Source organism: Astatotilapia calliptera, chromosome 6 (assembly GCF_964374335.1).
Source record: "Astatotilapia calliptera chromosome 6, fAstCal68.1, whole genome shotgun sequence".
NCBI lineage: Eukaryota > Metazoa > Chordata > Actinopteri > Cichliformes > Cichlidae > Astatotilapia > Astatotilapia calliptera.
In genome coordinates this window covers 40539111-40681801 of record NC_137427.1, presented here as the reverse complement: position 1 = coordinate 40681801, position 142691 = coordinate 40539111, and the positions used below count along the sequence as shown (strand labels likewise).

Genomic DNA, 142691 nt, shown 5'->3' with positions numbered 1-142691 from the left:
GAGTATATCAGCATAACTGAGTATATCTTTTCCTATTGCTTTGAACACTATCATACCCACAATCATGGCAGGAGTACAAAGATGTGGACCATCACCTCACCACATGAATTCTGGACTACCTTACCAACAGGCCTCAGTACATATAGATCGAGAATTGTGTTGGTGATGGGCTCCCCGGCAGTATAGATGACCAACAAGCAGAAGTCCTGGATCCGTTTCTTTTCACTATATGCACCGGATACTTCTACAACTCGGCTAACTGCTTTTGAGTCTCTGATGACTCAGTTGTTGGCCATGTCCCCCATGGGTATAACAAGGACTTTTGCAGGCGCCAAACATCCTCCACTTTCAGAAGAAACCATCCATGGAACGGATATTGAGATCATGGACTCATAAGTACATGGTTATTAACGACTAACACAAATGCCATCTACAGAAACAGCTGGTATCTCCTACTGAGACTTGGGTGTTTTGGAGTGCAGGTATAGCTCCTATGACTCTGTGGTGGCATCAGCCATCTCTTATGGTGTAGTCTGCTGGGGCAGCAGTAGCTCTGCTGGGGACAGAAAGAAACTAAACAGTTTGATCAAGAAGGCCAGCTCTATGCTGGGATAACCTCTTGATTCAACGGAAACAGTGAGCAACAGGAGAACAGTAGCTAAGCTACCATCCTTGTTAGAGAACACCTCCCACCTCATGCAGCACTAAGAAGCTCCTTCAGTGACAGGTTGCCGTACCCAGGAGAGATTTTGGATGCCTTTTTTTTCCAGAGTCTACTATGTCTAACAGAAATGAACATGAGGATACACACATGGTCTGTACATATCTCAATGTGCAACACTGTCCACTGCACTATGAAGCATTTAGTTTTTGCTAGACTTCTCTCTCTCTCTCCCATCAACTGTATTTTGTATCATATCTGTGTATATACATATGCACAGATATACAGAACCAAACAAAAAACAAAACTCTGCAATACAGTACTACAGTATTGTTTTGGTATAGTATTATTGTAGTTAGGTTATGCTGTATGTATTTATCCCTGCTGTGTTCACTCTGCTACTGTAATAATAAATTTCCTGACTTTGAGACTAATCTCATGTTAATAACACTACAAGTAAACTCAAAGGATTACTTTACAATTAATTAATTAAAATTTAAAATACAAGGACACGTATTTGGTCATGCTTGGATTGCCAAGGAGCTCTAGTAACACTTCATGAAAACTTTATGCTAGTCTGTTGTAGACACACCAGATCACATTTGCTGTGCCATCTTGACATACCTTCTATCTAATTCTGTTCCCTTCCTCTGTTCCTCTGCAATCAGTGAATTTTATGAAGCGCCTTGAGGCGACTTATGTTGTGATTTGGCGCTATATAAATAAAATTGAATTGAATTGAAATAGCTCATTTTTGTTAAAGTCAATACCGTCGTCATTGCTGATGTAGGTGGATTCCGTGTGTCCACAACCTCCACTTCCAAGAAGTACCATTCCTGCTGTTCTTTGTCGAGCTGTGCTTTGGTGAAGATAGCTCCACTGAGGTTTATGGAGAACAGGTCTTTGTGTGTATTCAGCGAATACGTGACATTGTAAAGGTTGCTTCCTGAGGAGGCAGTGACCTTGCCTACCAAAACCCCTGCTTCCTGGTTCTCAGGCAGGCTGAAGTTATAGGAGGAGCTCAGGAATGCCACAGTCTCAGTCAGACTGGAAATGTGTAGATTCACCACAACACGAGCTGCAGGGAAATTATAGCACAGAATGCTCATGGGTTAAACTCCCACACAGGTGAAGCTAATTTTTTAAATGCATCGAACAGGATCTTCACATGAACAATTAATTTGTTAATTTTTAGAAACTTAACGGTCCATACAAAATTTAGGATTTCTTAGTACATACTGAAATTTCTGTCGATTTTTTTGTGTAATTCGTAGCTGAGTCGAATAATTTTCCATGCTATAGAAATAAAACTGAACTGAACTGAATTGGTTAACATTGTGAAAAGATGCTTTTAAAGTCAAATCATGTTAACTTCCAATAAATCATTATTTATTAATTTATTCCTAATCCTGATCAAGCAGTGACTGGAACTGAAGACTAATAAAATATAGCATTATGTCTAAACATACGTTTTTCAAATGTGTCCAGTGTTTGAGTTATTCATAAACATTTTTACACATTTCTACATACTGCAGATGACACCTATGAGAAGATATTAACCAAGGAACCAGTTTACCCTGCCAGGGATAAGCTTATTGTGTCCCCACCCCCAGAGTGGAGGCACAATTAGCTGAGAAGGGAGCTCAAGGAAGAGCGTCTGTTTGCCCCCTTTGCTCATGGAGCCTGGCTGGGTGCAGCCTTAGAGGAGTCATGGGCCTGCCCTTCTGTAATTCCACCAATAGCACGAGGCACCATAGGGGTCAGGTGCTATGTGTGTTAGGCAGCAGTCAAGGGTGGTCCAATCCACCCTTGACAGACTACTGGGTCACCTACTTAATGGTTTTAATGGAATCTCCTACCATTACTATGCAGATAACACAGAGTTACACTTTTCTGTCAAGCCCAACAACCTCAACAGCCTTTGATACCACTGCCTTTGTAAATACAGATGTTGCTCTATAGACAATCCTACACTCAGGAATCCTGCTCATGTTGGTCACTTTATTTCACTCATACTGTAAACTTTAAAGCTGCTACATTGGTCACTTTAAACCACTTCAAGGTCACTTTAAATGTCAATTGTAAATTGTAACGTTAGACTGTTATCTCTTCATGTCAACTTCCTTTTTTTCACAGTCTGTTTTTGAAGATGAATTTTCCGCAAAAACACAACTCTAGATTGTTTATGCCTCACATTTTCCCCATGCAGGGCTGTAACATTTCAGTTTTACTTCTTTCCTTTCCTATCAATCTGTTCCCAATACAAAGCAGGAATGCATTTATTTCTAAACTTGGGAAGGTTAAAATGCATGCATACTATGATGTTATGGTTTACAGTTAAATCAAAAAATAAAGCTCAAATAACCAATGATGCCAAGAGCCGTTAGACTGACCCGTGGTGCTCAAAGGGGGCTGGCCGTGGTCTGTGGCCACAGCTGTCAGCACCAGTGCGGTATCTTCTGTTAAATCAGCAAATTTAGAGGTCAAAGTCACATTCCCAGTCTGGGTGTTTAGGTCCAAGTATGGAGAACCTTCTCCAGAGAAACTAAAACAGCAAAAATGAAAAAAATACATTTAAGGAACCTTAATAAATACTCCTGCTACAACAACATACAACAACACTAAACTATCTTGGAATATGTTTAATCCATGCATTTTAATAGATAAAAAAATTAAATACAAACAAACAAACAAAAAAATATTCACGTACACAATGACTCTTCCGCCTATACAATACTATAGAAAAAAAATACATGCTTCCCTCAGCTGAAAACAAGAACATGCTGGATCTACTTAATTCAACTGTGGACTTTGGTTGCACACATATGTTTTGCTGTGGCTATGGATGCTGTGCCCTGCCCACCGGGAGCAGCATGACAGTTAGGGCAGGAGTGCTGGACGTGTGGGTGGCCAGGAAACATTTGCCAAGAATGTCCACTCGTGGAAGCTGCGCAGATGATGTGCACCACCAGCCTTCTGACACCCTCACCCAGCCCAGGAGAAACATACAGAAGTATGTATGCCTGTGCTGTGCTCAGTTGTTACCTCGAAGTCATCAGACACCAACTCTGGGGAAGAAGAAATGGTGGGGCCTTCACGTGAGAGCCCACTGGCTCCGGTGATTTGCTCCACAAAAGATTTCCCACAAGAGCAGTGATGACAGTCTGAGCTCAGCCTTTCAACAAGTGATCAAAGTTGATGTAGCACTGAAATTTCTGTATTTTGTAATGAGTGACAGTTTATATTGAGTGAGTCATGAGTAGGGATGGGTATCGTTTAGGTTTTATCCGATACCGGTGCCAAATCGGTACTTTTGAAACGGTGCCGGTGCTCAAACGGTGCTCAAACCGGTGCTTAAAGAATGGAGAACACAAAATTGGTCCAAAAACCTCTCATATTCAGCTGGTTTTATGTAAAAAGATAACAATGTTAGCCTTTTCTGCAGCTATGGGGCATATATGGTATCACTCTTGGCTGGAAGCAGTGCTTAAACAATGGAAAAAACACAAACTTTGTCCAAAAACCTCTCATGTTTAGCTGTTTCCCTCTTTTTCTTTGGTCATTTTAGCCTTTTTGGCCAGGGTGAAGGGAGTATCTGCCATCAAACAAGAAGACAGCCGCATGTAGCTACGATGATGTTTGCTAGTTCACCTTACATGCATTAATGTAATAACGTGGTTAGCCTACTCAGCGTAAATTACACGCGAACAACAGAGAAGAACGGCTGCTGCTGCCATCAAATACGGCGCATTTCTCGGCTTTTAAAAAAAACGCTATGCGTCGCCAGGTGTTTCATCGGATTCTTGGTGTTACCTCCTTTGCACAGTATCAGCTTAAAGCACTTGTTGCTGCTGAGTTTGCATATTTTGCTGTGAAGTACAGCCAGACTTTTGACCGCTTCGCCTTGGACATTTCTAATCTGTAGCTCTGCTCTAACAGAACGTACGTACCTGGCCCCGCCTACTATCCTCGGAAACGTAAAATGATTGGCTAGAAGTGTATCACAGCTCAGGAAAAAAAAAGCACCGAAATGTGCGCTGCTTTTCGGTCTGGTTACTACCGTTTATGTCAGAACCGGTGCCATCATGGCACCGGACACCGGTACCCATCCCTAGTCATGAGACTCATACACAGGAAGAGCACGCCTAGTTGTTGGTGCCTAAAAGCAGGCGGGAATTTATTTTCCAGGCTATTTTCCATTTACTCCAGAGTTATGATAAAAATCTGGAGTAAATCATTGCCCAATTTTAGTAGCTGGACATCTGAGGGGATGTGCGCCAGTGTTGCGCAGGTTGTCACGGGAGAATTTGTTCCAGGCCCAGGAATGTCAGCAGTGACTTTACAACATTTACAACTCAGACAGTTTTCACTGGGAGATAAATTGCTCTTAGCCCTGCGTCAGATTTGTGACCAAATCAAGCAAGCCACACAAATCATATCACCTGAGCCTCCTGAAAGCATAAAGACAGGCTGAATCCATCTCTGGCGAACCGATTTAAGGAAAGAAAGAAGTTGGGGCCAGAAGTGCCAAATTTAGCTTCCATCCTCACTCCATTGTGACAACCATCTCACACAGGCTCAGAGAGCAGATGTTGCTGCATTGCAACAACGTTTTGGAGATGTGTTTCTCACCTGCCCGGTCTTTCCACTCACATAGAGCACCATTTTGAAACATGCCCTGGCGTGACGATGCAGTCACTGCATTGCAACAGCATTCACTTTGGTGGTACCAGGTCTTTACTACACAGACAATTAAACCTATACTTAGAGCTGGATCAGGTAACCCTGAACTCTGCCATTGCAGAGTTGCTAGAATGTTGGGAGACTTTTCTATGATGCACTGAGCATTCCTCCTCTCCTCTTTTCACTCACGATGCATTTACATGGGCGATCGTGGCTCAAGAGTTGGGAGTTCGCCTTGTAATCGGAAGGTTGCCGGTTCGAGCCCCGGCTTGGACAGTCTCGGTCGTTGTGTCCTTGGGCAAGACACTTCACCCGTTGCCTACTGGTGGTCAGAGGGCCCGGTGGCGCCAGTGTTCGGCAGCCTCGCCTCTGTCAGTGCGCCCCAGGGTGGCTGTGGCTACAATGTAGCTGCCATCATCAGTGTGTGATTGTGTGTGTGAATGGGTGGATGACTGGATATGTAAAGCGCTTTGGGGTCCTTAGGGACTAGTAAAGCGCTATATAAATACAGGCCATTTACCATTCTACCTCATGTCATTAACTTTTAACTCCTCTCTCCCATAGTATGATTTTTTGTCCTTGTCTTCCTATGTAGCAGATGGTTGCACCTCCTTGAATGTGTTCTTTACACCATAACCAGGTGCTTGCTTATCAGGGATTGCCTGATTGTTTGAGTGTTTTTTCTCTAATATTGTAGAGTCGTTTTTGTTGAGAAGTAGAATGATATAAGGAAACCAGAATCAAACAGAAAAGTCAGAATCATAAAGATAGGAGTTCGTTTAAAAACAGCCCAAAAAAGAATAACACTCGTAGTATTTATAGTTTGTAATGTATTATCGTGTTACAAAAAAACATAATTGCAGAGTCCCTGAAATTTCCCAAAGCCTTCCAACTTTCAATTTGTTACATAAAGAAGGTGAAATGACTTTGCAGTCACATTCCAAAAGCGTCCTGTCCATCTGAACTGACCTGTAGGTGACGAGAGAATTGTTCCCCGTGTCTCTGTCAGTAGCAGACAGCGTGAGCAAAAGCTTTCCTTCCTCTGCGTCTTTCAGCAGGATGGTGCTGACGTAGTCGCTGGAACTGAAAACGGGGTTGTTGTCGTTCAGGTCAGCTAGGCTCACTCTGATCGAGGTGAAGTTCTGGTGTTCAAAGTCCAAAGTTCAATTACAATAGTAATTGTCAAGTACAACTTAAGAGTGCCTTTCTGATGTGAAAATACTCAACTGGACCAAAAGTAGACCTAATTTTGTAAAATACAAGAACTTTTTTGGAATGTTGGCTGTTTCAGGGTCTGTAAGCATTTTCTGTAGTTACCTCTCTTGGAGGGTTGCCTTTGTCTAAAGCCGTCACAGTCAGGTCATATGTTTCCCTGCTCTCCCGATCCAAAGGACCAATAGCCAGCAATGTCCCATCCTGTAACACAACACATGAAACTGCAACACACATCCAACATAATTATACTATACCTACAACATAACTACAACCAGCCCAAGAGCACTCACATAATAGTGAAACAATCATTTTGCGCCTCTTTAGGACAGATTTTTCCATCCAATCCTAAAATATGCAGCACTGCGAACAATGTCTATACTGTAACTTTTGTTGCTGCTTCCCAATACAGTGCATTGTAGAGCCCACAACTACTGTAATTGATTAATTAATTAAGGCCCTATTATACATTTCTATTGTGAGTATGACTTTCCTTATTTTCTGTCATATACACTAAAATAAAACCAAATAAAAATAAAATAAAGGAAAACTTTTTCAATCAGAGTAGGATATTGATCTGGTCAGTTAAGTAGCAAAGGGGATTGTTAATCATTTTCAGCTGCTTTGGTGTTAACAGAATTATCATCAGGTGCTTTAGAGGAGCAACAAGGAGAGAAGCCCCCAAAACATGAATGAATGGTTTTACAGGTGGGGGACACTGACCTTTTGTCCCTCAACATATTTTCTGACTGTTTTTTCACTGGCTTTACATTCAGCTTGTATCAGTAGCATGGCAGTGTGAGGTGATTCTTGGACTCTACGGAGGTTGCACAGGTATTACCACTCCTCCAGGATGGCACATCAACATGTGTCATTGACAGAAGGTTTGCTGTGTCTCATAAAGTCTCAGTAATATGGTGGAGATTCCAGGTCACAGGCAGTTACTCTACATAAGTGGAAAGGGCCATAGAAGGTCTTAATCCATCAGCTGGACTAGTATCTGCTCCTTTGTGCAAAGAGGAACAGGATGAGCACTGTCAGTCCTACAAAATTACCTCCTTCAGGCCAGTGCTATGAATGTCTCTGAGCAAACAATCAGAAACAGACTTCATTAGGGTGGACTGAGGGCCCAACATTATCTAATGGGCCCTGTACTCACTGTCTGGCACTGTCTGTGGAGCCTGATCAGAATTTGCCATAGAATTGGCAGGTCCACCACTTGTACCCTGCTGAAAGCAAATTCACCCTGAGCCTAACAAGAAAGGGTATGGAGAAGCATGGATAACGCCATGCTAGCCAACGGCATACCTGTCTGTGGAGGTGTATCCATGGATATCTGATGTGTTTTAAGCGTTCGTTTATTTGTTTTTCTTTCTTTTTTTAGAAGTTTATGTCCTCTTATACTGCATACTAAATAAGGCTCATTTTGTGCCAAAGGTTCAGACTTCAGATTGCGCTAATACAAATGAACAGAATTAATATGTGTGTGGCAATATATAACATCATGTCAGGTAAAGCAGTCGCTATAATAGACAAAAAGCGGAATTCTGGCATGTTGGAAAATGTTCCCAGCTGTTTTTTCCCTTTTGCCTCACCTCTCTGAATCTAAAGACTGGGTGGGGGGAGATAAGGGAGAGGGTGACCTCTCCATTTAGCCCAAGGTCTGCGTCTGTGGGTGTGATGGTAAAAATTTCTCCTGGGCTTTCCACTGAGTAATCGCCTTCAATGATCATCAGTGGGTCAGGAATGCTTGGGAATTGTGGAGAATTGTCATTGTAATCAAGGATTGTGATATTCAGCTGAGCCGTGGAACTCAGACCATCAGTCACCTGATCCACTGCGACAACCTGAATAGAGACACAGAAAACACAGAAAGTTACTGAAACCTCCCCCACAGGATTCTACTAACTTTAGCTCTTAGACACCAAGTTACTTTTTTTAACCAAAAAACATAAAATTTAGCCTGGGCACATAGTATTTGTTCCCTTTAACTTATTATTATTGTTATTTTTGCTTTTTAACATTGCACAAATTAACTACAGTAAAGTTATATTTTTACACATAAAAAGAAAATGGAAAGAGGACTGAATAATGAAAAAATGAGAAAACTATTGCTGAACTGATTCTGTGCCTCTCGTTCTTCTATTCCCAATGTAATAATTTCAAAAATGGTTCAGTGGCTCACCATTGGGTTATAAGTATTTAAGTTTTAAAAACAGAAAATATTTGATGTGTGTATACGTTAATACATGGCAATCTAAGAATGCCATGTATTAATTACGTTTTAAACAATAGTGCAAGACAATATAATATCACAATTTTCAGTATCCATACATATGTTGTATATTTACCTGTAACAAATAGCTGTCTATTGTCTCTCTGTCCAAGGCTACATCTCTTCTCAGTGAGACGACTCCCTGCTTATTGATCTCAAACGTGTCATTGTTGTAAAGGAAGTAGCCATTGGAGAAGCCACCCTAAAAAGGAAGGTAGTTATGTTAAATAAGACGTCTTCATAACCAAAGGTAATTATTAAGAACAAATCAGGTGCATATACTGATATATCAGTACAACTGTGGAAAAACACTTTGGTCTTTTTGCACAGTAGACCAAATAAGAACCAAAACTTATCATAGCTGGACCCGGTCATGTAACTCACCTCATCCTTGTCAGTAACTTCCAGCACCAGGATGGATGCACCACCGGGCAGGTTCTCATAGATGAGTATGTGATTGATTTCCTTACTGAACTCAGGTGGGTTATTATTCACGTCCTTTATCTTCACCACCACTGAGCCATTCCCATTTAAAGAGGGTGTTCCCCCATCAGTGGCCTGAACCTTTAGGGTATAAATATTTGCCTCACTGTAGTCCAGAGGCTGGGCCAGTCGCAGGATCCCAGTGGATGACTCCAAATCAAAAACAGCAGGGTCTGATGAAGGGCTTTGCTGGAAAATGCTGTACGTAACTATTCCATTTACACTTTCATCAGGATCTAGAGCTGATAAGGTGAGCAAGCTTGCACCCACTGACTCTGTTTCTAAGATTTCAACCTGATACTCAGCCACTGAGAACTTTGGTGCGTTATCGTTGATGTCAGATACTTGTACCGTCAGAGTGGCTGTGGCTGACCTGGCTGGACGACCCTGATCTTCAGCCACCACCAGCAGGCTGTATTCTGCCTTGGTCTCCCTGTCAAGTGCGCCGGCCAAACTGACCATCCCAGACACAGGATCAATAGAAAAGCTCCCTTCTCCTCCTCTCAGTGAATATCTGATCTCCTTGTTGAAGCCACTGTCTTTGTCTGTAGCTGGAACTGCAGTAACATTGAATCCTACCTCTGCATCCTCCAGAACAGATTTGGTGACTGAGCTGGAGGCAAAAACTGGACTGTTGTCATTGATGTCAGTGACTTGGACCTCAACCACGGCGCTGTCACTGGTTGTTCCGTCAGTGATGGTAATTTCTACTGAGTAGTTTTGAGGGCCTTCGTCATGGTCAAGCTTAACCTTGGTGGTGAATTCACCACTGTTGGAGATTTCGAATTTGTCACCTTCTGTTGTAACTAAAAACTCTGGAATAGCTGGAGGTACTGCAAGGAAGTGAACCTGAAAGAAATACAGAATTGACAAAATCCTACTATGACATTTAAAGTTAACTATAGCAACAACAGTGAGTAGCTAAATGTAACTTGGCATTTGACACAGGAACATTTGGATGATAAAAACACTGGTTTGCACACAAATTCACTGGGAAACATACCTTAAGAACTGCAACTCCTGGCTCCTGCTCCTCCTCTATGGTAAAATGGTAAAGTTTTTGTAAAAACTGAGGTTTTGAATCACCAGGAGCAAAAATATTCACTTGTGCTGAGGAGGAGCGAGGTATGACGCCACCTAGAGGACAGATGAAGAAGAATATTATGCTACTTTAATGATGGCAGGCATTAAGAGGTCAGCTGGTCTACTTTAAGATTATGTAACAGTAGTTACTTCCATCTTAAAGTTACTCAGGTGACAGAACTGACTGTAAAATGCCTTGTTGAAAGCAATGAAGTTCTGTGAAAAATATGAATTAGTCATATGAGATTAAAAACCTTGGCACATGCAAGGTAACAATGTTATGATGCTAAAGTGGATTGATTGCTATGACATTACACTTAGGCATAGCAACTAAGAAAGCAGGCGGTGAAGTTGTGCACATATGCTGCAGTTGTGCTGCATACATGCCAAATAATCACAGTGTGTAAGTTATGATTTAGTGAATGTCAGAATAAGTGATTCTGAAATTGAATAACCTATTCTGGCAAGCCATGTCCGCAACCACAACAACCTCAACAATATTAACAACAACAATAATAATAATAATAATAAAAAAATCTACCATCTTTTGCTGTTACATAGAGAGGGAACTCCAAAATCTGGTTTTCCTGCAGGGGAATGGTTTTAGCTAGTGTAATTTCTCCGGTGTTTTCATCGATTGTGAAGTATCCTTTACTGTTCCCAAAGTCAATAGAGTATTTAATCTGCCCATTTGCATCGACATCTGGATCTTCTGCCCTAACCTTGGAGTCACATAATACAAATCACAGTTTAAATGTCACGGAAATTAAAAAACAAAACACAAGATGATAACAGCAAAAACAAAAAACAATATCTTTGGATGATATGCATAAAATATGATTTAGTAATGCCATGAGAAAGTGATTATCTTTTTTAGTTGTAAAAAATATTTTTCTGAGTTGGTATGATTGAATGCAATGCAAGCAAAAGAGTAAATTGAAGTGATTAAAAAAATACACATGCAGTTATATGTCTTATTGAGAGGAACTCACTAACCTGGACCAGCAACAATCCCTCTGTTTGATTTGCAAACACTTTTCCCTCATACACGCCGCTGGTGAATTTAGGAATGTTGTCGTTTTCATCCAGAAGAGTCACAGTAACTTGTGCTGTTGCAACATTGTTGGGTTCATGTTGCTCTCTTGCTTCTACCTTTAAAATTAGTACGAAGAACAAAGTTGAGATGAAAGTTGGGACAAACTTTACTCTTTGAAAAACACAGTTTTTCTCCCACGTTTCAATTATTTTAATCTGTTTAAAACTGAATGGCTCAAAATGAGTTTTCAAGTTTTTTTTAAACATGAATTAAGACCCAGTATATACTGACAGTTGTTTTATCTTAAATCTAAATGACCTGAAATGTGATTGTTTCAGTGGTCTCTCGGTCGAGAGCTGTAGAGTTTTTCACTCTGACTGTCCCATCAGAGCTGATAGAGAAAGGAGCAGACTCTGGGATGATCCTCATGGTTCCCACAAACCCTCCCTAGGAGTGAATATGAAAATGAAGAGAGTGAATGAAAATATACATGCAGTTTTTATATATTATTAACAGCATCAACTGACAGAATATATCTCGAAATCATATGTGTATTGTAACTGTAGACTACCTGGTCGAGATCAGTGACAGGAGCTTTGAACAGAACAGCATCAACAGGCGAGTTTTCCACAAGTGTCACAGAGTAGCTGGGTTCATCAAACCCTGGAGCATTATCATTAACATCCTCTACAGTGACAGACACTACTGTCTCAGTTGTCTTCATACTGTCGTCTGTTTGGGCTGCCTGAAGAGTATTAAAGCAGAGCGATATTTAGATTTAGATAACGAATAGCAGTATTTGTTCATATGGGCCACGTTCTTAACTTTTGTGCAAATTCTATATGTAACACAAGTGAAAATTGTGTGTTTAAAAAAAAGTGTGTTAAATTTTGATGAGCCTTCAGCTAAGACTGAACCATTTTGACACAACAGACCTTTTTACTCTTAATGAATGCATAGATTAAAATGTCAGTACCTTGATGCTGATAGAGATCATGCTGCTGTTCATTTCCTCTCTATCGAAGGCAGCAATCACAGACAAAACTCCACTGGAGGGGTCAATGTTGAAGTTTCTTTGATATTTGTCTGGAGAAACTAAACAAACATAAATAATTTAGAGGTTTTCACAGGTTTAATGTCGTATTAGTAAAACAAAAGACTGAACACATTTTTTTAAGCATTTACCAGCACTGATGGTATAAGTTAAAGTCATGTTGATCCCAATATCTCCATCTTGTGCCTTTATTGTCTCTGGTTGAATGGTATGGAATAATCCAAGCTGAAGTACACAACACACACGAGAGTTACATTCTGTATTTCAAAGCTGCCGCAGTGACGTTTCCAGAGCGTTGCTTGCGTTTTACTCTATAACAGCTAGGATGGGCCCCAAATAACTAACAGATTTTGACATGTTTAATTTAAAAAGTGAAGATATGTAAATGAAATCTGATTTGTGATGTTAGTCTAGATGTTTTGAAAATTTAAGGAAAAAGAAGAAAAAAAGAAGAAGAAAATTCTGGACTTCTGGCTGGTTTTGGCTGAGTTTATCCTCTCAGAAAGCATCAGCATTTCTGAATCTTGTTCATGTTTGTTTTTTTTGTCTTTGTATAGTTTTATTTGCATTTACTACTGCACTGTGTTCATCATGTAAACATGGCTATAAAATCAAATCAAATCTGTTTGTAAAAAAAACCCCATGTCTTGTAGACATGAAATTCAGAAGGAACATAAAACATATTGGAAAAAACAAAATTTCCAGAATTAATATTTAAAGACTGTGATTAAAACACCACGTGTACAGAATTAAAATTTTGAGACTTACTTGGTTCTCTGAAATAAAGGCCTGGTACAGACTGTGGCTGAAATAGGGATTCAAGTTATCAAAGTCCTCTACATTAATCACCACCGAGGCTGTGTCATTCAATCCTCCGTTATCCTGCAGCGAAGGATAGTAAGACTATAATCATATAGATGTTCTTGATTGAAGTAGTTCAGTTGCTCGAAATAATTTTAACTCACCTTGGCCGTTACAGTAAAGTGGTAGTTTTGGACTGCGTTGTAGTTCAAACGTCTTTTCAACATAAACGCCCCTGAGTCAGTAACTTCAAAGTCTTCTGTGGCTGGTGTCTTATGAAAAAGCAACAAAAGCCCAAAACATCATCACCATGTTGTTATTGTTACTTTTTATAATGACAGATTAAATACAGACACGTTACCGACGACCAGTATGAATTACCTTATGTGAAAGCTTAATTATTTATATAATTTTCACTAACATTTGCATTAAAAATGTTTCTTTTTTACATAGAAAAATGCACAAAAAAAGAAACACAAAAATTAGTGAAGAGCTTTATTCTCAGCTAACACTGAAGTGACAAGTAAATAGAACTGCACGTTACTTAAGAAACACATACTCTCACTAGCTTTTCAAGAAATTTTAAATGTGTTTACAATGGAATATGTCACTCTGTTGTTTTGTGAGGTGGCGTCTGCATCCACAGCTGTCACTCGAATAACCTCAGCATTCAGATTAAGTGTCTGAAAGAAGAAAAAGTTAAATCATATACAGCCAGAGAAAAACACGTTTTGTAGTTCCATCCTATCCTTCTTAATTTTCCTCCTAAGTACAGGTGTGATTCTCACATTTATAGAAATGTATCATGCAACTGGTCTACATTCCATTTTTTAACAGATTTTAGTGGCTAACCTCAGAGACATCTTTGGAATACAGTTTCTTTTCAAATATCGGAGCGTTGTCATTGAGATCTATGATTTTCAGTGTCCGAGTGTTATTGTACTGTAAAATAAAAAATGAAATAAAATAATTTGACATATTTCATTTGTAATGTATATTTGTAATGCATAAATATTGAAACTTTGCAACCACAGAATATCACCCACCTTAATTATACCATCACACATGACAGAATAATACAGGGTGGTAGGACTCTGTAAGACAGGAACACAGTGGATTACCTTCAAATGAGTCATTTATGTTTAAACTAAACCGAACAGCATAAAAAAAAAAAAAAGATAATGAAATCTAATAAAAACTGCAGCTGATTATAATAAAATGTTGCATAATTGTAGAATTTCTTAAGTGTTGCCCATTGTGTGTGCAGCAGAATTTCACTTGGATGTTTTGATGTGTAAGACTATATGCTGCTGTGGTTATTTAGTGCACTGATTTACATATTTTTTTTTTTACATATGTTTTTGGCATTTTATTACAAAAGGCTCCCATTAAGTTTTTAAAGGGTTTAGTATATTGGTCTTCAGCTGCAATGGGAAGATACTGTATTGCAATCAATAGGAGTATGCTTGCAGATCTTTAATTTGGCAGTTACTGAAAATGTTTCCTTTTCTTTTGATGTTTAAAATAAGCTGTATTTATAATACATATGGAATTTCTGGGAAATAGGTTTGCCCAAACTTACAGACATCGGAGCATCTGCATCTAGAGGTTTCTTGGTGCGAACAACTGCAAAGCTGTCCCCAGGTGTGAAACTCAGCTCCAGAAACTCAAGGTGGGGAAGAAAGACATAGTCCACTAACTTCACACTGGTTCCTGGCATGATACCATCTATCCTCTCCACATCCCCTGCAGCATCATGGAGAATTATGAAGAATACAAGATAAACACTAAATGTGTAAGTATGGATAGTTTTCCAGACCAGGAGAAAAAAAACATTGTATTTCTTGTTTCTTTCATGCCATAGTCTTCCTGTCACAATCCTGGGTGTGTGACGCAGTGTGTGTGCTTTCCGGTTAATGTTATATTCTTCAGTATACTTCCTGGTTCTGTTTCCTTGCCTCCCCTGAGGGAGTCTGCCATGTCTCTTGTGAATTTAAGTTCTGTCTCCGTGTTTATTCATCTGTTTCCCAGTCGTGTCTCTCACTTCCTCTGTCCCCTATGTTCACTCAGTCTGTGTCTTATAGTGTGTCTCCTGTTTCCTGTTTTACTTGGACAGTCTCGTGTCCTGTGTTATTGTTTTTTGTTTTGCTTCCTACCTCTCTCATCGTGTTAGATCTGTTCCAGCTGTGTTTCCCTCCTGTTTCTCATCCTATCGTTACCTCCCTAGTTCTCTGGTCCAGTCTTAGTTTTGCAGTTTCTTAGGTTTAGTTCTTTGTTTCTAGTTTTTGCGTTTTTGGTTAATAATACTTGTACTTGTACATGTTTTAATATTTTTGATACAGGAATAAAACTGCCTCCCTCATTTCACTCCTTTTTTGGGTCCTCACCCAGCCTGCCACACAGTGCATCCTTGACACTTGTATTACTACCATCACGCATTTATTCATTTCATACCAGACTAAATGATTGTTGGCACAGGAATATACTATGTTTGATTATTGTGTTATTAAAAAATTATAAAGTAAAGATGAAAGAAGACACTTTACCTGAATATCCTTCATTGACTTCACCTATATTTTTAGAAGGAGTCACCGCTTCACAATTTATGGTTGAAGAACCTTCAGAAACAAAACCGATGAATTAGCACCGAGTGAACAGATTATCGATATTACATAAAAACACTATTTCTAACAGCTGATATGCAGATGTAACTGGGCATGTCCATTTCACTGAGATTTCTTTTCCATTTTGTTTGTTTTGTTTTGCTTTGTTTACATTCTGATACCAGGCTTTTCTTTTATCTGTGGTTCCTTCTGTGCTAAAATGATTTGCCAATATTGTTATTTAACACTTTCTTCTCTCTGATGGTGTTAACTTCTAATCTCTTACAAGGTACCATGCATTGTTTTAAAAGGCACCACCGGTGCTGCTGCAGTAATATTTCAGATATGGACAATGGTTGTATTTTCTTTGCCTGACACCCTCCTGATTTTCAGTTTGGTTTGGCTCCTTGGATTTACTGCACTTACTCTGTCTTCCTTTTGATATGAACACTTTTGGTTGTAGTGATGCAATTTCCGGCTCTTTTTAGAGAACCGGCTCTTTCGGCTCCCAACCGGTTGTTTTGTTGCTTTAATTAATTTATTATTAACAACAATATAAAATTATGCACAAAAGGAATTACTAATGTAAAAAAAACATGTTTTAATTTATATATGTTTATATATAAATATATGCGGTGGCCCCTAGAGACAAAGAACCTCCCAAACACATTTCTAGCATTAACTGAACTTCAAAACAGAGCTACCTAGATCACTTAAATTACACAATTGAAAGCATATGCGCATTGTTTGTGTATTTATACACAAGCACTCATATATATTTAAATAAAAAAAAATGTTCATTTACCTGTTACTACCACACACCAAATCTGGTCGTTGGTACTTCCTGGCTTGTGTAGCCACTAGGTAACAAAAGCTCAACACTGCCCTTACCATCCTGGAGCACTTCTGTTGTGTTTTGTACGTGTTTTGGAGTTTGTACGTGTTTTGGAGTTTGTATGTGCTTTGTCTGTAGGGGCCACCGTAAATATACTTTTATTTATTCACTCCACATAAAATGTAATAAATAAATCATATAATACAAAAATCAACTATTCACATTTCAACTTTTAACTATTTAAATTTTCAGCTGTTTCCTTTTACAAATTTAAAGTGAAAACAACACAAAACACTGCAAAACACAACACAATTAAATATAAATTATAATATGAAAACAAAAAGAAGATGCACATTCTCTGTCATATGGGCCCGCATGAATCCGCACTTTCCGAATCCTTTATCATCTGCAACCGAAAATAGTTGTGGATGATTACTATACCTTTCTAATGTGACGTTGTTGTCCCTGCTCTCTTTCTCTCTCTGTGCTACTGCGAGTGTAACTACCGCCCCTCCCCCCTCTGCCCAGCGTAAAGCACAAGGCTCGCGTGCAGAGTGAAGCGGGAAAAAAAGTGCGAGAGAGAGGCTGAGAGAAAGAAAAAGAAAAAAAAACACGTGACTACTCGCGATAAGGAGCCGGCTCGCGTCGTTCACGTCAAAGAGCCGGCTCTAAGAGCCATTTCGTTCGCGAACGACCCATCACTACTAAGAGCTGTTTCGTTCACGACTGACACATCACTAGCTGTATGACAAGGTGTTTAATTATTCCTCCATTTCAATCACAAAAGCTTTTGCTATGGCTGTTTAGGATATGTGCCACAAGTTCGCTTGTGGGAGACATGTTTGTGAAAACACCAACTGTAGAACTCCATAATGATTTAGTTTGTCAATTGACTCTTCACATTATATTTCCATTATATTCCCATGTATAGTGACTTTATGTTACCAATTAAAATTCATACACTCATGATGACCAAGTGGAAATTTCTATTTCCATGACATCATGACTATTAGAACAGGGCACATTGCTCCTGATATCAGCAAAGGGCCAAGGTTTAACGTACAAACCCCACCCTTTGTACGTGCTGTATGAGGTTTAATCATCATTATAAAGGTTTTTAGTTCCTTCAGTAAATAAATAAATCTCACATTTAATATTTAACAAATATTATAAAATAACTATATAATTTGATATAATTTGAGGGCATGTAACTGTAATTTTAATAGTATGAACATAATATTTTGCGTGATTTTATTAGCTATGATAAAGTTATTTAACCAAAAAGTAGTTGATTTGGAATAGAGCAGGTGGAAAATTTTGTCAGATTTGATTGATTTCAGTGGGGATAGGCCAGTAGATAGATGAATGTGAGTGCCAATTATCTGTTTGTGATTAGCCCTGGTGACCTGTCCAGGGTGTTTGTACACTGCATCTCACCCTAAGACAGCTGGGATAGGAGCCAAACCCCCCCCCCCGCGCCACATATCCGGAACAGCGGAACAGAATGGATGGAATAGTGACTGATATTATGTGAAATCCTCCTTGTTCAAAGTTAATCTTTCACTTACCTGGAAAAAAAATATTTACAGTGGGGCAAAAAAGTATTTAGTCAGCCACCGATTGTGCAAGTTCCCCCACTTAAAATGATGACAGAGGTCAGTAATTTGCACCAGAGGTACACTTCAACTGTGAGAGACAGAATGTGAAAAAAAAAATCCATGAATTCACATGGTAGGATTTGTAAAGAATTTATTTGTAAATTAGGGTGGAAAATAAGTATTTGGTCACCTCAAACAAGGAAAATCTCTGGCTCTCACAGACCTGTAACGTCTTCTGTAAGACGCTTTTCTGTCCCCCACTCGTTACCTGTATGAATGGCACCTGTTTGAACTCATCATCTGTATAAAAGACACCTGTCCACAGCCTCAAACAGTCAGACTCCAAACTCCGCCATGGCCAAGACCAAAGAGCTTTCGAAGGACACCAGGAAAAGTATTGTAGACCTTCACCAGACTGGGAAGAGTGAATCTACAATAGGCAAGCAGCTTGGTGTGAAAAAATCAACTGTGGGAGCAATCATCAGAAAATGGAAGACATACAAGACCACTGATAATCTCCCACGATCTGGGGCTCCACGCAAGAGCTCATCCCGTGGGGTCAAAATGACCATGAGAACGGTGAGCAAAGATCCCAGAACCACACGGGGGGACCTGGTGAATGACCTGCAGAGAGCTGGGACCAAAGTAACAAAGGTCACCATCAGTAACACACTACAACGGCAGGGAATCAAATCCCGCAGTGCCAGACGTGTTCCGCTGCTGAAGCCAGTGCATGTCCAGGCCCGTCTGAAGTTTGCCAGAGAGCACATGGATGATACAGCAGAGGATTGGGAGAATGTCATGTGGTCAGATGAAACCAAATTAGAACTTTTTGGTATAAACTCAACTCGTCATGTTTGGAGGAAGAAGAATACTGAGTTGCATCCCAAGAACACCATACCTACTGTGAAGCATGGGGGTGGAAACATCATGCTATGGGGCTGTTTTTCTGCCAAGGGGACAGGACGACTGATCCGTGTTAAGGACAGAATGAATGGGGCCATGTATCGTGAGATTTTGAGCCAAAACCTCCTTCCATCAGTGAGAACTTTGAAGATGAGACGAGGCTGGGTCTTCCAACATGACAATGATCCAAAACACACCGCCCGGGCAACAAAGGAGTGGCTCCGTAAGAAGCATTTGAAAGTCCTGGAGTGGCCTAGCCAGTCTCCAGACCTCAACCCCATAGAAAATCTGTGGCGGGAGTTGAAAGTCCGTGTTGCTCGGCGACAGCCCCAAAACATCACTGCTCTCGAGAAGATCTGCATGGAGGAATGGGCCAAAATACCAGCTACTGTGTGTGCAAACCTGGTAAAGACCTATAGTAAACGTTTGACCTCTGTTATTGCCAACAAAGGTTATGTTACAAAGTACTGAGTTGTATTTTTGTTATTGACCAAATACTTATTTTCCACCCTGATTTACCAATAAATTCTTTACAAATCCTACCATGTGAATTCATGGATTTTTTTTTTTCACATTCTGTCTCTCACAGTTGAAGTGTACCTCTGGTGCAAATTACTGACCTCTGTCATCATTTTAGGTGGGGGAACTTGCACAATCGGTGGCTGACTAAATACTTTTTTGCCCCACTGTATTTTACCTTAGGGGATTGATCACATGTTCTGACAATAATATATAGGTATTAGTTTTAAATGAAGGATAGGATCATATATCTGATTTATACTTTATTCCACACAGTTAAGTATTGTAGTATTGTAATAGTTAGAGGTAGACTAGCACACCCAGGCACCATTAGACATTAGAGACATTAGACCAGGGGTTTCGAACTCCAGGCCTCAAGGTTTTAGATGTGTGTTGATCCAACACAGCTGATTCAAATGGCTAAATTACCCCCTCAACATGTCTTGAAGTTCTCCAGAGGCCTGGCAATGAACTAATCATTTGATTCAGGTGTGTTGATCCAGGGTGCTATCTAAAACCTGCAGGCCCTCTAGGCCTGGAGTTCGAGACCCCTGTCTCACCCTTGAAGAGGAAGGGGGCCTCCTGGGGGAAGCTGCAGCTTGTAATTAAACCCATTTCAAAGACACTCATCAAGTGCTTGTGTTTCATTAAACAAACTTCCATGACACAAACAAGACACACTGACAGGGAAAAATCTGTGAATAATTTACTCCAACACAAAACTGCAAAATCTGTTAGTAGCCTACTCCGGTCCTAATATCACATTCATGGTTTTAGACAACAAACATAAAAGAAACAAACAAACAATCCAACAAAAAACAAATACTATTAATAACAAAATATACATATGAAAAATAAAAGCACTTAATTAGAATCGATCCTTACTGCTAAATTAAGCTTAATGTTGTTAGTTATATTGGATCCAAATGCTACTTCAGTTCCCACAAACAAACAAGAACTGAGGCACCAGTGAGAGTTAAAAATAGTCTAGATTTTTTTTTTATCGGCATTAAAATGATCAATGTAGCTTTTCTCTCACACACTACAACACAATCTTGTCTAAACTGGACTTTGAAACACAAATACTGAAATGTGAAATGAGTTTGAAATCAAGCATTATCAGCACAATTTGACATTGCTATAGTCTAAGCAGAAATAAAAAGCTTTATGGTACATTTAGTATGGGGTAGAAAAAGGTGTCACCTATGGATTACTCACTGCATAGCCTGATACCCTGCAGGACTTAATGATAGCTCAAAATGTTTACTATTAATCCAGGTATCCCATTGTCAGAATTTATCATCTATAACTACACAAATACCATGTATTTCTGTTTGATTTTTGTAACTATTGGAAAAACCGATTAATGATTCCATTATCAGTATAATGTAATATATGTATATAGTAAAAATAAGATATTCAGCATAGACTGAAAACAATCATCATCATTTTTCCAGCTGTTTATGGTACAAAATAACATTCTTTCCATCTATTCAGGCTGCACTCACCTATTGGACTTCCAGTGATGACACAAACAAAAATGGATAGAATGAGGACCACACAAATCTTATTCAACGTGTCCATGTCGGCACAGTTGTTCTTCCCCAAACCTGAAAACCGACACTGAATTGAACACATGAACAACAGGTGTTAAGAGGAACCTGCTGTTTACCTCGCCCTCTTTTGTCCCCAGTAATATTATTTTATGGCAGGTTGTAAAGGGTTATAGGTTTTATTGATAGTGGATCAGGCCAAAGTACGAGTTTCATTTCTCCTTATCAACAGTGCAAAGGAATAACATTTTACTTCCTTTGTTGTTATACAGCCAAACTAGATTCAACTTATATGAGAAGGAGTTGAGAGAAATGTTTGGTGTTTGGTGAACTGTGTTGTGATCAAAATCAGTTTAACATGGCATTAATTAACATATAATGACACTAAATAATGCAATAAAAGTAAGTCATATTAAAAGGTCCATTTAAACATTTCTTTTTCAAACTTAACATGGTTGAAACGGAATTGCTTAAAACACAAAGTGTATTCACTGGGCAGGTGTATTTTATTTTACATACATTAACTAATTATGAGTTTCTGCTTTTGTCACCGTCCTGGATTGTTGACCTGTTGTTTTAATTTCTGTAAAGTTTATGGTTCTTTGAGTTTTGTATTTCAGGTTTGCTTTTTACTTTCATTGTAGGTAATATTTAAGTCCTTGTGTCATGGTCCTGGGTCTACATGACACCTTGGATTTTCAATTGATTTTACCTACCTCTGTTTCTTGTAGTCTGTTTTCAAGTTTTAGTTACTCAGCGTGTATTTTTCTGTTTTGTTACTTCCTGTTTTATTTTGGTACTCTGTTATCTCTTGTGCCTTATATTTAGTTTTACTCCCTCACAATCCCTATCTTGTTAGTTTGATTCTGTTCACCTGTGACTTGTGTACTCTTTATGTAATCCATCCCCTGAAGTGAGTGAGTTTGTGTTTGGTTCTGTTTGTCTGTCTGTTTGATAGCATTCTAGGGTCTACAGTTTTCAAGATATCATTTTCAAATTTTATGTGATGGTAGATACCAATAACAGCTTGAGCTGAAGCAATTACAGGCTGACATCAGCGAAAACATCGTAAAGCATCAAAGTTTTAGTACAGCCCTTGCCCTTCCGTGTGAGTTGAGCTCAAGAACCATATCCTTGAGGGATATGGGATATAGGAGAACATCATCAGCGTATAAACAAAATTTCATGTTCTGTTAAATTAATTCCTTTTATGGTAGAGTTTTGATGAATTGCAGGTTCAATGAAAATGGAAAACAAGGACAGAGAAAGTGAACATCCCTGCCTTGTACCTCCTTGTAAGATGAAGTTCTTTGAGGTCAAGAATGTCATGTATAAAATAGTTTAAACGAGTTTATGAATGAATCTCCAATTTAAATGTATTTAATATCAAGGACAGGAATGACAAATTTACTTTATCAAATGCTTTTTCTGCATTTAAAGTTATAATGGCTGAATTTTTATGACGTATTGAAACCATTAAATTAAAAGATCTATGTGTTTGATCAGGGTGAAATAGGAAAGAGATGACTTTCTCAATTCTGATTTTTTTTGTTTTTTTCAATATTTTATTTTAATTTTTTCAGAATAGAAAACCCCATCGCCGAACAAATACTGCTCGGCGCTGAGATGATAGGACAAGAAATAGCACAATAATAATAATCAATAGAGAAAGACAAAAAAAAAAAACAAAGAAAAGAAAGAAAACATTAAAATTAGAAACTACCAGTATCCATGATGAATTAAATGTCATGAATATGTAATAAACAGGGAAATTGCAGTGCCATGGTACATGTTTAGGCAGCACGGTGGCACGGTGGTTAGCACTGTTGCCGCACAGCAAGAAGGTCCTGAGTTCAATTCCAACATCAGGCCGGGGTCTTTCTGTGTGGAGTTTGCATGTTCTCCCCGTGTCTGCGTGGGTTCCATCCGGGTACTCCGGCTTCCTCCCACCGTCCAAAGACATGCAGCTTGTAGGGATAGGTTAATTGGATAATCCAAATTGCCACTAGGTGTGAATGTGAGTGTGAATGGTTGTCTGTCCCTGTGTGTTAGCCCTGCGACAGACTGGCGACCTGTCCAGGGTGTACCCCGCCTTTCGCCCTATGACAGCTGGGATAGGCTCCAGCGCCCCCCGCGACCCTGAAAAGGATAAGCGGAAGCGAATGGATGGATGGATGGATGGTACATGTTTATACAACGTAAGCTTTCTCAAGATGAATAAAAAACGGAGTCCAGGATTTTGAGAAAACATTTGGTGCAGGTGTTTGCAGGTATCGAACTTTTTCCAGTTGAATGACTGATAACATAACTGTCTTCCTTCTCTCACCCCAACCGGTCGCAACAGATGGCCGCCCCTCCCTGAGCCTGGTTCTGCCAGAGGTTTCTTCCTGTTAAAAGGGAGTTTTTCCTTCCCACTGTCGCCAGAGTGCTTGCTCATAGGGGGTCATATGACTGTTGGGTTTTTCTCTGTATCTATGAAGCGCCTTGAGGCGACTTTTGTTGTGATTTGGCGCTATATAAATAAAATTGAATTGAATTGAATTGAATAACATGTCATTGAGCCAGACACTGAAGGGGGGAGGAGCAGTGGACTTCCATTCCTTTAGAATAAGTCTTTTCGCAATCATCATTCCGAGATCGATTGGCACCCGCACAGTCACGGGGATAGTTCTGGAACGTACACAGCCAAAAACTGCAATTTCTGGATTGGGTGAGATGGAAATTCCATAAGCTTTAGAGTACCAATCAAATATTTTGGACCAAAAATTAGTCAATGAGGGGCAATGCCAGAAAGCGTACTCTCTGGTGTTTTACATCTGTCACTTATGTGGGAAGTTGAAGGATAAATTTTGTGTAGCCGAACCTTGGAATAATGTAGCCGATGGACAATTTTAAATTGTATTAATTGATGTCTGCTGTTAACAGAGCAGGAATGAATTTTTGATAGGCATTTGTCCCACATTGATTCTGATATTTCCATGCCCAATTCCTCTCTCAATTCTGATTTTAATGTCTTGGTTATAATTTTGATATCTGCATTCATTAGTGAGAGTGGTCGATAACTAGATGTTATCGTTCTTGATATTGTGATAGGGAGAACTGTTCCACCATCTTTTTCTCTTTTATTATGATTTCAGTGTCTAATATCTTAATCCCAATAGCGTGCTGTCTTTTTTTCTGCAGAGTGGGCAATCAGTTTCCCTCTTATATATACTTTGAAGGGCTCCCAAATGGGCCTATTTTCAAATGTTTTCACATTTTTGTCTTGCAGCACTGATGTATTCATGCTGCCAGTATTATTTGTTGATCTATATCCCCTGACACTTTATTCACTTCATAAAAAAATAAATAAATTGTAATCTTCTTTATTTGGTGCATAGATATTGCATAATATTACCTGTAAGCCTTCTATTGGACACATATCATTTGACCTTTTGTATTAGGGCTGAACGATTATGGAAAATAATCTAATTGCGATTTTTTGCCCCAATATTGCGATTGCGATGCGATATGCGATTATTTTTTAAGGTGTTTGTCTTCTGTATTATTAAACAAAGACAAGCAATACATCATATAGTATGGCCAATACTATATTACATTAATTTTAAACTGTTCTTTCCTGGAAGACAGACCTCTGTTATGATGACATGAGGTGATGCATGAATTGATGACTGACATTTTTATTTAACTTCTTCAATCACAACAGTATATTTGAACATACACAATAGTTTATTTTTAGCTTACAAACATCTGAGCATAAAGTGCTGGCAAGGAACCCTGGTGTAAACATTAAAATGAAAGTCAGTACAATGTGCAGATTGCAGAAATATACATAAAAAAAATCAGTGGCTTTACCACACTCAGTTTTTCGACATCTGTGAACTACTAGACAGTCATTCAATTAAAAAATAATATTAAATAAATAAAACTAATAAATAAAAAATACACACATCTTACTGATCTCTGCAGTCAGTAACATTACACATAAAGTGCAAACATAATAGCAATTGTATAAACACACACACAAACACGCCTTTAAAGTTTAAAGGCGTGAAATTGGACGGTCTAGTTCTGATTAGCGTCACCGCTGTCTCGGTGGAGTTTAATAAACTCGGCCGTCTGCTTCTTGCTATCTAAAATATAACCAGACACTGGTGTAAATTCTCGACTGTCTCATACTTCTGTTTAATAAGTTTTCTGTTTGACGTTTAGTCAGCTGTGTGAAAACCAAGGAGGAACCCACCCGGGGGATTAATAAAGTTTTATTTTATCTAATCTAATAACTTTAATCTCAGCCAAACCGATTTACTCACGAACAAACAAAACACTGAAAAAAGCCCAACAATAACATTTTTAGGTTGTCTAAGTGACTTATATATTACGTTTAACCCGAGCAGCGAAACTCCGCGGTGATCTGAAAATGATGTGCCGGGAGTTGTGCCGTTCTCGGCCGCATCAGTAACCCTCGAGCTCCCGGCTAGCTGTCGAGCTGGTGGGTAGCAGACGCCTCTGAAAACGTCGAAGCACTTTTGCAAATATGGGATATCTTGATAAACCGAGCAGCTATTTGATGTTTACACAACTACTTTCTCGCCTGAAAATATGTTAAAAGTTTATTTTGTGACCCAGAAAGATTAGTATGTGTAATTTTAAAACTTAGTAGCGGCCGCCATTGCTGGAAACTGGAGTTTGGCTGGGCCGCGCTATGAATTCTGGGATATGGTAGTAATTTGGACAGCCTTCGGCGCGTCGCTGTGACGTAATCGGTCTACAAATGCGGCCTCAGGAGGATGCAGCCCATGAATTGTATAATATAATCGCAGTATAATCGCAGCCTTTGCGGTTAGAAAATTGCACTTGATCATGTCGCGATATTATCGCAAATGCGATATATCGTTCAGCCCTATTTTGTATCCTCAATTTCCTTTTGTAAAGTAAAATGTATTTCCTTATTCCCTAGCAGAGATGGGCAGTAACGCGTTACTTGTAATGCGTTACTGTAATCTGATTACTTTTTTCAAGTAACGAGTAAAGTAAGGGATTACTATTACAACTGCCCCTCCCCTTTTGCGAATGTGGACGCTTCATCTCTCTGCTCCTTAAATGCTTTTCTTCTTTTCTTCTTTTATTGATTTTTATGCTGATTTTTTCCCTTTTTTCCGTATGAGCTTACCTGCGATAGCTTCTGGACACTTATAGATCATTAGGACTAAAGTGTTCTTAACAGAAACAGCAACATTTTTATAGTTACCTTATCCTCAGCGCTCCGTGTGTCTGTGGCCTAGACACAGCTGAAGCCTGATTACAGCATTTGGGCACCGAACAGCCTCTATAGCCTGGAAAGGTGCTAACCGCTAGGCTAACTAGCAACAAGATGCCTTCCCTCTCCACAGATGACTACCACAGCCTCCTGCAGAAGATTGTAGTACTGGAGACAAAAATTCATCGCTTAGAAGTAAACGTGGAGGTAAATGGACTGTGTGGAAATGAAACAACCTTGCCTTTGATTCAAAACAATGGCGACGAGCAAGCTAGTACACAGCTAAGGAGCACAGATAACATGACCAAGAAAGTAGACTCTGTGCATTATTATAAATCCTCAAGTGATAATCCCCCCCTTGGACTGTCTTGGTGCAAAACCAAGACATAAATCATGTCTCCTGGAAGGGGGAGGACGTATCACGGGCAGAGCACAGCGAGCTGAAATCTCTGAAACCGACTGGCCTTCACTTCCTACGAGACAGAGAAGCTCTTCTACCCCTGTATACGAGAGGAAACAGGACTGGACAACCGTGAATAGGAAGGTTAACAACAAACCTCCAAAACAACTGAATGTGAAACTGCACAACAGATTTGCTCCACTATCAAAGGACCCTGGATCTATATCGGACAACCATCCATCTAAAAGCAGCGAAGTAAGGTCTGAAAATCTGTTGAAAAGTAAAAGACCACAGGGAAATCTAAAGGCTAGGCCTGAAACTCTGATTGTGGGTGACTCTGCCGTAAAGGATGTACAAAGGATGTGCGGTAAGAACACTAAAGTCCTCTGCTTTCCTAAGGATATGGTCAACCACCTGAAAGAGAGAATTCTTCAAATTGCAGATGAATATCCAACTGTGACAAACATTGTTCTGCATACAGGGTCAAACGATGTGTCCAAACAACAGTCGGAGGTTCTGAAACGGGACTTTACTGGATTACTAAATACTGTAAACTCTCTGAATGCAGCTGTATTCATCAGTGGACCTGTACCGCCGGTCAGAGGAGGAGACGAGAGATTCAGCAGGTTGTTTACACTGAATGGCTTATATCAGCATGTGCTGACCACTCGGTGCATTTTATCAACAACTTTAATATTTTTTGGGAACGCAGGCATCTGTTTAAAGCAAATGAATTTAATTTTAACAAGTCAAGGGTGAAACTGTTCACCTCCAACTTGTTTTATTCCATACGTCATCCATCTGTGCTTGGTGCCAAGGCTGAGATAAACGAGGAGTTATCTCATAAAGAGGAACAAACAGTACTCCAAGAACAGACAAAGCCCAGCAGAAATCTTGAGGAGGAGCTCCATTTGGCCCCACCTGGGAAGAGCCTCAGAAAGGAGAGACATCTGAGGCAAGAAGAGGGGTCCCTATTTGCCTCCAACTCTCTCAACAACACCAACGACCAGTACCAGGGACCACGATCTTCCCCAGTCCCCCAAACCCCTGACAGGCCATCACCCTCCTCCCCCTCCCTTTCTCCCTCCTCCCCACACCTGAAATTCACTGAGGAGATGATGGAGCGGGTCAATGCTGGGCTCAGATCCACCCCCCGGCCCAATCCCTTTTTGTCCCCCATAAACCCCCACCAGAGCGGCCAAAGGTTCGCCATCGAGCCCCACCCTCAACAGAGCAATCGAAGTCACATTGCCCAGCCTCGCCCCCCTTAGTTCCTCCTTACCACCTTCATGCTCTGTCTCCGCAGTCTGATGTGTGATGTGTGAAGGGTCCGGGCTGCGAGGATTATGGCAGTGGTGACTTTTCCCAGGAGAAGCTGGGACCCTGTTTACTAGAAGGTTTTAAAATCTCTGTACTTTTAGGTGACAGGAGACATGTGGCCTGGTCAAAACACAGAGAGGTGCACTCTAAAAGATCTTTAAACATAGTAAACATACCTTGTGTGCCACAGACTGCTCCCAAACACGAGGGGACAAGTAATGCCTCTAAAACACTTAAGTTGGCTTTATTAAACGTTAGATCTCTAGCTGGGAAAACATTTTTAATTAATGATTTAATCACTGAGCACAGCCTTGATTTTATGTTTTTAACTGAAACTTGGTTGGACCAAAGTAACAGTGGGGCTGTTCTCATCGAGACGACCCCTCCTAACTACAGTTTTATCAGTGAGGTCAGGGCGAGCAGGAGAGGAGGAGGGGTTGCTGTCTTATTTAATGAATCATTTCAATGTAAGCAGCTATCTCCTGGAAGTTTTCAGTCTTTTGAATATGTGGCTTTACAGCTGAAGGCCCCATCCAAAGTTGTGTTTCTTAATGTTTACAGGCCTCCCAAATACTGCACAGACTTTTTTAATGACATTAGTGAACTGCTGTCTGTGATCTGTGTTGATTTTGACTGTGTAATTATTGTTGGGGATTTTAACATCCATGTGGACAACCCTCAGGACAAAGGGACTAAAGACCTGAGTAACACTCTGGGCAACTTTGGGCTGACTCAGCATGTAACAGAGGCCACACATAATAGAGGACACACTCTTGACCTACTGATCTCCAAAGGCCTGAGCATTTCAAAGGTTACTGTGTCTGATGTGGGCCTGTCTGATCATTACTGTGTTTTCTTTGAAAGTAAAATCTCAGCCCACACAAATATATCAACAACAGTGATCACAAAACGGTGTATAACTGAACTCAGTAGTGCAATTTTTAACCAGGTCTTCCCATTAACACCTGACCTGTCCAGAGGGTCAGTCAATGAGCTCGTCAATAGCTTTAATGCTAACATGTTAAATGTAATGGACACTATTGCTCACATTAAGGTGAAGGTTATCTCTGAAAGGAAAAAGTCTCCATGGAGAAACTCCACACTAGTGAAAAATGAAAAAAGAGAGTGTAGGAAAGCTGAGCGCAGATGGAGAAAAACAAACCTCCAGGTTCATTATGACATTTATAAAGAGAAACTTCACAATTATAATTTACAACTGAGGAATGCAAGGAGGTCCTACTTCTCTGACATCATCACTAAAAACAGCCATAATGCTCGGGTCTTATTTTCTACAGTTGACAGGCTAACAAACCCTCCTGTGTCAGTGGCAGCTGAACTTCATTCGACCATGGCCTGCAATGACTTTGCCAAATTCTTCACAGAAAAAATCCAAAAAATTAGACAAGCAATTGGTACATCAACAGCAGATCCAGGATATGTACTGTGTCCACCAAAAAACTGTTTAAACACCATGAAACAGTTTCAACCTATTAACAGCAAAGACCTGGAGGACATCTTAGGTCAACTGAACTCCTCCTCCTGCTGTTTAGATGTCCTGCCAACAAGTTTTTTCCAAAAGGTCTCAAAGACTTTAGAGTCAGACCTGTTACAGATCGTCAACTTTTCTTTATTATCAGGTGTGTTTCCAGAATCACTAAAAACTGCTGTAATAAAACCTATACTGAAAAAGGACAATCTTGACAAGACACAAATGAACAACTACAGGCCGATCTCAAATCTCCCATTTTTAAGTAAGATCATTGAAAAAGCAGTTTCTCAACAGCTCAGTTACTTCTTAAAACAGAATAACTGCTACGATGCCTTCCAGTCAGGTTTTAGACAGAACCACAGCACTGAAACCGCTCTGACCAAAGTGTTTAATGACATATGTCTGAACACAGACAGTGGAAAAATGTCAGTCCTAGTTTTACTGGATCTCAGTGCAGCATTTGATACAGTTGACCACAACATATTACTCAAACGACTGGAGAACTGGACAGGTCTTTCAGGAACTGTACTAAACTGGTTCAAGACATACTTAGAAAACAGGAAATACTTTGTATCAATAGGTAACTTCACATCTGAGCAGACAAGTATCACATGTGGAGTTCCCCAAGGTTCCATCTTGGGACCCCTTCTGTTTAACATTTACATGCTCCCACTGGCACAGATTATAAAGAACAACAAAATAAACTATCATAGCTATGCAGATGACACACAAATATATATCACAATGTCACCAGGAGACCGAGGCCCTGTACAGGCTCTTGGTAAATGCATTGAGGAAATTAATGACTGGTTGTGCCACAATTTTCTCCAGCTAAACAAAAACAAAACTGAGGTAATAGTCTTTGGCGCCAAAGAAAAACGATTACAGGTCACCAGAGAACTTCAATCTATACATCTAAAAACCACAAACCAGGCGAGAAATTTGGGTGTAGTGATGGATGCAGACCTAAACTTAGAAAAACACATTAAGACAATAACAAAGTCAGCTTACTATCACCTCAAGAATATTTCAAGGATAAAAGATCTGATGTCTCAACAGGACCTGGAAAAACTAGTCCATGCATTCATCTTGATCTTCAGCTTGATTACTGTAACAGCATCTTTACAGGTCTACCTAAAAAATCAGTCAGACAACTACAGCTCATTCAGAACTCTGCTACTCGAGTCCTCACTAAGACCAAAAAAGTGGACCACATCAGTCCAGCTCTGAGGTCTTTACACTGGGTGCCTGTCCGTCAGAGGATAGACTTTAAAGTCCTGATGCTGGTCTATAAAGCTCTGAATGGTTTAGGACCAAAATACATCAGTGACCTCCTGACCCAGTATGAACCTTCCAGATCCCTCAGGTCATCTGGATCCGGTCTTTTATCAGTTCCCAGAGTCAGAACCAGACACGGAGAAGCTGCATTCAGCTTTTATGCTCCTTATATCTGGAACAAACTCCCAGAAAGCCTCAGATCAGCTGAAGCACTCAGTTTATTTAAATCCAGGTTGAAGACTCACCTGTTCTCAGCTGCATTTGAATAAAGCACCAAATCCACACTTTTAAGCTTAGATTTCAAAACTTACATTAACTACTGATTTTATCTACTGTTCTGATTTTATCTGTTTTGATTTTATATACTGTTTTGTTTGTTTGCTTGTTTGTTTGTTAAGTGGGTTTGGAGCTCTGGGTAGCTCCCCAGTTGGGTCTAGAGAGTATTTTAAATTCAGGGAATTTAAAATAGAAAGTAGCTCGTCCACAGAAGGACTGGTAGCTCCCCTTACAATAAGGGTTCAGATCGTCGCGAACAGGTGTGAATGTGAATGTGTGTGTTTAGTTAGTTTGTTTGTTTGCTTGTTTTAATCAATTTTAAATCATGCTTTTTATCTGTTTTTGTTTCTAATGTCTCTGTAAAGCACTTTGAATCACCTTGTTGTTGAATTGTGCTATACAAATAAATTTGCCTTGCCTTGCCTTGCCTATTGCAAAATCGGTAATTAAATTACCGTTACTTTCCCGTAGGAACGCTGCGTTACTGTGTTACTAAAACCATGATTTTTTTGCGAGAATGTCTCACGACAGTGACGTAAGCGAGTGCGCCGTTGGTGGCAACAGCTGTGTGCAGATCAACAATGGATCATATATCGATTGTGGGAGAGAGATTTTTTTTTTAAAATCCATCTAAATAAAACACACACATGCACACACAGTGACATTTTAGATCTTCTTCAGAATACTGTATATACTATGGGCATCATGGTGCTGATCCAGAATCCTTACATTATTATTTATTACTAGAGCTACAATAATAAAGCAATGAGGAGGGGGAAGTAATAAATATGAAATAATGTCATTATGATGATTCAATTTGTTTCACTATCCACTCTGTGCAGGGCAAAGCTTATTACATGTTTAAACTGTAGAGATGCAATAATTTTACTGCTGTAAAATCCAAATTTTGTCTTATTTAAAATATAAATCTGATATAATCTGCTTCTTAATGTATGTTCTTTAAAATACAGCGTGTGTTTTTAATATATTATAATTATAATAATTATTATGTGGACATGCATATTAGATCGTTTTTAGTGAAATATAATCCCTCCAGAAAGGCAGGAAAAGCCCGGAAACGTACTTTAAAACTAAATATGTTCCCTAAAACGGTGACAGAGCTACAGACCCATGACAGCCTTACACAGGTAGCCAGCAGCTATGACCAGCACTACCTGTGCAGTTAATAAAAGGACAGGTAATGTTTGTCACGCTGTTGCACACACAGCACGCTCGTTTGTTTCAGTTCATCAGTTGCAACAAGACAACTTACCAACGTGTACGTAATAAGGTTCAAGGTTCAAGGTTCTTTATTTGTCACATGCATAGTTATACAAGTATAACACACAGTGAAATGTGGCCTGACACGCTCCTCGACATGTGCAAAAATTGGGGGGTGGGGGGGGGGGGGGGGTGTAGAGGAAGAACATATATATATATATATATATATATGGCCTGCATTTGTGTGACACCGGTGCGGAAAGGCTGAGTTTTATCTTATCTTCTTTCCACAGGTGATTTGTGTTTTTTAAAAGGAAGGAAACCTTCCTCAAAGCGGGCAGAGCAGTGGAGCCGCCGAGGGAAAAGCACACGAAACAAAACTGTAGAATTAAAAATATAATTTATTATGTTTAAATAGTTAAAAATATAAAATGAATTAAAACAACCTTGGCCAAGGGAAGACACAATAAAAATCAATAACACACAACATTAAAAGTCCAGTGGAATCCACCACGGCCTAAAAGTCACAGAAAACTAAGAGGTCCAGCGTAGTATTAAAAGAGGGAAACCCAGCGGAGTCCTCGCCTTCCTCCCCGCATTCCACGTCCTGATGCACTGAAGAAAGGGAGGGAGCGGCAGTCACTATTCCTTTGGCAGTTTACTTTATAAAAAGGATAAGTCAAAGACTTACCCGGGTGGGCAGAGCTCTCAACTCCGCCCGCCGCTTCCTCAAACTGCAATCGGCACCGCGGTCTCACTGCTTCTGTTCTCCCGCAGTGCACGAGCTGGCTCTTGTCGTTATTGCCACCAGACTGCCGCTACGCGTCCCTAGTCGCTGGTCATCTGCCTTTTTTTCCTCTGATCGTTTCCCCTTTCCAGTCGCTGGTAATCTCTCTTCCCAGTCGCTGGTCGTCTGCTCCATCTGATCATCTCTACTCTCTGATCGTCTGTGTCTTTCCTCTGTCTGTCTCGCATTCTCCGTGTTACATTTTTTGTTGAACACCGGCTCCAAACCTCTTATGTGTCCTTGAGCACTCTGTAAATTACCTTTTCTTTTCTCTCAGGTGTGTCCAATTAGTAAAAACGGGGGAAAAGGCGGAGTCTCTCCAGGACAATTTGCCGGCAACTAAAACATGCAAACTAAATAAAACACTGCACAAAAATATAACCAATGCATGCAATATAAAAAATAAATATGTACACTTCACATTAAAATACAGCACAGCAAAACAACGTCCGTCCTTCCCTGGATGACATCCGTATAGCGCTTTTCTAGTCCCTAAGGACCCCAAAGCGCTTCACACTACATTCAGTCATTCACCCATTCACACACACATTCACGATGGCAAGCTACATTGTAGCCACAGCTGCCCTGGGGCGCACTGACAGAGGCGAGGCTGCCGGACACTGGCGCCACCGGGCCCTCTGACCGCCACCAGTAGGCAAACACGGGGTTAGTATCTTGCCCAAGGATATTTGTCATGCAGCCAGGAGGCAGCCTGGGATCGAACCACCGACTTTCTGATTAGTGGCTGACCTGCTCTGCCACCTGAGCTACAGCCACCCTATATAGTATATACACTGGGTGAATGTGCAGTAGTAGCAGCAAGCAGGTGAATTCTGTACATTAATATGAATAGACATCTGACTATTTTACAGGATAGACAATATAAACATATTTAAAATTAAAGGAATTGAAATGTACATTGTGCCTTGGTTTAGTGTCTGGAAGAGAGTCCTGTCTCAGTCAATTATAGATGATGTGAGAGGGCGGGTGTGTGTGTTTAGGGCACGAATGGCTTGGGGATAGAAGCTCCTCTTGAGTCTCTCTGTCCTTGCCCGGAAGATGCGGAACCTTCTACCAGATTGCAGAAGTTGGAACAGTTTGTTGCCAGGATGGGACGGGTCCTTCAGTATCTGCTCTAGTCCGGCATCTCCTGGTGTAGGTGTCCTGAAGCGGGGGGAGAGCAATCCTGCAGCAGCGTTCTGCTGTACGGATCACTCTCTGGAGAGCTTTTTGGTCCTTCACACAGCTGTTCCCGAACCACGATGTCATGTTCTGTGTGAGGATGCTCTCCACAGCGCCTGTATAGAAAATCCTGAGGATCTTTGGAGAGACCCTGAACTTCCTCAGTTGTCGAAGGTGATACAGGCGCTGCCTAGCCTTTTTGGTCTGGACCTGAATGTGGGCAGCCCATGTCAGGTCTGAGGAGATGTGGACACCAAGATACTTGAAGGACTGCACCCTCTCCACTGGAGCTCCATTGATGATAATGGGCTTGTAGTCTCTGTGCTGACCCCTTCTGAAGTCCACCACCAGCTCCTTGGTCTTGCTGACGTTCAGCTGGAGGTGGTTGTCCTGGCACCACGATGCCAGATTCTTCACTTCATCCATGTAGGCCGCCTCATCGTTGTTGGAGATGGCACCCAACACCACTGTGTCGTCAGCAAACTTCACAATGGTGTTGGAGCCATGGGTGGCCACACAGTCTGAAGTGTAGAGGGAGTAGAGCAGTGGCGAGAGGACACATCCCTGAGGTGCTCCTGTGTTGATGGTGATGCTGTTGGAGAAGCACCTGCCCACCCTCACCACCTGAGTTCTGCCAGTGAGGAAGTCCAACACCCATGCACACAGACGGCTGTTAAGTCCCAGATCCCTCAGCTTTGTGAACAGTCTGCAGGGCACTATTGTGTTAAACGCTGAACTGTAATCAACAAACAGCATTCGCACATAGTTACCCTGTTTCTTGTCCACGTGGCTGAGAGTGGTGTGTAGGACGTGGGCGATGGCATCCTCTGTGGATCTGTTGGATCTGTAGGCGAACTGCAGCGGATCTGTGGTGTCTGGGATGGAGGAGGAGATGATGTTCTTCAGCAGCCTCTCAAACACCTTCATTACTACCGAGGTCAGTGCAACTGGCCGGTAATCGTTCAGAGATGAGGGTTTGCTGTTCTTGGGCACAGGGATGATGGTGGATCTTTTGAAGCATGTGGGGACCACAGACTTCGCCAGGGACTCGTTGAAGATGTAAGTGAACACACCTGCTAGCTGGTCAGCACAGAAGCGCAGCAGACGGCCGGTGATGCCATCTGGCCCCGCCGCTTTCCTTGTGTTCACTCTCCTCAGTGCCGCTCGGACGTCATGCTCCGCGATGCTGGTCACCGGTCTCTCGCTGATGACGTCACTGTCCTCGGTAGCCAGGCGGTAGATAGCATTAGCCGCCTGGTTAACCTCGAAACGGGCGTAGAACCGATTCAGCTCGTTGGTGAATGCAGAGTCGGCGTTGATCGGCGCAGTGTCCCTGGCTTTGTAGTCCGTAATGGTGCGTAGTCCGTGCCACATACTCCGTGGCATACTGTCGCCCAATAAGCCAATACTCCTGGGTGCTACACACTACAGTTTACGCTACACACCTACTTACTGGTTTTGTCGCATCAGTCTGTGTCTCTGAGTTAACTTGTGTTTCTCCCACAGCTCCGGACCGCTAAAAATGCGCGTGCTCTTAGTGAGCTCGTTCCCGGCTCGTAACCAGCGCGTTCTGCCGTCAAGGGCGATCATTGGTTAAATGTGATCATGTGACTGATGCAAGCCAGATCCTTTTATTTAGCAAAACTGTGATTACTAGTTAAATATTATTGTTGAGGGGCACAGACAGGACTCCGCACGCACACACACATACATAAAAAAAAATAAATAAGAATTTAAAAAAAAAAAGTTGCCTCAACAAAAGGGCACCTTGGGTACCCATCAGGAAAGGGGCGGGTGCTCAAGCCCCTCTAGCCCCCCCCCCCTCTGCACGTGCCTGCGCTGCACATAGTTGCCTTTGCGCAGCAGCCTGTGGACACAACCCACGGGGAACTGGAGCCCGGCACGGGATGAAGCTCTGGCTTTGCCTCTGGTTTTGCTTTTTTTTTTTTTCCAGGCAAATGGATTTTATTATAAAAAGAAATGCAGTTACGTTTCTCATGTTTCCTGTAAAGACTGAATTTGAAAGCTTTGAAAGTATTTAAATGTCTCCTGTTGAAGTGAAACACCTTTTTTATTGTTGTTCTACATTTTATGGACATGCAGCTTCAAAACAATGTGTTAACATTAACTTTTACAAAATACTGTACAGTTTCTCCAGCACTTCTTTCCAAAACACAAAACTTGAGTGAATGTGGGATTTTATATTTTACTGAGCAGCTGCTCTAGTAGAGTCGTTGGGGAGAGTTTAGGGGAATCTGCCAGGACTGAAAAGGTCACTGTCCCAAGAAGGAAGCCATGGGATCATCTGGCCTGCTGCGTTTCATGCGGAAGGCCTCCATCTCCTCCTCAGTGGGCGCCTTTACTTCAAACAAGCTGTTGTACGGCCTCTTCCTCTCATCCAGCTGCATTAGCATCTCCACCTGCTTCACCCGCTTTTCCTCTGCTTCTAGAGCCTTCTTCAGCTTTTCCTTCTTCTTCTCCTCATCCTCCGAATCACTGCTGTCGGAGTCGCGCTTCTTGTTCTTTTTGTTCTTCTTCTTCTCTTTCATCTTATCTTGATGCATTTCTAGCAGAGTCTTGGGCTGTTCCTCCTCCTGTGGCTCAGTTATTGCCTCTTCAAATGGAGTGCACTCTGAGTTGTTAATTCCAATTCCAGCTGATCCTGTGCAGTAACTCTGTTTGACCATGGAGTGGCAACACTTGTACCCCCAGAAGCCGTCTTTCCAGTAGGAACTCCAAATACAAGTGTGGTTGTTGATGAGCACGTCCTCCTCATATTTGGAGCGAGCGACAGCCTTTTCGAGTCCTTTCAGCACAGCGCCGTGACGCGAATACTCCACGTAGTCCTCCGTCTGGGCACACAGCAACTCCCGCGGTGGTGCATCCAAATGCTCCTGGCCTCCATACTTCTCCAGGATGCTCTCCCTCTGTTCTTCTTTGAAGTCCTCCTTCTTGACCTTGAAGGAACGATGTAGCAGCTCCAGTTTGGTGGGGTCAGCCTGCAGATGCACCTCGGAGCCTTTCTCATAAGCCTCCCAGGCAAACAATTGTGTTTGAGCCATGGAAATTGTGGCTCCACTGTAGCGAACAAAGTTGTCTCCAGCGTACCCCACTTCATCAGGGTTCTTGCCAGTGTTGGAGTACGGGTTCTCTCTCATTGCTCGCGTCTTTGGATCGTAGTACGCTGAATTTGGATCCAGATTTCTCAAGTATTTAGCTGTGTCTTCTCTGATACGCAGATTCCTGACAGTGATTCGTCTCTTGGAGTCAAAGTTCTGACCGGGCATGTCGATGTCATCTGCATATTTGTCTTCATCCTCATCTTCACTGTCATGCCAATCCTCTCTGGTCATCTTCTCGGTTTTGCCACGCCCACTCATTTTGAACCTTCTCTTTGCAGTGTCAACACTCAAAGGAAATGTGGCCCGATCGGCACCGAGCCTGGCTTTTATTTCCGCAGAGCGCGGGCGGCTTCGTCACACACGCAGACAGGCTCGCGGCAGCGCGCCTTTTCAAAGCACCTTCCTCCAATGAGCACACCTAGGCGGGGCGGTGCTACTCTGAGCGGTGCTGAGCACCACGTGGAGCCCCTCACCAATCACGAGCCGCAGCGGCACCGCGTCACGGCCAGTCACACACTTTAAGAGCGGCGAGTCTCCTCCGCTTGTTACATTTTCTGTTTTAAACGCAGGAAAGTTAAAGATAGAAAGAATGGCAAGAACCAAGCAGACCGCTCGCAAATCCACTGGCGGCAAAGCCCCCAGGAAGCAGCTGGCCACCAAGGCCGCTCGTAAGAGCGCCCCGGCCACCGGAGGCGTCAAGAAGCCTCACCGTTACAGGCCCGGCACCGTGGCTCTGCGCGAGATCCGCCGTTACCAGAAGTCCACCGAGCTGCTCATTCGCAAGCTGCCCTTCCAGCACCTGGTCCGTGAGATCGCTCAGGATTTCAAGACCGACTTGCGCTTCCAGAGCTCCGCTGTCATGGCTCTGCAGGAGGCCAGCGAGGCTTACCTGGTCGGACTCTTCGAGGACACCAACCTGTGCGCCATCCACGCCAAGAGGGTCACCATCATGCCCAAAGACATTCAGCTGGCTCGCCGCATCCGCGGAGAGAGGGCTTACAGTTTTTTCTGAATGCTTAAACCCTAACTGTGATTCCTGTAGCACAATTTCTAAAACTATTCAGACTTATAGCAAAACCACTCACTGAGTTTGCAAAACTAAAAGCACAAAAACTGCTTTGCATTCAGTTTGCAATTTTGTAACACACACTTTGCAAAACTGTAGGCACAATTCACTGCACAACACCCAATTACCAAATTTCCAACACACTCCTAGCAAAAGTATACACATGTATGGCTATCATTAACACTAATTTGCCAACTGTCTGGCACACTTTCACATGTGAAAACTGTTTTAGATAATTAGTCCACTTTGCAATCAGCCTAAGCACTATAAACAGGCCACAGGTAAGCTGTCTATGTGGAGTACAATGGAAGGAGCAGTAAGAGTAATATACACAGTGCAGAAATGCTTGCACTAAGTCGTGTACTTGCGCGCCACAGAATAAGAATGAAGCAAATTTACAGAGTTCCTTTCGAGAGAAACACAGAACGTGTAAAGCAACTGCGATATGACTACGTGCAGGTAAGCTAGTGTCATTGGTTCTGAATTTGGAGGTGCATACTGTAGTGCTGTGCATGGGCCTGATGTGTTGCATTTGTTTTGTCTTGTCCAGAGAGTGATGGAACTAGAAGCAGATGCAATGGGACATGAGCTACTTTTTGTAGATGAGGCCGGTTTTAACCTCAGTAAAACCAGGAGACGTGGCAGGAACATTATTGGACACCGTGCCATCATCAATGTCCCAGGACAACGTGGTGGTAACATAACCATGTGTACAGCTATAAGCCAAAATGGTGTTGTTCACCATCATGCAACCATAGGCCCATACAACACTGCACACATTATTGCATTCCTGGACACCTTGCATGACATGCTCACTGTTCAGAGACCAGAGCAGACCCGATATGTCATCATATGGGACAATGTTAGTTTCCATAGGGCTGCTTTGGTCCGCAACTGGTTTACAGACCAACCATCCTTCATGGCACTCAACCTCCCTCCATACTCTCCATTCTTGAATCCCATCGAGGAGTTCTTCTCTGCCTGGCGCTGGAAAGTGTATGACCGTCATCCTCATCAACAGGTAGCCCTTTTACAGGCAATGGAGGAGGCATGTGGAGATATTGACCAGGCATCATGTCAGGCCTGGATACAGCATTCAAGGAGATATTTTCCCCAGTGCCTTGGACTGGAGGATATCGCAGGCGACGTGGCCGGACCCAGAAAGACGACATGATGTAGGCTGATTGTCTGTGTGGTGTGTGTGTGGTGTTTTTTTTTTTTGTTTTTTTTTCCCCTTTTATTTGTGGAATTCCTATTTTGTGTTCTGACTTTGTCTTGGTTTTGATGAGTGTTAATAAACACCAATACTTGACGTTTGGATCCTTGTATGTTTACATGACACTATGACAAGGTGTGACCTCAAATTGACATCTGTACACAGAGAAAGCAAAAGCCAGATGTGTTTTGTATTCATACCATCAGTGTGCAGTTGGCGCATTGTGTGCTTAGTAGATGATGGCTTGTGTGTACTGTTTGATACGGAAACACCATTTTTACGAAGGTGTGAAGAGTTAATCTAGCTGTGTTTGCTTTTGCAAGAGAACTACAATGTTTTGATTATTGGGTGACAGGTTTTCTTATTTGTGTGAAGAGTTTTGCAAAATTAGCCAATAGTTACAATAAATGTGCTTACAGTTTTTACCGAATGCCTAAACACTAACTGTGATTCCTGTAGCACAATTTCTAAAACTATTCAGACTTATAGCAAAACCACTCACTGAGTGTGCAAAACTAAAAGCACAAAAACTGCTTTGCACTCAGTTTGCAATTTTGTAACACACACTTTGCAAAACTGTAGGCACAATTCACTGCACAACACTCAATTACCAAATTTCCAACACACTCCTAGCAAAAGTATACACATGTATGGCTATCATTAACACTAATTTGCCAACTGTCTGGCACACTTTCACATGTGAAAACTTTCTTAGATAATTCGTTCACTTTGCAATCAGCCTAAGCACTATAATACAGGTAGTAAGCTGTGTGTGCGGAGTACAATGGAGGGAGCAGAAAGAGTGAGAAGTAGAGGAGGCCGAGGATGAGGACGTGGAGGTGAAGAAGTAGGATGAAGAGGACGACAAGGACAAGGAGGAGCAAGAGGAAGACGAGGAGGGGGGAGAGGAAGCATGTTCACTGCAGACCACGTAACCCATATAGTCATTATGGCGATTGCAAATAATCCTATACTTGGAAATGAACACTTGTGTTTGTTTTGATGTGTTTGAATAAACAGCAGTACTTGAAGTTTGGATCCCTCTATGCTTATGGATCTATGACAGAAGTATGAGCTCAAACTGACATAGCCTACCTTGTGCACAGGGAAGGCAAACGCCAGATGTGTTTTGTATTCATACCATCAGTGTGCAGTTGGCGCATTGTGTGCTTAGTAGATGATGGCTTGTGTGTACTGTTTGATACGGAAACACCATTTTTACGAAGGTGTGAAGAGTTAATCTAGCTGTGTTTGCTTTTGCAAGAGAACTACAATGTTTTGATTATTGGGTGACAGGTTTTCTTATTTGTGTGAAGAGTTTTGCAAAATTAGCCAATAGTTACAAAAAATGTGCTTAAGCAATCAGAAAAAACTGTAAATGTCATCATCATCACTCTGAAAACGCCAGCATGGTGTGAAGATAACAAAGCTCACTGCCCCAAAGAAACACTGCTGCTGCTGAGGCCCAATTCACTACTGTAGACTGTAGTCACATCTTAAGCATTTTCTAGCTTTCAGTCTGTGTCTCCCTAAATCCTCCATATTTGCCATACAGAGCACTACATTTACTGCTCATTTAATACAAATGACCGTTCCAACAAATGAGGAAACGATCACACAGACCACTTCTTTGTTAGACGCGCGCCTGTTGTAGCACAATTCATAGATTTCCTCCAACGCAATGTCCGGCCCACTGTGCAGCTCAGCCAATGAGAGCCGAGGGCCTGCGCAGTGATATTAGCATACAGGCTGTATAAAAGGAGCTGCTCTCTGTTACACAGCTCATTCGTTGCTGCAGAGTATCGAAGGAACAAAATGCCTGAACCCGCAAAGTCCGCGCCCAAGAAGGGCTCTAAGAAAGCCGTGACCAAGACCGCCGGCAAGGGCGGCAAGAAGAAGAGAAAGACCAGGAAGGAGAGCTACGCCATCTACGTGTACAAGGTGCTGAAGCAGGTCCACCCCGACACCGGGATCTCCTCCAAGGCCATGAGCATCATGAACTCGTTTGTCAACGACATCTTCGAGCGCATCGCTGCCGAGGCCTCTCGCCTGGCCCACTACAACAAACGCTCCACCATAACGTCCAGGGAGATCCAGACCGCAGTGCGCCTGCTGCTCCCCGGTGAGCTGGCCAAGCACGCCGTGTCTGAGGGCACCAAGGCCGTCACCAAGTACACCAGCTCCAAGTAAACTGATCCTGCTGTCAGTCAACCCAACGGCTCTTTTCAGAGCCACCCACTCTGTCCTGAAGAGCATACGTTCTACCTTCAAACGTGCAGTTACTATGTTGCCAACTACTGCAATCGCGGAAATGCTTCTTTGTCACTAGGTGCTATTGATCCGCTACATTGACCCAGACTCAGGAAATGTCTTGTGTGTGTTGTGGAACGATGACAAAGTAACTACAAATACAACATTAATGCCACTTTATGTTTGACAGTCTTTCAGTGCATTTCAATGGCTCCCCTGTGGGCGGCGCCTCCGCTGCATTTCCTGCAGGACTGAGAGGAGGAGAGCCACCTCTGTCCCCAAAGCCACTCTGCTTTTTAACTCCAGCCCTTAAGACCATTTCACCACCTGTAAACATGAACTACTCTACACTCTTTTTGTGCTGCCACTTTATTCACTTTTAGTCACTTAGTTATTTATTCACCTATTCAGTCACTTTAATTTTAAAACTGTGTATATGCTGTGTATTTATTATCTCATTCTTATTGCCTGTTTATGCCCTGTCCTTGTCTTCAACGTCATGCTGCTCCATTGTATCTTATTTGCCCCTTGGGGATAAGGGCTGATTATTATATTATTTTTTTACATATATATTCTGATTTCCAAATACATTCAATACAAAGCAAATTCCAAAGAACAAATTGAAAACAGTACTGAACACAAATGTTGCTCTGGCCAGTTAACTCATTTTGACAGTTCCTTTACGGTGTGTGAAATGGAAGTGTTTTGTGTGTTGTTGTTTTTGTTTTTGTTTTTTCTCCTCTGATATCCAAAGTTTGTCATTTCACAAAAAATTTGCATAGCAGAATCCAAAGAAGCAGTAAACTTAAAATTTAGTATCAATTTGTCTGTATCGTTCTGATCTGGGGTTGCGCCGTTTTTCTTATGTTGTACATTTGCACTTTATGTGGTCCTGTGTTGATTGTCCTATGTAGCACCACGGTCTTGGAAGAACGCTGACTTGCTTCACTGTGTACTGTAGCACTGCACATGGTTGAAATAACAAAGCCACTTGACTTGATGTGCTCGTAAACACTATAATCACTAGTGATGTGCGATACCACTGATTTCCTTTCCGATCCGATAACGAGTAATATTCAGGGTGGTATCGACGATACTGATCCGATACGATACTTTGTACAAAAACGTATTTTATTTATTGTATCTCAAATTATAGCGTCATAATGATTACAGGACATAAGATTACTTGTTCTTATTACTTAATAATGCAGAGTTCATCATATAGAAATAAAAAAACTAAAGTTGTGCCTATTTGAATCTAATTCATAATTTGTTGGCTCCGTAGCCACCTTTCTGTATGCCTTTAGATAGTACAACTATTATAGCAAGTGCTATGAATAAGATATATCTATCTGCTTAGCACTTTTATTTTTTATGTTTAGTTAAGTGTTGTCTTACAGTGTGTTTTGCACTAAGTACCGAAGCAATTTCCTAATGTTGTAAACCTGCTCAACATTAGGAAATAAAACCCATTCTGATTCAGAGGTGAACTTTGGTCATCTCAGTCTCTCACTAAACGCTCTTCTGTGACTGGTCAAGCACACGATGGGAGGGTGGGAGGTATTGTGCAGCATTTTACTTATCTTGGACAACAATCTGTGGTTACATTTTTTTAGTGGGTGGAAGAATAATAGAATCCTCCAGAAAAAGGAGCACAGATATACTGGGCATAATTAAATGCACTGTACTAGATTAGACTGAGGTCGCTATCCAGGACATAAGATAAGCTTTATTAGTCCCAGAGCTGGGAAATTCACCTTGTTACAGCAGCAACGTGGACATAGCAGGATTAAATAAATGCCAAAAAAATAACAGCAATATTACTCTGATTAAATAAATGAAATAGATATAAAAATACGTTTGACTAGTAGCGACAAAAAGAGAATGTTTAATAGTGAGATGTTGGATGTTTTTTTAGCAGGTATTGAGTATTGCACATTGAGATACTTAGTGATCAGTTGGTGGATGTGTGTATTCACGTGTTCATTCGCTGTTGTTGTTTATAGTAGAGTCGGTAACTGTAGCTGGAAGGAAACGGACTGATGCAGACTAAGAGATCAGGGCCAAAGTGTGGAAGTGAGCTGCCGTAAGGTGACTAACTAATGGTGATTTCTGATATACAACAACGTGAGTGAAACTCGAGGCCGCTGTGCTTTGGTTAGAAGTGAGCAGCTCTCACAGACGTCTCGCTGCTCCGTGGGCGTCCAGCTGCATCGGTGTGTTTGCTGGGAGTTCGCGGCGTCACTTTGTCCCACAGCTGCGCTCACCAGATGCTGCTTTTAAGTCGGAGTGCGCGAACGAACATGTGTCTGAGCTGGAAAAGGGCTTTTCACGGAGCTGTGCTGCGGCTCCTTTGTTTTAGGAAAGAAAAGAGCGCAAAAAGCCGCCGAGCAGCGCTGAGCTCCGCACTGAGTCGCTGAGCTTTGGAGGCTCCACAAAGCAAGAGCAGAGAGCACCAGAGCCCGACACGAGGCCTGCCCGAGGAGACACGAGTCCGCTGTGGACTGCTCCACTGTCGGCCTGCAGTGCTGCTCACACACTCACTTTGAGCTCTTTGATCCCGAGACACGAAACACAAACGGAAGCATTGCGTGGCGCACGCGAGAGCGGCGCGCGCTACATTCACTCTCCACGGTTCTCATGGTGCGTTTAAGTGCAGTGTGACGCTTCCGAGTTGCCATCACTGCACCGTGACTCGATCAGAAGGAAAGAGGAAAATGTCAGAGGAAGCACCCGCACCTGCTGCTGCCGCCGCCCCGGCCAAGGCGGCCAAGAAGAAGACGACGGCTTCCAAGCCGAAGAAGGTGGGCCTCAGCGTGGGCGAGTTGATCGTGAAAGCCGTGGCCGCTTCCAAGGAGCGCAGCGGCGTGTCCACAGCCGCTCTCAAGAAGGCTCTGGCTGCCGGAGGCTACGATGTGGACAAGAACAAGGCCCGCGTCAAGACCGCCATCAAGAGCCTGGTGGCCAAGGGTACTCTGGTGCAGACCAAGGGCACCGGGGCCTCCGGATCCTTCAAGATGAACAAGAAGGCTACCGAGAGCAAAGCCAAGAAGCCCGCAAAGAAAGCTGCTCCCAAAGCCAAGAAGCCCGCCCCTGCCAAAGCCAAGAAGCCGGCAGCAGCCGCTAAAAAGTCCCCCAAGAAGCCAGCGGCAGCCAAGAAGCCCGCAGCAGCTAAGAAGTCCCCCAAGAAGGCCAAGAAGCCCGCTGTGGCGGCCAAAAAGCCCAGCAAGAGCCCCAAGAAGGCGGCAGCCAAGAGCCCCAAGAAGGTCACCAAGAAGCCTCCCGCAGCCAAGAAAGCCCCCGCCAAGAAGGCCGCCAAGCCCAAAGCCAAGAAGGCGGCCACAGCAGCCAAGAAGAAGTGAGCTGCCAACACTCTCGCACTCAACAACGGCTCTTCTCAGAGCCACCACAGCAACACGCCAGAGCTCCTTCCTCACAATCACGCAACATTCTCTTATTCACAATAATAGCATTATTGTCAAAGCAAGATAAGATACTTTTTGGGTTTGTTTTTTTCTCATAACACTTGCAGCTTGTATTACTATCATGGCTCACATTTCACAATCAGAAAGTGAACAGAGCAGGAGGGACAGAGCCAGGGACAAAGTTTATTCATGCAGGTCCATATGACAGAGAATATGCATCTTTTTATTTTCATATTATAATTTCTATTTAATTGTGTTGTGGTTTGCAGTGTTTTGTGTTGTTTCACTTTAAATTTGTAAAAGGAAAAAGCTGAAAATTTAAATAGTTAAAAGTTGAAATGTGAATAGTTGGATTTTATTATAGTTGATTTATTACATTTCATGTGGAGTGAATAAATAAAAGTATATTTACGGTGGCCCCTACAGACAAAACACGTAAAAACTCCAAAACACCTACAAAAGACAACACAAGTGCTCCAGGATGCTAGGGGCACTTTTGTTGAACTATTTTTACATTAGTAATTCATTGTGCATAATTTTATATTGTTAATAATAAATTAAAACAACCTGAAGATCTGGTTGGGAGGCGAAAGACCCCCCCCCCCCACACACACACGAGAATAAGGTAATACTACATTTCCATATACACGAGGATGTTTGCTCAGAAAGAAGTGTGTGGCTCTGAAAAGAGCCTTTGTTTATCGGTTTCGTGCGTGAAGCAGAGGCTTTGGCATTTACTTGGCCTTGACAGGCTTCTCGGTCTTCTTGGGCAGCAGCACGGCCTGGATGTTGGGCAGCACACCACCCTGGGCGATGGTGACTCCGCCAAGGAGCTTGTTGAGCTCCTCGTCGTTGCGCACAGCCAGCTGCAGGTGACGTGGGATGATACGAGTCTTCTTGTTGTCGCGGGCTGCGTTGCCAGCCAGCTCGAGGATCTCAGCGGTCAGGTACTCGAGCACAGCTGCCAGGTAGACGGGGGCGCCGGCACCCACGCGCTGCGCATAGTTGCCTTTGCGCAGCAGTCTGTGGACACGACCCACGGGGAACTGGAGCCCGGCACGGGATGAACGGGTCTTAGCCTTAGCTCTGGCTTTGCCTCCGGTTTTGCCACGCCCACTCATTTTGAACCTTCTCTTCGCAGTGTCAACACTCAAAGGAAATGTGGCCCGATCGGCGCCGAGCCTGGCTTATATTTCCGCAGAGCGCGGGCGGCTTCGTCACACACCAATCGCAGACAGGCTCGCGGCAGCGCGCCTTTTCAAAGCACCTTCCTCCAATGAGCAGCGCACACTTAGGCGGGGCGGGGCTCCTCTGAGCGGTGCTCAGCATCACGCGGAGCCCCTCACCAATCACGAGCCGCAGCGGCACCGCGTCACAGCCAGTCACACACTTTAAGAGCGGCGAGTCTCCTCCGCTTGTTACATTTTCTGTTTTAAACGCAGGAAAGTTAAAGAGAGAAAGAATGGCAAGAACCAAGCAGACCGCTCGCAAATCCACTGGCGGCAAAGCCCCCAGGAAGCAGCTGGCCACCAAGGCCGCTCGTAAGAGCGCCCCGGCCACCGGAGGCGTCAAGAAGCCTCACCGTTACAGGCCCGGCACCGTGGCTCTGCGCGAGATCCGCCGTTACCAGAAGTCCACCGAGCTGCTCATTCGCAAGCTGCCCTTCCAGCGCCTGGTCCGCGAGATCGCTCAGGATTTCAAGACCGACTTGCGCTTCCAGAGCTCAGCTGTCATGGCTCTGCAGGAGGCCAGCGAGGCTTACCTGGTCGGACTCTTCGAGGACACCAACCTGTGCGCCATCCACGCCAAGAGGGTCACCATCATGCCCAAAGACATTCAGCTGGCTCGCCGCATCCGCGGAGAGAGGGCTTAAGCTGTCTGCACGCCCTCCTACAAACAACGGCTCTTTTCAGAGCCAACACACTCACACAGAGAGCGCGCTCCTTTCTTACAATAACATTAACCTCATACAAGACAGTACAAGACAGTTTTTTTTTATATAATAGAAGCCATATGCTTGGCATGAAGGTGGCATCCAGTAACTTGATCTAAGCACCAGTACTTCCAATTCTTTCCTGCTACACATAAGTTTACATTACTTACAGTAGAAGAAGACTGTGACACCCCTGCTCTAAAGTACCTTTAGAGTTGTTTAAATTGGCTATAAACTATGAATGTACATAACAATAAGCCTAACATGGATCAGATATTTTTCACAGTTCATGTTCAGTTCACAGGTGCATATTTTTTTTTTCACTCCCCAAAGATGTATAAAAAACTAACAATTTAACACAATTCTTTGAACTAACTTTGAGCATGGAAACACAGCATCGTCATGTTCCGCTGGCGTTGATCCAATACCTAGGCCACATCGCTGATGTTGCATTGAAGCTGACTTTTGGGAACTCTGTTAAACTAATCTCACTGCACAAACTGTCTTCAGACTTTGACACTAACATTGATAACATACAGAAAAATTATACTGTGAAGCTGTCCAGATCAGTCCAGTCAAGTAGAGATCATAGATATAGCGCCCCAGAGAATGACTCGCTGCCACTTTCAAGTCAGAAAATATAGTATTGACATTCTGAATAATCTGTTGCGATCATCTGTGAATGCTATTGCATGTACTAAAGCCACTTCTAAAACTACATTGATTCTGGAAGTATGGAAGTTCTGGTATTCAGAGTTTCAAGGTAAAACCTCATTAACAACCTATTTGATCTGGGGACAACTAATAATATTTCATGGCATGACCTTCCCCCCTTTTCTGGCTCTGTTGGAGGCACCACTGGTTATTGGCCTTTAATAAAGATATTAACTGGATATAAACTGTTGGATTGTCTCTGTGACACATGTAGTACTCAATCTCATATCGTGTACAGTACACAGCTACTTATGGGGCGCCGTTTGTAAAGTGAAACATGCTGAAATTAACGGCAACATTTTTCCACATTTCGCTCAAAACCTTACAAAAACATATTTTTTCGAGTAATTTTTACAACATTTAGTAAAATATTTGTAACTTTTCATCAAATGTTAAATATTAAATCTAAATATATTTAAATCTAAATGTTAAATGTTAAATCTAAATATTATATTTAAATCTAAATGTTAAATCTTAATCTAAATGTTAAATGTTAAACCTAAATGTTTAGGCTAATATGCAAATTTATTGTACGGATCAACGGAAATACCAAAATAAAAGCTTCCCGAAAACCTCCGGTGCAACATTGTGTCTGTTCTCCTCCTCACTTCTCCCCGCCATGTGCTGCTTCACTTCTTGCCTACGAGCATGTCCAGCGATTTTGCTGGACATGTGTTGCAGCGATTGTGAAGTGGAGACTGCAGCTGCTAAGAGTGCACTACTGCTGAACCTTTGGATGGCCGACAAAACGGATCTTCCGATGTTTTCAGCTAAATCGCCGGACGTGCTTTCTCATGGTCGGGTTATGGCTGAATTCCAGTGGAATGACGGTCCCGCCATAATAGACGTTCCAGCCATGTGTTCCAGCCCTAAACCTAACCTTATCCCTAACTATAACCTTATTCATAACCTTTACTAGCAGTTAAATGACGTAAAATAGTGTTTTCCAAATCGATCTTTAGAAAATGAACGAACATGTGTAGATTGAGCTCTCCTTTTTCCGATGCTATAATTTAGGAACGTGTTGGGTACCCAAAAGCATAACATGTTGACAATTTGTCACCTAGAGAAAATTATTACGCTTTGGGAGTGAGAACGTGTCTGACCACTACCGGCACACTTTTGCACTGGAGGTTTTCAGAAAGCTTTTATTTTGGTATTTCCGCGGATCCGTGCAATAAATTTGCATGTTAGCCTAAACATTTAGATTTAACATTTAGATTTAAATATAATATTTAGATTTAACATTTAGATTGAATATTTAACATTTAGATTTAACATTTAAAATTCTGTTTTAAATATGAAAAGTTACAAATATTTTACTAAATGTTGTAAAAAATTACTTGTTTTTGAGCTAAATGTGGAAAAATGTTGCCGTTAATTTCAGCATGTTTCACTTTACAAACGGCGCCCCATAGCTACTGCACCCCAGGCACAGTCATGCTGTTCCTCGTTTCCGCCAAAGGCCAGTAGATGGCCGTAGTTTCAAGCACTCCTGTTTTCTTTTACGTCCTCAAATCAGATGTAAATTCAGGAGTCCGTCAAGCAACGACTCACATTTGTTTCTGAACAGCCAAAATGAGTGGAAGAGGAAAGGGAGGTAAAGGACTCGGCAAAGGAGGCGCAAAGCGTCACCGTAAGGTGCTTCGTGATAACATCCAGGGCATCACTAAGCCAGCTATCCGCCGCCTGGCTCGCCGTGGTGGTGTGAAGCGTATTTCTGGTCTGATCTACGAGGAGACCCGTGGCGTGTTGAAGGTGTTTCTGGAGAACGTCATCCGCGACGCCGTCACCTACACCGAGCACGCCAAGAGAAAGACCGTCACCGCCATGGATGTGGTGTACGCTCTCAAGAGACAGGGCCGCACTCTGTACGGCTTTGGTGGTTAAGCTTACTGCACTGACGACAACAACAACTGCAACAAAGGTCCTTTTCAGGGCCACCCATCTCCTCTGTAGAGCTGATCCTATCTCTTTTGTTTGTCTAGTCAAGTTCTATCAAACTTCTTTTCATATAAATGGTCAATCTGACTTGGAACCCGTATTGGAAAAGCTTTTGATGTGTGATACAGCTCTGCAGTAGTTGCGGTAGGTGGGGTTTTTTCTTGTTTTTTTTTTTTATTAATTTTTTTTTTTTAAGTGGGCCATATACTGACCGTAGTGTTGAGGCAGACATGACACCGTATTCTCAGGTTACTGTCGCCGCTTTATTCTCTGCGCAACGTCTCCCTCGTCTGGCTTCCACGTGACCTGCATCCAAAGCAGCAACTATTCATGACATGCAGCACACTCAAATTCTGAATGTGTTTGCAACTTATTTTTGTCAAGAACTTCACTGCAGAAAGCTCAATGTACCACGTGGGTAACAAATATTTAGTATTAAAGGAAGGAGATGGTAATTATAAATTAAATATTCTCCAAGATAATACAAAAAATATCTATAAAAAAATTAATGAAACCAAAAATGAAGGTGTAATTCAATATAAGTATGCAAATGAAGATGAAAACCTTTCAATAGTTAAAAATATACAAGACAAATTATTATCTGAAAGCATAAGAGACGTGGTATGGCTCATCTCGCTCGGGCGCCTCCCTGTGAGAGCGGTGGTACAATGGAGTTGCTTTGTTACCACCATGAAATGTCCTATGACAGACTGTGATGAAGATGAGACCCTAGAACATCTTCTATTGGATTGTTATAGGACAACTGAGATCAGGCAGAAGATGACAGAGATTGGCTATGATGTGGATGTTAATATTAAAGCAGTTAAATATGGTTTGTTTATAGAAAAAATGTGTGACGACAAAAGGAGACTCTTTTGGTTAGTAATGTGTGTAATAAATACACATATTTGGAAAACTCGTGCCAAAGGAGTACTTGAACAAAAGATGATAAGTAGTGATGTGGTGAGTAAACATATCATTACAGACCTGCGGAGAAGACGAACAATGGACCTGAAACTTGGGAAAGTTTTCCCCTGGAACGAATTAAAACTGTAAGTCTTGTGAACGTTGTGTGGACTCAGATGCTAGATTTTCCTCGTTTCTCCTTTTTGTATGTGCTCATGGTTTTGTATATGTAATTGTATGTGTATGTGCATTTTATATGTAAACTTGTTTACTTTAAATAAAGTGTAATTATATACAGGCTTCTTCAAAAGATTACTGCCATAAAGATGACTTCTGCCTGAGGCTCCAATGACTCAACCAGCAGTGCGAGAGCAGCCCCTCTGTCCGTTTCAGTGTACAGTGAAGTGGACTGTTGCGATAGGTCAGAAGAAGCCTGCGCTAATTTAATGAATGCTACCTTTTCAGACAGTCTCTTATTTAAATACTTACGTTTGAACTTACTGAAAACAGTTTCTAGCCTTGACAATTCTGATGACACGAACTCTGAGAAAGATTAAAAACTGGTGCAAAACAGATGGGAACCTGTGATTATCAACATTAAAAACACTTCTTTTCATTTTGTTGTACATTGCACTGAATTAAGCCTGTCGAGCAGCTGAAACAGTTCTAGGGAATGTGCTAATTATCCAAACCTCTTTATGATTCAACAGTTTTTATTCATTAACAGCACAAAGTGAAAAACAAACAGAATCCCATACATTTCAAATCATTACGTACATTTACAGATACATATTGTAATGATCAGCAGCTGTTGCTGTAAATTAATGTAGTTTCATGCCATACCACAAGGTGGCCCTATCTGTTAACATGGGCATGCGAGCTAAGAAGCGGTGAGATACTCTTGTTCTTCCGGCTGGCTAAGATTGAATAATAAAAGTACGTTGTAGATCATAAAAGGACCCCTTCTTCATAAATAAGGAGACAAACAAAACACATATATGGGAAAAGGAGGAGAGAAAGACACCCCCCCCCCCCACCTGAGTGAAAACCCCCCACAGATTTCAAAAAATAAGAGACAAAAGTGAACTCCCATCCTTTGTGCTGACTTCCAATTTACCTGGAGGCACACTAAAGACAACTGGCCCCTCTCAACAATTGGGACAATTCATCTGGCAAATAAAAAAGCAAGGGAGACCAAACTTTGAGGAACTAATCGTACGGTTAAGGAGTAACTTTGGTTCTCTTAGTTCTCTTAGTGAGAGACTATTTCTCCACACCGTTACATATTCCATATGTGGCGTGTGGATATTTCTTTAAGACCCCCCGGCACGCCCGGCTACGCCCCACAGCTCACATATAGAACAGCTGTGCAGACGTGACACCGGTGATTGTTTGATCTCCACTTGTGTTGTGTGTATGTGTGAATCCCTTGAGACACATTCACAACAATTTCTGCTGATGCAAAAACAGCCTTAAACTAAAAGTGTTAAATTACACACACAGCTTGGAAGTCCCGCTGCAAGTTCAGCAGGCACACGGATTTCCTCACTATACAACGCCGCTACAAACTCCTAGATATTTGAGAAAGTTAAATTACAGTCGGTTAGTGATGTGTCCTGTGTGTCAAAGCTTCGATACCTGTGTCGGGTGTCGCTACCCGATCCGTACCAGAAACCCGATCGGAAAAAGGATCCTGGTGTTATTTGTCTCTCAGAAACAGTTCATAACTTCCCTTCAACTCATTCATGTCACCTAAAAGGTAAACCTGTTTCTCCATCACCTGTTCAGCTCTGATGATTCAGTAAGGACATCTCCTGGTTTCATCCTCATGTTTCCCTCTCACCACATATTCAAACCGACATCATGACCAGCAGCTTTACAGCTGTGGCTCCAGCAAACATCAGCTGATACTAGAAATTAATATTAAATAAATTCTAACAACAGCTGATCAAGCTTAAACGTGCTGCTGTTTAGCGCTACATCCGCTGGTTTCCTCTTTCTGGTGCAAAGTGGGCGATAAACAAACGAGAGAAAAGCCGATCAGCTGATCATTGATCAGTTTCATGATTGAAGTAGCAACAGGAGAGGGAGGGGGGAGAGAATGAGAGAAGAAGAGGCAGCTGTGCAGCGTAAAGACGCAGAGTAACTCCAGCTTTGTATCTTTTTCATTGTAGCTGAAGTACGGGACAAACTGCATTCCTTTTCACCTCAATACGAAACGCGTAATATTTTCTCTGAATACGAGACCATTCCGTTTTTTACGGGATGGTTGGCAACTCTAATAATTAACCTTATGAACAAAATAAAGTTCTACATCAGTAACATCATAGCACCCACCCAGCTGTATAGAAACTCCGTCATGCTAGCTAGTAGCAGTACGATACATTGTCCCAAACTTTATCAGACATTTTATTTAATGTCGTCAGCAACTCTCTTAGCTTTTTTCATTTTCATCTTATAACAGACAACAGACTCTTCTACACTGGCCCCAGTATGCAGTGCATGCGCCTGGTAGTCATGTCAGAGGTAGAGATGGACTGATCCGATATTACGTATCGGTATCGGTCCGATACTGACCTAAATTACTGGATCGGATATCGGAGAAAAATAAAAAATGTAATCCGATCCATTAAATATCACGAAAGCACCTCACAAAACTTGCAACAAGCCGTAACTCGCCTCAGAACTAGGGATGGGTATTGATAAGATTTTAACGATTCCGATTCCATTTTCGATTCTGTTTAACGATTCGATTCTTTATCGATTCTCTTATCGATTCTTTTTTTTTTTTTAAAAAAGGAGAACACTAAGGTCGATTAGCTCAGAGCTTTGTTTTATATCTTCTCTTTGAACAAGATAGAAATTTAGGAGTAACATGGCCTTACAAACCCAACAGTGAGATCTTGAGAGATCCAGCCTACGGCTCTTCAATGGGGTGTCACAGGGTCCCCAGGAAAAAAAAATTGTAAATGTAAAATAATAAAATAAATATTCTTGTGAGACATATCACATATTGACGGGGTCGGGTTATGTTAAAAAGTATAAATTGTTATACTTTGTTCATTGGTTCAAAGGTACCCCACACTTCTTTTTTTGTTTGCTTGTTTGTTCTGGTGTATTTTTCATTTGAACTGTTACTCTGCCAGAGTACTCATATTTACAAGATGGCATTGAACGCCCCATTGGTGTATCAGGAAAACTATTTTGTACGTATGTTCCTTGAAGGGGATTGAAGTTGTTCTTTTTTCCACCGCAGCGAAGGGCTAGGAGTAGGAGAGGAGCTGCTGTATGTTTTTGTTATCGAATCGATCTGATTGTGAAATAAAGCATATGCAGTGAGAAAGCAACTCCAGGAGTCATCCCTGCCTTAAAGCTGCAACATTCTTCTGTAGCAATAACAAAGTATAACATAAATTGTTCTGTGGCAATTACACAAGAATATCCAGTAATGTCCCTGCCTACAATTAAACACATTCACTTACCAAAAATCGGGGGCATCTGCTGTGGCAAATGGGTGCAAGCCTTTGACCACAAACTTAGACACTGCTCGGTGACGTTTGTCTATCCTGGCCTGAAAGGAGACACTACCGGTAGACTGCAGCGAGAACTACCAGCGAGCGCCAGCCAGACTCTGTCTGTCTCTCTCATCATGGTCACCTACATGTACAGTAATGGCAGGTCTTGTAATAAGGCAGATTGCGCTAACATAATATGCACTGTTAGTTGATTATTTACCTGCCGCATTAACGGGAGAGGACGTGCAAACGTTAGCGCTGCTGCTGGGTTGAGAGTCACGAGTCCGGAGCGGAATTAAAAACGCGTGTCATCGCGTGTTTTGTGAGCAAATGCTTTTGCATATTCGTAGTGTTTCCTCCCTTAAATGAAATATCTACTTTGCAAGTTGCCCTGTTGTCATCGGTTCTCATAAAGTATAATCAAACTTTTGAGCGTTTGAGCCGCTTAGGCGCCGTGTTTCCTGCCAGGTAAATGACGCTCCGCAACGTGGTGACGTCATTCCGGGCGACTGGAATCGATAAGGGAATCGTTTGCAAAAATGGCAAACGATTCCAAGGAATTGAAACAGTGGGAACCGGCTCTCAACAAGAACCGGTTTTCGATACCCATCCCTACTCAGAACGTTAGCATGTCGGAGCAGTATGCATCACGTGATAGAGCGGCTGTGGCATGCGGGACCTGTCGGTGGTCTGGATAGCACGTGGAGCTTCGCTAGCAACCCGGCATTTCATTTCCGACAAAGTTATCCCCGAGAGAAGTAAAGCAAGTGTGTAAGTCCATCTCTGAATTTAAAGCATTCCTGCGTTAAGCTTAACAAGCGACTGCCTCTTCTTGCTGCTACTTCAATCATGAAACTGGTTAATGATCAGCTGATCGGCTTTTCTGTCGGGAGTCCGTCTCTCTTGTTTGTTTTTGGCCCACTTTGCACCAGAAAGAGGAAACCAGCGGCTGAACAACAGCAGCACGTTTAAGCTTGATAAGCTGTTGTTAGAATTTATTTACAGTTTTTTCTGATTGCTTAAGCACATTTTTTGTAACTATTGGCTAATTTTGCAAAACTCTTCACACAAATAAGAAAACCTGTCACCCAATAATCAAAACATTGTAGTTCTCTTGCAAAAGCAAACACAGCTAGATTAACTCTTCACACCTTCGTAAAAATGGTGTTTCCGTATCAAACAGTACACACAAGCCATCATCTACTAAGCACACAATGCGCCAACTGCACACTGATGGTATGAATACAAAACACATCTGGCTTTTGCTTTCTCTGTGCACAAGGTAGGCTATGTCAGTTTGAGCTCATACTTCTGTCATAGATCCATAAGCATAGAGGGATCCAAACTTCAAGTACTGGTGTTTATTCAAACACATCAAAACAAACACAAGTGTTTATTTCCAAGTATAGGATTATTTGCAATCGCCATAATGACTATATGGGTTACTTGGTCTGCAGTGAACATGCTTCCTCTGCCCCAGCATCTGGTCATCTAGCAATTCTGTAAAGTAACAATTTCAGTATTTTTACATCAGTGGTATTGGTGTGTTTCTCATTGGCATATGGCAGTGCTACAAATCTTTGTGCGAAGTGACTGTACTAACCGATTCTCATTTCAAGATGTCCTTATGGTACTTGCTACAGTGTAGCGGCTCGAGTTAGGCTGGACCCGTTGGCCAGCTACCCTCAGGGTCATTACATGGTCCACTATTGTAGCTCTGATGTCATCAGCAATTCTATTTCTTACTCTTCCTACCCTTCCTCTCCGCCCTCCTCATCTTCCTCTCCTCCCTCCTCGTCTTCCTCTTGCTCCTCCTTGTCCTTGTCGTCCTCTTCATCCTACTTCTTCACCTCCACGTCCTCTTCCTCGGCCTCCTCTACTTCTCACTCTTTCTGCTCCCTCCATTGTACTCCGCACACACAGCTTACCTGTATTATAGTGCTTAGGCTGATTGCAAAGTGAACTAATTATCTAAAAGAGTTTTCACATGTGAAAGTGTGCCAGACAGTTGGCAAATTAGTGTTAATGATAGCCATACATGTGTATACTTTTGCTAGGAGTGTGTTGGAAATTTGGTAATTGAGTGTTGTGCAGTGAATTGTGCCTACAGTTTTGCAAAGTGTGTGTTACAAAATTGCAAACTGAGTGCAAAGCAGTTTTTGTGCTTTTAGTTTTGCAAACTCAGTGAGTGGTTTTGCTATAAGTCTGAATAGTTTTAGAGATTGTGCTACAGGAATCACAGTTAGGGTTTAAGCATTCAGAAAAAACTGTAATATTACTTTCTACTCGAGGATCTTTTTCTACATAGCTGACGGCTGGTAACTGTGCAGGGGCGGATCTAGCAAAGTTTAGCCAGGGGGGCCGATAGGGCATTAACAGGGAAAAGGGGGCACAAAGACATACTTTTCTTTCTTATTCTCATTTAAAAGCTTTTAATAAATAATTATCTGACACCCAAAGTTTTAATTTGATGTAAAATGAATACAAGTCAATTACTGTATATAGTGACTATTAAGTCTAATATATATACCCTAGTAAGCTAAACATTTTTTTTTGCATACAGGTATAACAGAATAGCTTTAGTGTAGTTGTTGTTTTAAACTTGAGTATGAACTTATACAAAATGCAGCAAGATATTTAAAAAAAACTGTTTTGTTGATTAAAAAACACTATATCGGATTCATATTGGTATCGGCAGATATCCAAATTTATGATATCGGTATCGGTATCGGACATAAAAAAGTGGTATCGTGCCATCTCTAGTCAGAGGAGGAGAAGAAGTCGGTTTTGATGGAATGCCACAATAACCCTGGTACCGGGAACCACAATGGTGTCAGAGGTACCCGGAACAGGGTAGTTGCTGGCTATTACTGGCCAACATTGAACCAGGACATCGGTGAATGGGTATGTCCTTATTTCTGTTAACAAGATAAATCAGAACCATGTCTTTACTTTCACACTTACATATCAACATTAGTTTCTGTGTGTGTGTGTCTGTTTTTTTAAAAATTGTTATTAATTTACATCAACTTGTTTTACGGTATCCTTGAAATATTTTTTGGGATACATCTTTCAGGTCAGATGCTGTCATCGCTGCCAGATGAATGACCCAATCAAGACTGTGGCACCAGCATTAGATCCCATCAAGGTACATCTTAAAGCCTGTTCACCAATTTCATTTTCTTTTTTTTTTATGACTCAAACTTTATTAGATTTTAATATACACAAAAAAAACCAAAAACAAAACCCAGACCCCCCCCCCCCAAAAAAAAAAAACAAAAACCACCCAAAAAATAGCAGAATGGACATTCCCAGTAACAACAACAGAACAAATTGAGCATCAATGCATATTTCCATCCCAAAAAAAAAAAAAAAAAAAAAAGTGATGCCAACATTTCACATAGACCAGATTACAGTTATCCTATTTAGTCCGAACTTAACTACTTTAGCCGGATACGTCACTGACCTGTATGTAAAAAGTAATTAGCCCACTTATCATTATAGTCGTCCAGTCTATTTAGCAGTCTATATGATAATCTTTTGTAAGCTGCCACTTGTCCCAAAGAGATAGGTAGGAGTCGATGAGGCCTTCCACTCTTTCATCAGCAGCTTCCTCCCCAGCATAATCGCCGTTTGTACCCAATGAGCAAGAGGAGTGGATAAGTGACTCAAAGCTGAAGGGTCTCCTAATACATAAAGACTGTTCATAAATGGGACCCCTTGACCTACAACCTTCTCTACTACAGTGTGAATATGAATCCAATAATCTTGGACTTTGGAGCACCGCCAAAGCAAAAGTAAAAGTGTGCCACTTCCTTGCTGGCATTTCCAGCATGTATCATCAGTCGCTAGACCCACCCTATGCAACCGTGAGGGTGTCCAGTATACTCTAATTAAAATCTTAAATTGAACCAATCTTGAACGTAATTCGCGTGACATTTTTTTCAGATTCCTGAGGATGCCATTCCATTCCTCCACTGTAAAGTTGAGATTTAAGTCCATTTCCCACGTTCTTCTGAGGGACAGTGTGTTAGGATCAGAAGCTAATAAAAGCATTTTGTAATAAGCTGATGCCTCTTGTCCACGCCCAAAGGTTTTTTTTATTTCCTCTAGAATGTCGCAGCTTAAAGGGAACTTTGCAAATGAACCACATGTATTGGCCATCAAATGTCTTAGTTGCAGATATTTCCAAAATTCCTGTCTAGGTAAATCAAATTCTTCTTCAAGTTTTCCATATGATTTAAATATACTATTTTCATAAAGATCCCCCAACACCAATTTTATTTTCATGCTAGCTTTTGTGCTGCAGGGTAGCATTAAATTTTAATTTGATAAGTTCTGTGACCTGCAGGTAAAAGAACCTTGGGAGGAGCTGGGCATGGATTTAATTGGACCACTCCCGGAATCACGTCTAGGGAACCGATATGTCCTGACAATGACCGATGTGTATACTAAGTGGGTGATTGCAGAACCTCTTAAGTCCAACTGCAGCTGAGGTCTCTGCAATCATGACCTCTAAGTTATACACGTTTGGCATGGTCAGGAAAATCATCACTGAACAAGGAAAGGAGTTTGTGAACCATGTAAAACTTGTGAAAGTGTTATTCATACCTTGATATGATATGATATGATATGATGTATTTAGGCCAAGTTTGCTCATTTCACTGCAGCTCAACAACAGCATTTTCAGCATGCTGAATATTAAACATGCCGTCTCCACTCCATACCACCCCCAGACCAACGGGCAGGTAAGTGTTACAGGTACCGGGTGGCAGCACCTGTAGACAGCTATATATGTGTCCTGTAAACAGGAAAGAAATGATCAGACAGGGAGACGTGGCTTGCCGTTTCCTGAATACTCCGCCATTATTTATTAAAATTCACAATTATGCACTCCTTTCATTACTTTTACAGTATTACAACTGTGTATTTACTTATTCTTAACATAGCTCACACACACATTCTCCATAACACATTCCAATGTTATAAACATGACCAATTTTCTTGTAAGACTTGGTTCAAAATGAATTCCAACAGGACAAATCTATAAATCTCAAATAGCTTGAAAGAATGGTATAATCAGCACCATCTTGACATGTGCACTGAATTCACGGAAACACTTTATGGCAGAAACAAGATACTAAAACAATACAGAATAACGGTGGAGCCAATCACTAACATCACAGAGCATAGGAGGTGTGCGACCCAAACTAACATGCTAACCTTAGCATGCTGCTAAAGCCGTAAACAAATCAGGGGTCTCAAAATTTCAAAATCCCTGGTAGCCCTTTGGGCAGGGACTCTTCAGTTTTTGGTAGCCCAAAATAAATTTAAGCAGCCCGAATAAAAAAGAGAGCAATTTTTTGATTGATGTTTTGTTTCCTTTACAATATTATACATTAAAGTATAATATTGTAAAGGAAACAAAACATTAATCAAAAAATTGTTGAAAAACAAATTACAACATTGTATAAAAATTACAATCATCAACTCAAACACTTGGTTCTAATTGAACAGAAATTTCTATGAACTTGTAAGAACTGTGTAGGACATGAATCAGTCTGTGTCAGATCCTGAATTTGAAATTTCCACTGAAGTCACGGGTAAGAGGCAAGTGGAACCAAGATCGAGGCCATTTGCTTTTTGAAGTTTGCAAAGACTGCTAAATTGTGCCAGTGGTAGTTCACTCTTTGCAACATAGTACGCTGTTCTAAACAGATTTTTCAGGTTTATTTTTAGTATGTTATTTGCAATTGGTGTTTGTTCTGGGAAAGATATTGCAGACTGAGCAATAATGCATTTCTTGCATTTCTCATGGGTTCTAATGTGGGCCTTTCTTAAAATGACTGGTCCCAGTAACAAAGGCGCTTGTCGACTCAGAAATCGAGGGAAAACCAACACCACACCCGGCAGAACATTATGTTATTTACACGAGTGCACATAAGTGGTCCGCATGTGCGCATTCGCTGTCAAAATAAAAGACGCGCACCAGATAAGAAGTTGCAACGCGCGTTTGCGTCCATATAAAAAGCACTGTTTTTGTCCGCTAGAGTGGGATTTTCAGGGCACATTCCGCACCACATCTGTGCGTTCATCATTTGTTTGAAGCCAGCTCACCTCCTGCAACCACTTTTCTGAGAATACGTGCTTCTTTTGTGGTTCGGACTCCTGACATTCGTTTGGAGGTGGAGGAACATCACAGTAATTGCTTAAAGGAGCTTCTTCGACATCTTTAAGAGTTCTAAACAAATGTCTGTCCTCCTCCAGAAAATCTTATGTATGCAAACAGCCGTTGCAACTTCATATCTTGTGCGCGTTTTTTTTTTTTTTTTGACAGCGAATGCGCACCTGCGGACCACTTATGTGCAGCCCTGGTTATTTAGCTCGTCATATTGCAGCCACAGAAATTATTTTGTCCATGAAACCATAAAGCTGCACTTTCTTTTTGCCTTATAGTCTGATTTGTCATAACTTTTCCATTTTGTGGTAAGCTTTTCTTTGGCTGTCACTTCTTCACCCTGACCTGTCTTATTTGGCTCAGCAGAACTAAAATATATATCCTGCTGCTTTTACACACACACACACACACACACACACACACACACACACACACACACACACACACACACACACACACACACACATAAGCTCAGCGATTCTCTGCGCGATCAACCTCTCACATGTTTAAGCTGCGGGAGATTTCACTTGTCATGTTTGCATAGTAAGCTAACGATTAATAAGACGATGTCAGAGGAATTGGTGCACAAATTATCATCACTCACAGATCAGTGCTGTCGCTCTCTATACACAGTTCGCACGATTGCAAAGTGAAAGCAAAAAACAAGCGCAAATTCAAACGCGATTTCAATATGTCACATATTGACAGTGGCTCATCGATGCCAATGACATAATTACCCAGCTACATTTCCGAAAGAATGCAAAAGCATTGACATATATTTTTCCTTCCTACAATAGCCCGACGGGCAGGGCAGAGATAGATTTTGGTAGCCCGACTGGAAAGATCGCTAGCCCCAGGACGTCGGGCTAGCGATTTTGCGAGCCCTGCAAATACTTACAAAAGTGTAATTTACTGTACTACACAATGTTGTACGCTTTCACTTTCCAACTGTAATGGTTAGTCTATGCTATATAATGGATGTGATTGCTATTATATTCTATTTCGGGCACAATACGAACCTGTAAACAGGAAAGAAATGATCAGACAGGGAGATGTGGCTTGCCGTTTCCTGAATACTCCGCCATTATGAGAAAACAGCGCGGAGCATGCGCTTCAGGCTGCTAACAACAGGCCAAACCATGGTCTCACACTGCCACCTATTGGTATAAAAATGAAGCGTCCGCTACAAATATCCCAGGGTAGTTACCAAGTTTCCTGTTACAATTACTGTAGTTATTTAGGGCATTTCCAAATGGAAATATCACTTACATTGAAAGTGAAATTACTTAAATTAATTCACATAAATGTGATCACACATTAGTGGGTATCACACACTCCCTGACAAAAATAAAATGGCTCCCAACATTCACAAAATCATGACATTTTAAACTTTTGCTTCTCAAATTCTTATTAACTCTTATCAGTCCAAGAACTAGTTATGAAACAAGCAGTGGGGGTGGTGTGTATGCAGATGGGGTCAGTGATGCGTGATACTGGTATGGTGAGTATGGTATTGGGGTGCAGTACATTGGTGACTGTGACATACACACGGGCGGCACAATTGCCAATGGTGGGTATGGAAATACAGTGTATGGTATGGTTGTGGCAGGTAACTGTGGTGCTGTGCGTTCCCCAACTAGATTAACTGCCGCATGTGACTGCACTGAGGGTTTACCCAGTGATTCATAAGTCAGAAACTGTCGTGGCTTCCTGTGACGGGTAGATCTTCTAATGTCCGTACAAGTATGTCCCGGTGGTTGAACCTGTACGTTAGACTGCGAATGAGTTTCACACTCCTCACCAGACCCTCTGGGTTCAGATAGGTTGTCACTACCCACTTCCATTTCTTCCATCTCCTCTCTCAGAGAACATGGCAGGTGTGAGCATTCTCTCCCAGTTTCCTCTTCGAATTGTTCAATGCTGACGGATGGTGAATGCTCAGGCATAGTCAGTATGTCTTCCATCGTCTGCACAGGTGAATGTCCATTTTTTGTGTTTGTTGTCACTCTAATAGGTTCTTTGGTCTGGTATGACTGAGATGCAGGGTGTTGCTCATGGTCCAGGTTCCTTCTCACAGTCCTTTCAACAGGTGCTCTTAGCCAGTACCCCGAGCAATCACTCTCAGAACCGCTGTCAGAGTTATCCCACATGTCTGTTTGTCTTTGTGCATCTGCAGATCTTTCCATCCTTCGTCTGTTGCGTGTTGTCTTTCCAATCGCAGGCTTTGCCAGGAGGGGAGTGACTTGAACAGGTAAGTCTGTGTATTTAAGCACTCTGTTTCTACTCGTTCACTGTCGTGTCATTGTCCTTCCCGTGTGTTCCCTCAGTTCAGTCAGCCGTTCAGTTGTCTAGCCAGTCAGTGTCCGTTCACCCTCTGTTCACCCATTCCCTATAATAAACCTTCACCTACCTGCCAGTCCTGCGTTTGGGTTCCTTCTTCCTCGCGTCCACACAACGCCTGACAATTGCTCTCAAAACACTTATTAGACTTCTTGGTCATAATATGCCATAAAAGCAGAATACACTGATTAACACAAGGATAAGACCTACAATAAACAACATCCAATAACCCACAGTGACTAGAATTCTGCTGTATGTAGACTCATTTTCATAACTCTGACAGTCTGTGCATTGCCTCAGTTGTTTCTGAAACCTTGTGTCTCCTCTGTTTTAGTAAAAGCAGCTATTGTTCATGGTTTTTTTCTGTCAAGTTTTGCTCATGATGGGAGCAACAAAAAGAAATCAGTGCAGAATTATAAGTGAGTCTTATCAAACAGCATGTTTCTGCTTTTCATTATGTGAGGGGAAACAAAATAAATATAGGCTTATGGTGTTGATGCTGAGCTGTAGCACACAAAGAGCATCCTCACTTAGCTCCTCCTGTTCTCCAGATGGCTCAGCCTCTGTGTGGGGTGATGGTGATGGTGTCCTAGGTTGACCTATTTGCTCTGTAAGCAAACTGGTAGGGGTCGAGGGAGGGGGATAGAGAGTTTCTGGTGTGCTGCGACACTTTCCGCTCAAAACACTTCATGACTTCAGACGTGAGGGCTATAGTTCTGTAGATTACTGAAAAGACATGAACAGGAAACAGATGGATGAAGAAATTAGACAAAACTTAAGTAGATATGGAAAATATTGACAGTGTTTTACATGTGTATGTGTTATGTTTGCCTACTGGTGGTGGTCAGAGGGCCCGGTGGCGCCAGTGTCCGGCAGCCTCGCCTCTGTCAGTGCACCCCAGGGCAGCTGTGGCTACAATGTGGCTGCCATTGCCATTGTGTGAATGTGTGTGTGAATGGGTGAATGACTGAATGTAGTGTAAAGCGCTTTGGGGTCCTTAGGGACTGAGTAAAGCGCTATACAAATGCAGGCCGTTTACCATTTACAGTGGGGCAAAAATGTATTTAGTCAGCCACCATTTGTGCAAGTTCCCCCACCTAAAATGATGACAGAGGTCAGTAATTTGCACTTTTCCTGTAGCACAATGTCTTGTCCTTTGATTGTTTCAAATACCTTAGAACATGTTTCACAGTAGTCCAATGTTCCACAGCTGGTTCTTTGAAGTGCTGTGACAGCTTACTTACAACAAAACTTAAATCTGGTCGTGTGCAAGAGGTCAAGTAAATAAGGCTACCTACTGCCTCTCTGTACATTCTGACATTGTTCATTTTCTCAGCATCATCATTGTAGTTCAACCTTTGTTCACAAGGAGTTGATCTTGGTTTACAGTCTTGCATTTGAAATCTTTCCAGTATGTTTTCTACATATCTCTCTTGTGACATTTTTACACAATCTTGGGTTTGCTCAAAATCAATACCAAGAAAATGTTTGAGTTTCTCCATATCTTTCATTTTGAATCTTGCAGTTAGCATTTCCTTCACAGTTTTCAAAACCCTTTCATCACTGGCTGCAATAATAATATCATCAACCCATATGACCATGATCACTTTTTCTTTTCCTGTTTTCCTTGTGTAAACACAATGATCTACAGGACTCTGCATGAAACTGTTCTCTATCAAATAGTCATGTAATGTCCTGTTCCAGTTTCGGCCTGACTGTTTAAGCCCATAAAGTGACTTTTCCAGCTTGTAGACCAGTTTCTCATCTGTTTTTCCTTTTACTTCATAGCCTTCTGGCTGCTCAACATACACTTCAAAATCTATTGGTGCATGCAAGTATGCGGTTTTTACATCCATCTGATGCAAAATCAGGTTTTCTTGTATTGCACACTGCATCAATACTCTTATGCTTGTCAGGTTAGCAGTCGGAGAAAAAGTTTCATCATAGTCTATCCCAAAACACTGGTTGTAACCTTTAGCTACGTACCGTGCTTTATATTTTTCTGATCCATCACCACTGTTTTTCTTCACATATACCCATCTACCCCCCACTGCTTTCTTTCCCCCAGGTAAGATTGTTAGGGTAAAGGTGTTGTTCTCTTTTAAGGATTGCATTTCCTCATCCATAGCTGCTTTCCACTCTCTAGAGTTGGGTGACCTTGCAGCTTCACTGAATGTCACGGGTGAGTTACTTATCAGTCTGTAACAGTAGTCTATGTTAGTCAGCACTTGATCATCAATGTCTTCTCCTGACTCATATTCATTTAGATAATCTGGTTTCTTTCTTGTTCTAGAAGGATACCTTCTGGAGTTTTCAGTCTCATCACTAAGTGGCATCTGACTGTTCACTTCTGGTTGTTTGTCAGTATCTGGTTCCTGTGAACTGGTACTGGGGCTTTCCCTGTTCACGTTTGGTCTCTCCCTCACCTGTATGTCTTCATCCTCAGATGTCGTATCAGTTTGTGTTTGCTTTTCCTCATTGTGTTTGGTTACAAACTTAACCAGCCTAAACTTTTGCACTTTGGCGCTGTCTGGGAAATAAACCTTGTATGCTGGGCTGTTTTTGTCGTAGCCTACAAAAATCCCTTTTGTACACTTAGAATCCAGCTTACCCTTGTTTTGCTTGTAAGCATAACACTCACACCCAAACTTTTGCATTCTGGATAGATTGGGCTTCCGCCCAGTCAGCAAAAAGTAAGGTGTCTGCCCTGTCCGGTTGTTAAAGCATCTGTTTCTCACGATAGCCGCTGTTTGAACTGCATACGTCCATAATTCCTTTGGTATGGCACTCTCAATAAGCATGCACCTTCCCATATCAAAAAGTGTTCTCCAGCCACGTTCCGCTGTACCATTCTGGTGAGGGGAATATGGGGCTGAAGTTTCATGTCTTATTCCATGTTTGTTTAACAATACCTGGTAACCTATGGAACTCCAAAGTGTTCAAAATTAAATAAATAAATAGGTCAAGATGAAATAAATAACTATGTGAATAAATAAGACACAGATATGTAATGTGAGAATGATATTGTGAAATAATGGAACACATTTTGAAAACAATGCTCATTATTGTGAAACATATTACATTCTGCTATATAAATTTTCTTATTATTGTGAAATATTATTTCATGGTCATTATTTTTCACAATAACAGAGATTATTCCTGAGGCATTTTATTTATTTCCAGCCGTTTTTAGTCCAAAATGACCTTTTTTCAAAGTCAGTCTTTATTTCAAAATCCCGTTTTTCCCGATGGTCTATTTATTTCATAATGCGACTTTTCAGCAGAATGACTTTGTCTGTCAATCAAGAAAGACAGGGCGGAGCCAGTTGTGTGATTGGTTGCTCCTTTACTCAGACATAAGTAATAGCACATGAATTGTCGATTTAGGTTTAATGGTGCAATGCATCTCCTATGCAGCTGGCGGCAGTATGCAGCTCAAAATAAACTTAAGGCACCGACAAATGCAAAACACTGGGCGCGAATAACGTTACAGGTGTATCAATTCTTGTGAAGGGCATGGCTGCAGGAAACAAGTCCGTTTCTGAGTTACTCAGAGAACTTGCTAACCGCTTAGATTGAACGTCTTCACCTCAGTCTGCGTATTGCAGCAGTGTACTGGAGATGAAGTGGTCCCTGGTCCAAGTTCTCATCACAACCGCACAGTGTTAACGTTAGCAAATGCTAACGCTATCACAGCTAGCTCCACTCCACGAAACGCTGTTCAGGGTAAGTAACGATATGTTATTATTGCTTGGTTAGTCTGTCTGTCTGGCAAAAATGAGCTTTTTAATCAGTTTAGTCACAGATTTTTTTTAATACTGTTTTTTATCATAGCAAAGAATTCTATAAATTAGGTAAGAGAAAATAATTGTCTTCTGGGTTAATGTCTGTATTACTATTTACATTGTTGTAGGTAATAGTTATTCATGACTGTTTTAAAGTGGCTTATCTTCTGTGCTAATATGGAAGACAAGTAATCTATGTGAAAGAAAAGAAAGCAATTTTAGTTCAACGTAGTGATTTTGTAAGTGGGTATAATTTGAAAATGCTTTTACTAGTACAGTGGATGTTCTTTAAATATTTAACATTTAAAGTGTGTGTCACTTTACAGACTCCAACTTCAGTTTTGGTTTGGTCTCACCGTTGTAGGTCATAACACAAACAAGTCGTCAAGTCAAGCAGCTGAGGAAAGGGCTTAAGGAAACCATGGTATGGCCGCTTCTGACAGAAAGATCAGACATCATTCCTCCTTTCTTACCAAGGGAATCAGAGACTGCTCCCTGTTGTGAGGTAAGGTCAGGTCACATCTTTTAACATCTGAATAGTAAAGCTATTTGGTTAATTTATGAAGGATGAACATTAATTGTTGACACAAAACACCAATATACTGTTTTGTATGCGTGGGTTAGTTGAACAGCTGGGTTACATTTAATAAAAATACACCTAATGTTGCTGATGCTCTTAAGACTACAAGATAAGTAAAGCTATAAAATGACTGTGGCCTGCCACAGAAGATGAAGATGAGGAAGAAGAGGAATGCTCTCGAGGATAAATGCAGAGTGGCAGGTTACCTTCGGTCCTTCATTGAAAATGGTAAGTCTGCTGCGATAGGTATTTTGCCATTGGTTTTCTCTGATTACACTTTGGTAAATTACATACAGTCCAGTGATCTTGGGTCATTAACAAAGTACACTATGATATGAGATATGAGATTTTTTCATATCACGATATTTATTTTTATTTATTTTTTTATAAAAAGGACAAGAGCGGTGAGGTCTATCGCAATAGTTTAATTTTTCTATTGAGAAAAAGTTATTTCGCAATACATATCGTTATCGTTCTATCGCCCAGCTCTACGCTATAGTATAATTTTGTTTTGTTATTTGCTCCATGCAATACATAAGAGTGGTGGCATTATCAGTTGCACTAGAATTGTATGTAGACTACTTTTAGCTTTGTTAACATAAAAATATCTATAAAAGCTACAACAGCAATTTGAGTGGGGCAAAAATATCTGGTGCCCTGTATGTAAGTGGTCATCTTTTATGGTATTTCTCCATAAAAGATTCAAAATAATGAATATAGGATGTCATTATAGTTTAAAACAATCTTCTGTTGCAGCATCTTGTGCACAACAAAAAGCCCTCATCAAGTTTTGGACAGGATGGGAAGTCTTGCCGAGAAATGACTGTGGAAGTGGTCAACAGCAATCTTCCAAAGTCTTCCACCGGTTTTGAAGTACTACGTCTTCCTGCACACTACTGTACCTATGAGTCATTTCTAATGGACATTCAGGTGTGTCTCAACTCTACTGACTCAGGTTTTGGTCTGGTTTACGATTGATTCCATAACCACATGGTAAAATTAGACCATTTCTTCTTTCTTGCATCACATTACTGTACTCGGTGTTCAAAGAAACGGACAATCTAGTGAGTTCTAGTTCTTTTTAATACACTTGACAGTGAAAAATACAGAGTACAGGTGTGCATTTATGGCTTTTTTAATATAAACTGATGAAGAGTTCAGATATCAAAATCAGTTGTTCACTGTACATTATAAATTACACAATATGTTTTGTTTATACTCGCTACTGATACAAAAAAAATTTCTAGAAAAAATTATTTGAATTAAGATGTTACACTACTCTACTGTGTTCATTGTATTAAATCTGCTCAGAGTTGACATGTACTGTATATCCAACCAAGAAATGAATATCATTAAAGTGACAGCTGTATAAAACAAATCCTGTTTTATAGCCACTCACTGTTTTGTTGAAAATGAAATTGGTTATGCTGTTTTGAGTCAGTATTAGCTACAAAGCTGTAGAAATTAAAAAAAAAAAAAAAAATCCTCCTGACATAGAAACTGATTAAATGTAATAATGTCTTTCTACAAGTGATTTTGAAGTATTGGTAGCACAGCAGGGTCTTGTTCATTCAGTGCATCTGGGAGCTGAATCTCAGGAATGGTGATCTCATTTGATGGGCAGCGATTATGTTGTCCTGTCCAGTCCACACCATAATCCTCATCAACCTGAAAGAGCATGCACATGTTTTAAATCTAAACTGAAGAGCTGTTTCCTGCAGCTGTTCCTAGATGGACTTATTGAGTCTGCCAGGGCCTATGTGAGTTGCTTAGGCATTGGCTACAAACTAATTATTCATTCACCCATTCTAGGTCAGGATTGGTTCTCTTCAGGTATAACAAATTTAACTTTGTTTAAAGTATTGCCATCTATACCTGACAGGTGGGATAAAAGAGAATGGCTTGGGAGGCGCACAGCAAATCTCAAAGTTTTCCAATTAATGCTGAAAGAACCAAGGATGTAAATGTATTCTTGTTTTAGCTTTACCGAAGACACCAGAGAAAGTATATCTATAATGCTGCTGAAATAGACAAAACCATTTCAATAAACTCGCTATTTAACATCAACCTTGTTATGCGTTATCAGAGAACAATCAACTGCAAACAGCAATGAAACATTCAACTATGTACTATTTAAAGCACTAATGACCCTGCTGTCTAACAAGATGTGATAAGTAAGTAGACTGTGGAAAGCTGGTGGGTCTACTCTCTGTGTAAAAGGTTCCTACAGGCTCCACTGCCCCCAGTCTCCGAGTTAACACACTAACAGCTAACACTGCTAAACGTGTCTCAACGCCGAGATGGCGCCGATAGCTTTAGCCGTAGCTGCCCCACTTAGTTTAGACAGTAACAAAAAAAAGTAAGCGATAATAATTCATTGTCAAACGTCATAATTAAGGTCAACACCTAAACAATGCTGTGTACAGAATCACACAGGTGCTCAATTACAGCATAAACTTACCTTAGACCATCCTCCGTCATTTTCCTCCTAATTGTGCTCGGAGACACAGAAAATGTATCGGCAATTACCCCGACGGTTATCCCGGACAGCACTAAAGTCCTGAGTGCTGCACCGGGATTTCTAGACGTGGACGGCCAACATTTGAAGACTGTTCTTCCTCGGCGTATTCCAAACGAACACGGTGCTGAATTGATCTTAAACCTTTGACAATGCTGTCATCGATGCGAACATCTTGAAGAGCAATTATCATCCCAAGCATTTCAGAAACATCTAAACGACTCAAAACAGTATCTACAGGTAAATGATCCCTCTCTATCTGATTTGCTTAAATGAGCAGAACTGGCTGAAGTTCACACCAGTCCGCCATCCTCCGTGACTTTTGACCTAGCACGCTGTTGCTAGCTGCAGTAGCCGTCCGCGGAGCCGGTATCCAGGAAAACTAGTCGATGGTAAACGATAAGCCAATAGGTGCAAAGGTCCAGCCCACTTACATTGATTGACAGACAAAGTCATTCTGCTGAAAAGTCGCATTATGAAATAAATAGACCATCGGGAAAAACGGGATTTTGAAATAAAGACTGACTTTGAAAAAAGGTCATTTTGGACTAAAAACGGCTGGAAATAAATAAAATGCCTCAGGAATAATCTCTGTTATTGTGAAAAATAATGACCATGAAATAATATTTCACAATAATAAGTAAATTTATATAGCAGAATGCAATATATTTCACAATAATGAGCATTTTTTTCAAAATGTGTTCCATTATTTCACAATATCATTCTCACATTACATATCTGTGTCTTATTTATTCACATAGTTATTTATTTCATCTTGACCTATTTATTTATTTAATTTTGAACACTTTGGAGTTCCATAGGTAACTCTTTGCCATGAACTCTGTGCCGTTGTCTGACCTGATACACTTTACCTTCCCGAGTGGGGCTGTATCGGCCAAAAAGATTTCAGTTGCTTGCATTGTTTCACTTTTGTTTTTGAGAAAATATACAAATACTGCACCGGAAAAGTCATCGGTAAACAATAATGCATATCTGTGTCCATCTCGTGATTCTGGATCTATCGGCCCTGCTAGATCCGTATGTACCAGCTCGAGAGGTTTCTCAGCTCTCCTGTCAGGGTTTCTATTCCTAGTCTGGACAAATTTTCCCTGAATACACACCTCACAGTTCAAACTTTCTTTGTCAGTTTTCCCTTTGATTTTCATACCTTCAACCACATTTTGTAGCTTCAGAATGTCACTATGATTGCAATGTCCCAAAATTTCATGCCATGTCTGCATATCAAAACAATTATTACACTTATCATCTGTTGTGCTCATGGATGTGAAACTTTGTACCGTCTCTGTGTTGAAGGACGTTCCTTCCTTTCTTAAAGATGATAGTGGCTCCGTTCGTGGTGGCCGCTCTCACAGAGAAGATATTCTGTGGAAATGAGGTAATGCATAGGGCGTCTTTCAGTGTTGTTTTACACTGTCTCCCTCTGCTGTCAATCAAGCACACCTCTGCATCTCCTCTGCCTTCAGCCACTCCTTTACACCTGGTACCATTAGCTAATTCCACACAGTGCGTTCCCGGCTGGAAGTCGTCATCAAATTTCTTGAACGCTGTTTTATCATTCAGGATGTGTGATGTTGCGCCAGTATCCACCATCAGGCCTTTGGTCCTGATGTCTTGTGGCTGTTGAGGTGCCGCGTAGTCATCGCTCATCCGGAAGACATAGGTGTCGTCGCTCTCTGCGTTGTCGCCCTCCTCCGAGGCTGTGCGTGCTTCATCATTCCGTTGTCGTCTCCTGCAAGTCGACTCTCGATGGGTGTTGCTCCTACAGTGACCGCACCACTGTCTGTAGTGGCATGCTCTGGCCTTGTGTCCCCGTTGGCCACACTTAAAACAGACTATGTCTGACATGTCTCTCCTGTGGTCATTAGCAGCTGCTGCGGGTCTCGTGCTGGGTTGCACTCTCGCCTTCATGATGTTATCCTCTTGTTCCATTAAGCGCATTTTCTCAGTGTCCTCATAGCTGCGGAGTTTCGTTTTAAATTCCGCAAACTTGATTTCTGATTCACTTTGCGTAATGTGAACGGAAAAAGGTTTAAATCTTTCTGGTAAACCTTTTAACACCATCGCTACAAGCAGACCATCACTAAGTGTCTCTCCAGCATTTCTCAGGGCTGTAATAAATGTCTCTGCGCGTATGATGTACTCCGTGACGCTCTCACTGCTTGCTTTCTTCAGAGAAGTCAGTTCGGTATAAAGGCTGATAATTCTTGGTTTACCTTTTCCTGCATAATAGTCTCTTAAAATTTTCAGTGCCTCGCGTCCCTCATCGGCAGCTTCTCTCATCACGAGCGATAAACTCTTATCATCCAGGAACTGTATTAACTCTGCATAGGCCTGGGCATTTTTATCTTCGTCGTCCTCATCTTCGTCATCACTTTTCAATATTGTGTCTTTTAGACCTTGTAATCTAAGATGTCCCAAAAATTTTGTCTCCCACAGTTCATAATTCTTCTCATCTCCGTCAAAAACCAACCTTGCCCATCGGCCACTGGGTTCACCAGCACGCTTATTCATGGTGCTAACTCAGCACGCTAGTCCTCACCGAACACGCTGTACTTTGCGACTTTTCTGGTGGTAAACTTTCCCCTGGCGTAGCTTCAATGTTTTCCTGGGCCCATAACCTGTTAGCAGAGACGGGTCTTCCAGCAGAATCTGCATGAATATTGAAGATACTTATATTGTCTAGTCGGAGGAATAATCACACGTGGGGCATCGGCTTTTCACCGGAACAACACTTAGTTTTTATTATTGAACTCTCGCGTGCACTCTGCAGCATAACAGGAAGCATCCTTTCAAAATAAAATCACAACAGATGACAACGAGGGCATACCTATTAACTAGCTCAACAAAATGCCTGAACCCGCAAAGTCCGCGCCCAAGAAGGGCTCTAAGAAAGCCGTGACCAAGACCGCCGGCAAGGGCGGCAAGAAGAAGAGAAAGACCAGGAAGGAGAGCTACGCCATCTACGTGTACAAGGTGCTGAAGCAGGTCCACCCCGACACCGGGATCTCCTCCAAGGCCATGAGCATCATGAACTCGTTTGTCAACGACATCTTCGAGCGCATCGCTGCCGAGGCCTCTCGCCTGGCCCACTACAACAAACGCTCCACCATCACGTCCAGGGAGATCCAGACCGTAGTGCGCCTGCTGCTCCCCGGTGAGCTGGCCAAGCACGCCGTGTCTGAGGGCACCAAGGCCGTCACCAAGTACACCAGCTCCAAGTAAACTGATCCAACGGCTCTTTTCAGAGCCACCCACTCTGTCCTGAAGAGCATACGTTCTACCTTCAAACGTGCAGTTACTATGTTGCCAACTACTGCAATCGCGGAAATGCTTCTTTGTCACTAGGTGCTATTGATCCGCTACATTGACCCAGACTCAGGAAATGTCTTGTGTGTGTTGTGGAACGATGACAAAGTAACTACAAATACAACATTAATGCCACTTTATGTTTGACAGTCTTTCAGTGCATTTCAATGGCTCCCCTGTGGGCGGCGCCTCCGCTGCATTTCCTGCAGGACTGAGAGGAGGAGAGCCACCTCTGTCCCCAAAGCCACTCTGCTTTTTAACTCCAGCCCTTAAGACCATTTCCCACACCTGTAAACATGAACTACTCTACACTTAAAAAATGGGAATTGGCAGGCTTTTGAATTTGCACAAATGAATTTAGTTAATGCTACACAAACCTTTCATGTTTCTCTTATTTACATGATTAAATAAAGTACCATTTACTTGATTATAAACAATACTGAGACTACTCATTTTTCTTGCATTGATTTAAAGTGACTAAATTAGAATACTAAAACCATTGTAATCATATTTGACCACAACCGGAAATGATGCAATATATTCAAAGACAACAACTAAATATGATTGGATAATAAGACCTAGAGTCTTATCCAATAAGACAACAACATAATTTAAGGAGAGCGCAATTGACCTCCAGATTCTGGAGGGTTGGGTACATTTTCACAGAATTGTTGTAGTGCATGCTATATGAAAAGTAATCTGTAATGCATCTGCATGTTGTTTTTACAGTGCTAGCTAAAGTTGGTATTAGCTCTGTGGCTAAAGCTGAAAAATAGTAACAAATTGCACATAGTCGGGAGAAAGCAGCTGTTGTCAGTCAGATATGGAATTTATGCATGTGACAGAGAGCACTGACGTTTTTGATGGCTTAGCAAGTTAAAACGTCAATGAGAGAGCGCAATAGTGTTTGTGTTATTCGTGCTAGTTATGGCTACAGTGGCTAATTAGTCCGGCTGTAACCGTCAGAGTTTAAGAAGCTGGGAGCCCCACAGTGCCATACCTTAATTCTTGCTGCTGACACACACTCAAGTTATACTAAGGATCCTGCCACCTTAGACGTGGGTTTGAGAACCTGTACCCATAAATGCCAAATCATTTTTCCATTTAGTTGTTTTAGGTGAAGTGTAACTTACTTGACTATTCTATTGGTCACGCCCAAATAATACAGCAGATATCTACAAGGAGATAAGTTGGTTCAACAGAGTATGTCTTATTAAGTGATGTATTGTGAATTTTCCAACATCATCCTAACAAAAATTAGGACCCTCCCCCCCTTTTTTTTCTACTTTGTGTAGAACATATGTGAGCTGCTTCTCAAAACATTGTGGATAAATGAGAAAGATTGGTACTTAAAAGAAACCATTGATGCTCTTCTGGACTGGAATACTTTTTTTCAATTAAAATTAATTTTTTTTGTGATGGTGGAATTTTTACCTTTATGATTACAGAAGTCAAAACATCAGATGATGATAGCTTACCATCTAAACTCCCCACCTCTTGGCAAGTCTGAATTAGAGGTCTCAGCTGTATCGGCCTTTCTAGTGGATTTGCTTAAAGAGGAGATAGCTTAACTCATTAGGTACATACAGTATTCCCTGACATTCTAGAGGTTGACCTTGCACAGTGTGTGACATTAAAGGGCATAACTTATAGAAAGGGAATGGTACTGGCCCAAAGGGCGGGCAGCAGGTGGATTGCCAGAATACTGAAAAACCGTATCTGCATTGTACCACAGCATATTCTACATTGTCAGAGAGCTTGGTGGCTGGTACAGAGAGCACCACAGAGCGTTTGAGCTCAGCCCAGTATCCACAAGAATATTCACTCTCGCTTCACTCTGTGAACTCCTTGATACTTATCCATTGGTTGACTATGAGATTGGATCAGTCCACATTGTGACTTTAAAAAGGCATATAGAAATAAAAGGTGTTCATATAAGTGTAATAGGTTCAGTCGCATGTATTTCATTAGATAAATTCTTCTTTTTTTATGTCTGATCTTTATAACTTTGACTATTGGGTATGGATAGCTTCATGAAAACTAAACTGAAATGATTCTTTCTGAATGTCTGATATTTAATTCTTTTTTGCCTACAGAGTCCTATGGTCCTAAAGACTGTTTTGGCTGACGGAACCTGTCGAAGGCTCACTCTCTAATGGAGCGCCTGAATCAACTGAGGATCTCATCGTTGAAGTCAAGAGACAGTGTTGTCTTCAGGGCAGTTTCAGACTTCAGTTTATGGATTCCTTGTTTGGGAATGAGTTTCTTAACCTTACCTCAGTTTCAGAAGTAGCAGACAAGGGGACTCTTAAAGCTATTGACATGTCAAAGCCCACCACATGGACATAAAAAAGAGTAACAGAGTTGGTGAAACTCAAGATGGAAAATACTTTTTCATACAGAAGACATGAAGTTGTTCGTGATGCACCAATGGTGGAGGCTTTCATGGCAAGATGGCCTGCTCTATTTGATTTCCATGAGGTAAGGTTTGCCTCATACACGGTGTTCTTGTGGTATTAGCCTAAATGGTTAAGGCACAGTTGTTATTTGACAGCCCATTTCTTCAGCATGAGTGATTGCAGCCTTCTTCCAGGTATTAAACCTTTTGAAGCTCATTCCTCTGTGCTCATGTTTTCAGATCAAGGCTGAGTTTAAGAGAATTGCCACCATCCCCCCTCAAACAAAGTTCGTGGCTCGGCTGGCTCTCCACTTGGACAAACTGGTGAAGTTGGTCAACAGAAGAGGAGAGCTTGGATTAATACTGAAAAGAATTGTTGCATAAATGGATAATGTAAGTGATAAAGCCTCAACATTCACTTAACATGATCCTCTTTGGATGAAACTTTATAATTGTGGAAGATTTCAAATGTTTTCCCATGATAAATTTGTATTTGTATTTTTACATCTGCTTGTTTTTTTTAACCTTCACTTTGTCAACTTATTATTAATTGCCAGGAAACCTATTATTAATTTGTGTGCCTTTTACTTTAAAAACATTCATGTAAAGTACACTATTAAAACTTAAATGAAGGACAAGGGCTGAATGAAGATGCTAATTACATGAATTTCATTTCAGTGTGAAGAAGAGCAGGAGCACCAGCCCCCATCATGTACACTTTCTACAGAGGCACCATCGAGAGCATCCTGTCGAGCTGCATCACTGTGTGGTTTGGAGCCTGCAATGCGTCCTGTCATAGAACCCTCCAACGCATAGTGAGGGCTGCAGAGAGGATCATTGGTGTCTCTCTCCCCTCCCTCCAGGACATTTACAGCACCCGTCTCACTAAAAAAGCCCTTTGCATAGCGGCTGATCCCACGCACCCAATGCAAAGCTTCTTCAAGCTGCTGCCGTCAGGGAGGAGACTGCGGAGTCTCCAGGCCAGGACCAGCAGACTGAAGGACAGCTTCATCCATCAGGCTGTCAGGAAGCTTAACTCCCTCCCCTCTTCTCCTCCATGGTCTCACTGAACTCTGTCACATACACACACACACACACACACACACACACACACACACACACACACACACACACACACACACACACACACACACACACACACACACACACACTCCTCGCGCCTATGGTACGACAACTCTCTCTCTGACTGACTCACTGGCCTGCACCAGTTACCAGTCACTTTGTGGAGCATTGGACTGCCATTACCTCATAAGACTTTGTTGTTACACTATCTCTTACCGTACATTACTAAATCTCCATTTGCACTATTTGCCTATTTGCACTACTCTGCCTGGTTTACACTCAATGTCATTTACCCTTACCTGAATATTGTATATTGTATATTGCATAGCTTTCTTGTTAAATTGTATTGTATTTATTTAAATTTTTACTTTTTAATTATTTTATTTGCATTTTTTAATCACTCTCTTATATTTAAATGTTCATTTGCTATTTCATCTAGGGTTTGAGAGTAACGAAATTTCTATTCTCTGTATGTCCTGTACATGTGGCAGAATTGACAAATAAAGTTGACTTTGACTTGACTTTGACTTTGATGTTGATGCTGAGTGTGTCAAGGAAGTGTGTATCTACATGGGTGAAGACGCTGGCTTATCCAGGAGTATGTGGTATGTACTTGTCTTTTTTTTTCGGACTTTCCACAGTGTCATATTACTTACTTGGCATGAAATGACTAACATGGCTTCTTTTTTACAGGGCATGGAAGAACGTGCCATCAGTGAGACTGTTGAAGACACCACTGTTCAAATTTATCTTCTTAAAGAGCAAGATGAACAAGAGTTGTCCTTGCAGGCATCAGGGTGGTGAAGAATTTGGATAATGTAGCATTTGCTGTGATAATGCTATTTGGACTCATGGATGCATTAAACCTTGCCTACCCTGCTGACCTTCGCTACAACTTTGATGTTTTCTAGAAGATTTTCATGGAACTGGATGGAGCTAAACTCTCTAGAGTTCTTGCTTTCAAAAACCATCTGTTTCATTGAGAAGTCAAAGACTGCACTTCTGCAGTTCCTTGCAGTTTTTCATTTTGTGTTCATTTTTTTATTGCTTTCCCCTCATGTGACTGCAATGCAGGATGATTTTTCCTTTTGGTATCATGCTGTAAGAAATTTTTACTGACAATTTTTAGCAATATGTTCTAAGTCAACCTTAATGTCCTGCTTACATGTTTAAAATGAAGATTAAAATTCATGTAGGTGTTTTAGTTATGTAACAATGTCATTTAAGGCTCAACTTAGTTGAAATCTTGTATAGGTAAATACTTGTACAGAAGCTGAAACTGTTATCAAATAATACAGTTATATTTGTATAATTTTTGTTTATTCATAAAAGTGTGTTGCTTTTTTTTTCAGGTAGTCTTAATTTAATTTACATTTTTCAATTGTGTAATTAATACAAATGTTATATGTAAGAGATGACAGGATCATCTATAAGCACTTTCTTTTACTTGCTGCTAAGGTCAGTTTTTTGTGAAATATTTGCAAATATATTCTCTAACTTTTTTTTTTGTTATTTCTGCAGGCTATCTTTAAAAATGTGTTAACAAGTTTACATGGATGTGATTTTGGACTTGTTCATGGCAGAATTGCTGCTTTCACTGCTGTTACAGTTTAATAAAGGTGAATTGTTCAGTAGCACTCAGTCTTTGCCTTTTTTGTCAATAATGATCAGTTAATATTTCAATTGAAAAAATTAAGTAGGATTTAAAGCCCTCACCCGCACTGCTCGCACTGGAACGGTTCGCAGCCGAGTGTGAAGCAGCGGGAATGAGGATCAGCACCTCCAAATCTGAGGCCATGGTTCTCAGCCGGAAAAGGGTGGAGTGCCCACTCCGGGTCGGGGATGAGTTCCTGCCCCAAGTAGAGGAGTTCAAGTATCTCGGGGTCTTGTTCGCGAGTGATGGGAGAAGGGAGCCGGAGATCGACAGACGGATTGGGGCTGCAGCTGCAGTAATGCAGACGCTGCACCGGTCCGTCGTGGTGAAGAGGGAGCTGAGTGTAAAAGCGAAGCTCTCAATTTACCGGTCGATCTACGTCCCTACCCTCACCTATGGCCACGAGCTGTGGGTAGTGACCGAAAGAACGAGATTGCGGATACAAGCGGCAGAAATGAGCTTCCTCCGAAGGGTGGCTGGCCTCTCCCTTAGAGATAGGGTGAGAAGTTCGGCCATCCGGGAGGGGCTCAGAGTAGAGCAGCTGCTGCTCCACATCGAAAGGAGCCAGCTGAGGTGGTTCGGGCATCTGACAAGGATGCCCCCTGGGCGCCTCCTGGGTGAGGTGTTCCAGGCATGTCCCGGGAGGAGGCCCCGGGGAAGACCCAGGACACGCTGGAGAGATTATATCTCTCGGCTGGCCTGGGAACGCCTTGGTATTCCCCCGGATAAGCTGGAGGAGGTGGCTGGGGAGAGGGAGGTCTGGGCCTCTTTGCTTAGGCTGCTGCCCCCGCGACCCGGCCCCGGATAAAGCGGATGAAGATGGATGGATGGATGGATTTAAAGCCATAATTTGTGTTGCAGGAACATAATTGCAATGTGTTTACATTACATAATATCATTGCATACCACTGGCGAATAAAAATAAGTTGGTGTTAAACATTAAAATATATTGACATTATACAATACATTGATATTATGATAACAGATTAATATTAGTACATCAAACATGATTTTTTAAAGTAATCTGATGTAAATAAAATACTTTGATTTGACAAGCATTAATTACTTGAGGGAAAGTGGAAAATTAAATCAGTCATACTTATTCATATTATGTGGGACCGATGTACACAATAAAATCAAGTAAATTGAAAGAACTTTTTTTTTCAGTGTACGCTCTTTTTGTGCTGCCACTTTATTCACTTTTAGTCACTTAGTTATTTATTCACCTATTCAGTCACTTTAATTTTAAAACTGTATATGCTGTGTATTTATTATCTCATTCTTATTGCCTGTTTATGCCCTGTCCTTGTCTTCAACGTCATGCTGCTCCATTGTATCTTATTTGCCCCTTGGGGATAAGGGCTGTGTGTGTGTGTGTGTGTGTGTGTGTGTGTGTGTGTGTGTGTTATAATATAATACAAAGAAAATTCCAAAAAAAACCCAAGTTGAAAACAGTACTTTTTCCACAAAATACCTGAACACAAGTGTTGCTCTGGCCAGTTAACTCATTTTGACAGTTTCTTTACTGTGTGTAAAATGGAAGTGTTTGGGTGTTTTTTTTTCTTTTTTTTCTGATATCCAAAGTTAAGTTTGTCATTTCACAAAAAATTTGCATAGCAGAATCCAAAGAAGCAGTAAACTTAAAATTTAGTATCAATTTGTCTGTATCGTTCTGATCTGGGGTTGCGCCGTTTTTCTTATGTTGTACATTTGCACTTTATGTGGTCCTGTGTTGATTGTCCTATGTAGCACCACGGAAGAACGCTGACTTGCTTCACTGTGTACTGTAGCACTGCACATGGTTGAAATCACAAAGCCACTTGACTTTATGTGCTCGTTAACACTATAATCACACAACTAGACTAACAACTATGATAAAGGCGTGGTTTGTTTGGCCTGTTAGAGGGCAAACATTAGCTACCCTAGATGTCCAAATGGATACTAGGAAAGGTATGAATTACTACCATTAATATATATTTTTATATTAAGTTATTATTAATATGTTTTTGTATTTATTATTATAAGAAAAGGAGTCCAATGTGTTTTCTCTTCCCCCACTTGTGGTACCCCTGGATGGAAGGCATCTTTACCATTTGCCTATACTGCCTATCCCACAGGCAGGCTCTGCTGTGTCCTACACATCCAGCTTTCCTAGCGATGCTCAAAGAGGAATTTCCGTCAAAGCTATCTTCAATCTAATTCATAATTTGTTGGCTCCGTAGCCACCTTTCTATATGCCTTTAGATAGTACAACTATTGTAGCAAGTGCTGTGAATAAGATATATCTATCTGCTTAGCACTTTTATCTTTTATGTTTAGTTAAGTGTTGTCTTACAGTGTGTTTTGCACTAAGTACCGAAGCAATTTCCTAATGTTGTAAACCTGCTCAACATTAGGAAATAAAACCCATTCTGATTCTGATTCAGAGGTGAATTTTGGTCATCTCAGTCTCTCACTAAATGCTCTTCTGTGACTGGTCAAGCACACGATGGGAGGGTGGGAGGTATTGTGCAGCATTTTACTTATCTTGGACAACAATCTGTGGTTACATTTTTTTAGTGGGTGGAAGAATAATAGAATCCTCCAGAAAAAGGAGCACAGATATACTGGGCATAATTAAATGCACTGTACTAGATTAGACTGAGGTCGCTATCCAGGACATAAGATAAGCTTTATTAGTTTATTAGTCCCTTTATTAAATGCCAAAAAATAAGAGCAATATTACTCTGATTAAATAAATGAAATAGATATAAAAATACGTTTGACTAGTAGCGACAAAAAGAGAATGTTTAATAGTGAGATGTTGGATGGTTTTTGATTGATTGATTGATTGAATGCTTTATTGGCCATATGCAGGTTGCCCCGCAGAGAAATAGGACCCCCCCCCCCCCCCCCCCGACTTACACACACAACAAAGACATCACATGGGAATACAGTCGGAGATCGGCAGCGTTGCAGAGAAAACACTGAAAAATTACACAACAATGGGAAAAAGTACAAGAGGAAAAAAAGAGACCTCTTCACACGCTGGGCACCTATGGGAGGACAGCATGAGAACAGGAAACAAAAAAAACTCCTCTGCACAGAGAGCACATTAATGTCCACATCACAACATTAGAGCACGTGACTAGCCACAGGGGTGGATAGGGGGGTGGGAGGTAATCCGAAGGAACACAGCAGTCGTCCTACACAGCGCTACCATTTCAGCGCGGCACGCAGACCCGCCGTCTTCCCCCGCAGGAAACAAGCATCGAAGGCGTTTGGAAAGGGAGGGGGATGAGTGCGTGCTTATCAGTGTAAGTGTGTGTGTGTGCGTGTCCATAGTTCAGCTGAGACAGTGTCCTTCGCCCTATCAGGCTAAGTAAACAGTCTTCCAGCCAACCCAGGTGGCCTTGCATGGGATGGGAAGAATAGTCATCACACAGTCGTTATCAGGGAGTTGTTTTGGTGGGCTCCAGCCTTGGGCCTGAGCAGCTGGCGCCGTGGTGTCCATATGTTGAATATTGTTGATTTCTCCTTTATGCGAGCAGCGAATTTAGCACTCTGACACTGGTCTCTCGATCTCCCGTTGGAGAGCCGCGAGCCTCCCCATGATGGTATCAAACTTCTGTTCCGTGGTGTTGTCATTCTTTTGATTCTGAGACCTCACTGCAGTGAGCCGTTCTGCGATGTGTTCCAACTTTCGCTCAAGGGTGTCATTGTGAGCAGGCCCCTCTCTGATGTATCCCATCATACGCTCAATGGTGTTAGTTTGAGTCTTCACGGCAGCTGTAAGCGTCTCCAAGGTGTTAACCATGCTGCGTTCGTTGTGAGAGGTCGCGCCTCGTCCCATCGCTTCAATTCCAGCGGTCAGCCTTGGGGGGGTTTGAACAGCTGGTTCCGCTCTCTTATTTCTCCGATAGGTCAGGGCCAAGCCAGCTCCGATCAGCAAGAACCCTGTTATCATGGTTCCGAATAGGTAGATGTCTTCAGCGTCCTCGATAGACAGTCCCGCCAGGCACACGATCCTCCAGGTCTGCCACCTATCCATCGTGTATCCGGCAGGGAAAGTCCCTCCAGGGCACTCAGGCTCTCCCGAGCCCAGACTTCTCGTCTCGTTGAGAAGAGGGTGTCAATAGCATTCAGAGACCAGTTGATCAAATCCATAATTCTCTTTTAGGTTTTAGAGAACGACAGTGAGAGACTGTTCCAGGGAAAGTAATGCACACGAGACAAGACAAGGACACAAGAGGCTAAGCAGGGAAGATTAGGGGAAGGAGGAGAGGAGAAAAGTGCGACCGCCTTCACCAAGAGCCAAGTATTAGCAGGTATTGAGTATTGCACATTGAGATACTTAGTGATCAGTTGGTGGATGTGTGTATTCACGTGTTCATTCGCTGTTGTTGTTTATAGTAGAGTCGGTAACTGTAGCTGGAAGGAAACGGACTGATGCAGACTAAGAGATCAGGGCCAAAGTGTGGAAGTGAGCTGCCGTAAGGTGACTAACTAATGGTGATTTCTGATATACAACAACGTGAGTGAAACTCGAGGCCGCTGTGCTTTGGTTAGAAGTGAGCAGCTCTCACAGAAGTCTCGCTGCACCGTGGGCGTCCAGCTGCATCGGTGTGTTTGCTGGGAGTTCGCGGCGTCACTTTGTCCCACAGCTGCGCTCACCAGATGCTGCTTTTAAGTCAGAGTGCGCGAACGAACATGTGTCTGAGCTGGAAAAGGGCTTTTCACGGAGCTGTGCTGCGGCTCCTTTGTTTTAGGAAAGAAAAGAGCGCAAAAAGCCGCCGAGCAGTGCTGAGCTCCGCACTGAGTCGCTGAGCTTTGGAGGCTCCACAAAGCAAGAGCAGAGAGCACCAGAGCCCGACACGAGTCCGCTGTGGACTGCTCCACTGTCGGCCTGCAGTGCTGCTCACACACTCACTTTGAGCTCTTTGATCCCGAGACACGAAACACAAACTGAAGCATTGCGTGGCGCACGCGAGAGTGGCGCGCGCTACATTCACTCTCCACGGTTCTCATGGTGCGTTTAAGTGCAGTGTGACGCTTCCGAGTTGCCATCACTGCACCGTGACTCGATCAGAAGGAAAGAGGAAAATGTCAGAGGAAGCACCCGCACCTGCTGCTGCCGCCGCCCCCGCCAAGGCAGCCAAGAAGAAGACGACGGCTTCCAAGCCGAAGAAGGTGGGCCCCAGCGTGGGCGAGTTGATTGTGAAAGCCATGGCCGCTTCCAAGGAGCGCAGCGGCGTGTCCACAGCCGCTCTCAAGAAGGCTCTGGCTGCCGGAGGCTACGATGTGGACAAGAACAAGGCCCGCGTCAAGACCGCCATCAAGAGCCTGGTGGCCAAGGGCACTCTGGTGCAGACCAAGGGCACCGGGGCCTCTGGATCCTTCAAGATGAACAAGAAGGCTACCGAGAGCAAAGCCAAGAAGCCCGCAAAGAAAGCCGCTCCCAAAGCCAAGAAGCCCGCCGCTGCCAAAGCCAAGAAGCCGGCAGCAGCCGCTAAAAAGTCCCCCAAGAAGCCAGCGGCAGCCAAGAAGCCCGCAGCCGCTAAGAAGTCCCCCAAGAAGGCCAAGAAGCCCGCTGTGGCGGCCAAGAAGCCCACCAAGAGCCCCAAGAAGGTCACCAAGAAGCCTCCCGCAGCCAAGAAAGCCCCCGCCAAGAAGGCCGCCAAACCCAAAGCCAAGAAGGCGGCCACGCATAATAGCATTATTGTCAAAGCAAGATAAGATACTTTTTGGGTTTGTTTTTTTCTCATAACACTTGCAGCTTGTATTACTATCATGGCTCACATTTCACAATCAGAAACAGTTTTATTGCCAGTTGAACTGATATTAGGTGATTTCAAGCACACACTTTACTCAAAGCTGAACCCATGCAGCTATTTGTTGTTGCATGTATTTATTTCATGACTAATGTCATGACCATTTTGATTAATGCACATTTCAACAAATGGGCTTCCTTGGCGTTAAGGATGCGGGGGAATTCCCATTATTTCAAAATATAGACACAAAAACCTAAGCCTAGACGGAAGTGACTTTCCAAAATTTCCCAAATTCAGCAGCAGTGCTGAACACGTCGCAAATGGCTCCACATTTTCCTCCCTCTGCACCTGGATAGTTCCTGCAGCACCAGAGTACGTCCACCACACGTCCCCCTCCCCCTCTTCTGTGTTATGGCTTTTGCGTTTGACAAAGTTTGTGGTCTTGCCTCATGTGTCATGAACAATGTTCCCTCTAAGCTGCGCGCATGCGTAATTGCGCACTGCTGGCACAGTCTCTGCGCACAGAAAATCTGCGTTGCGCACAAAAAAAATCTAACCTGAATTGAAATTAAAATTAAAACTTTAACAATTCTGTTTTGCAGTGTTAGTCAGTAAGTGACTGGCTGCTCCCGTATGGGATTAGAACAATGCCACCTTATCCCATAGTCCAGCCAATAATGTGATTCACATTCGTATATACGCAGCTAATCAACGTCGTTGACAGGCTATGACAGCGTCCTTATGTGCTGACACCGGTGTTTTAGCTAGCAAAGCGGCGTGGCTGATGTGGAGTGAAGCCACGGTCATGACAACATGTACAATCTTTGGAGATGTGAGCAGGACAGACGGAACAATTGGTGGAAAAAGTGTGGACTTTATACCAGTTTTTAAATTGTGTTGATCGGCCACATAAAACCAGTTATGATAAAATATCTGCAATGTTTGGTTTTCTTCCTGAATACTGTCGTTGTTTATATTTACTGCGGGAAGAAATGGTAAAAACGGCGTTTTATAAGGAAAACGCTCAAAAGCCTGTGAGCAAAAACAAAACACCCCCCCCCCCCCCCCCCCTTTCCTATTGGTCAAAAAATGTACCGTGTCAACCAATGAAAAAATGATATGGCAACAGTTGTTTAGGAAGGGGAAAAGTTTTAGGAATGTTTTGAGATGTGAGAGATTTGCGATGTTTAGCGCAAATCTTGTGTGGTTAGTGTGTAGTGTAGTCAATAGTTTTGTTGTGTGTTTCAGAACAACGAGGCGACTGCTGAATGTTACAGGTGTTACAGCAGTGATACATCTGCTGCTGTCAGGCCTGCAGGTATCAGGCTGTTGTTCTCCTTCATCTCATAGTGGACAGAAATTATTTTTTGGAGTGGCACAAATAATTTGTGTGGATTCAGATTTGATGCAGAACAGCTGATTGTTCTGTAGAAAGTTTGAAATGTTTATTTTAAAAAAACGCCTTGGCTGCATTTTTAGATAAACAGCTGCAAAAAAATTTGCAAATCTCAGTTACTTTTTTGAAGAAGTAACTATATAATTAATTGCCCAACATTGGTCATTGTATGCTGTATTTTGCAGACAGAGAGTTACAGGACTCTCTCCCAGACCACAGACTCATAATACAAGTCACAGCTTTATATTAAAAAAACAAAAAGTTGTGTTTTCAAAGTTGGAGTTCAAGTTATTTTTACTTCCAATTGTGTTAGCATACTACACAGGTCATGAACAAGATTTTTTTTTAATTTTCATTGTAAGTGGGGCTAAAGCACTTAATTAAAAGTAGTCTAACATAAATGTAAATGCTGTAATTTGATTACTTTATTAAACCATGTAACTTGGATGGATTTGATGCCTGCGTGACCACAGTGCACACGTCTGCTGTTGCTCACAGTGGTCCAAGTGTCCGCTCAGGGAGTTTGTGTGTTCGCTCAGACACATGAAAAATTAGAGGGAACATTGGTCATGAACCACGTCGTGTCTGTTTCCACGAGCTTAGGATCTGCTTTTAATGTCAACCATGATGCATTTCTACGGCCGTAGTTAGCATGTCAGTAATGAGTAGCTCCGAATTGTTAAGACCGTAAAAATGTGATGTAGTCAGTTGTGTTGAACGTGATCTTTTGACCTGAGCAAGTTTGTTAGAATAAAGTGACAGATTTCTGAAAGATACAAGCTAACAGAGGTCAAAAAGGCACGGGCATCGGTCACGCTGCGAGAGAGACTGCAAGTGGTTTTGATCCAAGAAGAAGTGTTCAGTATTACATGAGTTGCTGAAAAGAAATATTTTCTGGAATCATTTTGAAAGAGTAATAAGAGGTAAGTAACTAAAAGGTAATGATTATACATACACTGTTTAACTCCTCTCTGGTGGGGAGAGGGAGGGGAAACAGGAGGACAAAGGAGGGAACAACTAAGCTGTAGTGCCTCTTCACCTCACTGTACAATACCTTTTGTGCAATACTTTTGTAAATAGTCAACGGTGCAATAGACTCAATACTTGAAATGTGCAATTCACTTGTATTTTTATTTTTATTCCTATTTATTCTATTTATCCCCTTCGTATATTTTATTTATATTGTCTCTGTATTTATATATATGTGTGTGTGTATAACTCTGTAACTTCTGTCGGTGCTGTGCTTTTTTGGAAATCGAATTTCCCAGAGGAACCCACCCGAGGGATTAATAAAGTTCTATCTTATCTTATCTTATCTTATCTTACACACACACGGAAGTCAGCGAGAATAAGGTAATACTACATTTCCATATACACAAGGATGTTTGCTCAGAAAGAAGTGTGTGGCTCTGAAAAGAGCCTTTGTTTATTTGTTTCGTGCGTGAAGCAGAGGCTTTGGCATTTACTTGGCCTTGACAGGCTTCTCGGTCTTCTTGGGCAGCAGCACGGCCTGGAGCTTGTTGAGCTCCTCGTCGTTGCGCACAGCCAGCTGCAGGTGACGTGGGATAATACGAGTCTTCTTGTTGTCGCGGGCTGCGTTGCCAGCCAGCTCGAGGATCTCAGCGGTCAGGTACTCGAGCACAGCTGCCAGGTAGACGGGGGCGCCGGCACCCACGCGCTGCGCATAGTTGCCTTTGCGCAGCAGTCTGTGGACACGACCCACGTGGAACTGGAGCCCGGCACGGGATGAACGGGTCTTAGCCTTAGCTCTGGCTTTGTCTCCGGTTTTGCTTTTTTTTTTTTTTTTTTTCCTCATGGATTTTATTATAAAAAGAAATGCAGTTACGTTTCTCATGTTTCCTGTAAAGACTGAATTTGAAAGGTTTGAAAGTATTTAAATGTCTCCTGTTGAAGTGAAACACCTTTTTTATTGTTGTTCTACATTTTATGGACATGCAGTTTCAAAACTATGTGTTAACATTAACTTTTACAAAATACTGTACAGTTTCTCCAGCACTTCTTTCCAAAACACAAAACTTGAGTGAATGTGGGATTTTATATTTTACTGAGTAGCTGCTCTAGTAGAGTCCTTGGGGAGAGTTTAGGGGAATCTGCCGGGACTGAAAAGTAGGGCTGGGTATCGTCACTGATTTCTAGAATCGATTCAATTCCGATTCACAAGGTCCCAAATCGATTCGATCCACGATTCGATTTAATTCGATTCGATTCGATTTAAATCTGGGAAATTTTGACAGTCAGAAGTATAATTCAGATCAGAACATTTACATATTTTTGTATCTATAAAAAGGAAGCTGACACTCGCAAGACTTTATCCAAGGTGTGAGCATCACAGCAGATGCCTTTGTGTCAAAGTAGCTGAGGATAAAACACAGAAAAACATGAAGGTTTTCCTGGCCTGGGATTTTATAAAAATATTCTGCAGTACATCAAAAACGAAAGAAAACTGTTGTGATATTTTGATACCATGGTAGCATTTACAGGATATTGTTTTATTGTGATATTATACAGAAAAGAGTTACTCAATAAGGCCCATTTACTAGTTGTTTTTCTCTTTCTCTCTGACCCAAGAATTGATGTGTAAGACTCACAGGCTGGTACCCCAAGGTCGAAAAAACCACAGAGACGAGACCACTTCCTTACTCCCATCCTCCCTTCTTTATCTCTTAGAAAAAGGCTCGTTAAAGGCCAGGTGGTTTGTTTCAGAATTCACTAATGAAAGAACTCTGTATTCTATGTCTAGGAGTGTATTTTGCTGGGATGATCATAAATTGTAGCTGAACTGATAAACTACACACAGGATACTTCTTTGCTCACAAGGCAGGAAGACGTTTCCTTATTTGGTCTGTACCGGTTTGAACTGAGAACTTGCTGACACACGAACCTTTTTTTCCTCTATATAAGCTGTTGTATACTTAATAAACCTTTGAGTCGATTGGGAAGGCAACCTAAAGCAGTCTCTGTTTTCTTGTTCTCCCAAGCTGCTCCCGAGCTCGTACTAACACGCTGAATGGCATACCTGAGTGTTACTTTAAATAATTAGGAATCTTAGAAGGAAAGGACAGAACTCTGCTTATCGCTCGTGCCTTGGAGGGAAAACCGGGATGGACACATTTTTTCCTTCAAAAACCATTAATTAATGAACATTACCTCTGACGTTACAGCGGTTTTATTAGACACACGGCTAAGCATTTTGCATTTTGAATAATATTAAAAAGTTTAAATTTGTTCAGTATTGAACAGCAGAAATGAGGTTTTCTTTTCGGAAGAATGTAAAAGGGAAAAAAAAAGCGGCCGACAGCGCTGTAAACAACAGTAGACTTGTGCGTAACAAGCAAGCGAATAATGAAGAAAGCGAAACTGTTCGAGAGAGGGGGGGGGGGGGAGAGGGAGAGAGAGAGAGCTGCGCATCGCAATGGAAGCAAAACAGTAAAAGAGTGAATTCATGACGATGTTTATGTGAAGCGTTTGGATCTTCTTTTGCTGCTGGTTCGGTCAATATTGTTTGGAGAGAGATCAAACTAACAGCTTTAGAATCAGCGCATAAAGGGCGTGAACACAAAGCGCGGACCCGGATCAGCGAGCTGTCAGCTTTCAGCCCCGACTGTGAGAAAGGCGACATCTAACTGATTCTGATCCGCGGGTTGCGCTGTGTGTTTAAGTCTATGTGCAGAATCCCTGTACCTGCTCTCATTTACTGTTTGGTGGTTCTTGAAATTTTGTGAGATGTCACCAGAGATTCTGGCATTTCGGACAAAATAAATTTATATTAAAAAATCGATTCAGGATTTTAATGAATCGATTTTACGTTATCCAAGCCAGAATCGATTTTAATCGATGAATCGATTATAAAAACCCACCCCTACTGAAAAGGTCACTGTCCCAAGAAGGAAGCCATGGGATCATCTGGCCTGCTGCGTTTCATGCGGAAGGCCTCCATTGTTACGGCCCTAGCAGGGCCTCTCTCTCTCTCCTGAAGGTGCCTGTATGGGCATGTCCCACTACCTCCTCTGCCTGAGGTGCCACCTTTCCCTCCTGTACAGCTGACTCCCATCAGCAATTAAAGGTATTTAAGCCCAGAGCAGGGTGAGCTCTGGACCAGAGTGCCATTTGTGTGGGTACAGCTAGTGAGCTGAGTGGTTTTTCGGTGTTTCCAGCTGGTGAGCTGTGTTTTGTGGTTTTCAGCTAGTGAGCTGCGTTTTCCTTTTGACTTTTTGCATTACTGACCAACGCCTGAGTTTTGTTTGTGTTACTTTTATGGTGATAGCAGCTTGTCCGTCTCTTTTAGTTGAACTTCTTCAATAAAATTGTTTTATTCAATTGTTTCGCCTCCTTGACTCCTTTTTTTTTTTTTTTTTAAATCACTTTATTTAAATATCAATATTCACAATTACAAATACACATAATACAAGCGCCATGCACAAAATTATTCACATCTTATTTTACATATTACAATAATAAAAGCTCCCACGGCAAATCATTTCCTAATTTCATATCTCTTGTTTTTCTTCTTCTCAGATCAGTGACAATGTTTTTACATACGGTAAAACTACTTATCATTTTTTGTTCTATAACACATTTAGCTCTTGTTTTCCATATGTGGACATTTATAATACACATCACCAACCAAAACAATCTTCTTTTATTTTCACTCATCTTTTCTTTAAACAAACCATATCTTACTGATTTTATATTATTTTCAATATTAAAACCTAGTTTTTCCATCCTCCTCCTTATTTCAACCGTCCTGTAACACGATATCAATAGATGATCAAGTGTTTCGTCTTCATCACAATTCCCCATAGGGCATTTCTTAGTGGTAACGAAGCAACTCCACAGAACCACAGCTCTTACTGGGAGACGTCCGACAGAGATAAGCCACACTGTATCTCTCATGTTCTCGGATATTACTTTGTCATATATGTTTTTAACTATTTTCTGATTTTCTTCTTTTTCCACAGCCTTATATTGTATCATACCTTCATTTTTTTTTAGATTGATTTTATTATATATCTGTTTTGAATTTAATTGTAAAAGATTTAAATCATCCAATTTCCACTGATCCACAAGATCCCCAAACACAAGTTTAAAGTATGGCACTCCCGTTCGGGCTCTCCCTTTCATTTTTTTCCACAAAGATTCCTTCCCTTGGATCCAGTGGGTGCTTCGCTCAAATGCGCTATATACATTTTTTAGAAAAGGAACCATCAAATTAACACTAAGATCTGGCGCTCCTAATCCTCCATTTTCTTTTCCTTTATACATTAATTTCCTCTGTGTTACTTCGCGGTTTGTCCCCCAAATCAATTTGGTACACAATTTACTTAATTTAATAACAGTTTTGTGAGGAGGGGGAAAGACAGTAGCCAGAAACAACATCTTTGAGACTACATGTGTTTTCAAGATATTCACACGCGCTTTATAATTTGTATTTTTATTGTCCCATTTAGCTACTTCGTTTTCTATTTCACTCTCTTTCTTTTTCCAATTCAAAAGACATGGATCATTTTTAGTAATCCAAATACCTAAAATCTTCATCTCTTTGTTAGTTTTTAAATCAATTACAGGTTCTTTTAAGTTTTGTCCAAACCAAACTCCTTCGGTCTTTTCCTGGTTTAGCTTAGCACCAGAAGCTTGTTCGTATTTTGTTAGCAAATCCTTAAGTATTGATAGCTCCTTTTGATCTTTAATAATTACAGAGACATCATCCGCATAAGCAAGGGCTGTCACCTTGTAGGTGTCATTTAGGATGTATCCAGTAAAACGGCTATCACTATTGATTGTTTTAAGTAACGGATTTATTGCCAGAACATATAAGGCTGCGCTTAAAGGACATCCTTGTTTCACTCCACATTCGACATGGAAGGGTTCGGTCAGTCTTCCGTTTACTTTAATCTGGACAAGGGATTTTTTATATAATACTTTAATCATGGAGATGAAGGTTTCAGGCATATTATATGCTTTCATTACTTCCCACAAATAAGAGTGGGAGATGTAATCAAAAGCTTTCCTTTGGTCGAGACTTAGAATAAAAAATTCTGTGTCTTTTCTACTGTAAATTATTTCACGCAGAGTACATAAATTATCCCACATCAGACGACCTCTTATTGCACGTTTGCTCTTTTTCTATAATTTTATCTAATACCTCTTCAAACCTATTCATAATTATTTTAGCAAATATTTTGTAATCAACATTCATTATTGTCAATTGTCTATAATTATTTATATTATCTCTTTCCCCTTTCTTATATAGCAAACACATTAATCCATTATAAAAGGAGTCACCCAAAGTTCCCTCATGCATGCCTTCATTAAAAACAGTGGCTAAAAATTTGGATATTTCATTCACAACTATTTTATAAAATTCGGACGGAAGCCCATCTAAACCAGGGGTTTTGTTTATGTTTAACTGACTGATCGCACATTCTACCTCCTCTTTAGTAATATTTCCTAAAAGTGAGGTATATTGGATGGAGTCCAGAGGCTCTATTTTACTTAACAAATATTTTACTGCACTTGTTTTTGTAGATAACGGAGAGAACATATGGGCACATAGCCTTCTGATAACTCGCCTTTTATCTACTTCTTTTACGAAGGAGTTTCCTCCCTCATCTCTTATAGAAGAAATGAAATCATTATTACGTTTCTTTTGGTTAGCACCAATCATATAATCTTTATTACCATTTATATCACCTCCCATTGATTTTTGTATGTTAAATAATATTTCATTATTTACTTTTTCAATACTAACTCTAAGTTCTTCAATCTGGTTCTCTTCATCCTCTTTTCTAAATATTTTATTCTTCAACAATATGTATTGATTTACTTGTTCGTTATACTTTATATTTTTTGCATAATTTATTTCTCTACATTTAAATTTAAAAAAATTTCGCATCCGTTCTTTCAGTATCTCCCACAATTGTATATCAGATGTTGTGAGTTTTTTAAGTTGCAAAACTTTCACAATTTCTACCTTTAATTCCGAAACTAGTGCCCCGTCACTTAGACAGCTCGTATTTAATTTCCAATAAGTGGAAGGGGGGTCAGTGCCACACAAAATCGTAGCTCTGACTACCTTATGATCAGAGAAATCAGTTACGAAATCATTATATCTTAAAGCTACAATCTCGGAAGATATATAAATCCTATCTATTCTAGTTTTAGAGGATGAGTCAAACCTTGTAAAATGAATTGTCTGAGGGTTTAAGATCCTATATAAATCCCTAAGAGATGCGTCATTACATATTTGTGTAAGTAATTTGCCTTCCCTGGACTCTTTGAAAATCGTACTAGCAATCCTATCATTCTCTTCCGTAACCATATTAAAATCCCCACATAGAACAGTATTAAACCCACATTCCAACAAATGTCTCATTTTCTTTAGCAATTGCATTTTCTTTGTTCTTTCTGGTGCGGTATACACATTAATTAACCGAAATTTTTGACCACCATAATGGCAATCAACAAGTAACAGCCGTCCTGGTATTATATCTCTTTTCTTTATGATGTTCACATGAGTGTTTTTGAAGAAAAAGCCCACCCCGTCTGCACTATCTTCCCCTATTGAGACTACTGAGTGGCTTGGACCCCATAATTTAATCAGTTCTTCAATATCTTCCTTAGTTTTCAATCTTAATTCTTGTAGGCATAATATGTCATAGTCCAGTTTTTGCAGAAAAAGCACTTTCTTCTTCCTTAGTCTTTCTGATTGTAACCCTCTAACATTCCATGTTATTATTTTAAGAATGCTCATATTTATGTAGTAGGAGGGTTATTCAGTAGAGGGAGGGAACATTGTAGATTCAACATTACCTTGCGGAGGGCTGGATCGATCGTCTTTTCTCTTATCTCTGCCATAAGACGCCATCGAGACACTTCTTTTCCTTCCTCCTGTCGTTGTTTCATTGACCAATTCCTCCATCGCAGGATGCTGTTTGTTAGGAAAAATCCCTATTTGTGGATCCACATCATCTTGTCCTGCAGGATCATCTGTAGGAGAAATCTCCACAGGAGTCGAAATGGGTGATTCTTCACTATCACTTGCACTTAGATAGCTTTCAGATGAATTTTCCTCCTCGCTTTCTCTTCGCTCGTCATCGCTCTCACATTCCACATCAGAGGTTTGTGAGAAGGATTGGTCTCCCGGTTCCTCTCCACCTCCAACTGCCATTTCTTCGGGTTGTCTTGAAAGTGTCAAATCCTCTTTTATGTTGTTATTGTGTGTCTGCGGCTCCGTTACTCCCGGAAGATTTGTTGTGTTACGACTGCCTGGTTCTTGTCCTGAGGCAGCATCTGAGACAGCCAATGGATTTATCGAGGACACATTTCCATGTGCGGGCCTTTCCTGTAGCGGGGCTGGATTTGAAGCCACTGACAGCGCTGAGATGGTTGGAAGGTTCGTGCGAAAAGCACCCGTGGAGGGCTGCTGGGAAGCTTTAGTTATATTAGCAAAGGATTTGGGACATTTAAAGAAGGTGTGTCCCTTCAGTCCGCATAGAGAACACTCGCTGTCATTTTGGCATTCTTTAGCTTTATGACCCAACTCCCCGCATTTCCAGCACTTAAAGGTAGGACAGTATCTTGCTTGATGGTCTAAAGCTTGGCAGACGAAACATCTGTTTGCCTGTCCAGGATATATGACACGCCCATTAAAGGGGCCCAAAGAGATGGAGTTAGGGATGGAAACAATATGACCTGCTCCATCTCTCCGCATTCGTACTTTGAATTTTCTTACTCCGTACCATAAGCCGAATTTCTCAACCGGCTTCACAGGAGGTTGCAAGACTTCACAGTACCTTTGTAGATAGAGCTCAATGTCCTGGTCTGGAACTCTCCCTGTCCAAAATTTCACCACAATTGTTGTGCCTTCTAGCTGGACTGGAGATTCTACAGACCATTCCTTCCACTTCGGGTGATTTAAGTTGGTATGATGAATTTCCAAGAACCGTCGTAAGGGGGCTTCTTGAAGGAAGCACAGCTCAAACTCTCTTCTATTGGGTAACGAAATGAAAGAATAGATGTCCTGGGGGTTTACCCAAGAAGATTGGAAAAGGAGTTCCTCCGCCACATAATCGCGGGAGGGTGGGTCGTTACTTCCACCATATTTCAACCTTACCCATAGGTTGCCAAATTTAGAGGCATAGGGCAAAGGCACATAAGGGGGCATGTTCAAGAACACAAGGGCTACAAGCAGAAGGGAAGGGATAAACTCAGGCGACAAAACCTCCCTTTCCTCTTCCACTCATTTTGGCTGTTCAGAAACAAATGTGCAGAATCCCTGTACCTGCTCTCATTTACTGTTTGGTGGTTCTTGAAATTTTGTGAGATGTCACCAGAGATTCTGGCATTTCGGACAAAATAAATTTATATTAAAAAATCGATTCAGGATTTTAATGAATCGATTTTACGTTATCCAAGCCAGAATCGATTTTAATCGATGAATCGATTATAAAAACCCACCCCTACTGAAAAGGTCACTGTCCCAAGAAGGAAGCCATGGGATCATCTGGCCTGCTGCGTTTCATGCGGAAGGCCTCCATTGTTACGGCCCTAGCAGGGCCTCTCTCTCTCTCCTGAAGGTGCCTGTATGGGCATGTCCCACTACCTCCTCTGCCTGAGGTGCCACCTTTCCCTCCTGTACAGCTGACTCCCATCAGCAATTAAAGGTATTTAAGCCCAGAGCAGGGTGAGCTCTGGACCAGAGTGCCATTTGTGTGGGTACAGCTAGTGAGCTGAGTGGTTTTTCAGTGTTTCCAGCTGGTGAGCTGTGTTTTGTGGTTTTCAGCTAGTGAGCTGCGTTTTCCTTTTGACTTTTTGCATTACTGACCAACGCCTGAGTTTTGTTTGTGTTACTTTTATGGTGATAGCGGCTTGTCCGTCTCTTTTAGTTGAACTTCTTCAATAAAATTGTTTTATTCAATTGTTTCGCCTCCTTGACTCCTTTTTCTGACTCCTTTTGTTACTTCCCCCCCCCCCCCCCCCCCCCAGGGGACCGTAACAAGTGGGGGCTCGTCCGGGATAATTGAACAAGGAATTCTGTGCTGGATTTGGTTTTTGTTGTTTATCTCGCTTTGGCACCTTTTAGAGATTCCTAACTTCCCAGTTAAGGTAGGTGAGTGTCCAGCTGAGCTTTTTAAGTTCCTCCTTCGGGCACTCTTTTGTTATTTTGCCTTTGTTATTTTTGGAGTAATCCTGGGTGGGGATTAATTCTCTGTTGGGGGTAGGCAATTCAGGGCTCCGGTCGCTGAAGTTCTGCCTTTAAAGTTGCCTCGAGCCCAGCACGCTCCGGAAGATAGGCAGGGCAAGGTTTTGGAACTGGGTAAGTTGTTTTTGTTAACGGGTGCGTGGCGAGAGGTAAGTTGGTCAGCTAAAGTAAGTTGTGTAGTTGGCTGTTAATTGTCTTAATTAAGGGTGTGTTTTCTAACCCTTCACCATCCCCAAAATGGATGACACAGCTGCTAGTGTACAGGTGTCTAGAGGCTCGTTTTTGAGCAATAATATTCACCTGGTTCCAGTCTTCTGCGAATCCAGTGTTCACAGCTTTTTCAGTGTATTCGAACGCCTAGCAACTGCACTGCAGTGGCCTCAAGATGTGTGGGGGGTGATGTTGCTGTGTAGGTTGACAGGTAAGGCTCAAGAAGCTTGTTCTGTTCTGTCTGGGCAGGATGGCCTAGTTTATGGAAAGATCAAAAGTGCCGTCCTCCAAGCCTATGAACTGGTACCTGAGGCCTATAGGCAGCATTTTCGAGGGTTGGAGTTGGCACAGGGACAGTCCTATCTTGACTTCGCTAGGGAGAAGGCAAAGCTCTTTGATAGGTGGTGTTCTGCAAGCCAGGTTAATGATGTGGGGTCCATACGTGAGCTTATGCTGGTGGAGGACTTTAAAAACTCTGTTCCTAAGTCTGTTGCCCTTTATTTAAGTGAACAGAGGGCTACAACTTTACAGCAAGCTGCCACCCTGGCAGATGAGTTTAAGCTGACTCATAAAGCAAGTGCTGTCGGATAGGATATCCATCTGCACTATAGCGCATCCTGGACAGGTAAGAGTGGGCCAGCTAATAAGGAAAATGCAGTTATGGTTTTAAGACCTAGGCCCAAACTGTGTTTTTTCTGTCACAAGCCTGGCCATGTGGTTGCCAATTGTGTCAAACTGGCACTCAAACAGAAAGCCCACTCAACACAAAAGGGGCCTGTTTTGAGAAAAGTCAGTCGTGGCTCTCAAACTGACAAGCTTGCCAGGCCTACTGAAAGGCTAAACCTGGAGCACAATTGCTCGGTAGCACCCCGTAAGCAGGGTACGAGGCCAACTAACCCTGAGCTGCCCCTGGTTGACCCTTTCTCCGGTTCATGTTCAAAACCACCCTTCAGATCTGCACCCCTTGCTAACAAGTATGTCTGTGTTTCAGTGAAGCCCGCTAGCTGCCTGCTGGGTTCTCCACACGTGATAGTTCGAAGCCCTGGCTATCCCATGGGACACTGTTTCGAGGGTTTGGGGCCACTCTCTGGGAATGTTGTGAACCCACTGAGATGGGATTGGCAGTTTCCGCAGGCAATGCCTAACCGGTGCTATGGGGTTTGGTAGGTGGAAAACCTGCAATTTCTTCATGAAACAGCTATGGAGTCACTTTGTGTTATCGTAAATTTGACAAACCATGGGTTTGCATTTATGGGAGGGGGTGTTACGGCCCTAGCAGGGCCTCTCTCTCTCTCCTGAAGGTGCCTGTGTGGGCATGTCCCACTACCTCCTCTGCCTGAGGTGCCACCTTTCCCTCCTGTACAGCTGACTCCCATCAGCAATTAAAGGTATTTAAGCCCAGAGCAGGGTGAGCTCTGGGCCAGAGTGCCATTTGTGTGGGTACAGCTAGTGAGCTGAGTGGCTTTTCAGTGTTTCCAGCTGGTGAGCTGTGTTTTGTGGTTTTCAGCTAGTGAGCTGCGTTTTCCTTTTGACTTTTTGCATTACTGACCAACGCCTGAGTTTTGTTTGTGTTACTTTTATGGTGATAGCGGCTTGTCCGTCTCTTTTAGTTGAATTACTTCAATAAAACTGTTTTATTTAACTTTTCGCCTCCTTGATTCCTTTTTCTGACCCGGTCACTTTTGTTACTTCCCCCTCACCGCCTAGACCCCCCCAGGGGAACGTAACACCATCTCCTCCTCAGTGGGCGCCTTTACTTCAAACAAGCTGTTGTACGGCCTCTTCCCCTCATCCAGCTGCATTAGCATCTCCACCTGCTTCACCTGCTTCACCCGCTTGTCCTCTGCTTCTAGAGCCTTCTTCAGCTTTTCCTTCTTCTTCTCCTCATCCTCCGAATCACTGCTGTCGGAGTCGAGCTTCTTGTTCTTTCTGTTCTTCTCTTTCATCTTATCTTGATGCATTTCTAGCAGAGTCTTGGGCTGTTCCTCCTCCTGTGGCTCAGTTATTGCCTCTTCAAATGGAGTGCACTCTGAGTTGTTAATTCCAATTCCAGCTGATCCTGTGCAGTAACTCTGTTTGACCATGGAGTGGCAACACTTGTACCCCTAGAAGCCGTCTTTCCAGTAGGAACCCCAAATACAAGTGTGGTTGTTGATGAGCACGTCCTCCTCATATTTGGAGTGAGCGACAGCCTTTTCGAGTCCTTTCAGCACAGCGCCGTGACGCAAATACTCCACGTAGTCCTCCGTCAGGGCACACAGCAACTCCCGCGGTGGTGCATCCAAATGCCAGGGTAAATGCCACCCGGGGGATTAATAAAGTTTTATTTTATCTAATCTAATCTAATAACTTTAATCTCAGCCAAACCGATTTACTTACGAACAAACAAAACACTGAAAAAAGCCCAACAATAACATTTTTAGGTTGTCTAAGTGACTTATATATTACGTTTAACCCGAGCAGCGAAAGTCCGCGGGGATCTGAAAATGATGTGCCGGGAGTTGTGCCGTTCTCAGCCGCATCACTAACCCTCGAGCTCCCGGTTAGCTGTCGAGCTGGTGGGTAGCAGACATCTCCGAAAACGTCGAAGCACTTTTGCAAATATGCGATATCTTGATAAACCGAGCAGATATTTGATGTTTACACAGCTACTTTTTCGCCTGAAAATATGTTAAAAGTTTATTTGGTGACCCAGAAAGATTAGTATGAGTAATTTTAAAACTTAGTAGCATTGCTGGAAACTGGAGTTTGGCTGGGCGCTATGAATTCTGGGATATGGTAGGCCACGAAGGACACACCCGACCCATCCTTCAAATTCGGGGAAAAGGAGGACGCATTTGTCGGCTGCATTCGGAGGAGTCTACGAATTTGGACAGCCTTCGGCGCGTCGCTGTGACGTAATCGGTCTACAAATGTGGCCTCAGGAGAATGCAGCCCATGAATTTGGACACGACCAAAGAGAGAAAGAATGGCAAGAACCAAGCAGACCGCTTGCAAATCCACTGGCGGCAAAGCCCCCAGAAAGCAGCTGGCCACCAAGGCCGCTCGTAAGAGCGCCCCGGCCACCGGAGGCGTCAAGAAACCTCACCGTTACAGGCCCGGCACCGTGGCTCTGCGCGAGATCCGCCGTTACCAGAAGTCCACCGAGCTGCTCATTCGCAAGCTGCCCTTCCAGCGCCTGGTCCGCGAGATCGCTCAGGATTTCAAGACCGACTTGCGCTTCCAGAGCTCAGCTGTCATGGCTCTGCAGGAGGCCAGCGAGGCTTACCTGGTCGGACTCTTCGAGGACACCAACCTGTGCGCCATCCACGCCAAGAGGGTCACCATCATGCCCAAAGACATTCAACTGGCTCGCCGCATCCGCGGAGAGAGGGCTTAAGCTGTCTGCACGCCCTCCTACAAACAACGGCTCTTTTCAGAGCCAACACACTCACACAGAGAGCGCGCTCCTTTCTTACAATAACATTAACCTCATACAAGACAGTACAAGACAGTTTTTTTTTTATATAATAGAAGCCATATGCTTGGCATGAAGGTGGCATCCAGTAACTTGATCTAAGCACCAGTACTTCCAATTCTTTCCTGCTACACATAAGTTTACATTACTTACAGTAGAAGAAGACTGTGACACCCCTGCTCTAAAGTACCTTTAGAGTTGTTTAAATTGGCTATAAACTATGAATGTACATAACAATAAGCCTAACATGGATCAGATATTTTTCACAGTTCATGTTCAGTTCACAGGTGCATATTTTTTTTTTCACTCCCCAAAGATGTATAAAAAACTAACAATTTAACACAATTCTTTGAACTAACTTTGAGCATGGAAACACAGCATCGTCATGTTCCGCTGGCGTTGATCCAATACCTAGGCCACATCGCTGATGTTGCATTGAAGCTGACTTTTGGGAACTCTGTTAAACTAATCTCACTGCACAAACTGTCTTCAGACTTTGACACTAACATTGATAACATACAGAAAAATTATACTGTGAAGCTGTCCAGATCAGTCCAGTCAAGTAGAGATCATAGATATAGTGCTCCCACAGTATGACTCCCCGCCGCTTTCAAGTCAGAAAATATAGTATTGACATTCTGAATAATCTGTTGCGATCATCTGTGAATGCTATTGCATGTACTAAAGCCAATATAAACACACTTCTAAAACTACATTGATTCTGGAAGTATGGACGTTCTGGTATTCAGAGTTTCAAGGTAAAACCTCATTAACAACCTATTTGATCTGGGGACAACTAATAATATTTCATGGCATGACCTTCCCCCCCTATCTGGCTCCGTTGGAGGCACCACTGGTTATTGGCCTTTAATAAAGATATTAACTGGATATAAACTGTTGGATTGTCTCTGTGACACATGTAGTACTCAATCTCATATCGTGTACAGTACACAGCTACTGCACCCCAGGCACAGTCATGCTGTTCCTCATTTCCGCCAAAGGCCAGTAGATGGCGTAGTTGCAAGCACTCCTGTTTTCTTTTACGTCCACAAATCAGATGTAAATTCAGGAGTCCTTCAAGCAACCCCTCACATTTGTTTCTGTCTGTTAGTTATGGGTTTTTTTTCTCTTAGTCTCGATACTACGAAGAAAAGAACCTGTCAAAATGAGTGGGCGCGGAAAGACCGGAGTAATTGGTTATTAGTTATGTAATCATGCCCCCGTATGCCCCATTATCGTTTGCTTCAAACTTCAGCAATTTATGGGTGAGACTTAAGTACATCGGAGACGGGGACCCCCCGACCCGTGATTATGTTGCTGAAGAGCTGATATTGCAAACATCATGGCTGAATGTGCAGGACATATACTCTTTCATTGCTCTGCCCAGTAAACGGGATTTTGAGCTGTGTTTCACCGAAGAGGCGCCCTTACGTCGCTTCTTAGAGATCTCTCTTTCCAACGCATCACATCCGAAATGGAAAGACTGGCAAGTGGAGTCTTCTGTCCAGGTAGAGGTAGTGACTCTTGTTGTTAAGTTCTGGACTGGAAGGATTCCAGACCAAGATATCGAGTTATATCTTAAAAGGTATTGCGAGATTCTTCAACCCCCAGTAAAGCCAGTGGATAAATTCGGATTCTGGTATGGAGTCCGAAAATACAAAGTTCGGATGCGTAGAGACGAAGCTGGACATATAATCTCTATCCCTAATTCCATCTCGTTGGGCCCCTACAATGGCAGGATTATTTATCCGGGCCAATCGGTGAGGTGTTTCATCTGCCAAGGTCCAGACCACCAGGCGAGAGAATGCCCCACTGTCAAATGTTGGAAATGTGGTGAGTTGGGCCACAAGGCTAAAATTTGCCAAAACGAAAGTGAGTGCTCCCTCTGTGGTGCGAAAGGGCACACTTTCTTTAAATGCCCCAAGTCTTTTGTGAATATACTTAAATCTTCCCAACAACCTCGACGTTCTGCCACCATGGATTTCCCTTCTTTGGTGGATCCTTCCCAAGTCTTGGATCCCCCCGTGAGTGACCAGGTGAGAGAGCCCCCTCCCTCTACTCCCCCCCACCTTCCTCCTACGGCTGCCTCACTGTCACTCCCAGTTTCGCTTGGATTGGACAATCCACAAGTGGATGATCAGGATACCCAGTCTAGCCCTGTTCAAAATGAGTTACCATCTCCACTGTCTCAGTCAAGTAAAAAAAGTGACGAGAGTGATGAAGAGCTAGATGGTAACCTAATCATAGAGACATCGGATGGTGAGAATGAAAGCGATAGTGACGACGAAGAAATTGACAGCGAGCAGACACCTGATGACGACGGAGATAGCGAGGACCATGGATCCTTCCCTCTCTCAGAGGCGGCATCTCTGGCTCTTGCTTCGCTGCCCGGGGAAACGAAAGTAAAACGGAAGACCTTCTTTAGTGGAAGTCACCCAGCCCTCAACGAGCTCGTCAACGAGGATACGAGAGGAAGCAGAAAAAGGAGCGTTTCTGCTTCTAGCTCTGGAAGAGATAAGCGGAAGGATAATAGACCAAGTCCTCCGTGAGTAATATTTCTGAGATGGTCTCTCCTTTAGTCAACCTATGAGTAACATCAAAATAATAACATTTAATGACAGAGGTCTCCAATCAGATAAGAGCAGGAAAAGGAAGGTTGATTTCTTAAAAAGACTTGATTATGATATTTTGTGCCTTCAAGAGATGAGATTAAAGACACACGTAGATGTATGTGAATTAAATAAAATGTGGAACACTGCCCATTCAATAATATCAATAGGGGAAGACAGCTCTGACGGAGTGGGTATTTTCTTTAAAAAAGATGCGGTGAATATAAACAAAAGACGAGACATAATACCGGGACGACTCCTCCTTGTTGATTGCTGTTATTACGGGCAAAGGTTGCGTATTATTAATGTTTATAATGCACCGGAACGAACGAAAAAGATACAATTGTTGAAAAAACTGAAGTATTTATTAGAGATTGGTTTTAATATAATTCTATGTGGAGATTTTAACATTGTTACTGAAGCAAATGATAGAATATCCAAGGTTGAATTTAGAGAACTGCGGGAAAGCAAATTATTGGTTAAAATTTGTAAGGAAGCAGCACTCCGTGATTTATACAGGCACTTGCATCCACATACCGTCCACTACACTAGATTCGATTCGTTAACTAAAACAAGGATTGATAGATTCTACATATCACATAATGTTCAAGGTCTGAAATATGACACTCTTTTAACAGACTTTTCTGATCATATGGTGGTTATGGCAACAGTGTCGTGTTGTCCCCATGAATTTTTGAACTATTGGAAATTGAATACATCCTTGTTAGCAGACGAGTTGCTTGTGTCCGAAGTTAAATCTGAAATTAGGAAAATATTACATCTTAAGATTTTTACTACTTCTTTCTCGGAACTTTGGGAGCTTCTTAAACGACGTATGTGTCAATTTTTTAAATTTAAAGCGAGAGAATTAAATCATGCAAAGAATGTAAAATATAACGAAGATGTGAGTAGATATATATATTTAAGAAATAAGAAGGAGAAGGAGGAGGAAAATCAAATGATGTCTCTTAAAGAGGACATTGATCGAGTCAATAGAGAAGTTTTATTTAATATGTTGCGACGTACTGACTTTCACGGGAACAGCGATTATATGATTCTTAATAATCAAAAGAAAAGTCGAAATGATTTTATTGTCTCAATTAAGGATAAACATGGAAAGTTAGTTTTTAAAGAAGAGGGGAAAAGACAAGTAATTAGAGATTATTGTTCGGAGATGTTTTCATCCATAGTTACAAACAGCGACGTTATTAACAATTTTTTGAGTGAGGTTGAACCATTAGATTCTGTCATTTATGAAACTTTGATTGGAAAAATTAAAAGAGAGGAAGTGGAGTCAGTAATTAACCAACTTAGTACCGATAAAACACCTGGTCTGGATGGACTCCCCTCTGAATTTTACAAAATTGTGAGTAAAGAACTGTCTGAATTGTTAACTCAGTATTTTAATGAAGGAATAGAAAGAAAAACAATGGGTAAATCGTTTTATGAGGGAGTTATGTGTTTATTATATAAGAAAGGTGATAGAGAAGATATTAACAATTATAGGCAACTGACAATAATGAATGTAGATTATAAGATTTTTGCTAAAATAATTATGTCTAGACTAGAGGATGTATTAGATATTATCATTGAAAAAGAACAAACATGCGCAATTAAGGGACGATTGATGTGGGATAACTTAAGTATGTTAAGAGAGATTATTTATAATGGAAAGGATTCAGAACTCTGCATTTTAGGATTAGATCAAAGGAGGGCTTTTGATTCTGTTTCCCACTCTTATTTATGGAAAGTAATGAAAGCTTATAATTTTCCGGACCAATTTATTTCTATTATCCAATTGATTTATAAAAAGTCCCTAGTGCAAGTTAAGTTAAATGGAAAGCTCTCATCCCCTTTTAGTGCTGAGTGCGGGGTTAAACAAGGATGTCCCTTGAGTGCTGCGTTATATGTCCTTGCAATTAATCCCTTATTGAAAAGGATAAATGATGATAAACGGATCAAGGGATACGTCCTTGATAAATCCCTTAAAATCGCAGCTTTGGCGTATGCAGATGACGTGACGGTGATAATTAGAAACCAAAACGAACTGTCTTCAGTTATGGAGATATTACACCATTACGAACAGGCATCAGGTGCCAAGCTGAACCAAGACAAAACTGAAGGGGTGTGGCTTGGACATCCGACCAGACAACCTAAAATGATGATCTCTCTTTGTAGGGAGATTAAAATTTTGGGTATATGGATTGATAATACTGACTCTAGTTTACTAAATTGGAATAAGAAAGAAAATGAAATTAAAATGGAAATTATGAAATGGGAAAACAAAGATACAAATTATAAAACACGTATTAATATTGTAAAAACACACATAATTTCGAAACTTCTTTTCCTTGCCGCAATCTTTCCTCCTCCGAGAACAACTGTAATGAAAATAAGTAAGATGTGCATTAAATTTATCTGGGGATCCAATCGAGAAGTGACTAAGAGAAAATTTATGTACAAGAGTAGGAAGCACGGGGGTTTGGGAGCCCCAGACTTAGAGATTGTTTTGCGAATTCCTTTTATAAAAATTACTCAAAGCGCAATTTCTCGGGGTGCCCCGTGGGTTCGAGGGAAGGAGCAATTGTGGCAAAAGAAAAGAGGCAGGGCCAGAGCGGGTGTTCCATACCACAGACTTATGTTTGGTGACTTATCAAGTCAATGGGAACAATATAGTTTAAATATTCTCCAAGACAATATGAAAAATATCTATAAAAAATTTAATGAAACCAAAAATGAAGGTGTAATTCAATATAAGTATGCAAATGAAGATGAAAACCTTTCAATAGTTAAAAATATACAAGACAAAATATTATCTGAAAGCATGAGAGACGTGGTATGGCTCATCTCGCTCGGGCGCCTCCCCGTGAGAGCGGTGGTACAATGGAGTTGCTTTGTTACCACCATGAAATGTCCTATGACAGGCTGTGATGAAGATGAGACCCTAGAACATCTTCTATTGGATTGTTATAGGACAACTGAGATCAGGCAGAAGATGACAGAGATTGGCTATGATGTGGATGTTAATATTAAAGCAGTTATATATGGTTTGTTTAAAGAAAAAATGTGTGACGACAAAAGGAGACTCTTTTGGTTAGTAATGTGTGTAATAAACAGAGGTGGGACCAAGTCATTGTTTTGCAAGTCTCAAGTCTTTATCCTCAAGTCTCAAGTCAAGTCTCAAGTAATGTCAGGCAAGTCAGAGTCGAGTCTCAAGTCACTGGTGTAAAAGTCCGAGTCAAGTCACAAGTCTGAAACTTTGAATTTCAAGTCCTTTCGAGTCTTTAAAAAAAAACAACGAAAAAATAATGTTGCAGTTATGCTAAATGTAAATATTAGACCATGTAATTTTAAAATCTGTGTTTTTCTCAACACATGACAAAATAGTGAACTTAGAAAATATACACAAATTGTGAAATTGCACCTCTTTAAAATGCAGCTCAATTAAACCTAGCTCCAAGAATAATTTTCACCGACAGTTCTGAGATAAGCTGCATGTTATTCTTGGATGCGGTTGTAGGACCAGCTTTAAAATCGCATGACAAAAATATCATACACATTAAAAAAAAACTGTATCACCAACGTAGCCTGGACAACATTTGCTAGTTAGATGAAGTCAGCTATCTCATCTTAGCATATTTATATGCATATTTATAATCATACGGTTCTTGGAGTGAGTGCATACACTCATGAAGTTTAGTAACTTCAGGTCACTGCAACAAGCCCAGGTACAGTTTACCGACGGATGGGTGCAGGACCTTGAAATGCACCGTGTAGAACGAAAGACCATCGTACGTATCATAAGTTTACCAGTCTCACAAATCGTCTTCATAAATACACATTCGTTAACCGTTTATTAATAGGACCTTTGAGCTCAACGGTAATCAATTAGTAGTGGAAATAATTTCTGGTACGAGTTACAGAAATGTACCAGTGACAATAATACTGTATGCTGTAATCGTACTGGGCAATTAGTGATACAAAACAACTGTTTTATCCTGTGAATAAAAGTATATGTTTTTGTCAATGTACCATAATAACAGAAGCGAAACGCAATATTGTGTCAGGACAATTCACTATTTATGCACAATAAATAAAGGAGCATAGCGCGACAATTTCTGTTCAGCGCCAGACTTGCTTGTAACCTATATCACTAATTATGTTGTGAAAATGACGCATTAACTACAACAGCAGACTGACCTTTGTGTAAATGCTTGGAGCAGACTAACCTGTGAGCTGGAGTGTTCTGGGACGTTATATTTGATCTTTGAATGGCTGCAATCCAGTCGCCTCTTTGTTACTTCGGAAACATGGCTCGAACAATTTCTCTTCAACGACGTAATCCGATAACAACCGATCTCTTTACTCGTCGGCTTCCCGTGGCTGTCATGTGACCGGCTATTGCAGTTAATAATAAAACAGCTTCTTGACATTTTTGTGTTTCTTTTTATCGCTGTATAACTGATTTTAATTGAAAGCCTGCATGCGCTAGTACCGCTTGCCACGAGTTCCCAGAATCCTTTGCGGTTCTACCCGTGAATGACGTCACATTTTCAATCACTATATAATATGCATGTTAAATTTTATATTTGGGGTGAAATATCAAGTCTTTTCAAGTAAACCGGTTCAAGTCCAATTCAAGTCCCAAGTCATTGGTGTAAAAGTCCAAGTCAAGTCACAAGTCTTAGAACATTTTTTCAAGTCAAGTCTAAAGTCATAAAATTAATGACTCGAGTCTGACTCGAGTCCAAGTCATGTGACTCGAGTCCACACCTCTGGTAATAAACACACATATTTGGAAAACTCGTACCAAAGGAGTACTTGAACAAAGGATGATAGGTAGTGATGTGCTGAGTAAACATATCATTACAGACCTGCGGAGAAGACGAACAATGGACCTGAAACTTGGGAAAGTTTTCCCCTGGAACGAATTAAAACTGTAAGTCTTGTGAACGTTGTGTGGACTCAAATGCTAGATTTTCCTCCTTGTTTCTCCTTTTTGTATGTGCTCATGGTTTTGTATATGTAATTGTATGTGTATGTGCATTTTATATGTAAACTTTTTACTTTAAATAAAGTTAAAAAAAAAAAAAAGAAAGGGAGGTTTTATGCGATACTACACAGAAATGGCGAGCGGTAAAAAGAGTATGCTGCTGTCCTCTTTAGCGGTCTATGGAGATGATTCGGAGCCTGACTCTGACCCTGAACAAGAAGAATCAGGGGGGCGTGTAGGAAGCCTTGTATATCGCTATGATGAGGATGACCTGAACCAAACTGTGGACCCAGAAGAAAAAGAGTCTGCAGATGAAGACGGCAGAGAAAACAACTCGGAAGTGGACGAATCTGACGAGGGGAGGGACGCAGATGACTTTGAGATCTCAGAAGCAGAAAAAAAGGACCCCAAGGAGCTAGTTGCTCCGTTTTCAGAAAAGGTGAGAAACATGTCACCTGACGAGATCAAGATCCCCCCCGAACCCCCCGGACGCTGCTCCAGCCATCTACAGGAGAAGATTCCCCAGCCAACATTTATATGTGGGGCCCATATGGTTTGGAAATGGGCTGAAAAATGGGCCCCATATAGGATTGTCCGCGGGTTCCGTAATGGCCCCATGTTAAATGCCCATATAGGTGTTATATTGGTAAAATCTAGGAACTAAATGGGCCCCAACTGGGCAACATACACAGAAACCCACCCGGGCCCCATCTTTCAATTTTTTTGTGGGTACCACGTGGGCACCACATAGGCTAAAAAGTGGGTTTTAAGTGGGATTGTCCGCGGGTTCCATAATGGCCCCATTTTATAAGCCCATCTTGGTGTTATATTGGTAAAATCTAGGAACTAAATGGGCCCCAACTGGGCAACATACACAGAAACCCACCCAGGCCCCATCTTTCAAGTTTTTTGTGGGTACCATGTGGGCACCACATAGGCTAAAAAGTGGGTTTTAAGTGGGATTGTCCGCGGGTTCCATAATGGCCCCATGTTAAATGCCCATCTTGGTGTTATATTGGTAAAATCTGGGAACTAAATGGACCCCAACTGGGCAAAGTACTCAGAAACCCACCCGGGCCCCATTTTTCAAGTTCTTAGTGTGTACAACATGAGGAAAACATGAGCTAAAAAGTTGGAATGGCATTATCAGTGGGTTCTGTAGTTGCATCTTACTTCTTGTTTGAATTGGCTAATTTCTGGCACTGGGCGGGTCCCATGTAGAAAAACAGCCACAAAATCAATTTAACAGACGGCCAATACGGCTTCTGTGACGCAAAGACACTAAATATATTAAAGCTGACTGCAAATAGAAACATCAAGAGGGGACACAAAACACATTTTGTTCACATTTATTTTGTCACACAACTGTGGGTTTAAGTAACTGTATTCCAAGGAGTGTGAACTTAAAAAACTAGAAATATCAAACTACATTCAAATTGCGTAGAGTTGGAACTGTAGCAACATGGGAAAAAATAAGAAGGGAAACTCAGAACCTTGTCTTGAATCAGCAGGGGTGTCTGTTATGTTTTTTTACAGAGCCGTTAGTCTATTTTGTCCCCTAGCAGCCCTCAGTCCTCCTCTGCCTCTAGCTCCAGTGAACCATTTGGAGAGAGCTTTCTCTGCTTCTTGCAGGTTGACTTTTGCAGTCAAAGAATTCTTCTTCAGTGCCTCTGCAAATGAAGAGGAAAAATGGGTAAGCCAAAGTAAAGGTAACCGTAGCTTACTTCCTTTGGTAATGATTTACAAAGAACAATGTTTATTTCACTTTCTTGCCTCAAATATATAAGATGGCACAATAACCAATCTCACTTACACTTTCAAACACTTTATTTAAAAAAGTGTCTCACGTGAAATTAACTTACCGTACACAACATTAAAGAGGCGCAAATCTCAGAACTTTTTCTTCCCATGTCGGCCAAGCAAGTTGTACTCCACGGCAAGCTCGGGTGATATGAGGAATTTCATCATTCTCCTTGTAGCATCATCTACACTTGTTCCCCCTATATCTGCTACCATGGCAACCTGAGGGGAACATACAAAAAGGACAGATTAGATACTGGCATCTGGGTAGGATGCCTCCCTGGGGAGGTGTTTTGGGCACATCCAACCAGGAAGAGACCCAGAGGAACACCCAGGACATGCTAAAGGGACTATGTTTCTCTGCTGGCCTGGAAATGCCTTGGGATTCCGCTGGAGGAGCAGGGCCAAGTGACTGGAGAGAGCGAAGTCTGGGCCTCTCTACTTAGTACCGGATTGGGTCACAGGGGGAGCAGCCTAAGCTTAAGATAATGGACCAGGAATGGAGGATAAATGGACGCTTTACATATTACTTAATGTTAATTGTGTGGAGATAAAAAAATACTACACAGCAAAATCTCCAGTGTTAAATTAACACTGGAGAGTGTCTATATGGGTCCACACCTCTGAGTGTTAAATACAACACTGTTGAGTGTTAAATTAACACTTTTGACAGTGTTATATGTTTAAAAGTAACCTAGTCAGTTTTGAAGATTAACAATGGCTAACACTGAGCAGTGCTGATTTTCTAACACTGGAAAATAACTCAAAATGTTAGAAATATTCCAGTACCGTCATGGACAACCACCATGGTGGAAAACCAAAACAGCAAAAGTAAGAGGGAATTCATGACGATGTTTACGTGAAGCGAAATTTTCAGTGTAGTTTGGATCTTCTTTTGCTGCTGGTTCAGTCAATATTGTTTGGAGAAAGATAAAACCTGCAGCTTCAGAATCTAGCACAAAAAACACAAAGTGCCGTCGGCTGAGAAAGGCCACATCTCACTGATTCTGATCTGTCGGCGGGTCCGCGCTTTGTGTTTACATCTTTGTGCAGAATGCGTGTGCCTGCTCTCATTTACTTTCTCCAAACTAAAATAGGTTTTATTTGATAAATCTATAATCAAAACTAGAGATGGACCGATCCGATATTACGTATCGGTATCGGTCCGATACTGACCTAAATTACTGGATCGGATATCGGAGAAAAATAAAAAATGTAATCCGATCCATTAAATATCACGAAAGCACCTCACAAAACTTGCAACACGCCGTAACTCACCTCAGAACGTTAGCACGTCTGAGCAGTATGCATCACGTGATAGAGCGGCTGTGGCATGCGGGACCTGTCGGTGGTCTGGATAGCATTTGGAGCTTCGCTAGCAATCCGGCATTTCATCTCCGACAAAGTTATCCCCGAGAGAAGTAAAGCAAGTGTGTAAGTCCATCTCTGAATGTTTGTAAAGCATTCCTGCGTTAAGCTTAACAAGCGATATATGGAGCGACTGCCTCTCCTGCTGCTACTTCAATCATGAAACTGCTTAATGATCAGCTGATCGGCTTTTCTGTCGGGAGTCCGTCTCTTTTGTTTGTTTTTGGCCCACTTTGCACCAGAAAGAGGAAACCAGCGGCTGAACAACAGCAGCACGTTTAAGCTTGATCAGCTGTTGTTAGAATGTATTTAATATTACTTTCTACTCGAGGATCTTTTTCTACGTAGCTGACGCTGGTAACTGTGCAGGGGCGGATCTAGCAAAGTTTAGCCAGGGGGGCCGATAGGGCATGAACAGGGAAAAGGGGGCACAAAGACATACTTTTCTTTCTTATTCTCATTTAAAATGTCTAGCTTTTAATAAATAATTATCTGACACCCAAAGTTTTAATTTGATGTAAAATGAATAGAAGTCAATTACTGTATATAGTAACTATTAAGTCTAATATATATACCCTAGTAAACTATAGTACTTTTTCCTTTGGGAAGGTACCATCTGTGCAGTCTGCAATTTTGTTGAAGAAAGATGTTGAATCTATTTAATATTTCTTGAAAAATAATTGATTTCTGTGCATTTTTTTTCACACTGCATCAAATTAAGGTTGATTACGTCGATTAAGCATCATGAGGTGGAGCGTGAGGGGTGGTTCCCCATTTTTTATTTATTTATTGTTGTTGCTGGGAGTTGGAACCCTATTAGTTAGGTTGCTTAATATCTACGCTAAGTACTCTTTAAAATACCAGAATAGTGAGGATGGTGTAGGTTTAAGTTTATTAGATTGATCAGTATTGCTGAACTATGAAACATTTTTTTTTGCATACAGGTATAACAGATTAGCTTTAGTGTAGTTGTTGTTTTAAACTTGAGTATGAACATATACAAAATGCAGCAAGATATTTAAAAAAACAAGTTTTGTTGATTAAAAAACACTATATCGGATTCATATCGGTATCGGCAGATATCCAAATTTATGATATCGGTATCGGTATCGGACATAAAAAAGTGGTATCGTGCCATCTCTAATCAAAACCCACCCCTATTCCTTACCCCTTTATCATTTATCCATAATGTTAAGCAGGACACCTGTGAATATTTTGTTGTTTTAGCTGTAAAAGTGTCATAAAATCAGCTGTGAGTGTGTGTGCTTTTATCCCTTTTTTCAGGATTACTTCTACTTTCCACATCTGCTAGGTTTTTTTCTCTACTGTATACTATAAGAGTGTCATCGGGGATTAATAACAGAAAAGGGCAAAAAACAAACTTGAAATTTTACTGTTTTTTTAACTGAAAAAGGGACTCATAATGTACATGAATAAAAGATTTAGAATAGGCAATTTGAATTATTAATTGTAAAACAGAACAAAAACAATTTTGTGACCTTTGGCCCTGTGGTTTGTTTTTGGGCATCTCTTTTCTTCTAAATAAGTCCAGCTGTGTTGGGCCCCTGGTAGAGCTCTGGTTGGAAGAGACAGGTTGGAAAAACCTGTCATCGGCGACGGGTTGGGGGCTAAAAGGTTAAAATAAATAGGAACTGGCCAGAATTTGCATAAACTATCATAGCAGAACAAATATAAGAAATCTACCCGTTATCAAAATCAGAATCAAATGCTTCATTAGAATAAAAAAATGTAACTTTCTGGAAGGTAAACATGTGGTATAAAAGTAACATCTCAGAAAAAAAATATATATATCATAGCAACAGAAAGACATGGTAGCAGATGTGATGGTCTCTGGCCTGCTTTGCTGCCTCAGGACCAGTAAGACTTGCTGTGTTAAATGAAACCAATTATGCTGTATACCAAAAAAAATCATGAAGGAGAATGTCTTTCAGAAAATATATCAAAGAATGTTTTCTGACTACTGTATAAAGAACAGTGGCAAGCAGAATGGGGAGGGAAAAAAACTTACTACAGCAGACATGCGACTGGAGTCCTCCAGTTTTCCATTAAGAGCCTCAACATCGTCTTGGGTTTTAAGAGGTAAAACAACCCCTTCAGGGACCTCCGTAACTGAACCGTTTTTCTGATTCAGCAAGGCATTTAACATCTTGCTATGAACCAGTTGAGTCTCCTTCACTTCCTCTAAAATGGCAAGTACTTTCGAGAACATGGCTTCACAAGTAGGGCTGGCGACACTCCGGGCAGTGGGGCTGGCGGCACTCCGGGCAGTGGGGCTGGCGGCACTCCGGGCAGTGGGGCTGGCGGCACTCCGGGCAGCGGGGCTGGCGACTACACTATTGTTTTTTCCAGAGGGTCGCTTAAGGAGTTGTTCTGGAGGCGTGGGTGGAAGTTCCTCATCTGAATCAGAAGGCTCACTTGATTCAGTGTGGCTGCTCAGTTGATTGATCAGTTTAACACTTGGCCTAGAAAGGTTAAGCACAGAACATTTATGACACTGCAGGAAATAAACTTCATCTTGTTTGTATGCTATTACCACTTACTTTCTTTTTCTTAAGCCATTCTCATTGTCCGTCAAGTCTGATGAATACTCTGCTTGATGCAACTTTGCCCTGGCATTTGCACAAGTTGCTATAACATAAATTGTACAGAATACAACATGTAAGATACAATGTAAAGAAGAAATAAATCTGCAAAAACAATGACAATGAAAAAATGGTTTCCAGTAGAATAGAATAGAATAATCCTTTAATTGTCCCACAAGGGGAAATTTGGTTGTAACAGCAGCCAGGAAGACACATATACAAACAAACAGTACACAGGACACAGAACAGAAACATACAATAATACAGTAATACAGGGCCTTACATTTTCAAAAGCCTCCAAGTAAAAAAAAAAAGTTCATGTATAAACTTTTAAAGAAAAGGAAATACAGATGTAGTGTACAAATAAAGTCAAACTTACCTGCATTTCCCATGACACGGACATTGCAGAGTATCCAGTTGCTGGTTGGTGGTGTTCCTTCCTTTACAGCCTTTGTCACATTCACCAATGAGGCAGGAGGCCACCAGCATAATTTTCTCTCTGCGTCATGGAACCACTCTGATGGAATGATGTCTACCTTCTTGCAGCCATCAGAGTCAACTTCATCCACAAACTCGACCACACTGAATGAAGACATCCTGTAAACGCCATTGAGTTACATGCTGTGTAGCTGAGGCAAAGCTACAAATGCATTACGAAAAGGTAACAAAATAATTGGTTTTGTAAATTTAGTTACAGGAGCACTAGCAAGATGACCTGACAGTTTTGACAACAAATGTACACCCAGAGATGTTGAATCAATAGGGTAGTTAAAAAACGCTGTTCCAGTCTCAAACAGTTCAAACAAAACATGTATTTCTCCGATGAACAGCACAATGTTCCGCACAACTGCAACTTTGCCTTCAAGATCAAAACAATTTGTTCCACTGGAGGTGGAGATTATTTGATTTCCATGTCTGTACATCTTGTACTGAAAAGAATGATGGACAAAAAATTCAGTCATCATAGGTCCAGATGTATGTGGCTGTGTGAGTACACCCTCTGGCATTTTGCAAGACCTGTGAGGATACAATTGCTTTTCACAAACTCGTCTGACAATTTGCTGTACAGGATCCTGTGGTCTTCTCACCATCTTTTTTAACTGTCCCAAATAATTCTCAAATGGAAAACATGAAACCAAATCCAGAGGGCCATACTTTGTAGCATCATCTGCTAGGTGCAAAAGACTGTGTGTATTGTTAACTAAGAATTTAGTCCCATAAATCTTAGCAAAGTTGGCAACAAAGCATCTCAATAAATTTTTTGCATAATAACAGTACTCTTTACACAAAGGAGACAAAAGTATCCTCATAGCAGATGACAAAACCAGGAAGTTCTTGTACTGTGGATTGCACAGTTTCTGGAAAAGCACAACTGGTCCAGTATACAACAAAAATTGTCTTAATTCTGTAGCTTTCCATTGTCTGTACTCCATTAGGGACCGTGGCTTTCTGGAAAACGTGCGTGGCAGACTTTGCCTACACTGTTTTAAGTGATCTGAAATGGCAGACAGAGTAGAAGTAGGAACCCGACACTGCAATGGTCCCTTAATCCACAGGGCAAGTAATTTACGTACAATACCCAAGCAAATTAAATGCATATAGTCTAAGGGAAAGGCTGAAACCATGCCAATGCCTAGCTCTTGAAGAGGTGATTTGGAGTTGTGGTGATCTTCATCTAACATTTCTTCAAACTGAGAATCTGATCTGAGACTTGAATCCATATCTGGAAAAATAACTTTCCCATCAACATAAACACCATACTGTGTACAGCGCTCACAAGAACTGTAGCCACCATGACCTTTGATGCATTTTAAATAAGCTCTAGCTGGGGTGTCACAGATAAAAGCATCTGGAAGGGGTACATTGAAGTGTTTTCCATTGAAAACAATACCAGTATTTGTGACCTTTTTTGCATCTTCTATAAAATCATGCATGTAGTCGTTCACCGACTCAGGTTTGCAGGGACCAGCATATATACCCATCATGAAAACATTTGCTTGTGGCAGTTCAACTATCTTACCTAAAATAGGCCACAGTTGCATATTAGAGCTCTTAAAGAGAGGCAAACCATCAACATTCACACGAATGGTTAATGTATCAGTTTTCAGTTCATGTTGATTTATCATTTTCAGTTCTGACAATACTGCACTTTCAAGACCAAAATGGTAGTAACTTCCCCTGCCAATCTGTTTCACTTCACAGTCTTTTAATGTACTGAGCAAAGTTCTGGGATCCTTTGGCAAATCTAGACCAAGCTCCAAAAGTATGGTTAAGAGCTCTGACAACACAGAATGAGACACATTTCGGTTTGCTGCCCATTCAGCAAGTTTCCTCTTAGCATCAGAGTTTGACTCCACATCAGGAAAGTCACAGTTTTGTTCTTCATCCGCTTCACTATCCATGTAAAAGTCATTACTATTAAAATCCAGAGGTAAATCTTCATCCAAGCTGTTACTCGAATATTCCTCTACATTGTCCTCTGCCTTGTTGATAGTCTCATCTTTATTTTCTATATCTTCAATATTTTCCACTGCTTCATCCACAATCGAATGTTTGTTCGCCACATCTTCAGTGTATTGCAAAGCCTGGTCCACAGCCTTCTCTGCAAGTTCCACAGCATCTAAAGCAAGGCTCTGTAAATGCTGCTGAACTATAACTTTAATTCTCCTTCTCCTCGTCCGTGATTTGGCAAGAAGGTAATCCATTTCACTAAAATACACAGAAGATTGTGTGCAGAATAGAAGTGTGAGCCATTTTCACACATACAGCAATCCAAAAAATTGCAGAAGATATTCTGAAGAGGAATACAGTAGCTTGCAAAAGTATTCACCCCCCTTGAACTTTTCCACATTTTGTCACATTGCAGACACAAGCAGGAATCATTTTTATTGGAATTCCATGTGAAAGACCAACACAAAGTGGTGTACACGTGAAAGTGGAATGAAAGTCATACATGATTCCAAACATTTTTTTACAAATACATAACTGCAAAGTGGGGTGTGCGTAATTATTCAGCCCCCTTTGGTCTGAGTGCAGTCAGTTGCCCATAGACACTGCCTGATGAGTGCTAATGACTAAATAGAGTGCACCTGTGTGTAATCTAATGTCAGTACAAATACAGCTGCTCTGTGATGGCCTCAGAGGTTGTCTAAGAGAATATTGGGAGCAACAACACCATGAAGTCCAAAGAACACACCAGACAGGTCAGGGATGAAGTTATTGAGAAATTTAGAGGTTTGGGCTACAAAAAAATTTCCCAAGCCTTGAACATCCCACGGAGCACTGTTCAAGTGATCATTCAGAAATGGAAGGAGTATGGCACAACCGTAAACCTACCAAGACAAGGCCATCCACCTAAACTCAGGCCGAACAAGGAGAGCGCTGCAGAGAAAGAGAGAAATGCAGCCAAGAGGCCCATGGTGACTCTGGACGAGCTGCAGAGATCTACAGCTCAGGTGGGGGAATCTGTCCATAGGACAACTATTAGTCGTGCACTGCACAAAGTTGGCCTTTATGGAAGAGTGGCAAGAAGAAAGCCATTGTTAACAGAAAACCATAAGAACTCCCGTTTGCAGTTTGCCACAAGCCATGTGGGGGACACAGCAAACATGTGGAAGAAGATACTCTGGACAGATGAGACCAAAAATGGAACTTTTTGGCCAAAATGCAAAACGCTTTGTGTAGCGGAAAACTAACACTGCACACACTCTGAACACACCATCCCCACTATTGGTCTTTCACGTGGGATTCCAATAAAATTGATTCATGTTTGTGGCTGTAATGTGACAAAATGTGGAAAAGTTCAAGGGGGCCGAATACTTTTGCAAGCCACTGTATTTGGAAACATTGTTTGTAAAAAACACTTCAGCCAGAGTGGAGATTTTCCATCAATCTACACTGTAAAATGTATAAATCAGCAAGTGATAAATTATCACTGTTGCTGGTATTTTCTCAAAGAGTTGTATGTGATAGAAATTGCTGTTTATAGTCCTTCTGTACATCTGCATGTTGCTTCCCAATTAAAATCTATAATTGTGGGGATTCATATTCATGTGATACTTATAACAACAGTTATCAAGTATACCAATTTAACTTTGCTGATGTGCTTGAAGGAAAATGGTTATTTCCATGTATTTCCCTATTCTGCCTTTAATTTTGAGGAGTTCCTTCTAGCTGTTACAGTGCTATGGGCTCAAAATGTGGTCATAAATATTTTGTACTTGTAAATCAGGATTTGTATGTGTAAAAAAGATTGTGTGTGTGTGTGTGTGTGTGTGTGTGTGTGTGTGTGTGTGTGTGTATGTGTGTGTGTGTGTGTGTGTGTAAAAAGAATTTGTGTGTGCGTAAAAAAGATTTGTGTGCTGACTTAGCCAAAAAACCTCTGCAAGTTACAAGTATGAATTTTGACCCTATTTTTCTTCCTTTCATCTGATTGGTCAATGTCATGTCACAAATGTAACAATCCAATCAGAGAACAGATGGGTTTGGCTGTCGGAGGGGCGCTTTTTTGAACTGCAGGTCTTTGAAGGGAATAAATGCCCTTTTACATGCCAACCCAGCGTTTTCCTTCATCACCACGAAGGAAAACAGTCTGTGGTCGTCCGACTTTGGTGATTTTTGTGTCACAGGTCTACGTGCTTAATACAGGGACTTCCACAGCCTTTTCAACAGCGCTGCGCGGGGGGGGGGGGGCAGTGTTTTGGAAATGACAGTCTTCATTACAAAGCTTTCTCCATTATGAATTAGCATACATGTTTTTATTGAACATTTGAAGAACTAGCAAAAAAAACCAGAAACTCTTGTAGAGGACATAAAGTCAGAGATAGAAACGACTAGGAGCAGGTACATCTAGTACAGGTAGAGCTGCTGCAAAAACCCACAGAGCCCAGCAGCCAGCGCTACAAATTCTGGATCCTTTGCTTTTAGTTAGCAGTTAGCATTAGCAGCACATCCTGCGTCTGATATGAAAGCACTTTTATGCTGCGCACTGTGACTCACAGCAATGGTCCCGGGTCAGCCCTGACTTTGTGTTAAACTAATCCTAAAGTAATAATGGTATTTCTAACCAGTGATATACCACAACTTTATCCTTTCAACAGCTGCTGAAAGTTAGGTGACCTAGCTGCTATCGGATATTTATATAGAGATCCTCCAGCTTCAAACTGTATCACCCTTCAAGGACCTGCAGTTCGAAAAAGCTCCCCTCCGACAGCCAAACCCATTTGTTCTCTGATTGGATTGTTACATTTGTGATTGACATGACATTGACCAATCAGATGAAAGGAAGAAAAATAGGGTCAAAATTCGTACTTGTAACGTGCAGGGTTTTTTTGGCCACACACAAATTCTTTTTACACATACAAATCTTTTTTACACACACAAATCTTTTTTTTACACACACACAAATCCTGATTTACAAGTACAAAATATTTATGACCACATTTTGAGCCCATACAGTGCACCTAAAACAAAAAATCTGCAGTGATTTACATTTGTTGAATGATCAATTTTGTAAATTAACAGTCTGTTTGTGTGCACAGCTTACAAAACTGTACTGTAAGGCATGCTCTGATTGCATGCTAAAATGTTGTTGCTTAAAAATAAAATCTGTAATACATTATGCTGATGTTCTTAATTATCAAGACTTATTAAAAAGTAGATACACAATTTCTATAGAATGGAAAACAACTCAGTTAATTTTTGTTCCTATGAATACCAGCATCTTAAACAACTCCAACAACTATGACGAAAAACGCTTTCCTGCTCCCCTCACCATCCACTGATTAACACTGAGCTGCTGCTGTCAACACCATCAAACTTATTTAATGTTTAATGTTATGTTATTTTTAAATCTTTACCAAAGCTTAACAACTATGGATGCTCACACCTGCTGCTAAAAAACTGTTAGAAATTACAGGAGTAATTTCTTCTTTTTTTTTAAAGCGGCACTGCATTTTTATTGGTTACCATGTTTATTACCACTTTTATCAGTAAAAACCTTCCTATAAAGTATAGATTTCAATTCAATTCACCTTAATGAGCTGCACTACTTACAGTCCTGTGAGCTCTGGTTACTGACAGCAGGTGTGAATGTTTGGAGTCCTAAACTCAGATAGAGATTAGAATAACAAGGGAATGTAAAATGTTTTGATGCACCTGACAGCAGCAGCTCAGAGAGAACTCCAATTGTGAGGGGAGGAGCAAAACTGTCAGAGTTGTGGGACATGTGAAGAGAGCACTGTTGGCATTATGTTAGCACAAAACATTGAAATTTCAATAGATGTCTAATTATGAAATTGGTCATTGACTCCTGCAGCTAAATAAACATTTATACCAATTACCAGAAGAAAAAAAAATAGTAATGCACTCCTTTCACAAATGTCCCATTAACCATCACTTTTCAAAATAATCCGTTCAAGCTATTGAATATGGCTAATAAGTAATACAAATAATATGAAAATGACTTACATGTCAAAGATGGTGTTTGAGATCCCAAAGAATCTAAATGTCGTAAGGAAATAAAAGAAAGTACATGAGAAAGAAAAAGTTGCAAACGTTTCCATTTTTTCCAGGATAATTCAATATAGGAGATTTACTTACTAATGCACAAAATGAACAGTGTAATTATAAGTTTGAAATGCACTGCAAGTGTTTATATGGTAAACTGATCAACTCCAACAGCAAACACTGGCAGTGCAAAAATGTACCTAACTAGCTGACAGACTTTAAAGTCACGGGAAGATATATATAAATGGTGACATATCCCAGAACAAATCTGAACATAAAAATATTATTAATTGTCTATCTTCAGCAACTGTGTGCTGTACAAGCACTATAAAATTTTAACATGTTTCATTTACAGTTGAATGACACAAAATCACTTAGGGGGGCACATATGACCTGCAGGCTGCACTTTGGACATCCTGCAGTAGACTGCTACATAGACTACTTAATTATGCATAGGGGGATATTTAGTGAAAGACTTCATTTTATTAAATAGTTAATTAAGCCATCAATGGGAGTTAGATTTAATACTAGTGTTTTACACAGCATTCAGCTATAGTAACATGTTCTGCATTTTCCTACATCACCATCTGATCTGAACAGCTGCACTTACTTATTAAATTAATAACTGCCTTGGACATTTTTCAGTAACCAATAACTGATTTTTCTGTGCGTTTTCACCTTTCGTCCACACGTAAACGGCATTTACGGTTACTGAAAGCGGAGACTTTTTTGAAATTCATGCCAGGGTGGAGATTTTCGAAAACCGTTTTTGCGTTTAGGTGTGGATGAGGGAAACAGAGGAAACGCAGCATCAAAGGTCTGTGCCTTTTTTGACATCACACCATGTGCCAGGTTATTGCTTCGGTGAAATGAATTTCTACAATGACTTAGAAAAAATACCATTACTGTTAATTTTACTCTATGCAGTGTTTCAATGCTTACATATACACAGTTACTGTCCCTCCACACATAGGACTCAGTTCTGCTTCTATGCACCATCTTTGTTTACTCTTTCCCACCGAGGCTTCATGACTTCTGATTGGCCAACATTTCTACACATTAGGAATATATCGCCACCTGCTGCTTTGGCATGTTCCTAGCAGCGTTTTGGCTTTTACTAGTGGACGGGATTTTTTTTTTTTTTTTTTAAACGAAAACAGAAAATGTCCGTTTTCAAAATTACCCATGTACGTGTGGACGTAGCCTAAGAGAGTGATCCAGGCAGTGTTTAGGCTGAAAAAGCTGTGTTTGTCCCCCCCCCCTTCTTTTTGCACACCATAAATGCATATCTGATAACATTACCATTTAAGCTGCAGGCATGTACTGCAGTAATTTAATCATCTCATATTTTACACCCCTATAAAGTGAGCTTGCCACATTGCACATGTATGTCACGTACACTAACTGCCATTTTGTTTACTGAGTAGTGCATAATGGCCACATTACCTGAGCGGGAATCCACTAAAGCACAGTACTAAAAAAATAAAAAAATCATTACTTTTTGAATTAATTAAAAATAGCTGGTTGCAGATGCACAGAGGGAGAAAAAACGCGGTGTACATTATATTACCTAAATTCACAAACTGTATAGAGATATTGGTGCGATGGAAAAAGAATAAGATAAGATAAAATGTACTTTACTGAGTAGAATATAGGCAGTAGGAGTTTTGTGAGTAACTTTTAATTATATTCGCCAAAGACAATGACAGTAAATTAACCCAGTTTCACCTGCTAGCTAAGGATGTTATATGCCTCTCTCCCTTATACCGTTTAGGACAAGTATAGAAAGCAACTAAAATAACCATTGATGATAACTTATCAAACCTTCAGTATTTACCTTGGTGTTAGTTTTAAATTCCTTTAAATAATCGATGTCCTCCACGTACTCCAGGAACCAGCAAGTCAAAAATCTGCTCACAACTGAGGACAGACCACACTAGTCCATAGGCGGCGCAATCTGCTCCTCCCTCATTTCAACAAAAAAGACCGCGAAGACTGGTTGCCGCTCACTTTAAAAAACAACTTTATTTAAAAAGTCATTTTATGGGGGGCTCTTCAACTGGTGGGGGAGATTGTCACATCTTGCAGGAGCTTTCCTCTCCTCAGGAGCTCCCTCTGCAGGAGGGGGAGATACAGGAGAGGTGGAGGAAGATCTCAGCCTGGGTGTTTATTGTCTTGTGTAGTCTGGAAGATGAGTGGATGGTGGGGTGGGTGCAGTTTTCTCTGTGGTGGGGTTGGGTGGACTGTCCCGGGCTCTGTGGGGCCGGGCGGCGCTGCTGCACTGGGCCCGGTCTGGATGGGCCTGGGCCCCCTTTCCCTGGCGGGTCGCGGAGTATGGGGGTGCCCACTGGGGTCAGCGGGGGAGCTGGCCCCAGGGAGGGGTCACTTGCCCCTCCCTTCCTTCCCTCCCCATCTCCAGCTGCCTCCCTCTTCCCGCTCCACCACAACCACCCACACATGCAGGGCCTTGGAGTAGGGGTATGTCACCAGGGTGCAGAGGAGGCGGTCTGCCTCCCCCCACCGCAGGGAAAAGGGAAACACCACCTGGGTCTGGGTGCAGTTCCCCCCTCCAGGGGCGGGGGCACCTAGACCCGGTTTGTAGAGTACGCTTGGGGAGTGTGATCGTGTGTACAACGTCTCTTTATGTCTGTCTCCACGTTGGTTGAGTGTGGAGTAAGTGCATATGAGAGCATGAGGGTGGGAATGGATGTTTGTATATGTGTGTGCCTGTATGTCTGTGTCTATATGTCAGGTTGGGTGTCAGGCGCCACCTCTCTGGGGACATCTCAGGCCCTCCAAGGTTTGGAGGCCTATCTCCCCCTACCACCACTTCCCCTGCCAGTGGCGGACTCCCTCAGACATCGGTGCGTTGGTGGTTCTTTGTGTCCGGGGATGGGCGTCCAGGTACACACCGGCTCACTCCTTGGCGGCCGCTTATCGGGGCCTGGAGCCTGGGGCTCGCTCGGGCCACTTCGGAGGTGGGGTGCCCCCGGCCTCTCGGCCTGGGGCTCGGTCACTCAGGCGCAGCTGGCTGCCGGCGGAGCTCACGGGCGCGTCACTGCAACTCCCCCTGGCTTCTGCTCCGCGGCTGCTGAGTGAGCCCTCATCTGGGACTCTCCTCAGCTCTTTCCGGGACAGTGGCGCGGCTGCCCCTCTGTTGGTCTTCCTTGGTCTCTTGTGTTCTGGGGGCCTCTGGATGTCTGGAGTTTTGATCTCCTCCACACCTGCTTCACGCCCTGGAGGACGGGGCTGTGGCCCCCCCACACCCTCTAGCAGATCATTACATGAAGGAACCTTTTAAAAAACAAAAAACAAGCGCGTCCATGCTCACAGGTGTACACACGGGTGATCACACCCACAAACTACACCCTTTTTGGCTCCTACCTCAAAGCACACTGTGTTCTGTTGATCTTATGTGCTGCACAATAATGTTTAACATTTAGTATTTACTGTCATATTCCCATATATCATTGTGATGTTGTTTATTCTATTACTCTTGTTCTCTTCTGCTTGTTTTCTTTTTTCTTTCTCAGCAGGTGATCCAGGTGATTGATATATGCATTTTTTTTTCTCTGCCCGTTCTGTTGGTTTTTGTCTTTTGCCCTTCTCCCCCGTCCGTCTTCTCAGCTGTTTCTCTTTCCCTCTTTCTTTCTCCCCTTCTTTCCCCCAGTCAAGTCTGTCCCGTATTCAGTAAGTGAAAATAAAATAAACAATAAAAGGTGAATCAAATGGACTATTATGGCAAGGCTGGGATGGTCCATTTGGTAAAGTAAATCCGTTGGGCATCTTTCTTTGCCTTTAGACAACAATTCTGAGGGCAAAAGAGCCAAACGGGACAGGCCAAAAAATAAATAAAATAAAAAAAATAAAAATAAAAAGTCATTTTATGCCTGATACAAACATTTTAAAAGGCAAACCATGCACAAGTTAAAAAGATAAATTTTAGTTTTGCTTAGTTTTTTAAGTATAGGAATGGTTAATATGTTTTAAAAAATCATATGTAATTATTGTCAAATAACATAAAAATAAAACAACATAATAATAAAAGCATAATTGACAGAATATATCATAATGATAACAATATCAACACCTCACTTAAAAGAATCAGAATCAGAATCAGAAAGGGTTTTATTGCCAAATGTTGAGCAGGTTTACAACATTAGGAAATTGCTGCGGTGCTTCAGTGCAAACATACTGTCATAAATGCTTAAATAGATATAAAAATAAAAATAAGAATAAGAATTAAACGTGCTAAGTAGATAGATATATACATGAGTGCAGGTGGTGATCAATGCCAAACATGGAATGATGCAGTGACACAGCGTAGGGTCATGTGTTAGTGGTGGGAACAGTCATACGGTTATTGTTCATGTGTCCAACAGCAGAGGGGAAGAAACTGTTCTTATGGCGAGAGGTTCTGGTGCGAATGGACCGGAGCCTCCTGCCTGAGGGGAGCAGGTCAAACAGACTGTGTCCAGGGTGAGAAGGGTCAGCTGAGATCCGAGCTGCATGCCCCAGTGTCCTGGAGGTGTACAGGTCCTGCAGAGATGGGAGTCTGCAGCCAATCACCTTCTCAGCAGAGCGCACAACACTCTGCAGTCTCTGTTTGTCCCTGATAGTGGCTCCAGCGTACCACACGGTGATGGAGGAGGTGAGGATGGACTCGATGATTGCGGTGTAGAACTGCATCATCGTCCGTGTTGGCAGGTTGAATTTCTTCAGCTGACTCAGGAAGTACATCCTCTGCTGGGCTTTCTTAATGACGGAGGTGATGGTGGGCTCCCACTTCAGGTCCTGGGTGATGGTGGTACCCAGGAAGCGGAATGAGTCCACAGAGGTGATGAGGGTGTCAGTCAGGATGATGGGGGGGAGTGGGGCTGTGTGCTTCCTGAAGTCCACAATAATCTCCACTGTCTTCTGGGCATTCGGCACCAGGTTGTTGTGGCTGCACCAGGACACCAGACGTTCAACCTCCTTCCTGTAGGCAGACTCATCCCCGTCCGAGATGAGTCCAATAACGGTGGTGTCATCTGCAAACTTGATTAGCTTGACAGACTGGTGGGTGGAGGTGCAGCAGTTGGTGTACAGGGAGAAGAGCAGAGGAGAAAGAACACAGCCCTGAGGGGAGCCGGTGCTGATGGTCCGGGAGTCCGAGACATTCTTTCCCAGCCTCACCTGCTGCTTCCTGTCCGTCAGGAAGTCAGTGATCCACCGGCAGATGGGATCAGGCACATTCATCTGGGAAAGCTTGCCTCGGAGATGGTCTGGAAGGATGGTGTTGAAGGCAGAGCTGAAGTCCACAAACAGGATCCTGGCGTAGATTCCTGGGGAGTCCAGATGCTGCAGGATGAAGTGTAGAGCCATGTTGATGGCGTCATCTACAGACCTGTTGGCTCTGTATGCAAACTGCAGGGGGTCCAGGAGGGAGGCCGTGAGGGTCTTGAGGTAGGAGAGAACCAGGTGCTCAAATGACTTCATGACCACAGATGTCAGAGCCACGGGTCTGTAGTCATTTACTCCAGTGATCCTAGGTTTCTTGGGGATAGGGATTATGGTAGAGGACTTGAAGCAGGCAGGCACATGACATACCTGCAGTGAGTAGTTGAAAATGCCAGAAAACACTGAGGCCAGCTCGTTTGCACAGTGTCTGAGGGTGGCAGGAGACACACCGTCTGGGCCAGGAGCTTTTCGAGCATTCAGACTCTTAAACTGCTTCCTCACATCTGCTTCATGAATATGAAGAGTAGTGGTGGGAGGAGGTGGTGTGAAAAGCTCTTCTAAATAAACAATAGAAAGGTTTTTGAAAAGTTCTTTTGAAAAGTTTCAAGTGTCAATACACCATACAGTTGAGGCGTGACTGCTGGAAAGGCTGCATTCCCTTTGCATTAGTTCAAAGAAAATATAAATTATTTCTGGTTATATAATTTGTGGACTCAAGTTGAAGAGTAAGCTTTATACTGAGGAGCTTTTACATATTGGATCTGATCAACCAAAACTTTCAACTTCTACAGTCTTTTTAGTTTTTCAAGTGAGTTATGCTTCCACATATGTAATATAGCTAATGGTCTTTTCTCTAATGCAGTATAGTGTGTCTGATTTACTGGAAATCGTCAACTGCTTGTTTGCTAATGTGAACAGTCCTAATTGAACAACTGGAAATCCTGAATTTGCACAAAATGGCAAATCTGTATTTTTCTCTGTATAATTCACTTATATCTTAGGTTTTAATGTGTATTTTTTTGCTTTTCTTGATATTGCATGCTATAATGTTTTTTTTTCTATTCTTATGTCCGTTTTCATCACATTTTATTGCTGCTGTGACAAGTGAATATCCCCAAGAGGAATCAATTAAGTTCTTATTTTATCTTATCTGAGCCTGACCATGCAGAGCACTGAAAGTTCAAATACTGAGGCTAAAAACTGAGAGGGTCAAAAATGAAAAGTAAAGAATATTTGACTGTGCCTAAGGATATCAGAAGTGATAGACTAAGGTTGTGCCAAATATTTTAAAGTTAGGGTGATTTGTTAGAGAATGGTACTCATGAGTGCCGTCTGCAGGTTATAAAAGAGAGTTATGTTCTCACTTCCTTTTGAGATTCTTTTTAAAATTTGACTTTCACAACTCCCTGGATTGTGTGCAATCTGTGATGGGCTTGTTTGGAATAAATCCTCCTTTATTCAAATAACACTTTCTCAGGCTCTTCACAGAAGAAGAATCCTCACATTCAAAATGCACAGCATGTGCTACCATTTTAAACCCATGTACACATTTACCATCACTGACCCAACTAGGACCTACATTGGATACCCACCCATATGGCTTTCATGTGAGAAACCCAAGTGGGTCCCATATATACTAAACAATCTTGAGCCCATGTAAAATATATGCCCATATTAATTTAACATAACCCATTTGGGGCCCACATAGACATGTTTTCAGGGTCTGACTTGCATTTGCCCATGTGTGACCCATATAGTTTGACCAGGTGGGCCCCACCTATGTCATCAGTGCTAAAAATATATATTGATTACCTCACTTTGCCCCACCTGGGGCCCACATAGACATGTTTTCAGGGTCTGACTTGCATTTGCCCATGTGCCACCTATATAGTTTGACCAGGTGGGCCCCACCTATGTCATCAGTGCTAAAAAAAATATATTGATTACCTCACTTTGCCCCACCTGGGGCCCACATAGACATGTTTTCAGGGTCTGACTTGCATTTGCCCATGTGTGACCCATATAGTTTGACCTGGTGGGCCCCACCTGTGTTATCAGTGCTAAAAACATATATTGATTACCTCACTTTGCCCCACCTGGGGCACACAACAACAGCCTATCCTTAAATTACTGTGTTTGCCCATGTCTATCCCAGGTGGAAAACCCAAGTGGGTCCTACATGTGTTTCCCATTTTGGACCAAGTTAAGTGTTTCCCATGTTTGACCCAGCTAGGACCTACTAAAAGTGCCCACTTGGCATTGCCCATATGGGTTTAATGTGAAGAACCCAAGTAGGCCCCATACAAAAAGCCCAGTTTGAGCCCATGCCCATATGGTACCCATCCAGCCCGAGCAAAAACCAGGTGGGGCCCATATATACATGTTGGCTGGGTCATAAGCTGTATAAGAGGAAGCTCCATGGAGATTTTGACACAAACGCCCATATCCAGCAAAAGAAGAAATTTAGAAACCCAAGTATTTACGAGAAGCTCATTCAGTTCTGCGCCATAGATGAACTGGGAACCAACTACCCAAAAGATATGTTCGATCCTCATGCCTGGTCGGAAGACTCTTACTATGAAGCTCTCGCCAAAGCTCAGAAGGTGGAGATGGACAAACTGGAGAAAGCCATGAAGGAACGAACCAAGATTGAGTTTGTCACGGGGACTAAGAAGGGCACCAACCCCTCCAGCACAGCAGCCTCCACCACCAGCAAAACCACAACTACATCCACAGATACCCAGAAGAGGAAAAGTAAGTGGGACTCTGCACTCCCTGTGACCCTGGCCCAAAAAAAGAAAGGGAGGTAAAGGACTCGGCAAAGGAGGCGCAAAGCGTCACCGTAAGGTGATAACATCCAGGGCATCACTAAGCCAGCTATCCGCCGCCTGGCTCGCTGTGGTGGTGTGAAGCGTATTTCTGGTCTGATCTACGAGGAGACCCGTGGCGTGTTGAAGGTGTTTCTGGAGAACGTCATCCGCGACGCCGTCACCTACACCGAGCACGCCAAGAGAAAGACCGTCACCGCCATGGATGTGGTGTACGCTCTCAAGAGACAGGGCCGCACTCTGTACGGCTTTGGTGGTTAAGCTTACTGCACTAACAACAACAACAACAACGGCAACAAAGGTCCTCTTTTTTTTTTCTTTTTATTCTTTTTTTTTTACACATACAATTACATATACAAAACCGTAATCACACACCACTCAATAATGAAAAAGGAGAACAAGATGGAAAATCTAGCATCTGAGTCCACAAAACGCTTTTAAAACTTACAGTTTCAATTAGTTCCAGGGGAAAGCTTTCCCAAGTTTCAGGTCCATTGTTCGTCTTCTCTGCAGATCTGTAATGATATGTTTACTCACCACATCACTACTTATCATCCTTTGTTCCAACACTCCTTTGGCACGGGTTTTCCAAATATGTGTGTTTATAACACACATTACTAACCAAAAGAGTCTCCTTTTGTCTTCACCCATTCTTTTCTTTAAACAAACCATATTTAATTGCTTTGGCTATGACGTTGATGTTAATATCAATCTCTGTCATCTTCTGTCTTATCTCAGTTGTCCTATAACAAGCCAACAGAAGATGTTCTAGGGTCTCATCTTCATCACAGTCTGTCATAGGACATTTCATGGTGGTAACAAAACAACTCCATTGTACCACTGCTCTCACAGGGAGGCGCCCGAGCCAGATGAGCCATACCACGTCTCTCATGCTTTCAGATAATAATTTATCTTGTATATTTTTAACTATTGAAAGATTTTCATCTTCATTTGCATACTTGTATTGAATTACACCTTCATTTTTGGTTTCATTAATTTTTTTATAGATATTTTTCGTATTATCTTGGAGAATATTTAAACTATATTGTTCCCATTGACTTGATAAGTCACCAAACATAATTCTGTGGTATGGTCAACCCGTTCTCACTCCCAAAGCGTAACATTTTACGCTAGGTGACAAATCGTCACCATATTACGTTTTCGGCTACCCACCACGTTCCTAAATGACGACCTCGGAAAAAGAGGAAATATGAGAACCGTCTGGACTGAACCTACACATGTTCGCTCTTTTTCTTCAAATCGCTTAGAAACACGCTATTTAACATCATTAAAGTCCTGGTTACGGTCTGGAATAAGGTTATGGTTAGGGCTAGGGATAAGGTTAGGTTTAGGGCTGGAATACAGGGCTGGAACGTCTATTACCGCGGGAGCGTCATTGCACTGGATTCCAGCCATAACCCACCGCGTATGGAACGCCCGCTCTGGCCCTGCCTCTTTTCTTTTGCCACAATTCCTCTTTCCCTCGAACCCTCAGTTTTGTCTTGGTTCAGCTTGGCACCTGATGCCTGTTCGTAGTGGTGTAATATCTCCATAACTGAAGACAGTTCGTTTTGGTTTCTAATTATCACCGTCACGTCATCTGTATACGCCAAAGCTGCGATTTTATGGGATTTATCAAGGACGTATCCCTTAATCCGTTTGTCATCATTTATCCTTTTCAATAAGGGGTTAATTGCAAGGACATATAACGCAGCACTCAAAGGACATCCTTGTTTAACCCCGCACTCAGCACTAAAAGGGGGTGAGAGCTTTCCATTTACCTTAACTTGCACGAAGGACTTTTTATAAATCAATTGGATAATAGAAATAAATTGGTCCGGGAAATTATAAGCTTTCATTACTTTCCATAAATAGGAGTGGGAAACAGAATCAAAAGCCCTCCTTTGATCTAAGCCTAAAATGCAGAGTTCTGAATCCTTTCCATTATAAATAATCTCTCTTAACGTACTTAAGTTATCCCACATCAATCGTCCCTTAATTGCGCATGTTTGTTCTTTTTCAATGATAATATCTAATACATCCTCTAGTCTAGACATAATTATTTTAGCAAAAATCTTATAATCTACATTCATTATTGTCAGTTGCCTATAATTGTTAATATCTTCTCTATCACCTTTCTTGTATAATAAACACATAACTCCTTCATAAAACGATTTACCCATTGTTTTTCTTTCTATTCCTTCATTAAAATACTGAGTTAACAATTCAGACAGTTCTTTACTCACAATTTTGTAAAATTCAGAGGGGAGTCCATCCAGACCAGGTGTTTTATCGGTACTAAGTTGGTTAATTACTGACTCCACTTCCTCTCTTTTAATTTTTCCAATCAAAGTTTCATAAATGACAGAATCTAATGGTTCAACCTCACTCAAAAAATTGTTAATAGCGTCGCTGTTTGTAACTATGGATGAAAACATCTCCGAACAATAGTCTCCAATTACTTGTCTTTTCCCCTCTTCTTTAAAAACTGACTTTCCATGTTTATCCTTAATTGAGACAATAAAATCATTTCGACTTTTCTTTTGATTATTAAGAATCATATAATCGCTGTTCCCGTGAAAGTCAGTACGTCGCAACATATTAAATAAAACTTCTCTATTGACCCGATCAATGTCCTCTTTAAGAGACATCATTTGATTTTCCTCCTCCTTCTCCTTCTTATTTCTTAAATATATATATCTACTCACATCTTCGTTATATTTTACATTCTTTGCATGGTTTAATTCTCTCGCTTTAAATTTAAAAAATTGACACATACGTCGTTTAAGAAGCTCCCAAAGTTCAGAGGAAGAAGTAGTAAAAATCTTAAGATGTAATATTTTCTTAATTTCAGATTTAACTTCGGACACAAGCAACTCGTCTGCTAACAAGGATGTATTCAATTTCCAATAGTTCAAAAATTCATGGGGACAACACGATACTGTTGCCATAACCACCATATGATCAGAAAAGTCTGTTAAAAGAGTGTCATATTTCAGACCTTGAACATTATGTGATATGTAGAATCTATCAATCCTTGTTTTAGTTAACGAATCGAATCTAGTGTAGTGGACGGTATGTGGATGCAAGTGCCTGTATAAATCACGAAGTGCTGCTTCCTTACTTTAACCAACAATTTGCTTTCTCGCAGTTCTCTAAATTCAACCTTAGATATTCTGTCAGTTGCTTCAGTAACAATGTTAAAATCTCCACATATAATTATATTAAAACAAATCTCTAATAGATACTTCAGTTTTTTCAATAATTGTATCTTATTCGTTCGTTCCGGTGCATTATAAACATTAATAATACGCAACCTTTGCCCGTAATAACAGCAATCAACAAGGAGGAGTCGTCCCGGTATTATGTCTCTTCTTTTGATTATATTCACCGCATCTTTTTTGAAGAAAATACCCACTCCGTCAGAGCTGTCTTCCCCTATCGATATTATTGAATGAGCAGTGTTCCACATTTTATTTAATTCACATACATCTACGTGTGTCTTTAATCTCATCTCTTGAAGGCACAAAATATCATAATCAAGTCTTTTTAAGAAATCAACCTTCCTTTTCCTGCTCTTATCTGATTGGAGACCTCTGACATTAAATGTTATTATTTTGATGTTACTCATAGGTTGACTAAAGGAGAGACCATCTCAGAAATATTACTCACGGAGGACTTGGTCTATTATCCTTCCGCTTATCTCTTCCAGAGGTAGAAGCAGAAACGCTCCTTTTTCTGCTTCCTCTCGTATCCTCGTTGACGAGCTCGTTGAGGGCTGGGTGACTTCCACTAAAGAAGGTCTTCCGTTTTACTTTCGTTTCCCCGGGTAGCGAAGCAAGAGCCAGAGATGCCGCCTCTGAGAGAGGGAAGGATCCATGGTCCTCGCTATCTCCGTCGTCATCAGGTGTCTGCTCGCTGTCAATTTCTTCGTCATCACTATCGCTTTCATTCTCACCATCCGATGTCTCTATGATTAGGTTACCATCTAGCTCTTCATCACTCTCGTCACTTTTTTTACTTGACTGAGACAGTGGAGATGGTAACTCATTTTGAACAGGGCTAGACTGGGTATCCTGATCATCCACTTGTGGATTGTCCAAACCAAGCGAAACTGGGAGTGGCAGTGAGGCAGCCGTCGGAGGAAGGGGAGGGGGCTCTCTCACCTGGTCATTCACGGGGGGATCCAAGACTTGGGAAGGATCCACCAAGGAAGGAAAATCCATGGTGTCAGAAAGTCGAGGTTGTTGGGAAGATTTAAGTATATTCACGTAGGACTTGGGGCATTTAAAGAAAGTGTGCCCTTTCGCACCACAGAGGGAGCACTCACTTTCGTTTTGGCAAATTTTGGCCTTGTGGCCCAACTCACCACATTTCCAACATTTAATAGTGGGGCATTCTCTCGCCTGGTGGTCTGGACCTTGGCAGATGAAGCACTTAACCGATTGGCCAGGATAGAAAATCCTGCCATTATAGGGGCCCAACGAGATGGAATTCGGGATAGAGATTATATGTCCAGCTTCGTCTCTACGCATCCGAACTTTGTATTTTCGGACTCCATACCAGAATCCGAAATTATCCACTGGCTTGACTGGGGGTTGAAGAATCTCGCAGTACCTTTTAAGGTATAGCTCGATATCTTGGTCTGGAATCCTTCCAGTCCAGAATTTAACAACAAGAGTCACTACCTCTACCTGGACAGAAGACTCCACTTGCCAGTCTTTCCATTTCGGATGTGATGCGTTGGAAAGAGAGATCTCTAAGAAGCGATGTAAGGGCGCCTCTCGGGTGAAACACAGCTCAAAATCCCGTTTACTGGGCAGAGCAATGAAAGAGTATATGTCCTGCACATTCAGCCATGATGTTTGCAATATCAGCTCTTCAGCAACATAATCACGGGTCGGGGGGTCCCCGTCTCCGATGTACTTGAGTCTCACCCATAAATTGCTGAAGTTTGAAGCAAATGATAATGGGGCATACGGAGGCATGATTACATAACTAATAACCAATTACTCCAATCTTTCCGCGTCCACTCATTTTGACAGGTTCTTCTCTTCGTAGTATCGACACTCAAAGGAAAAAACTGCTACTGCAGTACACAGCTACTGCACCCCAGGCACAGTCATGCTGTTCCTCATTTCCGCCAAAGGCCAGTAGATGGCCGTAGTTGCAAGCACTCCTGTTTTCTTTTACGTCCTCAAATCAGATGTAAATTCAGGAGTCCTTCAAGCAACCCCTCACATTCGTTTCTGAACAGCCAAAATGAGTGGACAAGGTAAGTGAGATTAGCCATTTTTAGCACAGCGTTGATATACAAACCGTATAGTCGATCATGAATCCTCTAACGAAGGTAAAGCTGATAAACGAGCTGAACGAGCGTGAAGCCAGCCTCGGGGTCAACGAGTCCGTTTCCTGGCACAGCGAGTACAAAGACAGCGCCTGGGTCTTTGTTGGAGGGTTTCCATACGAGCTGACTGAAGGAGACCTGATCTGTGTCTTCTCTCAGTATGGAGAGATCGTCAACATCAACCTCGTGCATGACAAGAAGACCGGAAAGTCCAAAGGTTTCTGTTTTATCTGCTATGAGGACCAGAGGAGCACTGTCTTGGCCGTCGACAACTTCAACAGCATTAAGATCAAAGGTCGCACGATTCGCGTTGACCACGTCAAAGACTACCGACCCCCCAAAGACGGCGAGGACATCGACGGCGTGACCAAGCATCTGAGGGAGGAGGGCTGCGCTCCCAAAGTCGGCGAGTCTTCCCCCTCCTCTGAGGATGACGAGTAGTACGCCGTACCTGCGAAGAAGCCCAAGAAAGAGAAGAAGAAGGACAGGAAGAGCAGAGCCTCTTCTTCATCACCACTTCCTGTTTCAGTCGGAGTCAAAGAGGAGAAAGAGGACACCGGGTACGACAAATACAACCAGAGCGGGCCGCCGCCAAAGCCAGGAGGACAACCGAATGGACAGACAACGAGAGACTGAGAGGGGAGGAAGAAGAGGAAGAGGAGGAGGAGAGACGCAGATCGGCAGAGAGAGGAAGAAAGGAAGAGGGGTCATGAAAGGGAGAATGACAGAAGCAGAGATAATGATAGAAGACGAGAGACGGAAAGAGAAACAAGAGACGCAGATCGGGACAGAGATGACAGGCGAAGGGAGAGAGACAGAGACGATGACAGGAGGAGGCAGAAGAAGAACATGGCTCAATACTGGAAGAAAATAACAGACATGTTTAAATCCAAGCTGAAATCAACACAGATGAATATATTTTAGTCCATTCTTAGATATTAATTTGATATTTCGTTTCATGTCAGCCTTTACTTTTATGCATTATTCCTAAATGAAAATGCTTCTGGCTCCTGTGTGAGCTCTGAAACATTCAGCCCAGCACTGGTGTCACTGCTGGGCTCATCGCACCACAGCGAGTCTTAAGTTCAGGTTCTGTTTAAACTTTAAGTGAAAAAATCGAAGTCCACACGTCTGTCTGACAAAACGTTGATGTTTGTTTTACTGGAATGAGTTTTACAATAAATAAATATTTCTAAAAAAAAAAGAAAAAAAAAAAGAAAGGGAGGTAAAGGACTCGGCAAAGGAGGCGCAAAGCGTCGCCGTAAGGTGCTTCGTGATAACATCCAGGGCATCACTAAGCCAGCTATCCGCCGCCTGGCTCGCCGTGGTGGTGTGAAGCGTATTTCTGGTCTGATCTACGAGGAGACCCGTGGCGTGTTGAAGGTGTTTCTGGAGAACGTCATCCGCGACGCCGTCACCTACACCGAGCACGCCAAGAGAAAGACCGTCACCGCCATGGATGTGGTGTACGCTCTCAAGAGACAGGGCCGCACTCTGTACGGCTTTGGTGGTTAAGCTTACTGCACTGACAACAACAACGGCAACAAAGGTCCTTTTCAGGGCCACCCATCTCCTCTGTAGAGCTGATCCTATCTCTTTTGTTTATGTCTAGTCAAGTTCTATCAAACTTCATTACTAAAAATGATCCATGTCTTTTGAATTGAAAAAAGAAAGAGAGTGAAATAGAAAACGAAGTAGCTAAATGGGACAATAAAAATACAAACTATAAAGCGCGTGTGAATATTGCGAAAACACACGTAGTCTCAAAGTTGTTGTTTCTGGCTACTGTCTTTCCCCCTCCTCACAAAACTGTTATTAAATTAAGTAAATTGTGTACCAAATTGATTTGGGGGACAAACCGCGAAGTAACACAGAGGAAATTAATGTATAAAGGAAAAGAAAATGGAGGATTAGGAGCGCCAGATCTTAGCATTATTTTGATGATTCCTTTTCTAAAAAATGTATATAGTGCATTTGAGCGAAGCACCCACTGGATCCAAGGGAAGAAATCTTTGTGGAAAAAAATGAAAGGGAGAGCCCGAACGGGAGTGCCATACTTTAAACTTGTGTTTGGGGATCTTGTGGATCAGTGGAAATTGGATGGCTTAAATCTTTTACAATTAAACTCAAAACAGATATATATAAAAAAATGAAGGTATGATACAATATAAGGCTGTGGAAAAAGAAGAAAATCAGAAAATAGTTAAAAACATATATGACAAAGTAATATCCGAGAACATGAGAGATACAGTGTGGCTTATCTCTGTCGGACGGCTCCCAGTAAGAGCTGTGGTTCTGTGGAGTTGCTTCGTTACCACTAAGAAAGGCCCTATGGAGAATTGTGATGAAGACGAAACTCTTGATCATCTATTGATATCGTGTTACAGGACGGTTGAAATAAGGAGGATGGAAAAACTAGGTTTTAATATTGAAAATAATATAAAATCAGTAAGATATGGTTTGTTTAAAGAAAAGATGAGTGAAAATAAAAGAAGATTGTTTTGGCTGGTGATGTGTATTATAAATGTCCACATATGGAAAACAAGGGCTAAAGGTGTTATAGAACAAAAAATGATAAGTAGTTTCACCGTATGTAAAAACATTGTAACGGAGCTGAGAAGAAGAAAAACGAGAGATATGAAATTAGGAAATGATTTGCCGTGGGAGCTTTTATTTTTGTAATATGTAAAATAAGATGTGAATAATTTGTGCATGGTGCTTGCATTATGTGTATTTGTAATTGTGTCCTTTGATAATTAAATAAAGTATTTAAAAAGAAAAAAGAAAAAAAAGAAAGGGAGGTAAAGGACTCGGCAAAGGAGGCGCAAAGCGTCACCGTAAGGTGCTTCGTGATAACATCCAGGGCATCACTAAGCCAGCTATCCGCCACCTGGCTCGCCGTGGTGGTGTGAAGCGTATTTCTGGTTTGATCTACGAGGAGACCCGTGGCGTGTTGAAGGTGTTTCTGGAGAACGTCATCCGCGACGCCATCACCTACACCGAGCACGCCAAGAGAAAGACCGTCACCGCCATGGATGTGGTGTACGCTCTCAAGAGACAGGGCCGCACTCTGTACGGCTTTGGTGGTTAAGCTTACTGCACTGACAACAACAACGGCAACAAAGGTCCTCTTTTCAGGGCCACCCATCTCCTCTGTAGAGCTGATCCTATCTCTTTTGTTTGTGTCTGACACCATATTCTCAGGTTACTGTCACCGCTTTATTCTCTGCGTAACATCTCTCTCGTCTGGCTTCCACGTGACCTGCATCCAAATCAGCAACTATTCATGACATGTAGCACACAAATTCTGAATGTGTTTGCAACTTATTTTTGTCAAGAACTTCACTGCAGAAAGCTCAATGTACCACGTGGGTAACAAATATTTAGTATTAAAGGAAGGAGATGGCTTCTTCAAAAGATTACTGCCATAAAGATGACTTCTGCCTGAGGCTCCAATGACTCAACCAGCAGTGCGAGAGCAGCCGCTCTGTCCGTTTCAGTGTACAGTGAAGTGGACTGTTGCGATAGGTCAGAAGAAGCCTGCGCTAATTTAATGAATGCTACCTTTTCAGACATTTAGTCTCTTAAATATTTACGTTTGAACTTACTGAAAACAGTTTCTAGCCTTGACAATTCTGATGACACGAACTCTGAGAAAGATTAAAAACTGGTGCAAAACAGATGGGAACCTGTGATTATCAACATTAAAAACACTTCTTTTCATTTTGTTGTACATTGCACTGAATTAAGCCTGTCGAGCAGCTGAAACAGTTCTAGGGAATGTGCTAATTATCCAAACCCCTTTATGATTCAACAGTTTTTATTCATTAACAGCACAAAGTGAAAAACAAACAGAATCCCATACATTTCAAATCATTACGTACATTTACAGATACATATTGTAATGATCAGCAGCTGTTGCTGTAAATTAATGTAGTTTCATGCCATACCACAAGGTGGCCCTATCTGTTAACATGGGCATGCGAGCTAAGAAGCGGTGAGATACTCTTGTTCTTCCGGCTGGCTAAGATTGAATAATAAAAGTACGTTGTAGATCATAAAAGGACCCCTTCTTCATAAATAAGGAGACAAACAAAACACATATATGGGAAAAGGAGGATGAATGTTTTTGGAAGTAGTTTTTAGTTTTAGCTATTTTAGGGGGATATTTGTGTGTGCAGGTGACTATTACTGTGCATAATTATTAGGCAACTTAACAAAAAACAAATATATACCCATTTCAATTATTTATTTTTACCAGTGAAACCAATATAACATCTCCACATTCACAAATATACATTTCTGACATTCAAAAACCAAACAAAAACAAATCAGCGACCAATATAGCCACCTTTCTTTGCAAGGACACTCAAAAGCCTGCCATCCATGGATTCTGTCAGTGTTTTGATCTGTTCACCATCAACATTGCGTGCAGCAGCAACCACAGCCTCCCAGACACTGTTCAGAGAGGTGTACTGTTTTCCCTCCTTGTAAATCTCACATTTGATGATGGACCACAGGTTCTCAATGGGGTTTAGATCAGGTGAACAAGGTGGCCATGTCATTAGTTTTTCCTCTTTTATACCCTTTCATTCCAGCCACGCTGTGGAGTACTTGGACGCGTGTGATGGAGCATTGTCCTGCATGAAAATCATGTTTTTCTTGAAGGATGCAGACTTCTTCCTGTACCACTGCTTGAAGGTGTCTTCCAGAAACTGGCAGTAGGACTGGGAGTTGAGCTTGACTCCATCCTCAACCCGAAAAGGCCCCACAAGCTCATCTTTGATGATACCAGCCCAAACCAGTACTCCACCTCCACCTTGCTGGCGTCTGAGTGGGACTGGAGCTCTCTGCCCTTTACCAATCCAGCCACGGGCCCATCCATCTGGCCCATCAAGACTCACTCTCATTTCATCAGTCCATAAAACCTTAGAAAAACCAGTCTTGAGATATTTCTTGGCCCAGTCTTGACGTTTCAGCTTGTGTGTCTTGTTCAGTGGTGGTCGTCTTTCAGCCTTTCTTACCTTGGCCATGTCTCTGAGTATTGCACACCTTGTGCTTTTGGGCACTCCAGTGATGTTGCAGCTCTGAAATATGGCCAAACTGGTGGCAAGTGGCATCTTGGCAGCTGCACGCTTGACTTTTCTCAGTTCACGGGCAGTTATTTTGCGCCTTGGTTTTTCCACACGCTTCTTGCGACCCTGTTGACTATTTTGAATGAAACGCTTGATTGTTCGATGATCACGCTTCAGAAGCTTTGCAATTTTGAGACTGCTGCATCCCTCTGCAAGATATCTTACTATTTTTGACTTTTCTGAGCCTGTCAAGTCCTTCTTTTGACCCATTTTGCCAAAGGAAAGGACGTTGCCTAATAATTATGCACACCTGATATAGGGTGTTGATGTCATTAGACCACACCCCTTCTCATTACAGAGATGCACATCCCCTAATATGCTTAATTGGTAGTAGGCTTTCAAGCCTATACAGCTTGGAGTAAGACAACATGCATGGAGAGGATGATGTGGACAAAATACTCATTTGCCTAATAATTCTGCACTCCCTGTACATTACACTAGGTTCGACTCATTAACCAAAACTCGACTAATAGATTTTACATATCATCTAATATTAAAAATCTTAAATATGACACATTCTTAACAGATTTTTCTGATCACACGGTGGTTATGGCAATAATATCGTGTTGCTCCCACGAATTTTTGAACTATTGAAAACTCAATACATCTTTGTTAGCAGACGGGTTGCTTGTGCCTGAAGTTAAATCTGAAATTAAGAAAATATTACATCTTAAGATTTTTACTGCCTCTTTCACGGAACTTTGGGAACTTCTTAAACAACGCATGTGTAAATTTTTTAAATTTAAAGCGAGAGAATTAAATCATGCTAAGAATATGAAATACAATGAAAATGTAAGTAGATATATATATTTAAGAAATAAGAAGGAGAAACAAGAAGAGGAGGAAAATCAAATGATGTCTCTTAAGGAGAGCATTGATCGAGTCAATAGAGAAGTTTTATTTAACATGTTGAGACGTACTGAATTTCATGGGAATAGCGACTATATGATTCTAAATCATCACTTGACTCAGTCTATCAGACTCTTCTAGGAGGCTATGCTGAATTGCTTCTTCAAGAGCTTCATCTTCCTCCAGAAAAAGAGGGCTAAGTAGACAAGAGATATTAGAAATCATAACACATGTCAGCCTTGAAGAATTTCTCACCATACATCATTAAAAAAAAGAAAGATTAAATGTAAATCCTAAAGTTGCAGTCATTCAACAAAAAAAACAAACATACAACCCCCCCCCCCAAAAAAAACCAAACAAACAAACATGCAAATTGGAAACCTGCATCGAAACAATATCCTAAACAACATCTAGAATGAAGGATTTCTTTAACCCTTAGACAACAGCTTACTCAAATTCTGCCAATTTATATGGAAACATCTGCTGTCCCTCATTTTCACTCTCTTGAATGCAGCTCTCTGTTTCCTGATGCTTGGCCTCACTTTCACCTGGTGTTGTAGGCAACGCATGATGCACTGAACAAAGGAAAGAAGGTCAGCATGACTTGCTTCATAATGTTAACAGAGCCTTTATATATCCTTATATTAGTTCAAATAAAAGTTGGGCACATATTCCTCCTTGGCTGTAATCACCTGTGATAATCCGTAAACATTAAAATCAGACAAATTAATGATGCTCTTGTAACCCAGTGTTAATTTGGTTATCTGATATTGTGTGATATTCAGTATATATGTATATACCTATATTGGGTGTTATAAAATGTTCTTCAATGATTTTGAGTTTTTTTTTTTTATTGCTATTGGTTTGCGGCTGCTTTACGACAGTCGACTGTGGTAGTACATCCTAGCGGGAGGGGCTATGAGCTCACGTGGCTTGTAGCTGTGCCAGAGAGCAAGCTGGGGTGAGCTAGCGGGGAATATCGCCTTCTGCAGTAGCCTTGAAAAGGACTATTGTTCGTTCTCCTGCCAGGTAAAAATCAGTTTCGTATGTATATTATACTATTCCATGTGTTATCATGTGTTTGCTATGATGTGATGTGTAGTAATGGTTATTAAGGTGCTAATCGCTAATCGAGGCTAAGCTAGCAAGCTCGACAATTAGCCGCCATGCTAAGCGGACGTTGGTAGCCAAGTTCGTATGTCACTAAGGGGCTATGAGCTCACGTGGCTTGTAGCTGTGCCAGAGAGCAAGCTGGGGTGAGCTAGCGGGGAATATCGCCTTCTGCAGTAGCCTTGAAAAGGACTATTGTTCGTTCTCCTGCCAGACGCTTCGCTGCTGTGCTGCCTTACTGCTGTGCTGCCTCGCTGCTGTGCTGCCTTACTACTGTGCTGCCTTACTGGTGCCATTAAAGGACAAGCGGCCGCCATCCCTTCATCCATCCGGACCTTGATTATTTGGACCGAAGTACTCACACACACGCCCGCACTCAGTGCCATACACTCTCTTTATTTTGCTGGCCAGCTAATACCATTTGTTTTTTTTTTTTGTTTTGTTTTCATTCACAAAGACTATCCAAAGACATTTTGGTTATTGTCAAATAGACACTCTTTGATTACGGACTGAGGAGGTTGTGGTGTTACAACCCCAGGACTGAGAAAAAGGACTCTTTACATAATATATTCACTTGTCTCCTGGTTAGGAAAAGTGACTATTGATGGAAATATTTTTTCTTCTTCTTGTCTTTGTTTACATTGTATCCCAGAGAGGTTTTAAGTTGTTCAGGTTGAAACATTTGCACTTAAAGTCGGTTAAGTTTCCTTTGATATATCAGTGTCAAGCTGATGTTTAAGAGGGTATGTTAAGGACAGATGTGCTCCAGTCCATCAATCCTTTAAAGTGCTGGACACCGATGGTAAATTGCCATCAGACCCTAAATAAATTGTCCTCTGCTGTTATCCATATTGCTTCACTCATTCTTTGGTGAGTAGACGTATTGGTTACAACTAAGAGTAGTAGGAAAAAAAATTGGCGCCCGAACAGGGACTGGAGCGCATCACTAACTTTATCCTGAAGCACATGTTCAGACATCTGTGAATTCATCTACTGCTTTGCAGAGAGAGACAATGGAGTTTTGTGACAGGTATGGTTTTGATCCAGAGTACACTGTTTTGTTAAAAGGGGCTAAAGCCGAGATTAAACTACAAGAGGTGCAAAGAGCATTCGCTTTGCTGGATCACGTTGTCAAAATTCAACAAATAGATAGTCTCCCTGACACTATTTTGTGTCAGTTCATGGAGTGCATTACCCCAATGCTCTTAGATGGAGAACATTCAGCAGATGGGGAGTGTTGGGAGGTTATTCAGATAGATGAGTACTGTCCTCAGGGACCTGACAGTTTTCACCTGGCGCATGATGTGGTCCCCCTCGCTCGAGCAATTGATGATGTGACTGCTAGTTTCAGAGAACAAGTAAACGAACTGGCATTAGCATATAATGTGAGCCCCATGACTTTAAATCAGGCTGCAGTGAGCCACATGTGTGGGAAAAATGATACATATAAGGGGTTAGCTACCTCAACTCCTGCCTTGGGAGTTACAACTCAGTCCACACCAGGTCCCAGGTCAACTGCCGCCTGTGATGATGGCCATGTGCCCAAGGCTAAACAGGCACTTGATGCGGACTCCCTGCTTGTTGATCCTTTGCCAGCGGAGGTTCAGAGAGTCATTGTGGAGCACATTGTAAAACATGACTCGCCCATGCACACTCCCTCTGGTTTTGAGCTCCGCTCATTTTCAGGAAACTCTCCAAAACCCCCTAATGAGGTAGAGTACAGGGTATGGCGACTTAGAGCTAAACAGGTACTAAATGACTCTACCCTTTCCGAAGGGCAGCAGCGCCGTGTTTTCCTCGATAGCTTGGCTAGCCCTGCTTTGAATGTGGCCCTTTCTATTGGGTCTCAAGCACCACCAAAAGACTATCTCGATGAGCTTGACAAGGCTTATGGCAATGTCACTGGAGGTGAAGAGCTGTATATCCAGTACCTAGAGACTCATCAGAATAGTGGAGAAAAGGCATCTGATTACTTGCGCCGACTCCAGACGTTGCTGCAGGAGGTAGTTGACGGTAATGGCATACCTAGAAGTGATTTTGATGTTCAGCTACTAAAGCAGTTCCTCAGAGGTTGCTGGGATGACTCTCTAATTGCCACTCTGCATCTAAAAGAAATAGTGGGATCTGCACATCATGTTATTCCCACTTTCTCAGAGCTGCTTTTTAAAATCAGAACACATGAGAAAGAGAGTCAGTTAAAAGAAATGCGCAGGAGACGTTACATGAGCGGCACCTCAACTAAAGTGCAGGCTCGAACACTCGTAGCCACAGATGACGGCAGGCCTTCTGGCACCCTCCCACAGCGCTGGATGCTTGTACCAGAGAGCAACTGGAGGAAAAGAAAAAAAAAAGAGGAGTGGAGGAAGTATGTTCGCCCCCTTGTACATGCTTATAACTGTACAAAACATGACGCAACTGGAGAAGCGCCCTTCCTTCTGATGTTTGGTAGAGAGCCACGGCTTCCGATGACACTTGCATTGCTCAATAACTTTTTCCTGTCATTACAACAACAGATTGCTGGGTTAGTGCAATCTCTGTCGGGTGATAGTGACGGGGACGTCACACTTTAAGCAGGGGTGGATGTAACCCAGTGTTAATTTGGTTATCTGATATTGTGTGATATTCAGTATATATGTATATACCTATATTGGGTGTTATAAAATGTTCTTCAATGATTTTGAGTTTTTTTTTTTTATTGCTATTGGTTTGCGGCTGCTTTACGACAGTCGACTGTGGTAGTACATCCTAGCGGGAGGGGCTATGAGCTCACGTGGCTTGTAGCTGTGCCAGAGAGCAAGCTGGGGTGAGCTAGCGGGGA

General features: G+C 41.7%; 10 protein-coding genes, 4 long non-coding RNA genes and 4 pseudogenes across 19 annotated transcripts in view; 11 read left to right on the top strand and 7 right to left on the bottom strand.

Annotated features, from left to right (window-relative positions):
* LOC113024751 (protocadherin Fat 4) overlaps positions 1 to 15268 on the bottom strand; it is a 19608-nt gene extending 4340 nt beyond the window's left edge. The window contains exons 1-18 of the mRNA XM_080302615.1: positions 15226 to 15268; positions 14871 to 15034; positions 13453 to 13560; positions 13256 to 13369; positions 12619 to 12712; positions 12410 to 12528; positions 12005 to 12178; positions 11752 to 11880; positions 11394 to 11549; positions 10939 to 11119; positions 10318 to 10451; positions 9216 to 10163; positions 8908 to 9033; positions 8152 to 8403; positions 6662 to 6760; positions 6314 to 6486; positions 3055 to 3206; positions 1432 to 1739 (exon numbers count right to left, since the gene is read on the bottom strand). Of these exons, the coding sequence (XP_080158741.1) occupies positions 1432 to 1739; positions 3055 to 3206; positions 6314 to 6486; positions 6662 to 6760; positions 8152 to 8403; positions 8908 to 9033; positions 9216 to 10163; positions 10318 to 10451; positions 10939 to 11119; positions 11394 to 11549; positions 11752 to 11880; positions 12005 to 12178; positions 12410 to 12528; positions 12619 to 12712; positions 13256 to 13369; positions 13453 to 13560; positions 14871 to 15034; positions 15226 to 15268 (3474 nt within the window). The remainder of the gene's footprint in view (positions 1 to 1431; positions 1740 to 3054; positions 3207 to 6313; positions 6487 to 6661; positions 6761 to 8151; positions 8404 to 8907; positions 9034 to 9215; positions 10164 to 10317; positions 10452 to 10938; positions 11120 to 11393; positions 11550 to 11751; positions 11881 to 12004; positions 12179 to 12409; positions 12529 to 12618; positions 12713 to 13255; positions 13370 to 13452; positions 13561 to 14870; positions 15035 to 15225) is intronic.
* Positions 15269 to 24833: 9565 nt separating this feature from the next.
* On the bottom strand, positions 24834 to 55167 carry LOC145429266 (uncharacterized). Of its 2 annotated transcripts, XR_013909504.1 has the most exons (3): positions 54827 to 55167; positions 53779 to 54748; positions 24834 to 25809 (listed from the first exon to the last, which is right to left on the bottom strand). It is a non-coding gene; the product is annotated as an uncharacterized LOC145429266 (long non-coding RNA). The 2 variants fall into 2 exon arrangements; XR_013909505.1 differs by lacking the exon at positions 24834 to 25809 and having other exon boundaries at positions 53778 to 54748; positions 54827 to 54966.
* LOC113024553 (pre-mRNA-splicing factor SLU7 pseudogene) lies at positions 36453 to 37895 on the bottom strand (annotated as a pseudogene). The gene has a single exon (XR_013909367.1). The product of XR_013909367.1 is annotated as a pre-mRNA-splicing factor SLU7 pseudogene (transcript).
* Positions 38227 to 38649, top strand: LOC145429326 (histone H3-like). The gene has a single exon (XM_080302586.1). The coding sequence runs from the start codon at positions 38227 to 38229 to the stop codon at positions 38647 to 38649; it is 423 nt and encodes a 140-aa protein (XP_080158712.1).
* On the top strand, positions 40968 to 43420 carry LOC113024748 (histone H2B 1/2). The gene has a single exon (XM_080302531.1). It carries the CDS (start codon positions 41735 to 41737, stop codon positions 42107 to 42109), a length of 375 nt encoding a protein of 124 aa, XP_080158657.1. The 5' UTR covers positions 40968 to 41734; the 3' UTR covers positions 42110 to 43420.
* LOC113024746 (histone H1-like) lies at positions 44443 to 46036 on the top strand. The gene has a single exon (XM_026172047.2). It carries the CDS (start codon positions 44887 to 44889, stop codon positions 45529 to 45531), a length of 645 nt encoding a protein of 214 aa, XP_026027832.2. The 5' UTR covers positions 44443 to 44886; the 3' UTR covers positions 45532 to 46036.
* LOC113024747 (histone H2A) lies at positions 44849 to 46715 on the bottom strand. The gene has a single exon (XM_080302530.1). The coding sequence runs from the start codon at positions 46713 to 46715 to the stop codon at positions 46329 to 46331; it is 387 nt and encodes a 128-aa protein (XP_080158656.1). The 3' UTR covers positions 44849 to 46328.
* Positions 46646 to 48426, top strand: LOC145429264 (histone H3). Its single transcript, XM_080302529.1, has one exon. It carries the CDS (start codon positions 47057 to 47059, stop codon positions 47465 to 47467), a length of 411 nt encoding a protein of 136 aa, XP_080158655.1. The 5' UTR covers positions 46646 to 47056; the 3' UTR covers positions 47468 to 48426.
* LOC113024750 (histone H4) lies at positions 49749 to 51707 on the top strand. Its single transcript, XM_080302532.1, has one exon. The coding sequence runs from the start codon at positions 49820 to 49822 to the stop codon at positions 50129 to 50131; it is 312 nt and encodes a 103-aa protein (XP_080158658.1). The 5' UTR covers positions 49749 to 49819; the 3' UTR covers positions 50132 to 51707.
* An 11021-nt stretch (positions 55168 to 66188) lies between the features above and the next one.
* Positions 66189 to 68867, top strand: LOC145429265 (uncharacterized). 2 transcript variants are annotated; one of them, XR_013909503.1, is made up of 4 exons: positions 66189 to 66850; positions 67236 to 67414; positions 67636 to 67717; positions 68246 to 68867. It is a non-coding gene; the product is annotated as an uncharacterized LOC145429265 (long non-coding RNA). The 2 variants fall into 2 exon arrangements; XR_013909502.1 differs by having other exon boundaries at positions 66199 to 66850; positions 67274 to 67414.
* Positions 68555 to 70819, bottom strand: LOC113024745 (uncharacterized). The gene is made up of 2 exons (XR_003272704.2): positions 69951 to 70819; positions 68555 to 69157 (listed from the first exon to the last, which is right to left on the bottom strand). It is a non-coding gene; the product is annotated as an uncharacterized LOC113024745 (long non-coding RNA).
* A 1291-nt stretch (positions 70820 to 72110) lies between these two features.
* On the top strand, positions 72111 to 73766 carry LOC145429263 (histone H2B 1/2-like). Its single transcript, XM_080302528.1, has 2 exons — positions 72111 to 73246; positions 73485 to 73766. The coding sequence occupies exons 1-2, from the start codon at positions 72876 to 72878 to the stop codon at positions 73648 to 73650; spliced, it is 537 nt and encodes a 178-aa protein (XP_080158654.1). The 5' UTR covers positions 72111 to 72875; the 3' UTR covers positions 73651 to 73766.
* A 356-nt stretch (positions 73767 to 74122) lies between these two features.
* On the top strand, positions 74123 to 78449 carry LOC113023377 (uncharacterized). The gene is made up of 3 exons (XR_003272562.2): positions 74123 to 75815; positions 75973 to 76125; positions 76411 to 78449. It is a non-coding gene; the product is annotated as an uncharacterized LOC113023377 (long non-coding RNA).
* Positions 78450 to 83551: 5102 nt separating this feature from the next.
* On the top strand, positions 83552 to 84184 carry LOC113024552 (histone H1.4 pseudogene; annotated as a pseudogene). Its single transcript, XR_013909569.1, has one exon. The product of XR_013909569.1 is annotated as a histone H1.4 pseudogene (transcript).
* Positions 84185 to 96722: 12538 nt separating this feature from the next.
* Positions 96723 to 98332, bottom strand: LOC113024551 (pre-mRNA-splicing factor SLU7 pseudogene; annotated as a pseudogene). Its single transcript, XR_013909568.1, has one exon. The product of XR_013909568.1 is annotated as a pre-mRNA-splicing factor SLU7 pseudogene (transcript).
* A 683-nt stretch (positions 98333 to 99015) lies between these two features.
* On the top strand, positions 99016 to 100099 carry LOC113024742 (histone H3-like). The gene has a single exon (XM_080302527.1). It carries the CDS (start codon positions 99016 to 99018, stop codon positions 99424 to 99426), a length of 411 nt encoding a protein of 136 aa, XP_080158653.1. The 3' UTR covers positions 99427 to 100099.
* Positions 100100 to 108629: 8530 nt separating this feature from the next.
* On the bottom strand, positions 108630 to 121360 carry LOC145429261 (uncharacterized). The gene is made up of 7 exons (XM_080302526.1): positions 121222 to 121360; positions 119346 to 119378; positions 113257 to 113474; positions 112836 to 112923; positions 112304 to 112757; positions 108969 to 109128; positions 108630 to 108776 (listed from the first exon to the last, which is right to left on the bottom strand). Coding segments are annotated over exons 2-6 (894 nt in total). The 5' UTR covers positions 119348 to 119378; positions 121222 to 121360; the 3' UTR covers positions 108630 to 108776; positions 108969 to 108996.
* Positions 121361 to 132706: 11346 nt separating this feature from the next.
* Positions 132707 to 134294, top strand: LOC113024740 (uncharacterized; annotated as a pseudogene).
* The last annotated feature ends 8397 nt before the right edge of the window (positions 134295 to 142691 follow it).

Excerpts from the sequence above, each read along its gene's own strand:
- LOC145429261 (XM_080302526.1), bottom strand. Across the intron at positions 112,924-113,256 it reads CCGTGTCATGGGAAATGCAG|CAACTTGTGCAAATGCCAGG; the intron begins GTAAGTTTGACT and ends TTTATGTTATAG. Across the intron at positions 112,758-112,835 it reads AATGGCTTAAGAAAAAGAAA|GCCAAGTGTTAAACTGATCA; the intron begins GTAAGTGGTAAT and ends TAACCTTTCTAG.
- LOC145429326 (XM_080302586.1), top strand. The coding sequence starts at position 38,227 with ATGGCAAGAACCAAGCAGACCGCTCGCAAATCCACTGGCGGCAAAGCC.
- LOC113024750 (XM_080302532.1), top strand. The coding sequence starts at position 49,820 with ATGAGTGGAAGAGGAAAGGGAGGTAAAGGACTCGGCAAAGGAGGCGCA.
- LOC113024742 (XM_080302527.1), top strand. The coding sequence starts at position 99,016 with ATGGCAAGAACCAAGCAGACCGCTTGCAAATCCACTGGCGGCAAAGCC.
- LOC113024746 (XM_026172047.2), top strand. The coding sequence starts at position 44,887 with ATGTCAGAGGAAGCACCCGCACCTGCTGCTGCCGCCGCCCCGGCCAAG.
- LOC113024748 (XM_080302531.1), top strand. The coding sequence starts at position 41,735 with ATGCCTGAACCCGCAAAGTCCGCGCCCAAGAAGGGCTCTAAGAAAGCC.
- LOC113024747 (XM_080302530.1), bottom strand. The coding sequence starts at position 46,715 with ATGAGTGGGCGTGGCAAAACCGGAGGCAAAGCCAGAGCTAAGGCTAAG.
- LOC145429263 (XM_080302528.1), top strand. The coding sequence starts at position 72,876 with ATGCCTGAACCCGCAAAGTCCGCGCCCAAGAAGGGCTCTAAGAAAGCC. Across the intron at positions 73,247-73,484 it reads ACCAAGTACACCAGCTCCAA|TCTTTCAGTGCATTTCAATG; the intron begins GTAAACTGATCC and ends TATGTTTGACAG.
- LOC145429264 (XM_080302529.1), top strand. The coding sequence starts at position 47,057 with ATGGCAAGAACCAAGCAGACCGCTCGCAAATCCACTGGCGGCAAAGCC.